The sequence below is a fragment of the Schistocerca gregaria genome, chromosome 2 (genome assembly GCF_023897955.1).
Source record: "Schistocerca gregaria isolate iqSchGreg1 chromosome 2, iqSchGreg1.2, whole genome shotgun sequence".
Taxonomy (NCBI): domain Eukaryota; kingdom Metazoa; phylum Arthropoda; class Insecta; order Orthoptera; family Acrididae; genus Schistocerca; species Schistocerca gregaria.
Genome location: NC_064921.1, coordinates 358,866,615 through 359,010,793, shown reverse-complemented (window position 1 = coordinate 359,010,793; position 144,179 = coordinate 358,866,615). Strand labels below are relative to the sequence as shown.

The window sequence follows — 144,179 nt, the reverse complement described above, 5'->3', positions numbered from 1 at the left end:
GATCAGTGTAGGTAGAGACAGTTGTCCGACAGCATGTATTTTACCACTAAAAAGTATCTAGCCACGTAAAGGTGAAATCTTCCTCCTAACATTTAGGTATTGAATATAGTAGTCGTTTTTTGCAGCGTATAACATTTCTTTTTGAAGAATGATCCATTGACTTCTTTGCTTAAGGTAGATGATACGCAAATGTGAAGTAGTTTTCGAAGCCCTCTGTAATACGCTAGATTCTTGCCTATGTCGTATTTCCATATACAACATTCGTAGGCGAACCTGCATCTACGTCGTAAGTTGGTTCAAGGAGAAACAAAGCTTTATTCCCATAGCGCAAGCCTGGTCCGAGAAGCCTGCTTGACGGTGTTTGCACCACAAATGCCGTTTCCGGCCACCATGCACTCACATTCCAGAAAATTTCTCGAATGGTTTATGAGAGATTTCAACGTCAACATTAATAAACGCTATATCATTGTAATTGTCTTCTCAAGAGCTATCGAATGTTAACTGTAAAAAGTGTACTGTTCAGTTTAAAGAAACTTTCTTCATTATCTCAGTTGATACCAGCGCTAAAAGCATTAACCAAACAAAAACAAACGTCCCTCTCTAAGCTCTGACATTTGCCAAAAACCGCGTTTCAGAATGTGTAACCGTTCACGAAATAGGAGGGGTGTTACGTCTTACGTGACTCATCCTGTGTTTACGTATATTTAAATTAATACCTTTGAGATTTACTTATTTAACAACCCAGACATGTCTTTTTACATTAATATCTTGTAAATAACAGCTTTGTTTACAGCTATTGGACAAAGAAATGCAAAAGTGCTGACGTGGAGCCCGTCCGCCATTGACGTGATCCAAATGCTGATTATCAAATGAACCAATGAACCTGCTGTCTCTCAGAAACGGAGTCCGACACTCAGTTAACCATACAAAATAACTCGACTGACTGATCGCGTTATGCACTCGCTCTTTAAAATTACGTTAGGTCACGTCTGTAACTTTGGGTTCCTCTCCAACACCAATCTGGAACAGCAGGAAATCATAACGGCAATCAACAAGCACCACTCGGTTAATTTCAATTAACATTACTGAGTTGACTTTCTGAAGGTAGGTGATTGCGACTATAAACGTTACACTCCCTATCTTCTTTCCACTTTCACAAGCAGGAAAGGTAGCGGTTACAAATCGTAACATGAAACAATGGCTAGAGTGCTAGTTAATCTGACCCTGACTCACCAAATGTAGAGGAAAATTGAGATTTTTCACGTCAGCACGAGATTTTTCACGTAAGTAGAGAAAGAAGTTTAGGTCAGCGTAAAATTTGATAAAATATTGGCTACGGGAAAAGCTTCAGACATTGGGAAATAAATTTCTCGTGTATTTTAAAGCAAAAATTACTTTTTCCACTGGTCGGTTTCTCACTTACATCCAGCTATGCATGCAGTTAGGGATATAGTGAAATCCCCACCTTAACAAGAATTTCATTAAGAAGAGCTGTTCTGTCTGTAACCTTTCTTTTACAGTTAACTCTTCTCAACTTAAAATTCGTTTTCAATGAGTAATTTTCATCCTGTACCGTTAGATCGACACAAAGACAGGTCTATAAGTTAGAAAAAATCGCGTAGTTCTTTTGCTCTAGTAATAATACTGGAACCACTAGTTTAGCTGTTGCAACAAGTTGAGAAAAGCAACTGATTAATATCTAGCAAATCTGTGTTAGACTCGTCCCTAGGTCATTTACTAGCACAGTTGAGCTAAGAATTTAAAAAAAAAGAAGGAGACTACAACCACGGTTTTATGTAACGCGACCGCAGCAGCGTTAAGCGGTGAGGTAATGACCTTCACATGTAAACATTTTCTGCGAAGAAGTGTTCACCGCAAAAAGATCTGACAGAAGCTGTCAATCAAACACGGCATCTTCGTAGCTATGGTTTCTTATGCAATTTTGCTGCATCATGATGAGCAAAATTTTGCAATATGAGGGGGGGGGGGGGGGAACATAGGAAATACAAAATCTTACCTTTGAATACCTCGTCTCCGAGAAATAAATTCATTTTTCACTTCAGGAGATTTGCCCAAATTTTGAGAAGGTTTAGTTTATGTTCAGGAAACAAGATTCAGGTTATGAGTGTCGTTGTAATGCAATCAAACCGCAAACAAACGACACTTGCGTTTTTCTCCTCACGTGATTCAGTCGCTTAGCTGTTTTCTTCTCTTAGTAACAGTATTTCCCCTATAGCAATAAGCACCGCTTGAATTAGAACATTTCCTGACAGCATAGGTTATCTGAAACCCTCTTTGCGCTTTTGTTACTGCCTTTGTATAGTGTCTGTGCATTACTGTTCTCCACTTGAACAGCCTGCGAAACTTACTGTTTTATTCGACGATCAGATAACGACATTATGTCAGTGGAGGTGAGGGAGTGACACATTGTCTATTTCTTTTTACTGTAGACTCTTACATAATATTCTAACAATCACGATGTGTATCGTCCTTCGTTTGCCATCTTCAGGTTCTGTGCGTCATAGGCAACATTGTGTTGAACAAAGTATTGTTGTGCCAAATCTTTTGTTCATGCTAAATCAGTTGTTCTGAGTTTTAGTGTGACGACGTGTTGTTCACTAAATGATATTATCTATGACGTATAGAATCTAAGGTTTGCCAGCTGTTAGCTGAAATAGTTTCTCATTCTTAACATTTTATGCATTACGTACAAAATAAAAACAAGTGTGAACAAATCGTGTCATGGATGAAGCGTGTGACATGATTAAGGATTTCAGATTCGGAGCTTGCAGCAGAACACTTAACATAATTTCAGGATAGACACGAAGCCCACGCCTACTACAGTAGTACAAGTTTATATGCCAACTAGTTCTGCAGATAGTGAAGAAATTGATGAAATGTATGATGAGATAAAAGAAATTATTAAGATAGTGAAGGGAGACGAAAATTTAATAGTCATGGGTGACTGGAATTCGGCAGTAGGAAAAGGAAGAGAAGGAAACATATTACGTGAACATGGATTGGGGCTAAGAAATGAAAGAGGAAGCACTCTGGTACAATTTTGCACAGAGCATAACATAATCATAGCTTACACTTGGTTCAAGAATCATACAAAAAGATTGTATACATGGAAGAATCCCGGAGATACTAAAAGGTATCAGATAGATTATATAATGGTAAGACAGAGATTTAGGAACCAGGTTTTAAATTGGAAGACATTTCCAGGGGCAGATGTGGACTCTGACCACAATCTATTGGTTATGAACTGCAGATTAAAACTGAAGAAACTGCAAAAAGGTGGGAATTTAAGGAGATGGGAGAAGAAATAAAAACTTTGAGGTTCGCCGATGACATTGTAATTCTGTCAGAGACAGCAAAGGACTTGGAAGAATATTTGAACGGAATGGACAGTGTCTTGAAAGGAGGATATAAGATGAACATCAACAAAAGCAAAACGTGGATAATGGAATGTAGTCGAATTAAGTCGGGTGATGCTGAGGGAATTAGATTTAATACCTACCTGGACTTTAATACCTACTCCAAATTTTTCTTTTGTTTCCTTTACGGCATGCTCAATATACAGATTGAATAACATCGGGGAGAGGCTACAACCCTGTCTCAATCCCTTCCCAACCACTGCTTCCCTTTCATGCCCCTCGACTCTTATAACTGCCATCTGGTTTCTGTACAAATTGTAAATAGCCTTTCGCTCCCTGTGTTTTACCCCTGCCACCATCAGAATTTGAAAGAGAATATTCCAGTCAACATTGTCAAAAGCTTTCTCTAAGTCTACAAATGCTAGAAACGAAGGTTTGCCTTTTCTTAACCTATTTTCTAAGATAAGTTGTAGGGTCAGTATTGCCTCAAGTGTTCCAACATTTCTACGGAATCCAAACTGATCTTCTCCGATGTCGTCTTCTGCCAGTTTTTTCCATTTGTCTGTAAAGAATTCGTGTTATTATTTTGCAGCTGTGACTTATTAAACTGATAGTTCGGTAATTTTCACATCTGTCAACACCTGCTTTCTTTGGGATTGGAATTATTATATTCTTCTTGAAGTCAGAGGGTATTTCGCCTGTCTCATACATCTTCCTCACCAGATGGTAGAGCTTTGTTAGAACTGGAATACTCTCTTCCAAATTCTATAGGTGGCAGGGGTAAAATACAGGGAGCGAAAGGCTATTTACAATTTGTACAGAAACCTGATGGCAGTTATAAGAGTCGAGGGGCATGAAAGGGAAGCAGTGGTTGGGAAGGGAGTGAGACAGGGTTGTAGCCTCTCCCCAATGTTATTCAATCTGTATATTGAGCAAGCAGTAAAGGAAACAAAAGAAAAATTCGGAGTAGGTACTCAAATTCATGGAGAAGAAATAAAAACTTTGAGGTTCGCCGATGACATTGTAATTCTGTCAGAGACAGCAAAGGACTTGGAAGAGCAGTTGAATGCAATGGACAGTGTCTTGAAAGGAGGAAAATGGAATGTAGACGAATTAAGTCGGATGATGCTGAGGGAATTAGATTAGGAAATGAGACACTTAAAGTAGTAAGAGAGTTTTGCTATTTGGTGAGCAAAATACCTGATGATGGTCGAAGTAGAAAAGATATAAAATGTAGACTGGCAGTGGCTAGGAAAGCGTTTCTGAAGGACAGAAATTTGTTAACATCGAGTATACATTGAAGTGTCAGGAAGTCGTTTCTGAAAGTATTTGTATGGTGTGTAGCCATGTATGGAAGTGAAACATAGACGATACATAGTTTGGACAGGAAGAGAATAGAAGCTTTCGAAATGTGGTGCTACAGAAGAATGCTGAATATTAGATGGGTAGATCACATAACTAATGAGGAGGTATTGAACAGAACTGGGGAGAAATGGAGTTTGTGGCACGACTTGACCAGAAGAAGGGACCGGTTGGTAGGACATGTCCTGAGGCATCAAGGGATCACAAATTTAGCATTGGAGGGCAATGTGCAGGTTAAAAATTGTAGAGGGAGACCAAGAGATGAATACACTAAGCAGATTCAGAAGGATGTAGGTTGCAGTAGGTACTGGGAGATGAAGAAGCTTGCACAGGATAGAGTAGCATGGAGAGCTGCATCAAACCAGTCTCAGGACTGAAGACCACAACAATAAGATTCAAGATGATATTACCTATTTTCTTATACCTAATTTTCTGCTACGTCATGAGACAAGTCCTTCCCCTCACAGAAGGCCTCAATGTACCCCTTCCACCCATCGTCTCACCTCTGCGTTTAAAAGGTGAATTCCCATTGCACTCTTCTTAAAGGTACCGCGCTTGATTTTAATTTTACTGTAGATTGTTTTGAGTCTTTTGTATGCTGAGTCAGTCCTTCCGACTATCATTTCTTTTTCGATTTCCTCACATTTTTCGTGAAGTCATTTCGCCTTAGCTTCCTTGCACTTGCTATTTATTTCATTCCTAAATAACTTGTGTTTCTAGATTCCTGAATTTCCTGGAACATTTTTTGAACTTCCTTCTTTCGTCGATCAGCTGAAGTATTGCTTCTGTAACCCGTGGTTTCTTCGCAGTTACTTTCCTTGTAGCTACGTTTTTCTCTGCAACTTCTGCGATTCCCATTTTTAGAGATGTCCATTGCAATAAGTTCACTAAATTTGATGGAATCCTATGAGCAATAAATTTGCCATCAGCATTGACGACCACCCTATTCTTGCTACGTATGTTCCAGCTGGAATGTAATAATTCGTTCCAGTTCACTTCCGTGTTTCAATCAGCTATCTGTTGCAGTGGGACTTACCAGCATCAGTGGAGTGTATCGTAGAGGCTTATCTGTGCAAGTTAAAATGTGTGGTGGTGGTGGTTAGTGTTTAACGTCCCCCCGAGGTCATTAGAGACGGAGCGCAAGCTCGGGTTAGGGAAGGATTGGGAAGGAAATCGGCCGTGCCCTTTCATAGGAACCATCCCGGCATTTGCCTGAAACGATTTAGGGAAATCACTTAAAATGTGTGCTCTGAGTGTTCTGTGGACGTTAGTGATGTGCTGATTGTGAATTTTCCAACGCGAGTAACTTTGCTCAGTATCGGCTGATATCGGTGAAGTACACAGTATTTAGATGAGAGCTTGTGAACATTTTTTCTGTATTGTCAGAGAATAAGCTGTCACCATACCTTCCAGCGCAGCTGAAATCAGAAGACACTCTAACACAAAACTCTAACCATTACACATATGGAAAACTGACAAAACAAAGGCCAAAAAGTTTAGCTACAGAAGTACGATGATCGACAGATACAGCGTGTATTCTTAACTATGTATGCGTTAAACAAAAGAAGCAAGCAGAAGAAACAAAGTATTTGGAATGACTCTTCTTGACTAAAATCGGCTGTATTTCGTGAGTGAGTGAAAAGAACCTTAAAAATCGCAAGACTGAACACCCTTGTCTAGTGTACGAGTAATTACTCTATTGGATTCTATTAGACAAATTGGGGTTCCAGGCTAGAGGTAGATGATATTTACTGATGATTCAAAACGTTATGAACAAGGGCTTAATAGCATGCTGGTCCACCTCTGGTGCCCAATACAGCAGCTACCCTGCATTATTTGGATTCGACAAGTTCTTCGTAGGTTATGTGGCACCAAATGTCTAGGCAAAGGTCATGTAATCTCTGTAAATTACGGGCCGGTGATCAGTAGTGGTGAAGCCGGTTTCAGATAGCGTGACAGACGCTTTCCATCGGCTTTAGATCAGGAGAATTTAGTCGCCATTACATCAAAGTGAGTTCACTATCATGTTCCTCAAACCATAGCAGCTCGATTTTGGCCTTGTGAAACTGTCATTTGTCCTTCTGGAAAAAGCTTTCACCTTCCGGAGAAGACATAGGTCATGAGTCGATGAAGAGATACAGTCCAGCGTACCAGGGTGCCTTTCATTAACTCAGCAGGTTAATGAAAAACCCAGCGAATGTGCCCTATAGTGTATAGTGTAATACTGCCACCCCACCTCCCCGCCCCTCACCCATCCCCCAGGTCTGGTTCTGTAGTGAGGCGTACATGTTTCGAGCAACCATTCGTCAGGAGGTCGGCGTCTCTGGACACGGTAATCGACCTGGTGTAACAAAAAACGCGATTGATCCCACTAGACGACATGCTTTCGTTTACCCATGGTCCAGTCTCGATGATCACCTGGCCACTGTAAACTTATTGTTGACGTCATTCGATCAACGTAGGAAAACATAGGGATCGTTTGTGAAGGACCCCCATAGTCCCCAATGTGCGCTTGACAGTGCACTCCGAAACACTTGTGCTGACACTAGCATTGTTCTCTATCTTCCCGTTCGGTGATGAGGCGTGCATGTCCGCACCTTGTCTCCTACTCGTGGTTTCACCATACTTCAATCACTTTTTGTAGATGCTCATGGAAGCAGCACGGGAGCTGCCGAGCAGTTTCGCCGTGTGCTTGATGCTCGTCCGCAAACCACAGACCATAAGAACCTGCCCTTTGTCAAAGTCACTAACGTCAGTGGATTTCCCCATTTGCAACCCAAGTCGTCGCTAGAATGATGCCCGATTCGTTTCTCTTTCGCTTGTGTACGTTCTTTCCCGCATCATACGCCCGCAACGCCGGCAGGCGTTATTCATTCTCGTGGTTGTCGGTGGCTATAGTTCTTTTTTTTATTTTATTTTATTTTCACCGTCGTATATTACTAAACGTGCCGCGTCGTCACGTATAGACAAATTCAAACACCATACACGTTTAGGGAAACTACACACATTTTTTGCTGCCCAGCACTGCTTGAATCCACAAGCGGGAATGGATTAGAAAAATGCAAAGATCGTCGTTATCACTTAGTTTTCATTCGACAATGTTGTCAAAAACACAAGATATATCGTCATGCAGGTGTAGAATCCACCTTGGTAGCGCTAAAATCAAACTGACAGCAGAGAACAGCGTAAGATCCACAACTTCCCATCGTCGACGAGGACTGCATAGTTTAAGCTCGGCTGATACAAATAACCTTAAACGAAATTGTACGTTTTCTTTTCATATATATCATCCCGGTATTTTCCTTTATAGATCTAGGGAAACCACGCAAATTATACAGCTGAAGTAATAAATTATTGATGGTGTACAGCAACCATCCACAGATTGGTTTTAGATTACTGTTCCCGGTGTCAAATTTACACATCGCCAGACGGTTTTCATGCTTTCATCAAAAGAAAAGATACATTAGTTTCCTCTGATTTATAACTCCTCATTTGTCGTCATAACGCAACATATTTATTTTAAAAATGGCTCTGAGCACTATGGGATTTAACATCTGAGGTCATCAGTCCCCTAGAACTTAGGACTACTTAAACCTAACTAACCTAAGTATATCACACACATCAATGCCCGAGGCAGGATTCGAACCTGCGACGGTAGCGGAGGCGCGGTTCCAGACTGAAGCGCCTAAAATCGCTCTGCCACTCCAGCCGGCCAGACCTATTTCAAGTTGCGACATAGTATGGCCTCGCGATTGAATACTTGCTTGGCCCTCCATGTGTGGAGAGGAAGTAGAATCCTCATGAGGTAGCAGGAGGAATACCCCTGGCATGCCTTTGGCTAGCACCTGTTTCTGTAAGGTACACATACGTTTTCGGTCTAAGACCAAAAATTCCATGATGTGTTACCCATTCACCTAGTCTTTCATTAGGCAGATAGCCTTCTTGTTTTAAGGTGTAATATCGTAAGGATTATCTGCTGCATATGCAGACGCGACGAATTCCTCGGGACAGTACCTAATTAACTTACATGGACGGCGGCCTTTCGCGCAATAGATGAAATTACCTGTATCCATATAACGTATGGGTCAGCGAATTTTTTTCTCGTCAAAGTCTTATTGAATTCGGTATATTCGGCGTTTCGACAATAACAGGTTTTGTGAACTTTATCGAAACCTTACTCATCTCCAGTGAGACTAATCCTCATTGAAGATTTTGACACATTCAAAATTAGGCTTGCTGACATAATCCAGTGCGACACACCGCGCCTTCCACTGGTAAACTACATGAATTTCGCAGTAGTTTCTTAAATTCTCCATGATTTTCCCGGAAACAGCATTAGTCATTAACTTTAAAAAATTGTTCTCAAAGTTACATGCCGTGAGAGCCCTCTGTTCGGTATTATTATCACTATATTCCTTCAGTCAGTATCTATGCTTGAAAGAGATGCCGCAGGTATCTGTACGATTTCTAAACGGAAACTAGTGGTGGGTTCCAAAGTGCATTACCGAGCGAGGTGGCGCAGTGGTTAGACACTGGACTCCCATTCGGGAGGACGGCGGTTCAATCCCGCGTCCGGCCATCCTGATTTAGGTTTTCCGAGATTTCCCTAAATCACTCCAGGCAAATGCCGGGACGGTTCCTCTGAAAGGGCACGGCCGACTTCCTTTCCTAATCAGATTAGACCGATGACCTCGCTGTCTCCTTCCCCAAAAACAACCCAGCAACAACCCAAAGTGCATTATTTATCTCTGTTTACCTCCCATCCTTCTCATCAGTTTTGTAATGGAACCGTTGAGCAGGACTAGGCGCTCTGGATGTAAATGGAAATGGGTGCGTGTATCATGCAAATTGGAAGGTACATTATGTGATCAAAAGTATCCGGACACCCCAAAAACATAGGTTTTTCATGTAAGGTGCATTGTGCTGCCACCTACTGTCAGGTACTCCACATCAGCTACCTCAGTAGTCATTACATATCCTGAGAGAACAGAATGGGGCGCTCCGAGGAACAGACAGTTGAAGAGGGTCGTAATGTGCAATACGCAGACATCTATCCAGACCATCAAACAGCAATTTCAAACTGCATCAGGATCCACTGCAAGAACTATGACAATTAGGCGAGAGGTGATAAAACTTGGTTTCCATGGTCGAGTGGCTGCTCATAAGCCACACATCACGCCGGTAAGTGCCAAATGACGCCTCGCTTGGTGTAAGGATCGTAAACATAGGACGTTGTGTGAAATGACGAATCACGGTACACAATATGTCGATCCGATGGCAGGGTGTGGGTATGGCGAATGCCTGGTGAATGTAGTGCCAACAGCAAAATTCGGAGGCAGTGGTGTTAGAGTGTGGTCGTGATTTTCATGGAGGGGGCTTGCACCCCCTGTTGTTTTGAGTGGCACTATCACAGCACAGGCCTACACTGGTGTTTTAAGCACCTTCTTACTTCCAACTGTTGGTGGGCAAGTCATTTTCAGCCAGGCGTCCGGATACTTTTGATCACATAGTGTATGTCACATTTACCTCCACGACATATCCTTTACCAGAATGAGGTTCGCCATCTGTAAAATCTTGTAATCTGAGGGTGCTGTCATCGGATAGCCATTGATAGTCTCCAACCAGTAAATATTGTTTCATGGCATATCCATATAAGTTGTCAATACTATCGTACATGATGTAACTCTCATCAAACATATGCTATATCTGTCATCCTTTTGTCGTTTATTCATCTTGGCGTGGCTACGGACACAGTGGCAAAAGCTCCATGAATCCTGCATTCGGAAAAGAGTAGCATGTCGACTTTAGTTAATAATTCAGTCTTGACCCTCGTCGTTTTTGACGTCGTATTCCTCAAAAGGCCTGTTGTGGTGTATTAGAAAGCAAGCTCCAGATTTTTTGTTTTCATGTATACACTCTGCAATATCCGTTAGTAGTTGTACATCCATGTCGATGTGTAGCTTTGCATACTCCCCTAAATCAGAGCTGTTGAATTCCTGCCGCACATTCTCTGCATACCGATACTCTCCATCCATTGCGTCATTGCCTGTAAGGTTACTTGTGAATGTAGGTGTGTCAGGCAATGTGGTTTCCTTGAGTCTCTCCATTGGATCCAGAAATTCGTAAAAAATCTCTTTATTCGTTGTGGAATGGAGCTTAGCATCATCGGGAAATCCAGCTCTAGTGAGATGCATGTCCTCCCGATATGTATCATTTCAGCAAGTTTCTGAAGCGTGCAAAAATCGAAGTGAGTCTGTGAACCATAAGATGATGTTCGGTGTCATGCACTTGGAGAACAAGACATATCTCTCAACGTTCTCAGGCAGGACACTAACCTCATTTTGAACAAACTGAAATCGCTCAAGTACTCAGTGATAAAATGGCCAACATATCCGTTAAAATTGTCGAAAATAATGGGTATGTGTCGTGACACTTGGTGGCTTAAATTGCTGCTGCACTACGGAGCTTCCCCGTTAGGTGACAGTGGTCTCTAAGTGATGTTTACTATTTTCTGTCTAACGGCAACACACAAATATGACATTTGAAGGCTTTCTTGTACAAGACCTCATTCTACTGTGAGCTGGTCATGGAAATGTTGGTGCCATAAATGTGATCAACTCGGTAGTCAAATTGCTTGAGCTCAGTTAGCAACCATCTTGCAGGACTATCCCCCGAAACATGAACTGAAACTGTTTCTACTTGAATCACACGCTCATACAACTTCATATGCAACTACATATGATACGTATCACTCTGTGAGTGTTGTACAGGATGCAATGGTGTCTCCCTCATAGTGCACTGCTGGAGCGATTAGGCATTTGTACCAGCACATACTCCAACGCTTCTAGTGGTAGAAATTCTTAAACTTGAAAAACTTGTCTTCCTCAGATGGCATTTCTAAACATACTGGTTCCTGCGTGGAACCATCAGTCAAATGCTGCTCTAGAGTTCCTCTTGTAAGAAAAGACTGAGGCTTCTAGAGCAATAATAGTGCGCACCTTTGTTTCAACTCTTCTCGGCAAGAATCAAGTGGAACAATTTCTTGACCGTTACATAGTGCTGCTTGGAGAATAACAGCATATCTTTACGTCCTTATGCTGACTGGCTACTTTGGAACGGTGGAGGAGTCTGACAATTTTATGCTTCTCTTCTTTACTTTGTTGCACCATGTACTCTTCTGGCTCGCTCTCTTTTTCTGCAAGGAATAAACACGAACTGAATACTGCTTGTTCTGCCTCTCGAATTTAGGTATACCCTGCAGTGTCAAGGGGAATTAGATGCCATTAAAATTAAAAAGCCCACAAACATCTTTCATTCCATACATGGTCAGACACTCAGGATGAGCATAATAATTATATAATATCTTTCGCAAGCAATGCAAAGTAGAATTCGTCTTTAAGATTTTCAGCACTGAAACATACCACATTGTTAGCTATATCCTCCGGAAGTTTGATATAGCTTACCCCCCCCCCCCCCCCCACCACCACCACCACTCGGTCAAAGACTTGGGTGTGGACATCAAGAAACAAATGTGACTGAGTGCCTTCTTTCCTGCATTTCTTAAAATTGGTGAATTATGACACTCGAGATGATATCATGAAACCACTCAGCTGTTGAGTAGCCCCACGTTGTTACAACAGCTTCTCCCCAAATTTAGATAGTAACTTTCTCCTGGACGAAACCATCTTGTTTCATGGTACATATTAGTGCACGGCATAGCACTGCTCTGCATTTAATGGTGGAATAGTGCGGATCTCTTGAGATTTAAGAGAGCTCCTTTTCCAGAATGGGAACGCACGTACTGAGGAAAAAGTTAGGATGAATGTACACCACAGTAGAATTATCTATGTGATCATACGAGATCGACTCCCTATATGTGGCTGTAATCACAAAGTAGCGTAATGCTGACGTGTATCTGACTTGATCCAGTCCTAATCCTATAGGATGGGCGAAGGATCAGCTGCCAGCTGACTGGTGATAATAATTAGATAGCACTCCAGGCAGGGAGTGATATCATAATGCCCGCATGTGGGCAGTCCATCAATAATGACTCCGCATGGGGGGACTGCAGCGATCATGGTCTTGCACGAGGTAACTGAGTTTCTGATGGCCCTACGTGTGTATTCACAACAAAAAAAGTTATTGCAGAAGAAGAAGCATTAATTATGTATCGTTTCGTTTATCAAGAGGCAGACCCAGTCCCGTGAGTGGATGGATGAGAACTGGTCATGGGCTCGGACAACTGGACTATTCTTTACCATTTCTTCATTGTTCTCGATAGCACCTACAAATAAGAAGAAGAAAATTCCATAAGCAGTTCATGTAAACGCGAATAATTGAAAAATAATAATAAATTACTACTGCTACATACGATAGCATCTAGAAAGAACTCATAAGCAGTGCAGCCAGATGTAGAGATAGCAATGATAATTGTAGAAGAAGTATGTATCACTACATACAAAATACACGATCGTTCACAAGCTAAGTCACGCCGTGAGAACTCAGAGACGTAAATGGTGCCATGGTGTCCTCTAGGGACCACTAGATAGTCTACACGAGGTATTTCTGCAAAAAAAGAAAAACCGGTATCATATAAGTTCCATGATTAAAGAAAACAATCACAAAGACTCAAAAGAAAGAGCGCATTAACAGATTCCATGATGTATAACCACCGGACTGACTACACCCCATACGTCAGCTTGCTGGGAAAGTCCACAGGAGGGTTGGGTTCAACCTGGGCCACGTTTGCAACATCACTGCAAAAGCTACAAAGAAGAAGAGAAAATACGTCAGATAATCATTGTAGTATTCACACAAAAAGATGTATACTGATACAAAGGAAAGAAGAAATAAGTTAGATAATAATAGTAGTAGTATTCGCAAAGACGTGCACTCACCACACGTCCGATTCAACTCATTCCCCTGTCAGGACAATCAGCGTGCAAGATGTCAAGAGTGTCGGTTCCCATTACTGGTGGCAGTATACTACTACTACCACTTGCAAGAATGGAAAATCATAATTAGATTTAGGCTGTGCAACAACGAAAGAGTACATTCAAACACACACACACACACACACACACACACACACACATACACACAAGGACATAGTTCACTATATTGCCGGCCGCGGTGGTCGTGAGGTTCTAGGCGCTCCAGTCCGGAGCCGCGCTGCTGCTACGGTCGCAGGTTCGAATCCTGCCTCGGGCATGGATGTGTGTGATGTCCTTAGGTTAGTTGGGTTTGATTAGTTCTAAGTTCTAGGGGACTGATGACGACAGCAGTTGAGTCCCATAGTGCTCTGAGCCATAGTTCACTATACGTACCGCCATCAACGCAAGCTCGCGTAGCTCTCTGTCCATCTGTCCACAACAGCAGGACGACCACACTGACTGCAGCCGCTTCACCACTGCAGCTGTCTATCCTACAGTCCTGAAGCGCGGCCTATCAATAACATCAATAGTGCACCGGTGGATGGAGGCAGGCGATACACCATAATATCTTCAACCAGTCAGAGATGAGAACGCTGCCGTGCTATTTTTGCCTCACCAATCACAACAGAGAACGCTCATGTCCATGACAGGGCGACGCCAATGGGTCAGGCAAGCTGGTTCATGAATATACATTATGTAATCCAAAGTATCCGGACACCTGGTTGAAAATGTGTTTCAAGATCGTGGCGCCCTCCATCGGTAATGCTGAAATTCAGTGTGGCGTTGGCCCACCGTTAGTCTTGATGATAGCTTCCACTCTCACAGGCATACGTTCAATCAAGTGCTGGAAGATTTCTTGGGGAATGGCAGTCCATTCTTCACGGAGTGCTGCACTGAAGAGAAGTATCGATGTCGGTCGGTGAGGCCTGGCACGAAGACAGCGTTCCAAAACATCCCATAGTTGTTCCATATGACTCAGGTCAGTACTCTGCAGACCAGTCCATTATGAACAGGTGCTCGATTGTGTTGAAAGATACAATCGCCTTCCACGAATTGCTGACCAACAGTGGGAAGCAAAAAGGTGCTTAAAACATAAATGTAACCCTGTGCTGTGATACTAGCAAGCACAACAACAGGGGGTGCAAGCCCCTCCATGATAAACACGACCACGCCATAACACTAACGCCTCCGAAGTTTACTGTTGGCATTACAAACGCTGGCAGATAACATTCACCGGGTATTCGCCACACGCACACCCCGCATCGGATCGCCACATTGTGTACCGTGACTCGTCACTCCACACAACGATTTTCCACTTTTCAATCGTCCAATGTTTACGCTCCTTACACCAAGCGAGCTGTCGTTTGGCATTTACCGGCGTGATGTGTGGCTTATGAGCAGCCGCTCGACCATGAAATGAAAGGATTTTCACCTCCCGCCTGTCATAGTACTTGCAGTGGACCCTGATGCAGTTTGGAATTCCTGTGTGATGGTCTGAATAGATGTCTGCCTTATTCCACATTACGACCCTCTTCAACTGTTGGCGGTGTCTATCAGTCAACGGACGAAGTCGGTCTGTGCGCTCTTGCTCTGTACGTGTCCCTTCACGTTTCCAGTTCACTATCACATCGGAAGCAGTGGACCTAGGGATGTTTATGAGTGTGGAAATCTCGCGTACAGATGTATGACACAAGTGACACCCAATCACTTGACCACGTGCGGAGTCCGTGAGTTCTGTAGAGTACCCCATTCTGCTCTCTCACGATGTCTAATGACTATTGAGGCCGCTGATATGCATTACCTGGCAGTAGGTGGCAGCACAGTGTACCTAATATGAAAAATGTATGTTTTGGGGGGTGTCCGGATACTTTTGAAAGTATAGTGTAGCTAACATAGTAAGCAGGCCACATAAACAACCGCAGACACAACTTGACCTGCTGTCCTAAATGGTCCGAGATGAAGCAATATACTGCTTCACAGAGCAGCTACTGATACAGTCAGGGCACGATTCCGTATGATGTAATAATATCTGTATCAACAAACGCTGTCTTGCGGAGCTGACGCTTCTGGCTCTGGTCCACCGTAAAGCCCTGTGCGCTATGTAATGAATTGTTATAGCAGAAAGTAGAGAAGAGTTCTGTGCACTGTATGATAAACATCAGCACTGCCAGAGTGAATTCTTCAGTATTTAATAAACGTCCACCAGAGCAGAGTGCTCCAATAAACTTCTATACCGACTACTGGAGGGTGCAGCACGGCGGACAGTACACCACAGTTGTAGCTAGCAGACAACATCAGTACTGAAGCAGGCTGAGAACGTTTCTCCAATAACGAGTAATTGCTGCATGGAGCTGATACATATGTATAAAAGTGCTCATCTTGGCAATAAGGTAAGCCCTTCACTGTGATCTCAACGGATGCACTCGGTCTACTCACTTCTATCTTAGGGCGATAATGCGATAATTTCAGTCTCTGTTTTTAAAGGAATGCAGACAATTTGCCCTGATAAGAGAATAGTGGCCAGTGTACCACAAACACACCTGCAGCCTGCACAGTTATTGCGAGCACCCAGCCATCCTAAGAACAGAAAATACGGCATAAACAGACGGGGGAAACACCAGCCACAGCGTGAGCGCTGTAAACACGCAGGTCGAACGCCAGCCAGCGTGGTCGCCATCCGGGCCTTCTGTAGTGGACACGATGAATGTAAAGTAGTGTTCGTTCCGACGAATGTCGTAACGCACTCCACATAATGATTGTATCGACTTACGCATACCGGGCAGCTTGTGTAGAGGAGTGGGAGATGAAAGCAGCGGACTGATACCTACTTGAAAAACGTATTTAGCAACAGACTGAAAAAGAACGCAAGCACAGAGCATTTATGTGGCGAAATTTGCGTAGTCATCCCTGAGGAATTTATTGGTAAGAGATTTAAGTCAAATGCTTTATTTGGTTTAAAATAATCATTACTTATTGCCCAACTTAAAAGTAATTTCAGATAATCTGAAGCAGAAATAAAAGTATTGTTCATTCCGTCTCCATCTCCTTCCCCATACATCTTCTTGAGTTGACAGAAACCTGTAGAACCATATGTTTCAAGATCATGTGCTGAAGCGTTCTTGAATAGTTTCTTCACCCAGTGCACTTCGTCATTGCCGTTGACATAAACTACACTATCAGTGCGATCAAAATCTCAGCACGTGTTCTAGAAACAAAGCAGTCGTTTGAATGGTGACTTTACTTCACCCATAATATTTTCCTCCAAGTTTTCGCACATTTGATACTCCTGAATGGTTCAGCAGCCTCATCTCTCGTGTAAAATGTTTCTAATGCACGCCCAGAAATGCAACCTAGAAATTCAGTATCTTTGTACGTAAACTGACAGAATTGATCTAAGAACCCTTCGTTGTCGGCAATAATATTCTCACTCGGAGACTCTGTCGAGAAATCGTGCAGATGTGTTGTATCGCTTGTCACTTTACACCACTCACTGTGTTATTGCAGTTATCGGACAATAATTCACCTCCTTATCATCTAGCCCCAACCCGAAAACAGCTACTTCATGGAAGTTGACTTGACTCAGATTATCTACGAATATCAAGAGCTTCACCTTTGACGAATCTTTCTCCTTCGATGTGTCCATAACAACGATGAAGTTTCGAAGATATGTCGTATAATAAACTGCTATAGGTTATCATAAGAGTAAAATACTGCATTTAAAAATACACTAGCATTCATTAGTTTACAGTTGTTTAATATGTTTGAATCTTTCTTTAAGTTTCCTTTCCCCCTTGGTCTGCAGTTCCAATATAATAAACCAAGTAGTTTTCCCTTAAACAGCTGTTTCAACTGACAGAGACTGACGTCCAGTGGTTACAAGAGCAGGATATCTATACAGTCTCCATTAAGAGAAAGATTAATGGCAGCATACCAGAGGAATTCAGTCCCCAACAGAATCATAGGCGCTCTTTTTCCACGATTGTAACGTGCTACATTTTCCATACGATCTTCTCCAACACTATTTAACTTCTTCTGGATTCGGCTCTCCATGACCACAACAATCGTTATCCATCATACTTGTCAGTAACATAAGTTCTTGTTTCGAGTGCATAAAGACCAGAAAATGGAAACTGTTTCTTGGGAGTGTCAACATAATTTGATGTTGGATCAAAATTCGTATTTCATTGTTACTTTTAAACGCCACTGTAAGAAAAGGTTTATGGGAAAGATATGCCTGACTGATGATTCGTTTATCATACTTAACTGGAGCTATTATATTGAGTGAAGTCGTTGTGATGTTTCTAACCTATCGTTTTGAGAAACTTGAATCACTCCAATGTTTCCTTATTGTGCTTTCCTTGCAAAGTAATGAACTGACGATTGTGAGAGTCAAATTTATGCCTGATAGCCAATTCGCTTTAGGTGGAGACGTACCAAGTATCTCTTCACAACAAAATCAACTAACACTGTGCCCTTATCTAGAAAATTATGCTCGGACTGATCTAATGCCCATAGGGGCACTGGAAGATATATCGGCTTGTGTGAAACCTCACAAGCTTGTATCCTGGGCCTCCTGTAGGGCAGAACCAGTAAATACTATCTATTAGCCGGTCGTTCAAATATGAATTCATCACAATATTACATTAGACATGGACTGTGCTTACCAGTAATACATTCACAAGTTCTGTTAACTAGTGAAAATTACTGGGTGTCTTCTGTAAAACGTGGCTCCTTAAGACCAATCGTCGCAATACTCCTCCATTCTCCCTTGCTTTTGTCAACAAAACGAAACAAAACAAACACTGTCCAAACAGGCCTTGAAGGCCCAATGGTATCGGCGGCCGCGTCATGCTTAGGTGTCACCGGATGCGGATGGGCACATGGTCAGCACACCGTTCCCCTGGCCGTCCTCAGTTTTCGTGACCGGTGGCGCTACTTCTCCATAAAGGGCTCCTCAGATGGCCTCAGGAGGGGTGAGTGCAGCCGGCTTGCCAACAGTAGTGACCCATCCAGGTGTTAGCCAAGCCCGACAGCGCTTAACTTCAGTGATCTGACGGAAACTGGTCTTGCCATTGAGGCAAGGCTGTTGGCTGCGCTTGTCATCTGGTGGAAAGCAATTCGCTTTCTTCTTCTTCTTCTTCTTCTTCTTGTCATCAGCACCGTTGCAAGAGGAGTCGGTTTCTGCAAAGTCCTTGTGACAAGGATGTTTCGATGTTTCGTCCACTCAGATTTATATAGAAAGGAAGCACATATTCTTCTTACACTTTTATTCATGTATAAATTCTTACAAATCGGAGCTTAAATACCCATTCTTAAATACGCTCATAATTTGATACCCACATCAGACATGGTCAATTCATACATATTCCCATGTATCGATGCATACCATGCGTCACATAGTTGGGCGATGATTTCTTCCTATGGTTTGAGAAAAAAAATGGCTCTCAGCACTATGGGACTTAACTTCTGAGGTCATCAGTCCCCTAGAACTTAGAACTACTTAAACCTAACTAACTTAAGGACATCACACACATCCATGCCCGAGGAAGGATTCGAACCTGCGACCGCAGTGGTCGCGCGGTTCCAGACTGTAGCGCCCACAACCACTCGGCCACCCTGGCCGGCTATGGTTTGAGAGTTCGGTACGTCAAATAGTTCCACATTTTCTCGTAGAATCTGTACACGTATGGTTGTAAGCTTAGCCACTTGTCTAGAGCATAGTGAATTACGTAACTGGCATACATTAACTTCTTAAATGTATGATCTTGTACATGCATGCACTCCTTTCCGTTATAAAATTTGTGTCTGGGCAGTCTCTTGAGGGAACTGCACGGTCGTCCAGTATGACTGTGGGAGCATGTCCAGCACCACTGAACACTGCGGTAATCTGCGTCAAAGTTTTACATACGGTAGGGATATTATGGCTTTAGTATCACCGTACCAAGTATCTTCGAAAACCAGCAATGGGTAAAACTCTCGATCTGAGATAATTCCCCGAAAAACACGTTTGCTGTCTGTGATGTCTATGTTAAACTTTTGCGTTGTAAACAGTTTTATTGTAAGTTCACTGACATTTAAATATCTCTGTCTTACCAGACATGGATGGTTTTGCGTTCTTTGCTGCAGTGGAAATTTATTATCGTTTCTAACCATTATGCTCTAGACTTCTAATAAGCCAGTGTGTTTTCTTATCTATGAAAAACTTGCGTCATGCCTAAATAACCAAACAGATTAAACTTTAGATGACTTTCCAGAACCTAGACAGCTGACAAACTCAGCATTACGAAGGTATTCATTTTGCCAGTTTTCTATTAAGAACGAAACCCTGCATGCACTCCTGCAGTTTACTCGGTGTGATATGGTCCCAGAGAGTTTCTGTATACTGGGTGCAGCTGCTTTGTGTATCTATAACACGATTTTGTAAACATTTCAATGGGAACGCCTCTTTGTAGCTCACCTACAGCCGTCTGCATCTCGCAGTTGAAAGCTACCAAAAGCACTGCCAGGTGTCAGACATTTCCTTAAGCTGACTCGACTGTAGGAGTCTCTTAGTAGTAAAGAACAAATTTATTAATCCTTCATGCATGATGCGGACGTTTTTCACGTCTCTCAGCGTTTATTGCGTCATATCTCTTGAAATATGTGTCGTACAATGATACATTTGGGTAGGTACACTCAGCGGCGTATGTGGGTATTGTACGTAAAATATGTTGCAAACAGAGTTAGTTGCACAAAAATAATAAATTTAAATGTTATGCATGATGCAGCAGTTTTTCACGCATCTCACTGTTTAAGAACTGTAATAGATAGGTGGTTCTAACACTAACAGCAAGAGATATGTTTGCAAATTTTGGCTGAAACCAGTTCAGTGATTTAGGAGGACGTGCAGAAAATACACACACACACATTTTTATAATATGTATGTATTCTAAGATCCAATGGTTTCACCTCACCTGCAGCTTCATACATGTGTGATCACTAACTCCACCACGACTAATACTTAGTCGTAGCTTGTATTGAAGAAGTGACATGTGATGTATGGTTCGACATCTTCTCCCTTTAAGAGTTCTTATTCGACTGATACAACGCTGTTTTATAAGAAAAATCACGCAGAGAGCACCCAGTCAGTTCATTTCATTATATCTGTGAATAGGTCATGATAGTAAATGCTAAATGTGGTAAGAAGAGAGTAGTGGTATTAGTCGTTAATTTAAATGCAGGTGACTAGTATATACTACAAGTTCTCAGTAACAAAGCATCTTCCAACACACTGCAGTCAATCATTAAGACGCTGTTAACAGAGAATGACGATTAAAGGACATTTTTGTTTTTGTAGACACCTGCTACGTCTAGCCATTCTAAATATTTTGGAACAAATTTTACCAGAATATGCGCTGATGATGCAGCTAAAAGACTAAGGATTGGATAATATGGAAAGTGTCCTTGCGTATTACATACCGAAATGGTTTCGATCTAAAAATATATGAAACATGTTTCGTGGCATATACAGTATAATAAATTTATGGACATGTCCTATAATTTCAATACCGTAGATTACGACTTGTTTCTGACGCCTGCTTTGTGTAACATTGCACACAAATTTCACAAGCTACGGCCAGTGTTTCAGAGTGATGAGGTTATTTCGATCTATGACATTGTAATAAGAATATTCAGTTGCATGGAGAGTGCAAGGTTGATGGTCCATCTCGTGTTAAACTGAAGTGCGAAGGCAGTAAAAAGGGACTGAATGAAAAATAATTTTCAATATGTCTTCTTATCATATTCATATAAAATGTAATACTGCTTTAGCACTGTAAGTTTGGTAATTATATAGGCCACCCTCTTTTCTCTATTTGCAAGCACGTTATCAACTATGCAAACCAGTTGCACGTCTGCATGCTCTTTGGATAAAGTGTAGATCCTGCATTGGGGACCGAGTGTTTACTCTATCGCCTAGTGCGAAGGAAGAAGGGGTGATGTCCAGCACAGTCTGCCCCCACCTGCGCCAACAGCCGCTGCATTCCCTGTCACCCGCTCGCTCATGAGTGCCTGGTCTATTTGTCGGCAGCTGCAGTCGCAGCTCACTCCCAGATATACCTCCATCAGCCGTCCTCTACCCAACGGTAAAATACAGTGTAAAGGTGTGAGAAAATATAGCGCAAAGCTAACCTATCCCAGTGTTATTTACTGAATATTAGAGTACCAAGAGCGTTTCTGTTTCTTCTTTTTTTTTCCTTGTGTACTCTGAGGTGTTAAGTTCCACATATACAACTGTAATATTTTTCGGAAAAATCGATGAGTAGCATTGTACTGCATTATAATGCTGGAAATCGGAGATCCTTCATGTTGAAGGTGTTGTTCGAGCAAGTTACAGATTAAGAATGTAGGTCTCATGATGCTTAGGACACTAAGGAGCGGTGAGTCAGTGGTGGCGGAACGACATACAGCACCACAGTGGAGCAGTCACCATTTTTAGTTATAAATTACCTTAACTAAATGACATCATTCCGAGACATGGATAAACATGGAGCCAAGTCGCTGTCTAGGCCTCCATTTTGCCTAGAAATTACGGTAATATCATGAAGTTATTGGCCATTAATTGTCGTTATCATGACAGATATTACCAAATAATTACGTTCTAAATATAAAAAAAACAGGGACACAAGTGAGCGGTTTGTTTACATAAGGGTCATTAAATTAGGCTATACAAACAACTAGGCAGTTTGTTTACCTAAGAGATTAAAGGATTGTCCCAAAACTCGCATACTCTCACACTAGGTTCCGTACAATATATTCAATCAGTTGTAACGCGGGTTAAGATAGACAACTTTCAATGAACATTGTGAAGAAATATGAAGACACCTGTTTAAGAGAGCGTATGTGGCTTTAATCATGACGTATTTGATGTATTTATAAGCAGCTACGTATTTAACAGCTTGCGGACTACTGTCTACTTCCAGTGGGGTCATTTCTTCTATTAGCAACGGGTAACATAACTAAATTTATATTTGTGTAATAACCAGTTATGTGCCTTATTGCCAATTCCTCTGCTCTCCGAAAAAGGACGAGAAACTATGTGTCGTTACTGCTTATAATGAAGCAAATTGTGCTACTGAATTCTTGCGTGGATTTCTCACAGATGCAGCAGTTCTCAAATGGTAATTATCCAATTATCCAAGCAGTTCTTTGGGAAGTATTTAGCATGTACTCATGTAGGGAACCATTCTCACGGACAAGTGGCTATCTACACCAGAAAACGTACTACAAAAAACTTACATAATATTAAAATATCATTTTGTGCGGATCTTGTCAGTCCTTACTTCCTTAACTTGTTTCACAAATCACTAAATGTAAGAACTTCGCATCTCGTAACAATTTCGTAGAACAAAATTATTTGTTCTTTGCGTATGCCAGTCATAAAGTCAATAACACGTTTGGTGTTGTTAATTATATTAGACTGATAAGTTACATCAGTGTTTAGCAAATTTCGGGCGAGCAGGCACATAAATTTTACTGCTTCTTCTAATATTTCGGCTGTATACCGTTCAGCCATCGTCAGAGTTAGTGGAGGTGACTGATGCTGTAGCAGTTGCTCCGTCCTTTTAAACCCGCGGAATGCACCACTGCGCATGCGGCCACAGATACACAATACGCAGGAGATGCTAAAAGGCAGCAAAGAGGTATAACATATGCTTGGGATTAGATCTATGGCTGCGCGCCGATCCACACGATGATATCGATGTATCACTGCACCGTCGCGACTTCTTTATGAGTTTATTACAGAAAGTGCCGGATTCCATGATTTGTCCAAGATGAAGCCGCTATCTCTATTAATTAAATTCATCGCCAACCAAATTCCAATTGCTTCTTTCACTACTGAGTCCCAGAAGGATGAAGCTGAGGCTAAAATTTCGACTTTATCCTACAGCATAACTGTCAATACAGTGCTCTGCCACTGGTAGATTTATTAGTTTGAAAGAGCCGGTGTACCTGCGGCGCTCTGTGCATCTCTCACAGGCCGTAAGAGTCGTTTGTCCGATGTATGAAGGGCCACATTCACAGAGAATCTTGTAACATCCAGGCTTCCGAAGCAGTAAATCATCTTTAACGGAACCCAGGAGTGCTGCTGTCTGGTGGAGAGTGAGGATCCATTCTATTTTTTACAATAGGCTACCCACATATGACAGAAATGGCATGGATTTAAAACTCACCGTGACTTCTTCTGCATTCCTTATACCCACTGTTGGTTTGATTTGTAGTGCGTTACGTATCTGCTGTGGAGAGTACCCGTTACCTTCAAAAACTCTTCTCAAGTGTAGAAGTTCGTCCTCCAGACTGCTCTCACCAGCAATTACATGTGCTCTGTTTATCAGAGTTCTTAGTACACTCATCGTCTGCGAAGGATGGTGGTAGCTATTTGCGCATAAATATAATTCCGTATGGGTCGGTTATCAATATACTGCATGTCTCAAAGTGCCATCTTCTTTGGGTCGTATCAAAACATCCATCGTGAACTGAATTTGTTTGTGGATGGAATTCAGATGATTTAAAATTCTTTTAACTTGTCTTGATCATTAACATACCTCCGAAACACTGTGGGCTTCAAGCTACCAGATTCCAGCGTCGTCTCCTCGAAGTCCTCCATAAAAAAAGTTGGCCACCAGCGACGACAAAGGACTTCCTGCGGCGACACGTCATTCTGTTCATAAAATTCGCCAAAAGAAATACGTGAGTGAATGTGTCACTTCCGTTCCGTCCCTTTCTTCTTTGATTGATCTGAGATGTGTTTATGGTGCGATGTGTTGTGTCAGCATTGTAGTAGCTGCATTTCCTTGGAAGGTGAAGAAATAGTTGTGGGGTCGTTATATCAGTTACACTTTGCTGACGACAGCTACATTCCCTAATACTTTAATGCCTACCTTTTTGCGACTTTCTCAAGTGTAGTTCCACCAGTTATGTCATACGACTGTCATTATAATAGCATATTAGGCTTTTCATTCGACAAGACCACGTATTTTACATGCCTCTGCAATGTAATTTTTATATAAAGAAAAAAACTGTGTACCCAAACATTTCGTGCAAATATAATGTACACGGTGAGTGTACGATATTAACAGATGGCGATCCTCCTTTGGTCCAAAGCAAAATTGTCGTAATCAGTCCTGCATCTTCCTAATTTTTGCCATTTTAAACTGGTTTGCAAGTGTGTCTTTGTGGTTCAAAAACGTCGAATATTACACTTATATGCGGCGCAAATTATTGACAACAGCGCCAAAGCACTAGACGAACTGTTCGATTGTACACCGTATCTGAAGCTTCCAGAGCCATATGGTACGAGAACTGTACGATCTTGCAAATCCATCAAATCGTTGCCAACTCTCTTAAGCTATTGTAATGTTGTTATTGTTTAAAAGCTGCGTGTGTTTTTAAACACAGCCAAAATATTGTATCAGAGCAAGTTTCAGCACACAGTGATCTGAAGAGCAAGCCTGTTTACTTCATTAATAGTTACGAGAGAACTTCCATGCGTTTTACTAGCACATTTGACAAGCAACAGGGTGCGAAGTCAGTCGTTATGGTGACTGAGGATCCAAACACACCTTCTGCAGACCACAGTTAGCAGAGATATGAATTGTAGTTATGTTCTTAGCACATCACAATAACAATACTGTTGAAATTTAAACGAAGCGAACGAGTTCAGAATGTTATTTCTTACACAACAGCATATTTTAAGAAACGAGGTCATCCATCGCATCACACTGTTAGCAGAAACTACTGTTTGCTTTGTACAAAAATTGTCTCGAATATTATAAAGTTTTCGAAATATTATTTGTGAACGCATGAAGACGGAATTAAAAACCGAGCGAGGTGGCGCAGTGGTTAGCACACTGGACCCGCATTCGGGAGGACGACGGTTCAATCCCGTGTCCGGCCATCCTGATTTAGGTGTTCCGTGATTTCCCTAAATCGCTCCAGGCAAATGCCGGGATGGTTCCTCTGGAAGGGCACGGCCGACTTCCTCCCCCGTCGTTCCCTAATCCGATGAGACCCATGACCCCGCTGCCTGGTCTCCTCCCCCACAACAACCCAACCCCAACAAATTAAAATTGCGAAATTTGGAAAGTCCTTGGCGCCGAATGTAAAATATCCCTCGTGTTCGAAACTGAACTGCATCAGAAAGATTACGGATGCACCTTGTCAGAGCGTATCTGCTCGAATGCTTTCAAATAACATGATCACAATATCGGGCTCGGATCGAGGTTCATAATTATATAAGGCATGCTTCATAAACTTATTCAAGGTCTGCCGTTTCACTTTGCTTTCTGTTGAACATGTTATATAAGTTTCATTTCCAGCTGCATGGCCTGTAGGCATTGCAGCCTTTGTTTTGTTAATTTTGATGCTGGCAGCTAAAACTGACATTTTAGTACCGGATAAAGGGCCAAATATCATTGTGCTGTCTTCAAACAGAGCTTCGCCATCTTTTAATAATGTTTTGTTGTATTTAACTTGTTTGCAGTACCTTCAATTCGTCCTATCGAGCATACATGCACTACCTTTGTAAAATGTGTAAGATACACATTGCAGAAAGTCTTATCGACGGTACATGTCAGTATTGCCGGATTAGGAGTGGTGGAAATGGTAGATGAGATATTCAGTGGAAAGACCCTCCTATAATCCCAAATGGAGGTGACTCGGTTTCTAATATTTGCGTATGAGCTCATTCATTCTTAAACACATTTCGTTTCCCAAAAGTTCTGAATAGGAAGCTGAAACGTGGTTGTTCGCCTTATTTTTATTATTACGGCAAGACTTTTCCATGCATGCATTAACTGTCGATTGGTCTCTTCAAAGATGTGTGTAGTAGCCCTATCCTAGTCCACAGTGCGCTATGCGCTTTGAGTCTACATGCGGGCGGGCGACAGTAATACCTTCAGAAGTTCTTTTCATTACCACAGCGAAGCAGCCAGTAGCGGGAAGAAAGAGGACTTGCGAGAGGGGGTTCTGTTCTGGTGACCGAGAGAGAAGGCCGCAGAACGCTCTGCTGCAATTAACTAATGCAATCATTCAAAGTATTCCCACGACCTTGCACGGGTTCTGTTTATGTAGTATCTCGTACACATTACAATTTTTATTGACCAGTGACTTGCAGATTCTGTGAATTGTTTCGCACAAATCGGACACAATAACAAGTGTTTCCATCTAATATTTACCCATCTGCATCTATATCAGGTCTAACTAGCCTCCTTAAAATCGAAATGAGAGTAAACTCTCGTTTGCATTGGCCTGTATGTGCGAATACCTATTAAATTTTATCCCAGTTCAAATGGTTCAAACGGCTCTGAGCTCTATGGGACTTAACATCTGAGGTCATCAGTCCCCTAGAACTTAGAACTACTTAAACCTGACTAACCTAAGGACGTCACACACATCCATGCCCGAGGCAGGATTCGAACCTGCGACCGAAGCAGTCGCGCGGTTCCGGACTGAGGCACCTAGAACCGCTCGGCCACCGAGGCCGGCTTTATCCCAGTACGCTTTGTGATATACTTATGTATGGTGTGGTCAGCAACCATTTGAATTGCAAGTTCGTTGCCCTTTGTACCGCACTGCACCCGTTCGCTAGGAAGTGCTACTAGAAACTTGTTGCTAATGTAAATTCCTCGATGTTTTTACTTTTTTATGGGAGAGACTGGAATTTTATATCGTGAATTTAGGTCAGCGGACTCATGAGTAGAAATGATTTCCATTGCTGGTTGAAGAGAGCACCGTAAGTGTCCACACGTGTAACTTCTTTTTTCAATAAATAGGTGTCCACCAATTGATTTCTGCTCCACCAGAGATTTTCCCAGAAGTATAGTAACATTTCGTTCCTCACCATTACCAGCTTCTTCCTGGCTCTGAGTAGACTATTGTTCAGTTCGCTCCTTGCTTTAATTTCATGTAGTACCAAAGCTGTTTTTTTTTTCTAATTTTCAGGTTCGTTAAAGCAAAGTTCAGCATGCTACGACAACGTATAGTGTGAAGTTTATGCCATAAACCTCTAGGTGTGGGTAAGGAGTGGAATCCAGTTCAGGCCTTTGGAGGTAGCCAAAATATTATCAAGGCTTCAAGGATATTGGACTTATAGACAAATCTACATCTACATCTACATCCATACTCCGCAAGCGGAGGGAGGCATTATCGTTGTCAGATATGTGAATATTTTCAATTACTGATTTATATAATAGAGTCAGATAATCAACCGCTGCAGTTACTAATAGTTATATTTATTCAAAACCGCAACCAGATTCAAGCAATTATAACACCATCTTTAGGCGTAAAAGACTGTAAAAGAGAAAATGAAGAAGCTATAATACGAGACTGTATAAGACTTAAGACTTGTTATTATAACAACAAGCCTTAAGTCTTGTACTATCTCTTAATAACCGGCCGTGATTTTGAACCCAAAAATTGTTTACAACTGAAGTGACTGAATATCTGATTCTCCTATGTAGCTTAGTTGCGGATGTCCTTTTAACCAAATCTTATGATTTATGTAGTTTTTACCTGATCCATATAGCATGAAGATAGGCTTTGACAGATTGCCCCAACAAGGAATGGATTACTTACACTGAAGCTATGGTTATATATTGTATGCTTCCAGCGCTTAACCATTTAAATAAGTTATTTTATTCACTCTCCATTCTACCTACTATAAGGCTAGTTCAGTCATTATATCAGCTGGTAAAACATACATCTTTCAAAATTGTAACGCCTGCTATGTTTAATTCAGCTGGAAACTGGCATATTTCAGAGTTAATGGTGAAACAGCTGAATTATCACTAGTACCTGTCCTACTATCATGGATTATGATCTAATAATGGATCCTTTAGTCTGTCTGGGAAGATATCTAATGAAATGGAACGAGAACGTCAAGACGGTAGTAGGGAAAACGGATTCTCGACTTCCTTTTAGTGGGAGAATTTTGGAAAAGTGAATCTCGAGACGACATGTAGAACGATAGTGCAACCCATTCTGGAATACTGTTCCCGTATTTGGGATCCCCACCAGATCCGATTGAAGGAGGACATCGAGGCAAATCAGAGGTGGGCAGCTAGGTTTGTGACCGGTAGGTTCGCTCAGCACGCAGGTATCACGGAGATGCTTCTGAACTCAAATGAAACCATTGGAGAGAAGACGATGATCTTTCCGCAGGGCACTCTGGCGCAAATTTAAGGAAACGACAGTTGATGCCGACTGCAGGACAATTCTACTGATGCTAGCGTAAATTTCGTGTGAGGACCGTGAAGGTAAAGTACGAGAAATTAGAGCTATACGGAAGCTTTTAGACAGTCGGTTTCCCTTCACTCTATTCGCAAGTGGAAAAAGGCAGGAACTGAACAGTAGTGGCATCCTATTGTGTTTTGTGGAGTATGTATATTTTCAACCAGCTTGAAATGTTGTCAACATGCATGAGAATTTTTACTCCTAACCGAGTTCATTATTTTCACGATTCTCCTGAAAGAAATTACAGTGATTTGAATTGCTTGAATGCTTGTGATACTGATTCTTGTCGATATACTACTTCAGCCTATGTTACAATTTGAAGTCAAGTGTCACCATTTATTCTGCTATGGCATCGCTCAAAGAACTGGAACAGATTCTTTGCGAGGAACTGTATCAAAAGCCAAATGATAACATAATACATAAGGAAGATATTGAACTATCTTTCCAGAACCTCTGGCGTGATATTTTTATTCACGTGCTCTTTTTAGAAAGTAAAAGTTTAATCTAAGAATAATACTTCACTGTCGTAAGCCGTTACGGTTATTTTTGCTTTGTTTATAAACGCTTATTTGGCATGAAAATTGGATTTTTGATTCTCTTCTTTCACTGTTAGCTCTCATTTCTAATCTTATCTAGTCGAACACGTGAGAAACTAGTCTATGTATGCAAAAAGTAAAATCTCTAGTTGATGCTAAGAAAGAAAACCGTTCATCATATTTCTATTGTGACTATGAAGTCTAAACAGATATCAGAACGTGGTCAGTGCTTCAGTACAATTCAGTTAGCACTGGGGATCAAATAAATAAATGAATGAAGAAATTATATTTTCAGTATAAACGAGAAAGCAGTGTGTGTAAAAACTGTTACTCCGAGGGAAAAAATGACGATGTGCACCGTGTCAACACAGCGCGGAAAAAGGACAGCTCTAAGAATACACCTTACTTTAGTTCAATGATTGGCTAATTACAACCAGCACAGTAAACAATCCATTTCATGTAGAACATGGTTTAATGACTTCTGATATCCAGTTTCGATAAGTTTTGGAAAAACTCACAAATAAAAGCATGGTGGACGAATTCACAATGTGCATAAAGTAATAATTTTTTAAATATGTGAATTGTAAAACTTGGATTATTGTTGATCAAACTACAGATGTAGCAGTATTGTGGGTATATAGCGTGGCAGATCGTTTGTACAGTCTTCATGAGGTTTGAGGTTTCTGGCTTTGTCACTCCATCTAGAGCGTTTCAATAAAAAGAAAACAATACTGTGTTCCTTAGAGGCACAAGTTGCAACCGTGTTGCTACAGTGCAGGAATGTTTTGATGCTATGTTTTGATGCGAATGGCAAGGCAAAAATGTAGAAAAAATATACAAATGTTTTTGCTTATCTAATAGCAGTGCTCGAAGCTTTTAATATTTTACTGCACCTTCAGTTTCTTTTACACATGAACGTTGTTTTCTGAAGCTCACAGTGTCACTAAAATTACATTTGATTACGTTGAGTTTTACAGAAGAGTCACAGATGCTAAATTTGTGTCACACCACTGCAAATCTTCCTGGTGAAAGAACACATATTGACGATTTCACTGAAGACAAACTATAACCTTACTCAACTTTGAGAGAAACTTTTTAGTTTACAGAAGATTTTTTTCTTTTCTGCTTTCTGTGTGCATTTTGTACGCTTGTTTTTGTCTTCATCACACCGGTGTATAGTACTAGCACAACGATTTTATTGTTTCTCCTCTGCCCACAAAGGTGAGACTCCATAGGTGTATCCAATTTCTCAATTCTAACAGTTTCCCTCCCTCCCTCCGCATCTCCCTCACCCTCCGCAGTTGAAACAAGTTGTTCATTGCGTTAGTATAGCATTCCGCATGGATACACCGATTATTCTCTTCGATCCGGTCTGTTCTGAAAACGAGTTTGCTTACAGCAACCGACGTTAGTGCTAATCACGCCTCCTGAAAAAAAAAAAGTGGTCTATTCCACGCCTCCGCTCCCGTGCGTCAGCCTTCTGGGGATTTTCCCACAGCTCCAGTTGCAAGGACGTCGGCTACCGGTGGCTCCCGAAGCTAAGAGCAGCTCTGAGGGCACTACGTGTAACACCACAAGAATGAAGCCTGTTCCCCGCCCATCGCCGATGACAGTGGGTGAACTATTGTAGTGTTCAGGAACGGTAGGCCGCGAGTGATGGTTTTAGCTAAAGTGAATTTTCAGGACGACACGTTGAAAACCACCAAAGAAGTAAGGTAGATGTCTCACGTGAGAAAATAAACGCACTTACGTGGCACTGAGATACATTTATCCAAGTACAAAATGTTGATGAGCGAGGCGGCACTGTGATTTAAACACAGTTTCCCTATTCGGAAAATGCGGAGTTTGATTACAACCCTGTCACTTTCATTCGTGTTTGCCGCTGAATTTACACGTGCTTCGCTGAATAAAACCACTACCGACTTCCATCTTTATTCAGCGGAATTAGTGCGATGACTAATGATCTTGAATCCCTTTGCAATTTTAATTCATTTTCGGGTCGTCAGTATCCCGACTGGTTTGATGCGGGCCACCACGAATTCCATTCTCGTGCCAAACTCTTCATCTCAGGGTAGCACTTTTACCAAACGTCCTGAATTACTTCATGGATGTATTCCAATCTCTGCCTTCCCCTACAGTTTTTACCCTCCACAGCTCCCTCTACTATGAACGAAGTTATTCCCTGATGTCTTTACACATGACCTACCTGTCCCTTCTTCCTGTCGGTGTTCCCCAAGCGTTCCTTTACTCGCCGGATCTGCGAACAACCTCCTCATTTCATATTAGTCCATCTAATTTTAATAATAGTTCTGCTACACCACATCTCAGACGCTTACATTACCTTCTCTTCTGGTTTTCCCACAGCGCATATTCACTGCCATATAATGCTATTTCTAGACGCACACTATCTAATCAAAACCATCCCCTATGTATTGTGGAACTGAACACATGAACCCTACGAAAGCTGCCCAAGACGACTGTTGGTGAGGTGATTGTGAAGTTTAGATGCGAGGGAATAATCACAGCTAAATCAAGACCAGGAAGGCCTCATGCACTGACGGAAAGAGACCGTCGACCATTGCGGACGGTAGTTGTAAAAAGCAGCGTGAAGTCAGCGAGGAATCACTCGTGAGTTACAACGTTCTACCATCAGTTTACCTAGGACAATGACTGAGCGTAGGGAGTTGGAAAACAGGTAGTGCAATAGTTTAGTAGCTTTTCATAAGCGAATCATTTCTGGTTCAAATGGCTCTCAGCACTATGAGACTTAACATCTATGGTCATCAGTCCCCTAGAACTTAGAACTACTTAAACCTAACTAACCTAAGGACATCACACAACACCCAGCCATCACGAGGCAGAGAAAATCCCTGACCCCGCCGGGAATCGAACCCGGGCGTGGGAAGCGAGAACGCTACCGCACGACCACGAGATGCGGGCATCATTTCTGGAGTCAATGATAAGCGACGCTTGAGTTGGTATAAGGAACAACGCCACTGGCCACTGGAAACAAGTGATTTGGAGAGATCAACCACGCTGCACCCTGTGGCAATCCGACGGAGGGTTTTGGGTTGACAAAACTCTGGAGGACGTCAACTGTCATTACGTGTAGTGCAATCAGTGAAGTGCAAAGGAGATGTTACTTCACAGGGGTGTTTTGCAGAGTTAGGGTGTGGTCCCCTTACCACCCTTACGATATGCTGATTGTGGAATGATCGTCATCATCACCACCATCTTCATTTCCTTCCAGTGAGTGGGGCAGGAACTTCGTGAACGATATGCCCCCATTGATTTCAGTCCTAGTACAGCTTTTCTCTCTCCACTTGTGACTTAACGAGCATTTCGGTCTCATTTAAGTATATGGCCGAAAGAATCAGCCTTCAGGAATTGTGAAACGAACCCTGTTCTCCAGGACCGTGTGCCACAAACAGCGCAGATTCACCACGAGATGGGAAAACTCGCAGACGTCTATTGTGTATTGAGGCCTAAGCGCTGTAGTGTGCGAGTGAGACAGATCAGAACCTACGTCATAGGTTTGGCCAAGGAGATGTAGCAGTGTTGAATATGGTGGACCTAAGATAGGCCATAAAGGCAAACTATTTAATTCTGCTGTAATACAGGGAGTGAGGCCACAGTAATTTAAATCTACCATCCTCCATAAATTTTCATGGTTATCCCAATAAAACTTGAATATTTATCATATCTATAAGCCGGCCGGAATGGCCGAGCGGCTCTAGGCGCTATAATCTGGAACCGCGCCACCGCTAAAGTCGCAGGTTCGAATCCTGCCTCGGGCATGGATGTGTATGATGTCCTTAGGTTAGTTAGGTTTAAGTAGTTCTAAGTTGTAGGGGACTGATGACCTCAGAAGTTAAGTCCCATAGTGCTCAGAGCCATTTGAACCATATGTATAATAGTTTAGGATTTATTGTTAAAGTTAAATTAATAAGTTTTGCAATAAAGACCTGAATGCTAAAATCTGAACGCTTTGGTCGATCTTAATGATCGACATTTCATAAAGAGGCGCATCATTAAAATGATAAACGTTGTAAATATCAACTCTGTAACTTCAGTTTAAAAGATACAGCAAATCTGAATTATGAATATTTTCAGTTAAGCGTCGGATCATCATTTCCTCTACACAAAACACACTGAACGATGACAGAATGACACTTTATTGAATCATTAGGTAATAGAATATTTTCTGTAAAGTTTACTGCATAGTAGTTACATTTTTTCTTTATTTATTTATCATAAACCACATTGGTGCAAACCTACTGGCCGTGACATTCAAAGTTAAAAAGGAAATTCTATTGGTGTTATTTAAAAGAATTTAAGAATGGATACTATGGTTACTTTATTTAGAATGTGAAAGTGCTCAAGCTTTGATTATTGAAATATGTTAAAATGTAAAAAGATGTAGAATAAGCTGTAGCCAATCAGATTAACGGCTTCAGAAAAGGGAACTGCACTAGTCAGTTGAGCGAGTATGATCGGCGCGCGGGAAGCGAGGTCGGGGACGGTCAGAGGGAGTGTTGGTGCAGACGCGAAAGCGGAGACAGTTCGGCTGGAGACACCAAAGGGTACAGTTCAGACGCGAAAGCTAGGAAGTGAAACGACTTAGAAAATTGCGCGCGTCTAGTGTGAACTCTAACTTTTCGTGTAAATCTCGAGGTGGAGTATTGGACTTGTGTTTCGCGATGAGATTGTAAATGATCGAACTGTGTGAAATGTATATGCGCACGAGTGTATTAGTAATTCTAAATACAACCACTTTCGCTATTAGTTTTATTTCTGAATAAACATTATTCTAACCAAATCGCAGCTGTGTGGCCTACATCATTGATGAGTAGTTAATTTATTTCCCGATATTATTATTATTACCATTATTATATGTTATATTAACTTCGTATTTCACAAACTTGTCATCAGCCAGACAATTTAACCGAAGGGTCACAAGGTCTAATTTAGGGCGTGTAATAATGCGACACGCGCGGCTCAACCCCTGGACGAGTTTGAACCAAGAGATTTCGATGAAGGGGAACCGCATGTGAGCCCGAACATCTTTAGGATGTTAGCTCGACCACTGCAGCCCACGTTCCTCTTCTCGTCTGGAGATCTTCATTATCCTGATCCGTTCATCTCTTTCTAGGCCGCCCAGTCGCTCTTTTCATTTGTCCCTCCATCTCCAAATACGGATTTCGAGTCGGGTGCATTCGCTTCACATCATATAACCCTTTCAGTCTCGCAACACTTATTGTTTCCTCCATGGTCAACGTCGCCTGCAGGTCTCTCCTTACGTATTCCTTTCTGATTATCTCTTCTGGATTTTGGTAGAGCTGTCCGAAGGAACTTGGTTTCACGTGCTTGTATTTGACTCTCTGATTTATGACACAGGTCTCCACACGTTGCGACGTGATTGTCTGGAGACAGATTTTGTACATAGTCACTTTATCTCTTACTCCACATTAGATTTCGTGAATGGTGGAAGTTGTTGGAGCCTTTTTCTACTCTGTTCGGCACTTCCATCACTTGATATAAACCTATGCAGATTGTGGTGTGCGTACTGTAAGACCTTCGGTACACACACCATCAGATTATTTGACTCGTCGCTCTAACGAAGTAGGCGAGTGTCAGGAATATGTCTCGTGGTCTTATCGTGGCGTGTTTATCTTCTGCCGTTAGGTCAGACGATAGAAACGCCACTTGCACGCTTAGAGTAGCAGATTGAAGGTGAACAACTTTAAACAGAACTTGATTAATTATCACACACATTTATTAGAGTAATAAAAAGCATAGACATTATGTAACTTGATTCTGGATGCTGTTTACAATTGACAATCTGAAGTTCCTTTGGTCTTGGTACGTTAAGTGTGCGCAAGTGTGATCCGCGAGGAGAAAAGGTTCTACGTTAGCAGCAATCTCATTGGCTGCGTTACATATTAATACGCGGATCGGCGGAAGTAGAATTTGGTCCGTCTCTAAGACAGCGCCATCTCGTAGTGCGGAGACGGACGAGCGCTACGCCTGCGCTGTTGTGCTCAGCGGAGCGCGCTCTAGTGGGAAAGTTGTGTACGCGCTGACTACGCGGAACTATGTACACAACACAGATAATTCAGACTTTTAATACATCCTGCATTCTTTCCTTCCAGTGTGATGTTACAGGATGCGTGAGTCCTACTCATCTTCAGTGCCGCTGCCTTGCTCCTACATTCAACTTGAATTCTTTAACATTTTTATTCCAGCAATTCAGTCTCCTCTAAACTTTCATATCCGTCTCTCCCCAAATGGCGATGTTATCAACAAAAGCGAAAGCACTGAGATATTCATTTTGTACTTCTTTGACTTTTTTCATGAGTGTCCATAAGTAATGAGGAAAAAGAAGAGCACTGCTGAACGTCTCTCCTTGTCTTAAACCATTGTGATCTATCAATTTTTACTTGCACGCTACTACCACAACTTTTATACAGTGTATGAACTTTTTTAATTAATTAATTAATCAGGAACATTGCGTTTCTCAGGCATTGCTATATTTTACTCCTTAGTACGCCGTTATATGACTTCTCCAAGTTCAGGAACGCTATTTTCAAATCCTTTCGTTTCCCCTAATATTTCTCTATTCACTAAGGAAGGGAAAAGATGAGGTCTGCCGTTCCCCTGTTACTTCTGAACTTATGCTGTTGTTCCTCAGACTGGTGGTCTACGGTTTCCCTCAACCTCTTTTCTACGATATTTTCCATTGTCTTAAGACAATGTGACAAAAATGTGATTCCTCGCTAGTCAATGCACTTCTTTTTACTTAATTTCTTAGACAATGGTATTATATTTCCCCCTTTCCAATATCTGGCACTTTGCTTCTTTCTGTATCACCCCCAGCATCAGCTGCAACCATCGTATTCCTTGATTCCAGCTGTTTTAGTCATATCCGCTGTCAGCTCATTCACTTCTGCCGCCATCCCGTCTTTCATCTATTTCAGAGCACTTTCAGTTTTTGCCCAAGAAATTGGATACTGTTCTTCCTCCACTTCAATGACTTTGGTGTCACTTTCTTGAGAAATATTCAGCCAGAAATTAGAGGAAGACAGCGAGAGGGACCAAAACCTGTACTAAGAGTTGTTGAAAAGTAAAAGATCTGACAAGATATAAAAGCGAATGAAACATAAGAGTAGGATATTATCGAGGAAATCAGAGGCACCCTGCAATTGATGAACAATTTGAATTGTGGAAGAATGTAAAAACATTTTACAGCATTGTGTCCTATTTACAGCAGAAGAACAGTTCTCAGCCGATTGTTTATATTATCACGAAAGTGCAATCTGTGACAGAGCAGCATCTGTGAGGCAGTGGTATACCCACCAGAGTACAAGCCGTCATAAAGACGATGAGTGACCACACCCCATACTAATGTCCACTAACCGGTGTCCGCATACTTTTGATCAGATAGTGTACATCACAGGTATTTTAAAGGCCGTTCTTTGATAGAAGAAAACTTATTTTGAGCAGTAATACCCTCTTCGTCTGTGCTAGTCTGCTTTTTACGACCCCTTTGCTTCGTTCAGCAGGTGTCATTTTGCTTCCAAGGTAGCAGAATTCCTTCAATTCATTTACTTCGTCGTTACCAATTGATGTTAAGTCTGCTGCTAACGTCATTTCTGCTACTGTTCATTACTTTCGTCTTTTTTGAGTTTCTCTCCGTATTCTGTACTTATTACACTGTTCATTACATTCAAAAGGTCCTGTAATTCTTCTTCACTTTCACTGAAGATAGCAGCGTCATCAGCGAATCATTAATATCCTCTCATCCTGAATTTTATCCCCACACTTCAAACTTTCTTTTACTTCTGTTATTGCTTCTTCTGCGTATAGATCGAATAGTAGGGGCGAAAGACTGCTTCACTGCCTTCACCCTTTTTAATCTGAGCATGTCATTTTTGGAATTCCGTAATTATTGTTTCTTATTTTTTGCTACCCATGTTTCTCAATAATTATATTTGCACCATCGAATGCTTCTTCTAGTTCAACGAACCCTATCAACTTGTCTTGATTCTTCTTAAGTAATGTTTCATTTTCAAGTGTAACTTTAGAGCTGTCTCTCTGCTACCTTTAACTTTCCTGAAGTCTGTCTGATCATTATCTAAAAGATGCTTGTCAGTAACTTTGATGTATGCTCTGTTAAATTTTCGCGCTTATCTGCCCTTGTTATTTATGGGATTATGTGGATGGTATTTTTCCTGAAGTATGATGGCATATCTATCATAGGTTCTACATATTGTTCTACGATTAATACACTCCTGGAAATTGAAATAACAACACATTGAATTCATTGTCCCAGGAAGGGGAAACTTTATTGACACATTCCTGGGGTCAGATACATCACATGATCACACTGACAGAACCACAGGCACATAGACATAGGCAACAGAGCATGCACAACGTCGGCACTAGTACAGTGTATATCCACCTTTCGCAGCAATGCAGGCTGCTATTCTCCCATGGAGACGATCGTAGAGATGCTGGATGTAGTCCTGTAGAACGGCTTGCCATGCCATTTCCACCTGGCGCCTCAGTTGGACCAGCGTTCGTGCTGCACGTGCAGACCGCGTGAGACGACGCTTCATCCAGTCCCAAACATGCTCAATGGGGGACAGATCCGGAGATCTTGCTGGCCAGGGTAGTTGCCTTACACCTTCTACGGCACGTTGGGTGGCACGGGATACATGCGGACGTGCATTGTCCTGTTGGAACAGCAGGTTCCTTTGCCGGTCTAGGAATGGTAGAACGATGGGTTCGATGACGGTTTGGATGTACCGTGCACTATTCAGTGTCCTCTCGACGATCACAAGAGGTGTACGGCCAGTGTAGGAGATCGCTCCCCACACCATGATGCCGGGTGTTGGCCCTGTGTGCCTCAGTCGTATGCAGTCCTGATTGTGGCGCTCTCCTGCACGGCGCCAAACACGCATACGACCATCATTGGCACCAAGGCAGAAGCGACTCTCATCGCTGAAGACGACACGTCTCCATTCGTCCCTCCATTCACGCCTGTCGCGACACTACTGGAGGCGGGCTGCACGATGTTGGGGCGTGAGCGGGAGCGGGACCGTAGCCCAGCTTCATGGAGACGGTTGCGAATGGTCCTCGCCGATACCCCAGGAGCAACAGTGTCCCTAATTTGCTGGGAAGTGGCGGTGCGGTCCCCTACGGCACTGCGTAGGATCCTACGGTCTTGGCGTGCATCCGTGCGTCGCTGCGGTCCGGTCCCAGGTCGACGGGCACGTGCACCTTCCGCCGACCACTGGCGACAACATCGATGTACTGTGGAGACCTCACGCCCCACGTGTTGAGCAATTCGGCGGTACGTCCACCCGGCCTCCCGCATGCCCACTATACGCCCTCGCTCAAAGTCCGTCAACTGCACATACGGTTCACGTCCACGCTGTCGCGGCATGCTACCAGTGTTAAAGACTGCGATGGAGCTCCGTAAGCCACGGCAAACTGGCTGACACTGACGGCGGCGGTGAACAAATGCTGCGCGGCTAGCGCCATTCGACGGCCAACACTGCGGTTCCTAGTGTGTCCGCTGTGCCGTGCGTGTGATCATTGCTTGTACAGCCCTCTCGCAGTGTCCGGAGCATGTATGGTGGGTCTGACACACCGGTGTCAATGTGTTCTTTTTTCCATTTCCAGGAGTGTAGTTTGGTGGCCACTCGCCTCAGTTATTCTAGAAATTCCTAAGTAATGTTATTTATACCTTCCGGTTTATTTGATCTCAGAAGGGAAGGTCACGGTAGTTGTTGTTGAGAACAAAACAAAACTATTTTTGTTTGGCTATTGATTAAAAGGAAAAACTCTTTATAAAGTTTTAACTGTTACGTTGTAACGGTATTCACTTGAGAGGGAGGAACAGATAGGAAGGTGATACGTTTCCCCTCTCTACTGAAGCACTCCACTTAAGTACAGTGGCCACGACCGGTCAGTTTGGTTTGTGTTTGCTGTTAGAGTAGATCAGATTGTCTTTGTAGTGTGGAAGTGTCTTTACAGATTTAGTATATGTTTCATTTTGGACAATGAGACAGGCAGTAATTGTGAAAATCTTGCTCGAGTACTTTGGTATTGCATAAGCTGTACCCACAAGAGAAGATCGTCTTATTTATGAACAAATAAAGCAACAGTTGACAAAAGAGGATTCAGTAATATCAGAGGTTACTAAACTTTCAATAACTGAGGAGGCATCAGATGAAGAAAATTATAGTACCATGGCAGTGAGAGATGACGAAGTGTCATCAGTGGCGGATTTCCAGGGAAGCAGCGGTTCATCTTATCAGCCTTTTACTTCCAAGAAAAGGAACGAAATTTCCAGAAGAATATATGGTTGATGCATATGTGATATGGACGTAACAACCAAGGGAAAAGATGGAAACGTTGATCCTCCCCGTCCGTGTGTCCTGGTTTAGCAACTGAAATGATAATTATGAAAATTGCAGCAATGTTGGCACAGAAAAAGGAAATAAAGAGCAAGACTGTGTTACAAATCTCTGAAAACAGGCTAAAACATTGTCATTGCTCAAACCCAAAAATTGTGTAGCGCATAATAAACTGTGAATTACGTGATCATTTTATAGTGAAGAGACATGAAAACACAAGAATACATGACCGCACATTAAGGCTTTGAAAATAAAGAAAAAGATTAAGGCTTACAATTCACTGCAGTTCAAACCTTCCAACTCTTGGGTAAAGAAATTTAAATGCAAGAAACAGACTATCTGTAGCCCACAAAGTTAGCACGCGGCTGCTTGAAGAGGATGCCGATGTTCAACAACAAGTGTGTCAATTCGTGGGAGAAATCAGGTCTCTCATTGAGGAAAAACGTCTGTCACCAGGTCAAGTTATGAATGCCGATCAATTGAGGTTTAATGAAGAGTTACGAACAGGACAGACTCTAGTAGTGAAGGGAGGCAAGCAGGTCTTTGGTGTGGTTGGATTCATAGCGACAAACACACTCTTGTACGAAAATGACTGGGATGGTACGCTGCTACCCCGTCTCCATTTTCCTGCGGGTATGAACATAAATCTACCGACCATCAAGACGTTTGCTAGCAAACCTACTAATATGACGAACAAGGATTTAAAACTCTTCCTAGAACAATTAACATGGTCAGATATACAAGAAAAAACTAAAGCCCTTCTTTTGTGCAACTCATGGACAGCCAATGGAGATGACGAAGTAAAAACTCTACAGTTTCTGAAGGCGCTGAATTCTTCAAGAAGCTGATTCCGGTAAAGTGTACAGATATTCCATACAAAATTTTTATGAAATTTACCACAGAAAAAAATTATGGTACCTTCTGAGGCTGAAATTGAAATATAGCATAGATACCCACTCTTACACCTTCTATCGTCTAAGTATCTCCAGTTCTCGGCGGCACGGTTTTCCAACTTTATCAAACTTACCTTTTGTGAATGTAGTTACATCAAGGACTTTGCTGGTGTATTTCAAATATCCTTGGAGTACAACTTCGAAGAAGGATTAACGGAAGAGTGTTTCCATAGGAACTGTGACCAACCTGTTTCCACAAAATGTGCACACTCCGAGAACTATGTACTGACCATGCTGTTATTGCTAGCTTGTATATTTTTTGTCAAGTAGTAACTCTGTTATAGAGTGTTTCATGTCGTGTTATTGACTATATGTCTCAAATAATCCATTTGCGTAATAAATCGTTCGTATTTACAGTATTCTTATCGCAACTTTCACAGCTGGTATCTCCTGTTCTAATAGTCCATAGCAGTTACAATGTTTATGGTGAATGTACATTTTGTTGATGTATTAAGAGTGCTATATATGAATATAATTTGCACGACAACACATTGTATCTCCCCTTGTCAAAGCTCTATTAAACTCGAATACTGGGTCCCCTTTGCCTTCCACATCGACTCCCACTTCGTCCTCTGTCATGTCAACAGTAACTGCGTTAAATGATGGAATTCCCCTTTGCTTCAAATTTAAAGTTGTTTTGTCTTTCGATGCACATTTCTCTTTCGATTTCTTCACATTTTTCCTGCAGTCGTTCCGTTTTATCTTTCCTTCACTTTTTCTCGTTTTCCTATCTCTTCTTCGCCTTTTTATACTCTCGTCTTTCGTCGATCAGTTGAAGTATTGCTTCTGTTACCAAAACTTCTTTCGTAATTGCCTTATGTGTACTTATATTTGCCTGTGGAACTTCGGAGATTGTCCACTGCCCCACAACTGAACAACCTACTGTGGTATTCATTATATCTGCATCTACAGCCTTAGTGAACTTCAAACGTGCGCCATCATTCCTCAGTAGATCATTATTCTACTTCTTTCCATAATGAGACTTTGATTTTCTGAAATTACTAAACAGTGATTTGAATATAAACCTCCTCCCGGATATGCCTTACAGTCCTCTACTTGATTTTAAAATTTCTTATTACACTGATGTAATCTATCTGGGAGCTTCCCGTGTCCACAGGTGTACCTCTCCCTCTTGTAATTTTTGCATAGTCTATTCCCTATTACTATCTGGAATTTACTGAAAATCTCAATTAACTTTTCTTTGGTGGGTCAAGAGGGACAGACGCCTTTAAGAATGAATGATGCTTTCGTCACTGATTTGTGTGGGGTCATCAAGCTCTTTAAAAACTTTATACATCGGTAGGGCTCAGCAAAAGTTATCACTGAATACCTGAGACTAATCTTTACGAGTTACTTCACTAGCATAAAAATGAACTTTTCTACAGCAGAACAAGTAATGACTACCATAACATCTTCAAAGTCAAATATTCTAAAATTACGTTAAAATATCAACAAAATTAGTTTAAATATGTTATCCTGTGCTGAATAATAGCTACTTGTCTATCAATCATTTATCAGGGTAACATTTCCTATTTAGCTGAAATATGCTGAATTTGATCCACTGTGGAAGAAATAGAATAAGAGACTGCCATTAAATTTTTAAGTTATTCCGTTTTTGTCAGAATTCTCAAACAATACCGAAAACTTGTATTAAAGGACCTTCGTAACCATCTGGCTTTAAATCTACTGTCAAAGTCACAGTTTGTATTCCTAAAGGGTTCTGATATTGACAAGGCTAATTATATCTAAAGTGAGAACACATGTAATTCATTAGACAATGTATTACAATTTTTTTATCTGTCAAGCGAATTTGACCGTGTTAATCACAACATTCAATTAGAAAAAAAGAGTTGTTACAAAAAGTTCCACGAAATGTTTTAAGTCATGTGTTGCTGACAGACACCAATAATTGTCGATAGAAGCTCTTAGTGTTCATATGACTCGCTACTAAAGCCTGTACCATCCCAAAAGTTTGCATCTTAGGGCCCTTAATGTTTCTTGTGTATATTAATGCCCTTTCAGCAGTAACAGTGGCTATGTTTTGTTTTGTTTGCAGATGATTCAAACATTGTAATAACTACCAAATCAAATGTTTCAGAAAGACCTACTAATTTAATTGTTTCGGACATTAATAAGTGGTTTCTTCCAAATCGATTTTCATTAAATTTTCATTACGTGTACTTCAGAACATGCAAGATGTTTCCACGCGGCATACAGGGCGGATAAAATACACCTGTCCCAGAAAAATTTGCATTAATAAACATTTTTTATTTACGCCTATGATCACGAAACTTGTGGTCCTTACATTATCGGTTTCAGTAGATTTTCAGATCCCCAGCAAAACATGGGAAAATATAATACAACTAGGGGATATTCTACATCTTAGAACAATAAAATACACCATAATGAAAAGTAATAGTTTCATACATTTGGAAACCATGCCCGTTAAACTACGATATTTTTGTCATAAATTCGTTAGATGTCGCTGTTGTAAACACACACGTATTCGCAAAATGAAAAACACAATATCTGTAATGGGTTTATCAAACGTATAAGTTATTATACTGATAAAATGTAAAAAAATTAAAAACAACAAATTAAGTTTTATATTATTAAGAAGGACGTGGTTAAGCGAAGGAATGTGTTTCTGTGACCCTCTTATGGCGACTTTAGATGAAAATAATAATATGCACAAGAAAAAGCTAAAAGAGCTAACAAAATATTAAAATAACTAGGGAAAGAAGACAAATGGCTAAAATAAAAGACTGAAGTAAGTAATCAGCGCCCTCTCTTGGCGTAGCCACCGGAATACAGTACTGACAAGAAAGTATTGGAGGAACTTAACCGTCAGAGAGCCTCTCGGTCCCCGTGACTTACCGTGTCAACAAAAGAATAATAAAATATTGTACCACTTAATTAATAAAATTAGGTTTTCAGCGAAATACCCTACATAAACAGAAACGGGACCAGCAAACACAAGGCTAACACGATCAACGTAAGAAAGTGAAACAAATATATAATCCACTATCTAGTAGATAACGACAGGGCAAGATATATTTATATACACTGAAGAGGCAAAGAAACTGGTACATCTTCCTAATATCGTGTAGGGCCACCGCGAGCATGCAGAAGCGCCGCAATATGACGTGGCGTGGACTCGACTAATGACTGAAGTAGTGCCTGAGGCAACAGACACCGTGGATCCTGCAAGGTTGTCTGGGGAGTCTGTGGGCCAGCGGAAGTGTTTAAACTCAGAAGAGTGTTCTTGGAGCCACTGTGTAGTAATTCTAAATATGTAGGGTGTGGCATTGTCCTGCTGGAATTGCCCTAGTTCGTCGTAATGCACAATGGACATGAATAGATGCAGATGATCAGACAGGATTCTTAAGTACGTGTCACCTGTCAGAGTCGTGTCTTGACGTATCAGGGGTCCCATATCACTCCAGCTGGAAACGTCCCACACCATTACAGAGCCTCCACCAGCTTGAACAGTCCCTTGTTGACATGGAGGGTCCATGGATTCATGAGGTTGTCTCCATATCCGTACACGTCTATCGGCTCGATAAAATTTGAAACGAGACTCGTCCTACCAGGCAACATGTTTCCAGTCATCAACAGTCTATTGTAGGTATTGACGGGCCCAGGCGAGGAGTCGTGCAGTCATCCAGGTTACATGAGTGGGCCATCGGCTCTGAAAGCCCATATCGATGACATTCGCATGCTGTCATTTGTTGATGGCCCAGCAATGAAATCTGCAGCAATTTGAGGAAGCTTTGCACTTCTGTCATGTTGAACGATTCTCTTCAGTTGCCGTTGGTCCTGTTCTTTGCAGGATCCTTTTCCAGCCGCAGCGATGTGAGAGATTTGATGTTTTACCGGATTCCTGATATTCACGGTACACTCGTGAAATGGCGCTAAGTGAAAATCCCCAGTTCATCACTAGCTCGGAGATGCTGCATCCCATTGCTCGTGCGCCGACTGTAACACCACATTCAAACTCATTTAAATTTTGATAACCAGTCATTGTAGCAGCGTTAACCGATCTTATATCAGCGCCAGACACTTGTTTTCTTATATAAGCGTTGCCGACCGCAGCGCCATATTCTGCCTGTTTACATGAATACGCATGCCTATACCAGTTTCTTTGGCGCTTCAAGGTTACAGAGATGAATGGACCTTCTCTCTTCCGTCCCTATATTTTCCCTACTATCTTTTTGCCTCTTCCTCCATTCTCTCCCCAGCCGCTTCATCAAATTTTAACCTCACTAATAACCCTCTACTCCAGCGCCGCTTATATCCCAACAGCCACTCCCACCACTTCGACACATCCGCACCAGCCCTCCATCAATATGTCATTTCGCTTCTACCCTCCTCAACGACCCACCTTTCCCCTGCCCCAGAGCAGGTCATTCCAGCTTCAGTGCCAGTGTAATGCTTTTTAGCATCGGTGTTCTGCGTCAAAATTTCCTTAATTTTTTTTAAAAAGTAATCTTATTGTGTTTTCTGACTTTCACATTTTCTTGCAACTGTTTTTTATCTAAAAGCGAAGGAATCGTGTCTCTTATATATAAAAACTTCCATTTTATTTTCTACGTTTTGAAGTTATACAATTAATTGTAAATACCTCATCTCTTCGCTCTAATATTCACAAAATCAATGTCCCTCTGTACTGGTGTAAAAGGTGTTTTAGCTGCATAAGTGAATATATGATCTTTTTGCATACATGGGGTATCTTTATAATGTTACGATATATCATAGCATCTTTGACACTCATATGTTTGTAAACACATTGTTTCTATCAAAACGTGCGGTGTATATTAAAAGTCTGTTCTGTGACAAATCTAAAGCGCTCAGTGATACAAATTTACGTGTGCAACGGTAGGAATGTGGTGGAAATGTATTCAGTGACAAATCTGAAGCGCTCAATTATACAAGTTTATGTGTGCAATGATGGGAATGTGGCGAAAACTACGAACGTCGTCTGTTAGGGGAAAACTATGAAAACAGGTACTCCAAACCGACATCTCGCGTGAGTCACATCCCAATGTAAATCTGTAACACAACCGTGAGTGTGACGTGCATATAATTATGTATTATTATATTTTAGGACAACTAATCAGTACAAAACGCGCCACATGTTCTAATGAAAGCATGACAGTCGTCTGACGATGAAATGTAATGATACGAAACCGGTAACAGTACCTTCTGAATAAAGGAACTTAAAATAAATTTGCAGCTGGATGCTGTCGCAGTACCCTCAACATTTGTTTTTAAATAACAGGCACTGTCTCCAACCATTTCATCATATGATAAAATGGCAGCAACCACACCTTTCTGTTTATTATTCTTTGATCTCATTTAGATTTTTCTTATCAGTTCGCTGAAGAGCGGTTGGCTGTACCCCTGACAGCTCTCCTCTCCTCCCCCACGTGGCGTGATGAAGAATGAAATAACAATAAAGGGAAAAATATCAATGGCAAAAATAGTCAAACAAAACAAAAGAGACTAGGGCACTCACGCTGGCTACTGTACTTTTTAATTACTTTAGCAATTTAAGGCTCTAAGGACAAATCGGGCGTATGACCGTTTTGTGCATTTGCAGAATATGCATCCTATTATTAATGCTTCCTATGTTATGGACGATTTCTACTGAGTGCAACCTGAAGGCAGCTTCATTATGTAGACTGATCTGGCCTTGTAACACTAACCAAAACGGCCTTGCTACGCTAGTACTGCGAACGGCTGAAAGCAAAGGGAAACTACGGCCGTAATTTTTCCCGAGGGCATGCAGCTTTACTGTATGGGTAAATGATAATGGCGTCGTCTTGGGTAAAATATTCCGGAGGTAAAATAGTCCCCCATTCGGACCTTCGAGCGGGGACTACTCAACAGGACGTCGTTATCAGGAGCGTGGCATGTCAGATCCCTTAATAGGTCATGTACCTGTAGGTTAGAAAACTTAAAAACGGAAATAGATAGGTTAAAGTTAGATAGAGTGGGAATTAGCGAAGTTTGGTGGCAGGAGGAACAAGATATTTGATCAGGTGAATACAGGGTTATCAATACCAAATAATAGGGGTAATGCAGGAGCACGTTTAATAATGAATTTAAAAAAAGGAGTTCAGGTAAGCTACTACAAACAACATAGTGAAAGCATTATTGTGGATAAGATAGACACGAAGCCAACGCCTACTACAGTAGTACAAGTTTATATGCCAACTAGCTCTGCAGATGACGAATAAATTGAAGAAATCTATGATGAGATAAAAGAAATTATTCAGGTAGTGAAGGGAGACGGAAATTTTATTGTCATGGGTGACTGCAATTCGATAGTAAGGAAAGGAAGAGAAGGAAACGTAGTAAGTGAATCTGGATTGGAGGTAATAAATGAAAGAGGAAGCCGCCTGGTAGAATTTTGCACTGAGCATAACTTAATCATAGTTAACACTTGGTTCAAGAATCATAAAAGAAGGTTGTATACATGGAAGAAGCCTGGAGATACTGACAGGTTTCAGATAGATTATATAATGGTAAGACAGAGATTTAGGAACCAGCTTTTAAATTGTAAGACATTTCCAGTGGCAGATGTGGACTCTGACCACACTCTATTGGTTATGAACTCTATATTAAAACTGAAGATACTGCAAAAATGTTGGGGTATAAAGTTTCATGGAGAGCATAAGGGAGCAATTGACAAGAATGGGAGAAAGAAATAAAGTAGACGAAGAATAGGTAGCTTTGAGGGACGAAGTAGTGAAGGCAGCAGAGGATCGAGTAGGTAAAAAGACGAGGGCTAGTAGAAATCCTTGGGTGACAGAAGAAATATTGAATTCAGTTGATTAAAGGAGAAAATATAAGACTGCAGTAAATGAAGCAGGCAAAAAGGAATACAAACGTCTCAAAAATGAGATCGACAGGAAGTGCACAATTGCTAAGCAGGCATGGTTGGAGGACAAATGTAAGGATGTAGAGGCTTATCTCACTAGGGGTAAGATAGACACTGCCCACAGCAAAATTAAAGAGACATTTGGAGAAAATAGAACCACTTTTATGAATATCAAAAGCTCAGATGGAAACCCAGTTCTAAGCAAAGAAGAGAAAGCAGAAAGGTGGAAGGAGTATATAGAGGGTCTATACAAGGGTGATGTACTTGAGGGCAATGTTATAGAAAGGGAAGAGGATGTAGATGAAGATGAAATGGGAGATATGATACTGCTTGAAGAGTTTGATAGAGCACTGAAAGACCTGAGTCGAAACAAGGCCCCAGGAGTAGACAACATTCCATTAGAACTACTGACAGCCTTGGAAGAGCCAGTCCTGACAAAACTCTACCATCTGGTGAGCAAAATGTATGAGACAGGCGAAATACCCGCAGACTTTAAGAAGAATATAATAATTCCAATCCCAAAGAAAGCAGGTGTTGACAGATTTGAAAATACCGAACTATCAGTTTAATAAGTCACAGCTGCAAAATACTAACGCGAATTCTTTACAGACGAATGGAAAAACTGGTAGAAGCCGACCTCGGGGAACATCAGTTTGGATTCCGTAGAAATATGGGAACACATGAGGCAATACTAACCCTACGACATATCTTAGAAGCTAGATTAAGAAAAGGCAAACCTACGTTACTAACATTTGTAGAGTTAGAGAAAGCTTTTGACAATGTTGACTGGAATACTCTCTTTCAAGTTCTGAAGGTGGCAGGGGTAAAATACAGGGAGCGAAAGGCTATTTACAATTTGTACAGAAACCAGATGGCAGTTATAAGAGTCGAGGGACATGAAAGGGGAGCAGTTTTTGGGAAGGGAGTGAGACACGGTTGTAGCCTCTCCCCGATGTTATTCAATCTGTATATTGAGCAAGCAGTAAAGGAAACAAAAGAAAAAATCGGAGTAGGTATTAAAATACATGGCGAAGAAATAAAAACTTTAAGGTTCGTGGATGACATTGTATTTCTGTCAGAGACAGCAAAGGACTTGTAAGAGCAGTTGAACGGAATAGACAGTGTCTTGAAAGGAGGATATAAGATGAACATCAACAGAAGCAAAACGAGGATAATGAAATGTAGTCGAATTAAGTCGGGTGATGCTGAGGGAATTAGATTAGGAAATGAGACACTTAAAGTAATAAAGGAGGTTTGCTATTTGGGGAGCAAAATAACTGATGATGGTGGAAGTAGAAAGAATATAAAACGTAGACCGACAATGGCAAGGAAAGCGTTTCTGAAGAAGCGAAATTTGTTAACATCGAGCATCGATTTAAGTGTCAGGAAGTCGTTTCTGAAAGTATTTGTATGGAGTGTAGCCATGTATGGAAGTGAAATATGGACGATAAATAGTTTGGGCAAGAAGAGAATAGAAGTTTTCGTAATGTGGTGCTACAGAAGAATGTTGAAGATTACATGGGTAGTTCACATAACTAATAAGGAGGTATTGAATAGGATTGGGGAGAAGAGGAGTTTGTGGCACAACTTGACTAGAAGAAGGGATCGGTTGGTAGGACATGTGCTGAGGCATCAAGGGATCACCAGTTTAGTATTGGAGGGCAGTGTGCAGGGTAAAAATTGTAGAGGGAGACCAAGAGATGAGTACACTAAGCAGATTCAAAAGGATGTAGGCTTCAGAACGTACTGGGAGATGAAGAAGCTTGCTCAGTATAGAGTAACATTAAGAGCTGCATCAAACCACTTTCAGGACTGAAGACAACAACAACAACAACAACAAAAACAACAACCACATTAAAATGCTTACGACAATTATTAAAATCAACACCGCTTGTGCGTAATTGACCTTCGTTAATGAACATCAACGGTGAAGCAGGAAATGGCCACCGTTGACGTCGACACAGCTCTGCGCTCGATATATCAAATTGTGAGACACGCGTAGGAATTCTTTCTGAGCGATAGCTGCAGTAGCGTTCTCAGGCGTCTGCTGTAGCTCTCCCGGTATGTGAGAATTATTTTAATAAATTTGACTCTCCAATTTGTCCCGCAGCTAAAAATTACAGGTAGAGAGAATAGGCGATCGAGGTGGCCAGGAGAGTGCACTGTCTCTGCTGATTGCCCTCAGCTGACCGAACACCTTATTCACTCCTAACAAGATTGTCAAGCCTACTCGTATGTGTGCTGTTGCTCCGATACCCATAGATCCTGCATCTTCTGTAAGTTAATCCACATATGGATTAATCAGTCTCCGAACACACAGGTTAGCAGTAACAGTTCGCTGAAAAAAATCTTGTTATGATACGGGTATCAGATATTGCGCACCAAACACCAATTTTGAGATTATGCAACGGCTATTAATAGTACCAATTAGGATTTTGTGCCGAATAATAGCACCTGTTCTGCGATTTTAGATACCCAAACAGGCAATCCGGCATCATCTGAAGAAATGAAAACTGAGGATCCAGAAGCCCTGATTTCACATCATTCAGAAACTATCGGCAGAATTCAACACGCAAAAGTTTTTTTGGAAGCTTTAAATCAAACAAAATAGGTGAATTTGCAAAGATACCGGAGTAGATTCTTTCTAACACTGTTTCGAAACGATGATCTTCTAATTCCCGCTTGCACAGATATACGACGTTAAGAGTTCGTCGAACTTTGCTCCAGGCTTTACTTCACTCTAGCAATGTTTTCCGGTGTTTGAATACCTTTCGAATAGTTGCGGATTTTATTTGCTACAGAGCCTTTTTCTCGCCATTTTGCCACTAAGTTTTGCATTGTGGACGTTGCTGCGTGTTTGGGAAAACACTTCTAGTCTTAAACTCTGGTGCAAACAGTTTCGCACACTTTTTTCACGAATTGTTTTCCGTATAACAATCGACATTAACCACGCGCCATTGTATCGTGAACACTATCTTCTTGCATTCAAATTTTCTCTAAATACGTCTGCTCCTCTCACTCATTCAGACGTAATGCCACAGCGAAGTACACGGGACAGAGCACGTGGAAGATGCGAATGCGCAGACACGTGACACTAAACAACTGGTGTATCGAAATACGATTGCCATCGTTTTCTGTGATGGGATGTGCTCCTCTTTCGTAACGGTCAATTTCGGGACACCTCCGTTTTCCCCGTACCATATGCATAGCGTATGACGTCACGCAGGTAGAAGAGAAGGACAGTTAAATTCTTGTATTTCAAACTTAATATCAAATTCACATTGTGAGAGCATACGAAAAATCTGTTGAAACGCCTAAATTAATCTTTGTTTGAAATGTGGCTGTTGTAAGCCATAGATGACATTACAACAACAACAACAAAACAGAGATATTTTGCTTGCTTTGCAACATAGGTATTGCAATAACGTTAGTGGTGTTAATATTATGTTAGGAGCATTTCTCATAGCGCATTGTTGTCTGGAGATGAAAGCTTTTGAAATAAATCCTATGAATGGGACTCGTTAGTATTTATGCAAATAAGTATAATAACTGTAATTCATAGCTGAACATGCAGTTAACGGTCGTGTCAAACGTTAGGCAGCAAATTTACGTAGTGTTTTACATCTATGTCTAAAGTTCAGTAGTACGACTAGACTGACTAACCGCTTTTAGAAATAAGATTCAAACATGGTTCAAATGGCTCTGAGCGCTATGCGACTTAACTTCTGAGGTCATCAGTCGCCTAAAACTTAGGACTAATTAAACCTAACTAACCTAAGGACATCACACACATCCATGCCCGAGGCAGGATTCGAACCTGGGACCGTAGAGGTCGCTCGATTCCAGACTGCAGCGCCTAGAACCGCACGTCCACTCCGGCCGGCTTAGAAATAAGACCTTGCATAATACTGCCTGATGCGTTGTATCGATAGCGTAAAAGAAGATATACCGTTACAGATTCTCCTGCGAGACAAGAAAACGATTTAATTTTCTTTTTTTTTGCTTCAGGTTTGAAAGACAATGTTTTTCGGCTCTATGTTGTTAGTTTGGTGTGCTATGTGCATTTCATTTTTATATTTACTTGCAGGCAACTTGGTCGTTATATGTCATTATGTGCCCTCAATTAATGCCTGGCGTTCATTTTTGTGCACTCTACTTTGTGTGTCTCTAGCTCTCTCGCTCCCTGTCGTGCTCGAATACACACGCGTATAATTCTTTAATGAATGTCCTGTTTAGTCTGTATATTAATTACCTGAAATTGCCATCTTATTTACCACTAAGTGATAGGACTGGCTGTACGTAGCTGCGTTTCTTGTTGTAAGGTTTCTGTATATCGTGCATAAAGTTTGTTGATTTCTTGGGTATCGAGGGATGAAGAATGTTGAATCGTTGAACTGTGCTCTTTCGATGGTAATATCGATTTGTGGATGATTATATCACTATGGAGCTCTTTTATTATGACATAAATATACCAATATCATTATGTTATTAAGTATTGTTTTGTTTTTGCTATTTTGACAAATATTTGAATTTTTTAGTCGGGACGTCAGAAGTGGGTTCTTTTGGTGGAGTGCGGCGTTTACTAATTTACAAACGCTGCGTAACAGGGTAGAAAGTACACCGATACTACTTTATTTCATTATGTCATGAACAGGTTGTAATACCGATCAACTAGGCACTGAAGAGAGCTCATTGAGAAAGCCAGAGTCCGAAACCAGTAAATACAAGAACAAGCTGTAGAATATATTACGAAAAGTCCTTGCTGCCTGAGAGGTCGACCGGAAGTCGAGCAGGCCAGCGAGTATCCGAATGCTCAAGTGGCTCCAAGCACTATGGGACTTAACATCTGAGGTCATCAGTCACCTTGACTTAGAACTACTTAAAACTAACTAACCTAAGTACACCACATACATCCATGCCCGAGGAAGGATTTGAACTTGTGACAGTAGCAGCCGCGTGGTTCCGGACTGAAGCGCCTAGAACCGCTCGGCCACAACGGCCACCTGAGTATCCGAAGTACTTAGCACTGTCCTAATATGCAAATGTGTGCTGTCTGACGCAGTCTTTATATGCCGGTGTCACCAAGGGGGTGGAGGAATTGGGTGTGGAAGCGGGGAGCGGCGGTCGCGTCCGTCTTGGGACAGGGTGTTTTGTCTATGGTAGCCGTCTCCAGCTCTAACACTAGCCCTTATTCGGCGTTGTTATCGATAGTACAACTGCACACTAATTCTCTCCCCTCTGTGGAGGCACTTTGGTTCGAACGTGATCCGGGAGATGGTGACTCTCGTGGGCTGAGAGTGAGGCGAGCGTATGGGTGCCCACATCTGCAATATCTTTCCGACATTTCCTATCCAAACGCACGCATCGACATTTCACCAGGGAATTCAAACAGATGCATGCCTCAGTGGGTGAAAATTCAGTAAATTCTGGTTGCGAAACCTCGATTTAGTTGTTGGTGCGCTGCCCTTGGTTGTGAAGTTGGTGTCTACTTTGATGGCTAACGGCGTCTCGGATTGCTGTACAATGAACGTTCTTTAGTGGTTTTATTGTCCTCTGGCTGAGAGTGGTGGTGCCTTATTGGACCACTGTTGGCCACAGCTGATTCTCGTAGCACCACGCGTAGCTTACATCAAGCTGCCATGAGTGGCCTTCCTTATGGCTAGATACCACCCTTCCGACATGCTAAACGTGCAGGCCAATAATTGAGTACTAAATACAAAATAAGAGCTCATTGATGTTTAGGATGCAGTATGTTCGGGCGGAGGAGGTCCAGTTACGATTTTGGTAGTCTGCCATGAAGTATCCCTGCAAGGCCTTTTCTAAGAAATATTAGTGACTGATGCCAACAAAGTAACATATTCAATGATACGTTTGCTGCTGGCTCCTCCGGTGATTTGTTCATTTGGTACTTGGGAGTTCACATCATTCTGTCTGCTTCTCTGTTACTCTGTGGTTGGAATGGTGCTGACATGACATTTTTGATGCCATCTTACTGCAGAACGCTTCGAAATGTTCTGATGTAATGTGTGGCTTGACGTCTATTACAGACGTATTTAGGAGCGCCATAGTAAATGCGTTACTAATTTAAGACTATTTTTGGTAATGTACATCCGGGACGGTAAACACATTGCATAGCCTTCTGTTTTTTCTGTGTCATCCCCCATTGGCTTCCGCACAGTAGTGGTAGAACGTACTCTAGAATAGAACGTACTGTAGAATAGCAAACCAGTGCTGTTCTGGATTGGATGTCAATATCAAAACCACAGTTTTCAAAAATCAAAGTTTAAACCTTTTCTCCTCGGAAAACTTATTTCCTGCAGGAATATTTTATGCCATTTCATTGTCTTTCACGGATGTATATCACCGCGAATCCATACACATTATAAAAATATATGTATGTATGAATGTTCCGCTTCTCCTTCTAAACCATCAGATCGATTTCAACCAAACTTACACATATCGCTTTTTTTAATCAGTCTTCTGACTAGTTTGATTCGCCCCCCACGAATTCCTATCCTGTGATAACCTCTTCATCTCAGAGTAGCACTTACACCCTACCTCCTCATTCCTTACCTTATCGGTCCATCTAATTTTCAACATTCGTCTGTAGCACCACATCTCAAAAGCTTCGATTCTCTTTCTGTTCCGGTTTTCCAACAGTACAATACTGTGCTCCAAACGCACATTCTTAGAAATTTCTTCCTCAAATCAAGGCCTATGTTTGATAATGATAGAGTTCTCTTGTCCAGGAATGCCATGTTTGCCAGTGCTAGTCTGGTTTTGATATCCTTCTTTCTCCGTCCGTCATTGATTATTTTTCTGCCTAGGTAGCAGAATTCCTTAACTTCATCTACTTCGTGACCATCAATCCTAATGTTAAGTTTGGTGCTGTTCTCATTTCTTACACTTGTCGTTGCTTTCATCTTTCTTCGATTTACTCTCAGCCCATATTCTGCACTCATTAGATTGTTCACCCCATTTAACTGTAATTCTTCTTGACTTTCATTCCAATCCCGCATGACCTACTGGAAGCTAATACCGCCCGTGTAAAGCTACATTATATGTTTCCAGTAGTGTGGAAGGCAGGACATAAGGTACTGACTGAAGTGGAGCAATGAGTGCCTGTCGGAAGTGGTGCTTGGATAGCTCAGTCGGTTGGGCAGCTCCTCACCAAAGGAGAAGGTCCCACGTTCGACTCCCGATCTGACACACAGGTTTATCTGACAGGAAGTTTCAAGAACTGTTTCACTGGATGGCGCTTCAGTCAAGTTTACTGCTGTCAATAGAAGAGAAAGTGGTTAGCAATAATACAAGTGTAACAGGTTTTACGACAGGCGCAAGACAGCACAACTGAAGGAAAAATCAAATCCACCGATCTATAGTACCCTACCCGCGCATCACTCATCATCAGAATCTAAAACACCAGCAGAATTCAACAAATCTAAAAGCAGACTGTTAGAGCTGCACCCACCTTCAAGCAACAGCAGAGGATACACGTCACTTGTGGCGCTGAAAACTTGCAAAGAACACCGAAATCCTAAAAACACACGTAATAGCACCACATGTTATCTATAATAAAGGACAACACAGTAGCTTTGAAAATCAATCTGTGTTTTACAAACACTAAAGTAAAGACCGTACCAAAACTACTAAGTGACTGTAGTCTTTCTTCGATTTACTCTCAATCCATACTCTGTACTCATCAGGCTGTTCATTCCGTTCAGCAGATCATGTAATTCTCCTGCATTTTCACTCAGTATAGCAATGTCATCAGCGAGTCATATCATTGACGTATCGCTTACTGTCTGCAAAAAAGCTCTGTGAAGCTTGTAAGAACCGCCTAAAGTGGTGGGGTGAAAACGCAGTGTAGCCCACGACGCGCTAATACCGAATCTTTATTCACCCAGAATAAGAGATCTTGGTGACTTCCGACAAACTGTACACATAATTTCAAACCTTTACGAAAATTCTTCTGTCTGAAACCCCGCACAAAATTATGAGAAGTAAAGAGTTTATCGCTTTTACATTTTCGGTGCTCATGCATTAAAACGGTCGCATCAGGAATACATTTTCTGACTCATTACTTCTTTACTACTTAGTGCTTTTGCGACTCATTTTGTAGACAGTGTCCACATACACCACTCAATGTGTCCGCAAAATTATATCATTGTACGACATATAGTTCAGGAAACATGACGTGATAAACAATGAGCTGCATGCAAACGAAACTACAGCGCGAAGTTCGGTAGAAATACAGCTGAACTATGTGTAAAAATATGTCTGAAATATGTGAAATACCGGGTGATCAAAAAGTCAGTATAAATTTGAAAACTGAAGAAATAACGGAATAATGTAGATAGAGGGGTACAAATTGACACACATGCTTGGAATGACATGGGGTTTTATTAGAACCACATAAATATAAAAGTTCAAAAAATGTCCAACAGATCTCATCTGATGAGAATAGCAATAATTAGCATAACAAAGTAAGACAAAGCAAAGATGATGTTCTTTACAGGAAATGCTCAATATGTCCACCATCATTCCTCAACAATAGCTGTTGTCGAGGAATAATGTTATGAATAACACTGTAAAGCGTGTCCGGAGTTAAGGTGAGGCATTGGCGCCGGATGTTGTGTTTCAGCATCCCTAGAGATGTCGGTCGATCACGATACAGTTGCGACTTTAGGTAATCCCAAAGCCAATAATGGCACGGACTGAGGTCTGGGGACCTTGGAGGCCAAGCATGACGAAAGTGGCGGCTGAGCCCACGACCATCACCAAACGGCGCGCGCAAGAGATCTTTCACGCTTCTAGCAATACTTTCTTTTTTTGTTCTAATAAAACCCCATGTCATTCCAAGCATGTGTGTCAATTTTTACCTCTCTATCTACATTATTCCGTGGTTTATTAAGTTTTCAAGTTTATACTGAATTTTTGATCACCCAGTATATGTTATACATGCATACATGGATGAAACTGCGGGAAAAAGCTCCTCGTAAACCCCTGGATTGATTTCAAACAAATTTGGTTCATATATTAATTACTATCTCGAAAGAAATACCAGAAATACCGTGGGGGAAGGGGTGATGAACACCAACCTCTCATTGGTGTGTGGGTGAGGAGGAGATGTAGAGAAAGAGAGAAAGAGCAAAGAGAGAGAAGGAGGAGATGACAGCAGGTAGGGGGAGGAGGAGATGGACAGACAGTAGGGGAGATGGAGGAGAAGATGGACAGAGAAAGAGAAGAGGAGGTGTTGTCAGAGAAAGGAGGAGAGAAGGAGATGTACCGGCATATTGGAGCGGAGAAAATTGGCAGAGAGAGGGGGCAGGAGGAGGCTGACAGAGAGAACGGGGAGTCGTCGATGGACAGAGGGAGGGGAGGATGAAATGGACATGAGAAGGGCACGAGGAGACGAACAGAAAGGGGAGGAGGAGATGGAAAGAGATAGGAGGAGGAGATGGAGAGTATAAGAGAAGAGGAGGTGATGGGACAAGGAGAGGAGGTGATGGACGGAGATGGGGGGGGGGGGGGGAGATGGACAGAGATAGGGGAGCAAAGGAGGTGGGCAGAAAGAGGGGGAGGGGGAGATTGACAGAGAGAAGGGGGAGTAGGTGATGTACAGAGAGAGGGTAGGAGGAGATGCACAGGGGAAGGAGGAGTTAGACGTAGCTAGGGGAGGAGGAGTAAGACAGAGTGAGAGGGAAGGAGGGAATGGACATAGAGAGTGGGGAAGGAGGAAGTGGTCTGTAGAAGATTTGCATGAACACGGACATGAGCAACGCAGAGGACTCAACTAGTAATGAAATGTTCTTTATGCTTATTTTGTCGTACTATTGCACTTTGAAGGCACTGAAACTGACATAAAAGTGCTAATACCATTGTACAGGATAAACGCTGTTGACGTTCTCCAAACGGTCGAAAGAGTTTTTTTCACAAAACCGGTTCCAGACGAATACTAGATTGATTCCCACTAGAGGTCCACGGTCCACACATTCCCCTTTCGTACTGCGTTATATGGTTTCTAAAATGAAACAAGTTCCTCTACTGCATATTTATTATTACTTTTGTTTTTGTTGTCGCTGATGTCGTTGTTTCTACATTACTTTCATTCTGATCTTTCATCATTTTACGTTTTGTTTCCGAACAAAATGTTTCATGAATGTCATATCATAATGTTCGCCTTTCTGGTCCTGACAGAAATGAGTAATTGAATTAAAAAACAAAAATAAATAACAAAACAAGGAAATAACCGGACCCAAATCAGACTCTGTGACACAATAAGACGAGAAGCACCCCTGACCCATCTACATCTACATCTACATGACTACTCTGCAATTCACATTTAAGTGAAACTTCCTGGCAAATTAAAACTGTGTGCCCGACCGAGACTCGAACTCAGGACCTTTGCCTTACGCGGGCAAGTGCTCTACCACTTAAGTGCTTGGCAAAGGGTTCATCGAACCACAATCATACTATGTCTCTACCATTCAACTCCCTAACAGCGCGCGGGAATAACGAACACCTAAACCTTTCTGTTCGAGCTCTGATTTCTCGTATTTTATTTTGATGATCATTCCTACCTTTGTAGGTTGGGCTCAACAAAATATTTTCGCATTCGGAAGAGAAAGTTAGTGACTGAAATTTCGTAAAAAGATCTCGCCGCGACGAAAAACGTCTTTGCTGTAATGACTTCCATCCCAATTCGTGTATCATATCTGCCACACTCTCTCCCCTATTACGTGATAATACAAAACGAGCTGCCATTTTTTGCACCCTTTCGATGTCCTCGGTCAATCCCACCTGGTAAGGATCCCACACCGCGCAGCAATATTCTAACAGAGGACGAACTAGTGTAGTGTAAGCTGTCTCTTTAGTGGACTTGTTGCATCTTCTAAGTGTCCTGCCAAGGAAACGCAACCTTAGGCTCGCCTTCCCCACAATATTATCTATGTGGTCTTTCCAACTGAAGTTGTTCGTAATTTTAACACCCAGGTACTTAGTTGAATTGACAGCCTTGAGAATTGTACTATTTATCGAGTAATCGAATTCCAACGGATTTCTTTTGGAACTCATGTGGATCACCTCACACTTTTCGTTATTTAGCGTCAACTGCCACCTGCCACACGATACAGTAACCTTTTCTAAATCGCTTTGCAACTGATACTGGTCTTCGGATGACCTTACTAGACGGTAAATTACAGCATCATCTGCGAACAACCTAAGAAAACTGCTCAGATTGTCATCCAGGTCATTTATATAGATCAGGAACAGCAGAGGTCCCAGGATGCTTCCCTGTGGAACACCTGATATCACTTCAGTTTTACTCGATGAATTTCCGTCTATTACTATGAACTGCGACCTTCCTGACAGGAAATCACGAATTCAGTCGCACAACTGAGACGATTACCCATAGGCCCGCAGCATGATTAGAAGTCGCTTGTGAGGAAAGGTGTCAAAATCTTTCCAGAAATCTAGAAATACGGAATCAACTTGAGATCCCCTGTCGATAGCGGCCATTTCTTCGTGCGAATAAAGAGCTAGCTGCGTTGCACAAGAGCGATGTTTTCTGAAACCATGCTGATTACGTATCAATAGATCGTTTCCTTCGAGGTGATTCATAATGTTTGAATACAGTATATGCTCCAAAACCCTACTGCAAACCGACGTCAATGATATAGGTCTGTAGCTAGATGGATTACTCCTACCACCCTTCTTAAACACTGGTGCGACCTGCGCAATTTTCCAATCTGTAGGTACAGATCTATTGGTGAGCGAGCGGTTGTATATGAGTGCTAAGTAGGGAGCTATTGTATCAGCATAATCTGAAAGGAACCTAATCGGTATACAATCTGGACCTGAAGACTTGTCCGTATCAAGCGATTTGAGTTGCTTCACAACCCCTTCTAAGAAACTCATGCTAGCAGCTGTTCGTGTTTCAAATTCTGGAATATTCCAATCGTCTTCCTTGGTGAAGTAATTTCGGAAAACTGCGTTCAATAACTCCGCTTTAGCGGCACAGTCGTCGGTAACAGTACCGTAGGCACTGCGCAGTGAAGGTATTGACTGTGTCTTGCCGCTTGTGTACTTTACATACTACCAGAATTTCTTCGGATTTTCTTCCAAATTTCGAGACAATGTTTCGTTGTGAAACCTATTAAAGGCATCTCGCATTGAAGCCCGTGACAAATTTCGCGCGTCTGTAAATTTTAGTCAATCTTCGGGATTTCGCGTTCTTCTGAACTTTGCATGCTTTTTCCGTTGCTTCTGCAACAGCGTTCGGACCTGTTTTGTGTACCATGGGGGATCAGTTCCATCTCTTACCAATTTATGAGGTATGAATCTCTCAATTGCTGTTGCTACTATATCTTTGAATTTGAGCCACATCTCGTCTACATTTGCATAGTCAGTTCGGATGGATTGGAGATTCTCTCTTAGGAAAGCTTCTAGTGACACTTTATCCGCTTTTTTTAAATAAAACTATTTTGCGTTTGTTTCTGGTGGATTTGGAAGAAACGGTATTGAGCCTAGCTACAACGACCTTGTGATCACTAATCCCTGTATCAGTCATGATGCCCTCTATTAGCTCTGGATTGTTTGTGGCTAAGATGCCAAGTGTGTTTTCGCAACAATTTACTATTCGCGTGGGTTCGTGGACAAACTGCTCGAAATAATTTTCGATGAAAGCATTTAGGACAATCTCGGAAGATGTTTTCTGCCTACCACAGGTTATGAACAAGTATTTTTGCCAACATATCGAGGGAAGGTTGAAGTCCCCACCAACTATAACCGTATGAGTGGGGTATTTATTTGTTACGAGACTCAAATTTTCTCTGAACTGTTCCGCAACTATATCATCGGAGTCTGGGGGTCGGTAGAAGGAGCCAATTATTAACTTAGTTCGGCTGTTAAGTATAACCTCCACCCATACCAATTGGCACGGAGTATCTACTTCACTACAAGATAAACCACTACTGACAGACACAAACACTCCACCACCAATTCTGCCTAATCTATCTTTCCTGAACACCGTCTGAGACATCGTAAAAATTTCTGCAGAACTTATTTCAGGCTTTAGCCAGCTTTCTGTACCTACAACGATTTCAGCTTCTGTGCTTTCTATTAGCGCTTGAAGCTCAGGGACTTTCCCAGCACAACTACAACAATTTTCAACTACAATTCCAACTGTTCCTTGATCCAAGCACGTCCTGTATTAACCATGCACCCTTTGAGATTGCAGCCCACCCCGTACTTTCCCGAGGCCTTCTAACCTAAAAAACCGCCCAGTCCACGCCACACAACCTCCGCTACCCGTGTAGCCGCCAGCTGAGAGTAGTGAACTCCTGATCTATTCGACGGAATTCGAAACCCCACCACCCTATGGCGCAAGTCAAGGAATCTGCAGCCAACACGGTCGCAAAACCGTCTGAGCCTCTGATTCAGACCCTCCACCTGGCTCTGCACCAAAGGTCCGCAGTCGGTTCTGTCGACGATGCTGCAGATGGTGAGCTCTACCTTCATCTCGTAAGCAAGACCGGCAGCCTTCACTAAATCAGATAGCCGCTGGAATCCAGAGAGAATTTCCTCAGATCCAAAGCGACACACGTCATTAGTGCCGACATGTGCCACTACCTGCAGCTGGCTGTACCCTCTGCTCTTCATGGCATCCGGAAGGACCCTTTCCACATCAGGAATGACTCCTCCCGGAATGCACACAGAGTGCACACTGGATTTCTTCCTCTCCTTAGCTGCCATATCCCTAAGGGGCCCCATTACGCGCCTAACATTGGAGTTCCCAACTACCAATAAGCCCACCCTCTGCGATTGCCTGAACCTGGAAGGCTGAGAATGACCCTCTGAAACAGGGCAGGCAGCTGCATCTGGCTCAGCCAGAGACAGTGCCTGAAACCCAAACGGCATTATCCTCCGTTGGTATTTTACAACGAAGTCAAATTAATGCAAACTTCAGCTCCATTATGGGCGTCTAACTACAGAGCTTTTTTAGGCTACACCTGCATTTCCAGTCTACCTCCACAAGGAAGAAGGTGCAGGAATCCAACCAATGGCTACGACGTTACGAAATGCGGTTTCCATTTGACGGCGGCCATTGTCAAGAGCGCTGGGAGCGAGGCGCCGGCGCGAGATGCAGTGATAATGCGGGGGGCCGGGCTGCAGCTGCGGCCGTACTCTCAGACGGCCCAAGGCCGGCGAGCTTTACCTCGGCTCCGCTCTTTAAGGACTGCGGCGGCCGGGCGACCCGGTAGTCCAGCACCAGACGGCACGCAGCAGGCAGCATACCATGCCGGCACGGGGCGCAGCTCTCTTACTGTTGGCCGCGGCGCTGGTCGCCGTGCGCGCTGCCTACCTGAAGGAGAAACGTGAGTACGCCAGCGCGCCGCGCCGCCCGCTGTGGCGGCCCAACAAAGTAAATCACTCCACTTGAAGACGCCTTCCAGAAATACCTATGACTACTTGACATGAATAGTTTTTCGTACCAGGTGTCTTTCCGCGCGCCACAACGTTATTACATTATTTCTAATTCTGAATTTCTTTGCACATTATGAATATGACTCGATCATCATTCTTGGCAATAGGTGTGATTCACATCGAGTTTTCCGAGCATAAGAAAAATGCAACAGACGTTTTCAGTGCTGATGAACATTTTGGAGTTTTCCCATCTTGGCTGTTTCTGACAACAAATCAGTTTATTATACGATGGTTGTCCAGAAAGTAAGGTCCGATCGGTCGCTAAATGGAAACCACAGTGAAAATCAGAAACATTTTATTTGTAAGAGTTAGCTACGCTTTCCAGATACTTCTCTAAGTAGTCGCCGCTTCGACTTTTCGGAGCGCTATACCAAATTTCCATCGTCATAGAAGGCAGCCGCCTGTCTTTACGATAATTCTCTGCGCTGGTCTATAGCGAGTAGCCTGCACCCAAGTGTTGTCTTTGTATCCAGCGCTTCATGTGAACAGAAATGATACTCAGGGCGAGCCAATTAGGGGTGTGTTGTGGGTGATCGAGCACTTTCCATTGAAAACGCTGCAGGAGCGTCTTCACTGCCTCTGCAGAGTGCGGCTGAGAATTGACATGAAGAGGGAAGTACGTGGCAGCTGTGTTAGGTGGGCTGTATTCATAGAGGCGAAGCCTTTCAGTGGGCCCTACTACTCGGCGGGAGACATCGTTGCACTAGGCACCTTTACTCGCTCATATGCGCTCACAACTGAAAAGAGCGTCTTGATGTGATCGATGGTCATACTAGAGACACTACCCAACACATCTGTGTAAAGCTTCATCGGCTGTTCACTGTGATGTCAATTTCGCGACCAATCGGAACTTACTTTCTCGACAGCCCTCGTATCTTGCACGACTGGCCAATTTAGTTCTTACAGCTCATTTTCAAGCACAATAGGTGTCTGTGTGTTGCGCAATTATTCTCTTATTAATTCGTGAATATAGCCGATCCAAATGCGACCAAATAACGTCCAAGAGCCAAAATTAAAAGCAGAAATCTTACCGCGTCCTGTGCCACGTTATAGGACACCAGAAGTGCTCGCTTGGTCGTTGAACAACAACGAAAGCTGTGCTGTTAACACTAGTAACTCTATAATCTGCCAGTAATTAGGAACAACTATAACATTTTTTATGTGGCATGTTTGCCTTTTTTGACGGTAGTCTCTGTGATGAGGCGTGGATGCTCAGTACCTTCTCGTCAGTACCTTCGAGTCTATTAATATTCTGCGATGTGGAATTCAGGGAACCACCTAAAAATCACATTAAGCCTAGCCAGTGTACCAGGTCCCAATGTGCTCCATGGATTCCATGCACGTTCCTTCAACCACTTCCCATGGATGCTCACAACGGGAGCACGCTGACAGTCAATCAGCTCCGCCGTTTCCGAAATCCTCACTCCCAGTTGCCATGACATAACAATCACATCTTTGTCAAAGTCGATTATGTCAATGAACTTCCTCATCTCCAGCCGATGTCACCCCGTGAATGACTCCATATCCGCATCTGCTCCTCTTATATCCATTGCTTACCTCGTCGCATGCTCACTACCTCAGCGGGCAGCATTGGATCTCGCTGGGCAGTGAACATAAGTTCTGGCTCATCTATGTCTGTGTGCACGCTGTGTGGACATGATAGTCGTTTTTCTGTCAGAGTGAGTCAACTCAAAGAGGTCTGCCCCCTGTAGCTGTGTGGTCAGCGCGACAGAATGTCAATACTAAGGGCCCGGGTGCGACTCCCTACTTGGTCGGAGATATTCTTCGCTCAGGGACTGGGAGTTCTGTTGTCCTAATCATTATCATCTCAACCCCATCAACGCCCAAGTCGCCGAAGTGGCGTCAAATCGAAAGACTTGCACCAGGCGAACGGTCTACCCGACTGGATGCACTAGTCACACGACGTTTACATTTTTTTTTAACTCAAAGAGACAGGGTAGACTCTGGTTGGAGCTCCCGCCAGTACGTGTGTTTCGACAGAGAGATTTCACCTTTGATACATGGGGCTAGGTTCGTTGTTAGAAACGTGATTTTGGAGACGTCAAGGAAGTACTAAAGTCAGTTAGCGCTCTTATAGGCCTAGGAAATGGACTGACAGGGATTGGCGAACGCTAAAGTGTGTTGTACTTTCCAAACACCGTACGTAAATGTCCACTACTGCAGAGCCTTGTAGTTATAAGGGAGAAACAAATGAAAACTGAACCCCCTCCCCAACGGCACCGTGGAATGCGCCAGGAAGATACCCTCCGACAGCAACCCTGGGCGTTTTGACTTTATGGCGCATCGCAGTTTCTGCAAAGTGTCTTCACAGCGCTGCGTATTGATTGTGGTTCCACGCTTGAGGAACTCGACGAGCAGAGGTTCCATGATGAAGGTCATCGTGACCTTACCGGAACTTAGGATTCCCTTGTGAGATTTTCCACTGTTGCCTATGCCGCTTGCCCTCGGGCTGTCGGAATGCTGTCGGATGGCATCATCCCGTTGCGCTACTGCGCCCGCCCCACACACTGAACGAAGGCTACGATTCAGCGATTTGGTTGCGAAACGCTGCAACATCCTCCTTACAGCCCAGATCTTTTACCATATGGTTTTCACATATTTGTTGACCTGAACAAACACACGTGTAGACGTCGCTTTCAGTCAGTCGAGGAAGTGGAAGAGTAGGTGCAGTTGTGGATTTGTCAGTTGCCGACAGCTTGCTACGAAATAGCAGGTGGTCGTTTCATCTTCCAGCAGGATAAATGTCTTAATACGTGCGGTGAAATGAAATGAAACGCTTGTATGGGAATGATGGCTTGGAGTCCCCATCTGAGGCAGTTCGGCCGCCGGGTTGCAAGTCTTTTCAATTGAAGGCACATTAGGCGACTTGCGTGTCGATGATGATGGAGACAACAAAACACAAGTCTCCGAACGGAGATAATCTCCGACCCGGCTGGGGATCGATATCGGGCCTCTGTATGGCAATCAGACAAGCTGACGCAATCAGACAAGCTGACCACTTAGCTAATAGGGCGCACTGCGTGTGGTAATTACTTTTTAATGAAACCATTCCACGGTGCCGTTGAGGCGGGTGTTCGGTTTTCGTTTTGCTGCCCCTCATATAAGATGAGTATCGAGACGAACTGTTGAGAAGCGATAAATTCGCGAATTGTATCATGCAGCTGCTCAGAACCTTGTGATAAATAGAAGGAGTGCGCGGTAGCGATTAAAGAGAAATATACAAGATGGCCGTTGGTCTTTGCAACAGTGAAATATTTTGTAGTGATGAGTCACGCCATCTGGGTATCTTTCGAACGAATGACAATGTATGCCAAGAGCCTACTGATCGATGGCGTTATACTCTCCAGTATCAGACGACGAAAATGCTTCAGAGAAAAGGAGTACAAATACCATAAACACAAATACGTTGCCAGTCTATTCTGAGTTATTTCCTTCTTCTTACGTTAAGTTCACAAAGATTTGCCGTTATCAGTTTCCATATGTTGTCCATTACTAATGATCTCATTCTTTTTCCCGACAGAAGGTTTCTCAGAATTCTTGCGTCCATTTGAAAGAGCATTTCCTGTAACTTCTTATGGCTTTATTTTCACGGTGAAAGAAGTTCAACGGAGTACGACTTCGGTTGTATTTCAGCTCATGCATTTGTAGCTTCTACATCTACATCTGTATATTCTTCACAAACCATTGTGAAGTGCGTGACAGAGGTCGTTTTTCATGTTACCACAACTTTTGGTTTATTCCCATTCAAACCGTGTATGAAGCGGGGAAGAACTGAGTGCTTCAACGTGTTTGTGCTTGCTGTAATTAGTCTAATCATATCTTCACAGTCGCTATGGGAGCAAAAGGTAAAGGGCCGAAAAATATCTTTGCATTCTTCACTTAATATCGGTTCTCAAAACTTTCAACTAGGGTTTCGCAGAATAAATTTCTTTTATCTTCAAGAGTCTGCCTATTCTGGTTTTCCAACATTTCCGTGATGCTACAGGCTTCAGTCATGCAAACCTGTGACGAATCGTAGCACTCTCTTTGTATACGATCCATATTCGTCGTTAGTGATATTTTGGATTACTATTAAATATGTGGTGAAATAAACTGAAACAAAAGAGAATTAGCCAAGACAGATGATGGAAGAACCGAATCTATGGGGAAGCCTTATCAGGAAAAAGTCTACGTCGGAGGGACACTTGTCACTTCGTACAGGGACAGTAAATTTGACAATAAGGCGAGCTGCGCGGAGGACAACGACGTATGTCACACATAATTCAGTACACTGGATGCAGTAAATGTCAATGATGAACGCGGAGATAGATGTGATAGTCCATTGCAAGCCAATCAAAACACACAGAGTTCACGAAAACGCCTGATAAGAAAAGAGAGTTAGCCCGCACGAGAGGAGACGTGCGCGCGCGTATGTGCATGCGTGCGTGTGTGTGCGTGTGTGTGTGTGTGTGTGTGTGTGTGTGTGTGAGAGAGAGAGAGAGAGAGAGAGAGAGAGAGAGAGAGAGAGTGGGAGGGAGAGAGAGAGGGGGGAGAGTGTGTGTGTGTGTGTGTGTGTGTGTGTGAGAGAGAGAGAGAGAGAGAGAGAGATTCTTCACAGATTACGAGGGAGAGGAAGTATGGGAAAAAGAAGTGAGAAGAAGGGAGGTGCAGCAAGATGTAGCGGAAAAATAAAACGGTAGAGAGCAACTAGCTGACCTTCGCGAAATAGATGCGGTGTCTCAGGCGCGCAATTTAGGTGACAGAAAGCCTTGCGAATCGTTTGTGGCTTTTTCATGGTTGCATAACGGAATCCCGTGAAGTTAACATAGAGGGCAATTTTCCGTGTTCTTATCGCCCAGTGAAGAAACTACTGTTTGACAACTAAGTGCTCCCTCGTATCGTGCTGAAAGTATCAACGAGTAATTGCTTTCAGAAAGCTCATAGAAACTCAAGGTCGCTTTTAAGCAAATTACCAAATTCATGGTTTCATCTGCTAGTCCATGTAGAATGTGATGAAAATGATTAACGCTTTAAAACCGGGGACTGCCACATGGTGTGATCTCACGAGGTAGGGAATCGTCCGCTGCGTAGTGACGCTTCTGCGAACTGATATCAGTCACGAGACTACACACCACGAAATAAAGTACATAGAGTATAACGTCATCCTTTGTTTGGATCCGCTATCAGGCGCTGGCTAAGTTAGAAGTATGTATTTATGTTGATCGTTTTGTTTGAACTTATAAATTGTTGCAAATTATTACTTCACATCAAATGTAGAATTAATGTTACATAACCAAATACGAGAACATATTACTACATCTGCATTCTGAAAAGAAACACCAAACTATGGTCAATAATAATAAATTTTATTTTATACTAGCTGAGAACCCGACGTTGCTGAGGTATTATTTATTCCAATTCTATAACTTAAAGTCCTCCACCCCCTCTCTCTGTCCACCTCCTCCTTGCCTCTGTCTCTGTCCATCTCCTACTATTTCCTTGCTCTGTCATCTCGTCTTTCCTTTCTCTGCCCGTTTCCTCCTCCTAGTCTCTCTGTCCATCTTCTCCTCTTCCGCTCTCTCAGTCCATTTACTACCCCTCTTCTTCGTGTCTTCATCTTTCATTCCTCTGTCTATTTTCCCCTTCCCATCTTTTTGTTCATTTCCTCCTCCCCCACACCTGTGTCTATCTCCTCCTCTCCCAAACCCCCACATGTTACTATGCATATTCTCCTCTCACTCTCTGTCTGTCCATCTCTTCCTCTCCCCTCTCTCTCCACGTTTTCACCTCAAACCTAATGGGAGGTTGTGGTTCTTATCCCCACATGCCCACAGTATTTCTTTCCAGATAGCAAGTAATATGTGTACGGAGTTTGGTTGAAATCAATCCAGGGGTTTAGAAGGAGCTTTTTACCCACGGCTTGTTCAAATACACACATTACATATATATTTAACATATTTCACACAAATTTGTACACATATTTCACCTGTGTCTCTAGCGAATTTCACCCTGCAGCTTTGTTTTCACGCAGCTCAATGACTATCACGTCATATCACCTAAACTGTGTGTTGTACAGTGATATATTTTTGCAATTGCATTCAGTGGTACATGAAAATACTGTCTGCAACACGTGTTAGGAATAGGTTAATTATTTTAGAAGTAATAAATAAATAGGTCATGTGGCAGGTTTACTGCATCAACAATGAAAATGTGGTAAGAGATAACATTTTTCCTTTGATCATTTTGTGGAGGTTGTCAGTGTGAAAAAGTTTCGTAAACGTTTTTAACTATGTTTGAAGCTTGTTGCAAGACACTTAGTGTGGATGAATAAATTATGGGTATTAGCACGTCGTTGGCTACACTGTTTTTTCATTCCCATCCTCACCACTTCGATAAGTAGATGTTTCTTTCCCAAACAGCGATTTTTTCCAGACAGTATGTGATACATGTACAAAGATTGGTCGAAATTGGTAATTGGTTTAGTGGTTTGGGAGTAGAAGTGGAACATACATACATACGCAATACTTACATGAACACAAAAACCCACTTTTATAATATGTATGGATGTGTGGATACGGATTGCAGATTCCACGTTTTATAGTAGCTATAATTTTATTATTTCAGTTCACTGAAAATTAAAGTCTAGGGACAGATAAACTAACAAAAATATGAGCGGAATTGATCATTTCAGTAGAGGTGTGTTTATATATTATTTCACTCGAAGCACTTCATCAGAAACTGAAGAAATGAAAGAGGAAAGAAATTTACATTTTCACTGTCTGGGTTACATTTTATAATTCTGCGTTGTTAACAATGAATAGCTTGAAAATTTTGCCTCATAGCGAGATTATGCTCTCATTCTTTCGGCTTAAGACGGGTCTCGGCGCTACGGGGTTAGAAGTTAAATTTTGGATTAAAACAGGTTCATTCACAGTTATTTTCTTATAAAAGCCACTAATTCGAGGGAAGTACGAAAACTGTGGTCTTCCCAGAAAATAAAGGACGTGAAAGAGCAACTAATAAATAATCATATCAGATAGTAAAGAGGAAACATTGTTTCTTCTTTCTTTCAACACAAATTTGTAGACTGCAATTTCGAAGTTACGGAGTACTGCTTTTCTGCGGGTCATAACGTTGGTTTACGTAACTGCACAGGGTTTCTACTGACCTTAAACATCTAGGACTCCGTTATTACAGAGCCACATGGTAATATCAACCGTGGCAGCAGATTTCAGTAACGATGCCGGAGAATAGTTTCAACACCGCAAAGGCTTCAGCAGGATGGCATGAATTTATACCAACATGACAAACAGTTGTTCAGTGACCCAATTAAAGTTTCAAACTAGTACAACCATAAAATCAGCACTTCAATTGAAAGTGCAAGAAAATGTAATTAATAATACGTTTAATTATTTCTTGATGTGCTGTTTTTCTTTTCCTTGCCATACGCGGACACGTATCGTTACCAGTACTTACTGCTAAGGGGCGGTGGTTATGCAGCTGCCGAGCACTCATAAGGCGGTTAATGTGGTCAACCGCAGGAGTGAAAAGTGAACGTTCCTTACTGTTCTCAAGAAGTCCTGTTCGTTCCATGTAACATTTACTGGTGGCTGAAAGATAAATGGGTAGATTGATAAGTTTCTTAAGAAAATAGTAATGAATTTTTGAAAAATATTTGTCAACATATTGTCCTTTGGAGAGTATACACGTGACAAAGAAATGATCCGATTTTTCAGTCAATTGTACGAGTAAGTTTTGCTAAAATCTTCAATGTACGCCTACCTGGGGGTAGCATTTCGCTTGAAGAAAATTACGTGCCATCAGATGTTAGGAATAGGGAGGCATTAGTTGACACTAAACAAGGAAAATGAGGTAAATGAAGAACCGATCTGATAACTAACTGACGCAGTTCCACCGTTCCGTATGGGCTAAAGCGTTGTCCTCAAGAAAGAGCAGTTTCAAGAAAGAGCATTTTGATTTTGCCAGTCGTGATTTCACAATAAACCTTTAGTTTCAAGGCAATGCAATAACATAGCTCAGTAGGGGCTCTTATTATTTTCTCTTTGTAAGAGTAATGTGTCTAGTGTACACCCTGTGGTTATCAAAAAGTAATGTTCGTCATTATTTATCTACCTCGCTAAACAGTCATTCGTTCGTGTTTGCTTAAAGAATGGAGTACACTTGTTCATTTGTGATGTCTATAGTATCATTTATCTGAAGTACATTCATTTTGTGAGATCCTTTAATCATATCATATAATGAAATTAAGCTATAGTTTCGCCTATGGTGACGTCAACAGCCCCGTCATTGCCTTCTTCAACTGGTATTCTTCTGTGATCACGTATAAATATGTACACTAATCCAGACATTAACAGTCTTAAATATCATTTCAAATCCTGCCTGAGTGTAAGCCTGTTCTGTTAAGTTTGAGCAGATGTAGAATCCTTCGAATGAAACCTTTTAATTGCAGCACGAATCACACTCTTGTATTTCATATGTCATATCAGTCGCTTCTGTCAAATGCTCACCGAATTCATGTGGAACTTTCTCTACCCTGTGGAGTTGCTACAGCTGTCGCCACATCACACATATCTGTGATCATTGGTTTCTATCCACCCATGCTTCATCGTCTTCTTCTACGTCTCTTTTTCTCGTAAAAGCCTTACAAGAATCTTACTTATCGGTAGTGTTGCGGCGTAGCGAACTAAGTCAGACTCAACAAACTACCGTCTAACGACTGTGTAATTACAGGCTAACTGGCGACGAGCTACAGTAATGGCAGCAGAAACCGTGTTCACCGATTAATACACACGGCTCAGTTTAGTGGCAACCTTGGTATTAGCGTGGTGTAGCCTCCTGGAGGACGACCCTGAACAGTAGCCGGTCGGACTGCAGTGGGCGCATGAATATCGCGAATGGCAGGAGCGAAGGGCAGGAGCATTGGCCACGGTTTGCTGCTGTTTGCACTTTACGGTCTCGTGTGTACGCTATACTACGGCTGTGATGTGTTGTTTAGAGCGTGTACCTGCTGCGGTGAAACCAGTTACCGGAGGCGATAGCACAACAATAGAAAAAATGCTAAGAAATGGTGTGCGAAAACGCTACCTCCAGCTGTTATTGACCCTGAGTGAGGCGAAAATTCCCCACAATCGATATAAAGGGGAGTAGGTACCCCTGGTATGTTACAAACCATATGATGAAGATACGATGTTAGGCATGACACAGTCTATCTGGAATCGCAATGTTCTATTAATATATGTCAAAAATTACGCTGTGTGAATGGTATTCTGGGTAGCATCTCTGTGAAGTTTAAAGCTGATAGGTTGTGTGACTACCATCCGACAGCGTACTCGCAACGTTTCACATAGTATTTTTTGGATGGTATTGCTCTTCATTAATTTCCAATATTGCGTACCCAATTACGTCACGTTGATCGTAGGTTCCACTCTAAAAAAGTGGTTCAAATGGCTCTGAGCACTATGGACCTTAACATCTGAGGTCATCAGTCCCCTAGAACTACTTAAACCTAACTAACCTAAGGACATCATACACATCCATGCCCGAGGTAGGATTGGAACCTGCGATCGTAGCAGTCGCGCGGCTCTGGACTGAGCACCTAGAACCGCGAGACCACCGCGGCCGGCGATTTTATTGAAACAAGAGACTAGTGCCAGTACATAGCACTGGACAGCGACACGTCCTTTCGATGTCGGGATCTTCAAAACCGCAATGTTAAATGAAACTTCATGAAATAATTCAGGGAATGCTTCCGCAGCTGCTAGTGTTGGCAAGTCATTTAGCCTTCGATCTCGGCTTATGTAAATATGATTTTCAAGAACTAAATATGCTTAATTTGGAATTCACGGTTCCCAATCCAGACAACCAGCCGAATCACTGTACGATAGCCTAAGTGCCAGTCGCTTATTCTGTCGAGTGTCACGAAAACATGTACTGATTACAAGGTAGTGCTTCCCGTAATTCGAGAAACTTAGAACCATACTGACCTCTTCCTATTACTTTGTAACTTGCGAATTAAGAGAGCATTTGCTCACCAACCCCAGATCTCCTGAAGTCTTCAACTAGCGACTATTTCTTCCTTGTATTCCTCTAACCGTTTAGATTAACACCACGCAGCATCAATGCAACGCTTTTGTTATTGTTCAGGACTACCAATTTGCTGATAAAGAGTAATTGCATCCCCTTTCGTGAATTTGTTTCGTTAAGTATTTAAAACATGTTTCTTTCTATAAATCTTATTTCATTTCTTTGTTTTCATCAATCTATTGACCATCGCTAATGTTAGTTCAGTTACAACTAAAATATGTCCTTCCAGGGTGTTATACTCGTTACCATGGACATATTTACTGAGGTATCCGTCTCTCTGGTATTTCGACCTATTACATGTCAGTGGCTGGATGCAATTCCTGGCTCTGGGTCGGTACGGATCCTGTAATAGGAGGTAAAGTCGTGCAAGCCGCACGTAAATCGTGGACCTCATGTTGACTGTGTTTAAGTGTTTTATCAGTCTAAAGATTTTGCGCGGTGGAGATTGCCAACCTCGCCGACATTTGCCTTGATTGGCGTGACTAACCGCCTAGAAAATGTCCTCATTATGGCGGTTGCGCCAGGCTGACTGTTGCCCATCTGACGCGGCGATTCGATCCGCTCTGGCTGACCTCGCAGTCCCGCAAACACATAAATCAGCTAGCTACCGCACTGAAACTAAAAATAGACCAGGCGGTCAGGAGTATGTTATGCTGAGTTATGGTAGTATTTTACATGCATCCATATACTACTGTATAGAATCTGGCATAAAATGACAACGATTTTAAACAATTTTTATATGATTCTCTTGATCCCAAAGCTTTTTTAACAAAATAACACGTATCGGTTATCCAATAGCCTTCCATAGAATCTGCAATAAAAGTAAAAGAAAATAAATCACTGATTACTACATTAAGATATTAAAAGCAAATGACAGTAATTATAACAAAAATACAATGTATCACTCATTCTGCTGCACTGTAACAAGTGATCTAGCGACGATCGCTGCACTTCATTACGTTTCCACCATAAATTATACTATCTGTTATTTATTTTCATGAAATAGTCTTTTAATTTACTTCTTTGCGTTACTTGGTGTCTGCTACTGCACAATTTTCATTTTTTTGCCTACTTTTTGAATTAAATCATAAAACTCCGTATGAGAAACAATAAGCACGTATCCGAACTTTATTCCGTCTTCATCCTTTATAAGAACAATATTACAGCCATCTCAATGTATTAAATTTTAGATTGATTTCTGAAACCAATCTTTGTTTTTTGAATGTTTTTTTTTTTTTAATTTTGACTAGGATTAAGCTGTCATATGACGAATATATTTGTCATCGGGTTAAACAATATTTTTTTTTTAAATTCTGCTCTGTTATATATAGCTGAAAATATTTTAGAGGTCTGTACTATCTAATTAACTTCGTCTTAATTACTTTGTATGATTATTTGTACGTTATGCACGCATCAACGACCTCTAGGATCTCTATACTATGTACAGGGTACAAATACAGATATTTCTATTCGTGACTAAGAACGGTGTACAGACCAACGTAATGTCATTTACAGACTAATAATTACAGCCATAACAAGTGATATGTTTTTATCTTGGTTAGTACACCCAAGTACATGAGGTAGCAGAGCAGGAGTTCAAGTGTGAACGCATGGATGCAAAACGGGTAGTCTATACTTACCAGTGTAGTACGACCATGCAGAAAACATCAAGTCGGCTTGTGGCATGTTTTTGGGAATACTCTTTGACACGAAGAAAAAACAACGAACTCTCTGATTTCTACACATGTTAAGATAACACACATAAAAATACGTGCGCTTACACCCGTTACACCCTGTTTAGCTAGGTGAGGCATGCATGGCAGGTTTGATTAGTGTTATTTTACATCTAACGATTTTTTGCAGTTCAGTGTAATACAGGTATATCGTGTTTTTAATAACTGCTGTCATTTGTTTTTAATTTCTTAATGTAGTATCAAGTAATTTACTTTTTTTTACTTTTATTGCAGATGGTGAAAATGACTATTGCATAGCCAAACCGGTAATTTTAGTCACAATACTTTGCGATCAAGACAACCAAATATACTGCCACTGTATATTCATTTACATGTATTTAGTTCTGTTAGAATGTACCGGTGGAATCCTTTTATCAGTGAAAAATACTTACTAGTAAGGCAACTAAATTTCCCTATGAGTTCTACTACTGACAAAGTATTACAAGAAGCTAGTGGAAATAAGTATGAAAATATAAAGCAATTGAATTTCTCTCTGAGACTTGTACTGACAAAGTGTTACAACCAATTAGTAGATAGGAACTGAAGAGAAAGGAGTATATCTTCCTTTAATTTGTAATGTCATCAAATGTCATCCATTTACTATGTAAACGATCTAATATGACATGAATAACATACTAGACAGTACAACACAATCTTGCATTACCGATAGTGCAGGCTATTCCGTCAGATGTGAAAGCAATATATCTCATTTGAGTCTCAAATATCTTTCGTTTTCTGCTTCCAGCGGCTTTCCTGACGACATGCTACCTCAAGGACCCGCAGTTCGAAGACTGTTCCGTGAAGCAGCTGCAATCCATCTTCGCACGGCTTGTTGACGGTGAGTCTGTGGACAATACGTGCGATACTACGACACAAAGGCGTTCACAGTGGGCTCAGTCAAAAAATCTATTGCTGACTTATGTTGCAAACTGTAAAAAAAAAAAAAATAGATTTTTGGCAGTTGTGAACCCCAAGTATAATTAAAACAGAAATGTTTCTGCTTATGTTTAAGACCCATATGCATGTAGTTGCTAGATAATTTGTATACATTTCTGTACAGCATAAAACTGCTACGTGCTTCTGTTTTATTAAGAGTAATTAAAAATTGCTTACATTCGTTCAGCTACGTTTATTACGTCATAACATCATTAGCAATAACACTAATACTGACAAGTATTTACTACCTTACATGCTATGCTTATGCTACTGCGACAAGAATGTCGTCGTTAGCTTTAAATGAAATTAGGTCTCTTTCTGCAGTTTGTACATAATTTTTTCGCGTTATTTCCTCAAGAATTACAACAGCTGCCTATATATTCATATTTTCTACATGCATTTCTCAAAGAACAGTCGCTGTTAATGATATCCACATTTGCACGAAGTATTTGCGACGTTAATCGCTGACTGCTGACTGACTATTGGAAGCAGATCTATACGTAATACAGCTGATGTCAAGGAGTTCGCAGCTAGCGAATTAATTTTTGGATATATTCCAATTTTGTATCTTTCCTTACAGTTTAACCCTACACGTCTCCTTCTAGTACACTGGACGTTATTCCCTGATGTCTTAAGACGTGTCCTGTCACCCCGACCATTCTTCTTGTCAGAGTTTTCCATATATTCCTTTCGTGTCCGATTCTGCCAAGAACCTACTTATTATTTTATCAGTCAATTTTAATTTCCAACGTCCTTCTAAAGCACCACATCTCAAACACTTCGATTCTTTTCTCTTCCAGTTTTCCCACAATCCATCGTTCACTTCCAACAATGCTCTGCTGCAGACGTACAAGTTCACAATATCTGATGAAGTTTAGGGAGTTTTCTTCATAAACACTGGCAGTTTGCAGCGCTTCACCTAACAGCGTGGAAATTTTATGTGATGTCAGTACCAGCCGTGAAAGCTTGCATTGTATCGTCACTGACAGTTCGTTCCATTATTTTAAGAAATACGTATGCCAGCCATGTAAATTCATTGTTACCAAAAGGTTTCCATCTTCAGGCAGTTCTTGATGGATTCCCTCCAGTTTAAGTGTTTGTTGGTATTCTGTTCCCTTTCCTGCGCTTTTCCCCTCTCTCGGACAGTATAAATTCCTTCCACTTTCAATTTCTTTTATTAAAAAGATAGCGATCAATATGCAAGCAGCTACTGACGTATTTTTACCGCTCACGTATACCGAGACTTCTGGATGGTTTGACACTGATATCAGTGGAATAGGAAGTAAGTCATCGGCATCTATAATTCTGTCTTGTTTGGTCCTCAACTGAGTACTTACTATCTTGTCAGACTTGTGTTACGGTTGCTCGAAGTTTACAATCGAAGTTTACAATCTCTTCCTCTTAAATTTTCGTTACAGTTTTGAACAGTGTGACTGGTTATTTTAGATATCTGTTGGGAACAACTGCTAATTTTTTAAATGTTTGAACCAGTTGATTTGGCTAAATAAGCGTTAAAATTGTCGTTAAGAGAGTTTCAGTAGATCAAATCAAGTTTACTGGAATTTATTAAACGTCTCTGTCAGCAGCGACGTTGACAACTGAAATATTATGTTCTTTTAGATCCCTGGCTAATGTAACCTCCTCTTCGTGCTCCGGTTGGGTATTTATTGTTTACTACCACTTTCACCTTCACTTTCATATAATAGTGTTGGCAGTGTAACAGTCCGATAAACTTTTATCTTACGTGTTTCATAGATTTATTTTTCACATGCCGATTATTCCGCAAATATACTACTCTTATTTATTTTGCATGTATTTGTCTTATGAAATATGAAATATGAAATATCATAACCAAGTTATATAAATTACTTTACTTCTCCATATTAAGAAAATGACAGCAATTAATGGCCAAATCCGTCGTTCACTGGAGCAGATATAGATTTTGACTATTACGAGAACATCAGTCACATGCATGCCCATGTACCTTCGACGTTGCACAGAAGTTTGTTTTTATTTAAGACGTGGTTAGTTTGGACCTTAGTACTCCATTATCAAAATATCCACGTAAGTCCTGTCATAACATCAATAAGTATGCACGCTGGCCCCATTGTTTGTATAATTGGCTGAAAGCAAAATACTATTTATGTGCGACTGTCCAGTACTGCACGCAGATCATTTAGATAAACACAAACGTCTGCGCAACTTTTACGGTTTTATAACTTTATTGAATCATAGTAAGTTACCGCCTATTGCCATCCAGCATGCTGGAAGTAAGTGAAAATGCAGTAGTCAAAATTTAGCTTTGCTCCAACAAACGACCGATTTTGTCACTAAGTAGTGTGACTTTCTTCTCAATATTGAGAACTAAAGTACTCTACTGGACATTAAAATTGCTACACCACGAAGATGACGTGCTACAGACTCGATATTTAACCTACAGGAAGAAGATGCTGTGATATGCAAATGATTAGCTTTTCAGAGCATTCACACAAGGTTGGCGCCGGTGGAGACACTTACAACATGCTGACATGAGGAAAGTTTCCAACCGATTTCTCATACACAAACAGCAGTTGACCGGCGTTGCCTGGTGAAACGTTGTTGTAATGCCTCGTGTAAGAAGTAGGAATGCATACCATCACGTTTCCGACTTTGATAAAGGTCGGATTGTAGCCTATCGCGATTGCGGTTTATCATATCGCGACATAGCTGCTCTCGTTGGTCGAGATCCAATGACTGTTAGCAGAATATGGAATCAGTGGCTTCAGGAGAGTAATACGGAACGCCGTGTTGAATCCCAACGGGCTCGTATCACTAGCAGTCGAGATGACAGGCATCTTATCTGCATAGCTGTAATCGATCGTGCAGCCACGTCTCGAACCCTGAGTCAGCAGATGGGGACTTTGCAAGACAACAACCATATGCACGAACAGTTCGATGACGTTTGCAGCAGCATGGTCTATCAGCTCGGAGACCATGGCTGCGGTTACCCTTGACGTTGCATCACAGACAGGAGCGCCTGCGATGGTGTACTCAACGAAGAACCTGGGTGCACGAATGGTTAAACGTCATTTTTTCGGATGAATCCAGGTTCTGTTTACAACAACATGACGGTCGCATCCGTGTTTGGCGACATCGCGGCGAACGCACATTGGAAGCGTGTATTCGTCATCGCCATACTGTCGTATCACCCGGCGTCATGGTATGGGGTGCCATTGGTTACACGTCTCGTCTCCTCTTGTTCGCATTGACGGCACTATGAACAGTGGACGTTACATTTCAGATGTGTTACGGCACGTGGCTCTACCCTTCATTCGATCCCTGCGAAACCCTACATTTCATCACTATAATGAACGACCGCATGTTGCAGGTCCTGTACGGGCCTTTCTGGATACAGAAAAATGTTCGACTGCTGCCCTGGCCAGCACATACTTCGGATCTTTCACCAATTGAAAACGTCTGGTCAATGGTGGCCGAGTAACTGGCTCGTCAAAATACGCCACTCACTACTCTTGATGAACTGTGGTATCGTGTTGAAGTTGCATGGGTAGCTGTACACGCCATCCAAGCTCTGTTTGACTCAATGCCCAGGCGTTTCAAGCCCGTTATTACGGCGAGAGGTGGTTGTTCTGGTTACTGATTTCTCAGGATCTATGCACCCAACTTGCGTGAAAATGTAATCACATGTCACTTCTAGTGTAATATATTTGGTCAATGAATACCCGTTTAACATCTGCATTTCTTCTTGATGTGGAAATTTTAATTGCCAGTAGTGTAATTTAAATATCGTGCTTGCGTTATATAGTATGACTGAAACAAATACACAGAAAATAAATAAGTGTAGTGTATTTGCGGAATAATCAGCCTATGAAAAACAAATCTATGAAACACCTAAGATAGAAGTTTATCGGACTGTTGCACTGCCAACACTATTATATAAAAGTGAAAGTGAAATCGGTAATGAACAAGAAGCTAGAAATATTTATCTAGAGCGCGAACAGGAGGTTATTACAGCAAAGGATCTAAAAGAACGTATAGAATCATTCGATATCTCTAGTCAACTATACATGTGTAGCGTAAAAGGAGAGTTAAACGAAAATAAGACAATATGAAGACAGCGTTTACGTATAATGAGTCCTGAGAGATTAGTGGTATAAATGAACAAATACAAACCAAGATAAAATCCTACCCAATAAGAACAACGAAAAGGTGGGCATCGCTGTAAGTAGTCTACAATGTGATTTGAAAGAGATGCAGGTTTTATTGAGTAACTGGGTGACAAGTTGGATTCGTACCGCGGATTTTTGCTCCAAGGGCAGCTTCTCTGCTCTTCTTTTAGAGACGATGCCTTGGAGCACCCTTGCTGTGGGCAACTCTGTGTAAGGCGTTGCTCGCCGTGTTACAGGGTTCCCCGAGATTGGCGCGTTGCCGCTGGACCCCCTGGATGTGACGCAGATCGCGGTGCTGGCCGACGGTGAGGGACCGGTGGCGGTCAACTCCACGCTCACCGACATGAAGATCCGCGGACTCTCGCAGGCAAAGGCCGTCGAGCACAGGTAGCACATCGCTGGCGTGGCCAACCTTCAACTATAACTGTAACAGGCAGAATAATACCAATACAAACATTTTACAAAAACACTCTTTAGACAAAAGGAGCTACGCACCACGAAAGAATTATCTAAATGGGGCGGAAATTGGTAGATGTGAGGTATATTCAAGAGAAACAGCTTCGCAAATTGAGGAAGCTAACGTTTGGTTCCTCCAAGCAGTTATTCTGCTTGGCGTTATTTCGAGAGTTGATGGATGTCCTTCTGAGGGGTATCGTGCCAAATTCTATCTAAGTGGAAAGTTAGATCGCCAAAATCCCTATCTGGTTGGAGGGTGCTGCCCGTAATGCTCCAACCTTTCCTAACTGGTCAGGGATCCGGCGACCTTGCTGGCTAAAGTAGGGTCTGGCAAGCACCAGGACCAGCATTATCTTGCTGAAATGTAAGCCCACCATGGCTTGCCAACTGGGCGTAGCCGCGGATGACAACCACAGGGGTCCTACTGCAGAAAGAAGTAGCACCCCAGACGATCACTCCAACACAGACGATCATTTGTGATTTCTGGGCCATATGGCGGATGACAGTCAAATTGCTTTCACACCACTGTCTGAGGCGTCTCCAGACACGTATTCGCTGGTCATGGGGGATCAATTCGAAGAGGGACTTACCTTTGAAAATTCTTCTCCAGTCAACGAGATCCCAGGTGGAAGACGTTTCTGGAGAAACCAAGGACAGCGGTGGGATACCAACCTGACCGTCGCCCGCTGGATCAGACAACCGGGAGTGATGTTTGGGGTGCCATTTGTTTTCATATCAGGACGTCTTTGGTTGCCATCCGTCTCAGCGTTACGGCGGAGTGTATGTCGACCAACGATATTCTATTCACCGTTTTGTTGCCCTTCTTGGAAAACCATACTGGGCTCACATTTCAGCTGAATAATGCCCGCCCACACGCGACGAGAGTTTCTACTGTTTGTCTCTGTGCTTTCCAAACAGTACCTTGGTCAGAAAGGTTGCCGGATCTTCCAGCCCCAGTCAATATTGTTTGGAACATTATGGGCGAGACTCTCCAACCATCTCTGGATTTTGATGATCTAAAACGCCAGTTCAACACAATTTGGCACGATATCCCTCAGGAGGGCATCCAACAACTCTATGAATCAATGCTAAGCAGCACAATTGTTTGCATATGGACCAACGCGTTATTGACTTTTATAATTACTGTTATCAATTAATCATTTGTTTTTCTGTACATGTACATCACATGTACCCATTTGTACCCATGGTACACAAAACAGGTCCGAACGCTGTTGCAGAAGCAACGGAAAAAGCATGCAAAGTTCAGAAGAACGCGAAATCCCGAAGATTGGCTAAAATTTACAGACGCGCGATATTTGTCACGGGCTTCAATGCGAGATGTCTTTAATAGGTTCTACAACGAAACATTGTCTCGAAATTTGGAAGAAAATCCGAAGAAATTCTGGTCGTATGTAAGGTACACAAGCGGCAAGACGCAGTCAATACTTTCGCTGCGCAGTGCCGATGGTACTGTTACCGACGACTGTGCCGCTAAAGCGGAGTTATTGAACGCAGTTTTCCGAAATTCCTTCACCAGGGAAGACGAATGGAATATTCCAGAATTTGAAACACGAACATCTGCTAGCATGAGTATCTTAGAAGTAGGTACCTTAGGGGTTGCGAAGCAACTCAAATCGCTTGATACGGGCAAGTCTTCAGGTCCAGATTGTATACCGATTAGGTTCCTTTCAGATTACGCTGATACTACAGCTCCCTACTTAGCACTCATATACAACTACAGACCTATATCACTGACGTCGGTTTGCAGTAGGGTTTTGGAGCATATACTGTATTCAAACATTATGAATCACTTCGAAGGGAACGATCTATTGACACGTAATCAGCATGGCTTCAGAAAACATTGCTCTTGTGCAACGCAGCTAGCTCTTTATTCGCACGAAGTAATGGCCGCTATCGACAGGGGATCTCAACTTGATTCCGTATTTCTTGATTTTCGGAAAGATTTTGACACCGTTCGCCACAAGCGACTTCTAATCAAGCTGCGGACCTATAGGGTATCGTCTCAGTTGTGCGACGGGATTCGTGATTTCCTGTCAGGAAGGTCGCAGTTCGTAGTAATAGACGGCAAATCATCGAGTAAAACTGAAGTGATATCAGGTGTTCCCCAGGGAAGCGTCCTGGGACCTCTGCTGTTCCTGATCTATATAAATGACCTGGGTGACAATCTGAGCAGTTCTCTTAGGTTGTTCGCAGATGATGCTGTAATTTACCGTCTAGTAAGGTCATCCGAAGACCAGTATCAGTTGCAAAGCGATTTAGGAAAGGTTGCTGTATCGTGTGGCAGGTGGCAGTTGACGCTAAATAACGAAAAGTGTGAGACGATCCACATGAGTTCCAAAAGAAATCCGCTGGAATTCGATTATTCGATAAATAGTACAATTCTCAAGGCTGTCAATTCAACTAAGTACCTGGGTGTTAAAATCACGAACAACTTCAGTTGGAAAGACCACACAGATAATATTGTGGGGAAGGCGAGCCTAAGGTTGCGTTTCCTTGGCAGGACACTTAGAAGATGCAACAAGTCCACTAAACAGACAGCTTACGCTACACTCGTTCGTCCTCTGTTAGAATATTGCTGCGCGGTGTGGGATCCTTACCAGGTGGGATTGACGGAGGACATCGAAAGGGTGCAAAAAATGGCGGCTCGTTTTGTATTATCACGTAATAGGGGAGAGAGTGTGGCAGATATGATACACGAGTTGGGATGGAAGTTATTACAGCAAAGACGTTTTTCGTCGCGGCGAGACCTTTTTACGAAATTTCAGTCACTAACTTTCTCTTCCGAATGCGAAAATATTTTGTTGAGCCCAACCTACATAGGTAGGAATGATCATCAAAATAAATTAAGAGAAATCAGAGCTCGAACAGAAAGGTTTAGGTGTTCGTTTTTCCCGCGCGCTGTTCGGGAGTGGAATAGTAGAGAGATAATATGATTGTGGTTCGATGAACCCACTGCGACGCACTTAAATGTGAATTGCGGAGTAGTCATGTAGATGTAGATAGTTCAACAGTAAGAGCAATGTCCGCGTATGGCAAGGGTCTAGATTCGAGCCCTAGTCTGGCGCACAATTCTGATACGCTGGGAAGTTTCAGTGTAGAACACATTACGCTACAGAGTGAAATATTCATTTTAGAAATGGCTTGTAGTTTGTGCTAGAGCTATTTTATCGCAGTAGTCTTTCCGCCGGAAGTGCTAGTCCAGCAGGTTACACAAGCTGGTGTGGAGGCTGTGAGATCTGGTGAAAAGTCGTGTCTAGATTGGCCGTGAAAACTAAGATTTCGAGCTGGAGTCTCGGTGCTGCATGCAGTTTTAAACCGTTCAGCAATGTGTAGTTTCCACGATGACGGACAAGCTGAGGCACTGAGGCATACTGCCTCCAGGATTTAGCATCAGAAACAATTCCCTGTATTGATCTGGATCTAGTTTTCAACTGGATCCTACAGGGTGTTCCAAAAATGACCGGTATATTTGAAACGGCAATAAAAACTAAACGAGCAGCGATAGAAATACGCCGTTTGTTGCAATATGATTGGGACAACAGTACATTTTCAGGCGGACAAACTTTCGAAATTACAGTAGTTACAATTTTCAACAACAGATGGCGCTGCAAGTGATGTGAAAGAAATAGAAGAAAACGCAGTCTGTGGGTGCGCCATTCTGTACGTCGTCTTTCTGCTGTAAGCGTGTGCTGTTCACAACGTGCAAGTGTGCTGTGGACAACATGGTTTATTCCTTAGAACAGAGGATTTTTCTGGTGTTGGAATTCCTAGAACACTGTGTTGTTGCAACAAGACGAAGTTTTCAACGGAGGTTTAATGTAACCAAAGGACCGAAAAGCGATACAATAAAGGATCTGTTTGAAAAATTTCAACGGACTGGGAACGTGACGGATGAACGTGCTGGAAAGGTAGGGCGACAACGTACGGCAACCACAGAGGGCAACGCGCAGCTAGTGCAGCAGGTGATCCAACAGCGTCGTCGGGTTTCCGTTCGCCATGTTGCAGTTGCGGTCCAAATGACGCCAGCGTCCACGTATCGTCTCATGCGCCAGAGTTTACACCTCTATCCATACAAAATTCAAACGCGGCAACCCCTCAGCGCCGCTACCATTGCTGCATGAGAGACATTATATAGTGCACAGGATTGATGATGGCGATATGCATGTAAGCAGCATTTGGTTTACTGACGAAGCTTATTTTTACCTGGATGGCTTCGTCAATAAACAGAACTGGCGCATATGGGGAACCGAAAAGCCCCATGTTGCAGTCCCATCGTCCCTGCATCCTCAAAAAGTACTGGTCTGGGCCGCCATTTCTTCCAAAGGAATCATTGGCCCATTTTTCAGATCCGAAACGATTACTGCATCACGCTATCTGGACAGTCTCCGTGAATTTGTGGCGGTACAAACTGCCTTAGACGACACTGCGAACACCTCGTGCAAGATGGTGCCCGGCCACATCGCACGGCCGACGTCTTTAATTCTCTGAATGAATATTTCAATGATCGTGTGATTGCTTTGGGCTATCCGAAACGTACAGGAGGCGGCGTGGATTGGCCTCCCTATTCGCCAGACATGAACCCCTGCGACTTCTTTCTGTGGGGACACTTGAAAGACCAGGTGTACCGCCAGAATCCAGAAGCAATTCAACAGCTGAAGCAGTACATCTCATCTGCATGTGAAGCCATTCCGCCAGACACGTTGTCAAAGGTTTCGGGTAATTTCATTCAGAGACTACGCCATATTATTGCTATGCATGGTGGATATGTGGAAATTATCGTACTATAGAGTTTCCCAGACCGCAGCGCCATCTGTTGTTGACAATTGTAACTACTGTAATTTCGAAAGTTTGTCTGCCTGAAAATGTACTGTTGTCCCAAGCATATTGCAACAAACGGTGTATTTCTATCGCTGCTCGTTTAGTTTGTATTGCCGTTTCAAATATAACGGTCATTTTTGAAACACCCTGTAGGTTTCTGCGTCACTGAGCTCTGTTGTGGTACTTTTAATTACTGAATGTTGAAAATTACGCATGAGTCCTTTCGTACATGGATCGACGGATTGCTTTCACGGTAAAAGCTGCGATTTGATTGTAATTCCCTCATGTGCAGGTTCTGGATGTGAAAGTAATCCAGTGCGAGTACTGGAAGCGAGCCTGCCTTTTATGGCGCCTGGCCAGTATCGTAAGGCCTACCTGTATATGGTTGATGGCAGTATTACGGGCCGTAACAGCAAGCAGCGAGAATGACATAACCGCTCTTCTAGCCTCCTGACTGAAACTAAAGCACTAGTAGAGATTTTTAAACATACTGACATCATATGCTATACTGAATATAAACTGCTAAGAAAGTTTGGCACCACGTACATATGTAGTGTTAGATTCCAGATGAATATGGAAACGAAAACGAAGTCTTATGAGATTAAAGTAACAAATTTACTATGAAATAAAAACAAAACAACAACCAAAATAATTTCAGTTTATTTTTTCACGTAAGAGGGAGTAATAGAGCTAGGTTTGGCGGTGAGTAATCATAATTTTAAAATTTCTGTTCACCAGCATTACAGATATTTCAAGAAACTTATAAGAGCAATGCCTTAAAATACAACAAGTGGCTGCGTAATGTCGAAAACAAATGATGCAATAATATTACGCTAGGGCAGTCCACGGAATGAGAGCAGTTTAAAAACACGTACCAGACTAAAAAATGAATTGACTATCACGGTCCAGAGCACCAAATATCAACTTACGATAACAGTGAAAACATATACATAAAATTTTGCATTGAGTAATCATGCCCACAGTCTATGCCAAATAATACAGTGACAAGAAATCGAGAGTATAACAAGGCGTAAGGAATTTCATTATAGTTAGAAACTTTAAGATGGCAAAATGTTGCCAAATACTTCCCAAAATAGCTTTAGGCCTTGTACTCAAAACCAGCGTTATGTGCCACAACATGAGCGAGAATATTAGAGGTTCGTAGCTCTTCGTTACAAAAGGGAAAGAGAGCGGCAATTCAACAACACTAGATCGTAGGCACCAAAACATACCAAGGATTTGTTTTTCTTAGACATGCCTGCATCACCGAGCAAAAGACACACTAACAAAACCCAGTGATTCACTACGTGCTACTGCACAACTGTCCGAAACGATTACAATTACGACAATCAGAATTATAGAAAAAATGCTTAAAAACCACGCAATAATGAATAATCACACTTGCAAAGAGTAAGACACCAATGACGCTGTAGGCTCTTTCCTATAAGAATAATGCCAGTCATGTAAAGGAGAGAATTAACAAGATCTTGCACCAGAAATGAGGGAAGTGTGCATAAAACCTCACTCACACAGCTCAAGACACTGCTGCAATTTGCGTTTTCGAGGAACCGCCAGGAACAGACTGCTCTACAGCGAACAGCACCATTCTCCCACTTTTCGGACAGCACAATTCTCTAATCCACCTCCAAGTAGGCCCGATGTGTCATGGTGGCATCCAATGTAGACTCATGGCAGCGCTGGTGTCATGGTGCTCTTGCTGACAGCGCCCTCATAGAGACGATCTGATACAGCCGCAACTTCATTCGTGCGGCTTTTCGAACTGCTGTGATTGTGTGACGTCTTGTAACGACACATATTGGAAAACGCACATCTTCACAAGTATGCATTTACGCGAAACATCCAGTACAGTCTTGCTTGAACCATACTTCGTATACTGCTTCCAAGATTCTCAGGATGTTGTTGTTCAAGCATGTCCCAGTCTTCCACGTCAGTCCTACTGAGATCAGCCAGAGTTTGAGGATTCCTGCGATGACTCACTGCAAGTTTCATCTGGCGCTAGTATGCTCAATTGGGTTGATGTCAGCGGACATCGGTGGCCATCCTACTCGTTTGATTCCCGTATTGCGGAGGAAGGTGTTCATGAGATGACTATTGTTTTCTCGTGCTTTATCATCTTGAACCCAGTCGCCGAAACGTTGACTTCAGAGCTGGACAATAGGTTGGAGCATACCAACACAACGCTATACACCTCTCAAAATAGTATCTGTATCATGATATGGAAGAAAAACATGTACGACACTCATTCCCGACCAACCCATGCTGCCACACGCTCCAGACATGCATCAGCACCTGGTAGCTCCCACACTCTCTGTGTGTGTACCATCAGGCATCAGAAAAAGCCTGCATTCCTCAGTAAAGAGAACATAATGCCATTGATACTAGCTTCATTCCAGATGTTCCCTTGCCCTCTACAGACTGACAGTGTGTAGAAGGTCGCATACAGTCTGCATCGGCAAACCCCATCCAGTCGTCTCGAGAAAGGTAGCTTCAATCTTGTGGGGTAATTTGTAGGTAGCGTTCGTCAGCTGGTGTTGTCGATTTCGGGCATATATTGCATGTTTTGTATCTGACGATAGCGGCTTACTCTTCTCATGACATAGTGTACGCCGTTTAGTCGGTCAGATAGCTATACTCAGAACCCTTAGTGCATAAAGTAAAAATGCGCACAGGGTCTCAGCTTGAAATGATCCTTTTGGCTACAACCATGTTTATCGACTAAATATAATACATCCGTATTGTCCCGTTCACGATTGGAGTCACAGCCCATCAAATGGTTCAAATGGCTCTGAGCAATACGAGGCTCAACATTTTAGGTCATAAGTCGCCTAGAACTTAGAACTACTTAAACCTAACTAACCTAAGGACATCACACACACCCATGCCCGAGGCAGGATTCTAACCTGCGACCGTAGCAGTCCCGCGGTTCCGGACAGCAGCGCCAGAACCGCACGGCCACCACGGTCGGCTCACAGTCCATCCCATTAAACTATAATGACAGCAAGTATTGACTATAGAGGGCCAGAGCTGTGGTCTCTACCGTAGAGTGGAGTGCGGCAATGAGGATCTGACGAACGCCCAAAGGCTCTAATAAGACATTGTTAACAGCATACACATTTATTATATTATGGCTACACAGTCATCTTCTTTAAAGGCTGTCAGTAGCCAGATGAACAGAAAGGTGCTAGCAAAATTGGCATGTGCTGATGCCTGTGCGGCTTGCAGTCTTAGCCACCGCAGTTATGAAGATGCACATATAGCGAGCAGCTATGACACAGAATGTTGCTGACCCGTTGCACTGCAGATGTTGCCCACGTGTCCCAGTGGCAGCAGCTTGGATAGCTGATTACCAGGGCGTTCTCGCTGACGTCATAAATGGCGTACCGAGAAAGGCACACAACAACTCTGCATGAGAATGCTATAGTCATGAAGAGCTGCATCATGATCTCTCAGCTAGAGAACCGTCCGCAGTGCTGATGTCTGTTCATAGATGCAGATGGTGGGACAACAGATACCGCGCTCCCGTGGGATGATGGGTGCGTGACAGCTCACCAGATACCATTAGCAAGGCCTCCAGGGACCTGATGGTAGGGGACACCCAACTCTCAATGAAGGTGGAGACAAGAAGGCAGCAGCCTACGGTAGCCAAGTCGTTCAAGTTGGACTGGCTGTTACACTGTAAAACCAGGTCATCTACACTGAACAGCCAAAGAATTTGGTACATCTGCCTAATATCGTGTAGGGCCAACTCGAGCACGCAGAAGCGCCACAACATGACGTGGTATGGACTCGACTAATGTCTGAAGTATCCTTCAATGCTTTCCATAAATCCGTAAGAGTACGAGGAGCACGTTGCAAGGCGCCCCAGACATGCTCAATAATTTCATGTCTGGGGAGTTTGGTGGCCAGCTGAAGTGTTTAAACTCAGAATAGTGTTCCTGGAGTCACTCTGTTTCAATTGTGGACGTGTGGGGTGTCGCATTGTCCTGCTGGAATTGCCCAAGTCCGTCGGAATACACAATGGATATGAATGGATGCAAGTGACCAGACAAGATGCTTCCGTACTTGTCACCTGTCAGAACCGAATCTAGACATTCAGGGGTCTCACTCCAACTGCACACGCCCCACACCATTATAGAGCCTCTTTGAGCCGTCCCCTGCTGAAATGCAGGACCCATGGATTCATGAGGTTGTCTACATTTCGTACACGCCCATCTGCTCAATACCATTTGATACGGAGACTCGTCCGCCCAGCGACATGTTCGCAGTCATCAACAGTCCAATGTCGGTGTTGACGCGCCCGGGCGACGCGAAAGGATTTGGGTTGTGCAGTCATGAAAGGTACACGAAAGCCCATATCCACCTTCTTCAGGTGGGAATATCTTGAAGATGGGTGTAGATACAGCAGGCTCTACACTTCCGATTGGCTTCCTGTCTCCCAGAACCGACCTGGGACTGGATAGAAGGCAATACTTTTGCCAATGGCGAATGGTCAAAGAAGAAAGCCACCAAAAGGCAATGCAAGAAATTCCTTTGACTTCTAGAAGTGCGACAACAGAAAGAAAAACCGTCTCCCAACAAGGTGGTCATTAATCTAACAAATAAGGAACTGGATGGGCCAACACAAGAGGTGCTATCCAAGGGCCTAAACTTCACCTCGGCTCCAAGCACCCAGCCGAAACGGAACATCATGAGTGGAGTAGAGCAAGCTATAAGGAGACTACCTGAAGAAGCTGCAGAAGAAGAAAGAAGACGTCTGCAGAGTACGAGACAAAGCAAAGATGCTGAAGAATAACATGTCGGCGGCAGAACGAAAGGCGTTACAGGCAGTCAGGGAGGACCAGGACACAGTAGTCTTGGCAGCGGACAAAGGCAACGCCACGGTGCTGCTTAAATCAGAAGACTATTGGCAGAAACTCGATGCCCTCCTGCAAGATCCTGCCTATAAAAGACTAAGGAAGGACCCCACCACAACGGTGACCCGCAAGACCGTTGAGATGCTGAACAACCCGGGACTAGAGAAGGAGATCATCAGGAAGCCGTACCCGAGGGCACCGGCGCCACCACCACGTCTCTATGGCATCCCAAAGGTCCACAAAGAAGGTGTCCCATTACGGCCTATTTTAAACACTATTAACTCGCCGACATATGGTTTTGCTAAGCATTTATCACAGATGCTAAACCCCTTGGTGGGTTACGGTCCACAACATATGAAAAACTCGGCTGAGTTTGCGAAAGTCCTTAAGGGAATGCGGCTTAAAAATGAAGACCTACTAGTCAGCTTCGATGTGACATCCTTATTCACACGAGTATCAATAGAAGACTCCCTAGCTTTACTCGAGGAACACTTTGAGGACGATATCATCAAGCTCTTTCGCCATTTTCTAACCACCACCTATTTCAAGTGTGGTGGGAAGTTCTACGAACAGATAGATGGTGTAACTATGGCGACCCCCCCCCCCCCCCACCACCACCACCACCCCCCTGGGAACCAGGCATAGTCGGCCTATACATGGAGCACTTCGAAAACTTCGAAAAGCTAGCACTGGACACTGCTAAACACAGGCCAAAAGCCTTCTACAGGAACGTTGACGATACCTTTGTAGTTTGGCCACATGGCAGGGACAAACTACTAGAGTTCCATCAACACCTCAACAGCATACATGGAATGTTCAAATTTACCATGGAGATTGAAGAGAACAAAAGCTTACCCTTTCTGGATATCCTGATCACAAGAAACATGGACGGCACGCTGGGATACGCAATGTATAGAAAGAAAAGACACACGCAAATAGCTGCCACCACCCTGCGCAACGCAATACTGTACTCAACACCTTATTGTATAGGGCCAGGTCCATCTGCGATAAGGAAAGTTTGCCACGAGAATTGCAACACCTAAAGGACACCTTAAAGAAAAATGGATAGAGTGAGACACAAAGAAGGAGAGCTCTGAAGACCGACCACAAGAAGAGAGAAGAGAGACCGGATGAAGACGAAGCAATGGGCTGTGCGTTCTTGCCATACCCGGTCCTCCGACGTCTAAGATCGCAAGAATTCTCAAGAAACATAAAGTGAAGATCATTTTCGGTGCAGCAGGAAAAATCAAAGACCTTCTCGGTTCAACTAAGGTCTGGCGACACCAGGTGTCTACAAAATCGGATGCGAATGTCGGATGCAATATATAGGACAGACGCAGCTTTGCATCTCACAGCGCCGCAGTGAACACATTAGGCACGTACGCTAGGGGCAGACCAACAAATCCGCTGTGGCGAAACATAGTATTGACGAGAAGCACACCTTCGATTTCGAGGACACAAAGAAAATATGCACTACAAACGTATTTTGGGACTCAGTAATCAAAGAGTTAATACAAATACTATTACAAGAAAACCTAATCAACCGTACAAATACTATTACAAGAAAACCTAGTCATCCGTGATAATTGCTACCACCTCAGCACAGCCTGGGAGCCTGCAATCAGGAAAATCATAGAAGAACGTTCCGTTTCACCAAGGGCCGCGGACGGAGCAGACAGAGAAGGACGCCGGGACTCGAACCCCGCACACGCCTCCCCCCCCCCCCCCCCCCACCACCACCACACCACAGACGATATCCCTACTCCCCTAGCGCAGAACCGCCAAGTACCTTGGCGTAACCTTGGACTGTCGTCTCACGTGGAAACCCCACATAGACGAGGTCCACAGGAAGGTCTGCGCCAGAATGTCCATCTTATACTCAATCCTGAACTCAACCAGCTCCCTTCCATGCCCAGTAGCAGTAAACTTGTAGCTGGCCCTGATCCGGCCAGTCATGGAATATGCAAGCCCTGTCTGGGGATACGTGGCGAAGCAGCACCTGGACAAACTCCAGAGGCTGCAGAACCGCTCCCTCAGGAGGGCATTGCATCTACCCCTCGGATTCCCCATAGATGATCTGCACGCCGCAGCTGAAATCCCACTCCTGCGAGAGCGTTTCCAAGATCTGGCAAGGGCTTTCTATGAAGGTTCTTCCAGATCAGGAAACGCCCTCATCATCCACTCGCTAGGTCGGTATGACATGTCCCGCGATAAGCACAAGCGCCCTATGACGATATTCGACGATTAAGTCGAAGAGAAAAATCCCAACACCCAATCCCTAATCGTGTTCCTTCCTATATAACACCAATCAACTCGCCTACCTCAGGCAATTACCAGACACAGACAGAACGATCATCACATATCACAGACACCAAAAAACTATAGAAAAATCACACACACACACGTTAACAGGGAATAAAAGCCGAAAGGATACAAACTCCCCCCTCACACTTCCCCAAAGAGGGGAAAGTAAAAGATGAGAGCAGTAGAACGATATCCCGACGCTTCGCCTGAAGATGATGGAGACGCATTCCATCGAAACGTTGCTACGAGACTACGATGCTACTCGGATGACAACCCGTGAAGACTTCATATATAAAATTCCCCGAGAAATCCTACACTCGCATAAAATATACATCTTCGAGTTAAAATTTTCGCCATATACACACTCAAAAATTTTGATTATTCTACTCTATTTAATGTTCACGTGCTACATCAAATGTTCGTATGACTCTGTTTGTTGTACAGCATTGAATATATTGGTCTCAAAATTAAGGGAGCATCCATTTTCAGAGCACCATTTAATAATTCCTTGAAAAACTTTGTTAAAAAACCCTTTTATTGCTTTCTCTTCAATGGGATTTATTGTAAGACCAGTATCTTTTATAAAGAGCATGTTGAATGTTAAGTGGAGGATCATTCACTTGTATACGCCGGCCGGAGTGGCCGTGCGGTTCTAGGCTCTACAATCTGGAACCGAGCGATCGCTACGGTCGCAGGTTCGAATCCTGCCTCGGGCATGGATGTGTGTGATGTCCATAGGTTAGTTAGGTTTAATTAGTTCTAAGTTCTAGGCGACTGATTACCTCAGAAGTTAAGTCGCATAGTGCTCAGAGCCAAGCCATTCACTTGTATAACAAATAGGAGCGGACCAAAAATTGAACCACACAGGAAACCCTTTGTGATTTCTCCCCAGTCACTAAAGTTTCCTACCCTTCCTACACTGTTTGAATTTTTCAACACAAATTTGTGCATCATTTATTAAGAGCGTGACATGCTCTACACAATCACACACCTTGGAAGGACCACAAAAATACCAGCTGACGATATTTTATTATTTAAGGCTTGTAATATGTGGTGGATCAACGTATAAATATCATTCTCAGTCGAGCCACCATTCTGAAATCCATACTGTGATATGCTAACTACATTATTTGTACTTCAATGTGAGACTGTTATTGACTACACTATTGTTCGAGAATTTTCGTAAAAGATGTGGACGATAGTTATTTAAATCTTTCCTTTCGTCTTTCTTAGAAAGAGGTTTAGCAGTTCTCAATTTTAATCTGTCTGTAAAAATTCCCTGTGCCAGTAATGCATTACATATAACACTGAGCTCATTACTTATTAAGTTAGAGGAACTTAATGAAGTCAAAGCTAAGCGACACTTGAGTTGGTATAAAGAATGGAATGACCCATGCGTCTAGCTCCAACTACTATTCCGCCTTCAAAGTTTGTTGTTTCTTTTCGGATGGCCATAATCACATCGGACACCTTTTTACACGAATCACCTGAGTAAAGCGACCACTCCGCCGATGGTGTGTCTTTTTATACCTTGTGTAAGCGATACTACCGCCATGTGTGTATGAGCATAACCATATCCGAGGTGACTTTTGTCACCTCGGTGTAAAATGGCCTTGGCTTCAGTGCTCTTCTGCGATGTACCAACTACTGAGTTGTGCAGGTTCAACCCGAAGGCGTTCAGCCTGGACAGCCGGCTGCAGATCCCTCGGCTGAGCATCGACGCCAAGTACAAGCTGTCCGGCCGCCTCCTGGTGCTGCCCATCAACGGCAACGGCGACGTGCATATAGAGCCCGGTAAGTACAGCGCGCTGAGTGGGGCAGCGACTCGCACCACAGAACGCAGCCTGGTCCTACGCTTGCTCTCTCTGCTCGTACTTCTCTTTTACCCAGACTTTGTTCCATTAGTGACAACGTTCGGTTCATATTCTCTGCAACGTTGCATTGACATGTTAACGTGCTCACGAGATTTAATTTGGCATCGCCGAGGTAGTTGGGGAACTGAGGGTGAGTATTTCCGGCGTATGCATTAGAGAAAAGCATACTGGACGTTTAACTCTTAAGAGCTACATTTCCTTGAAGGTACACCCTCAACTTCTTTTTCTAGAATGGAGGAAGCGGGAAGAAGGGGAAAGGGGTAGGCGGAAAATCATTACTCACAGGCGCACAGGGTATTGCGGTGTTCCAATGGCGAAAGTTGAAAATGCTGTGTACGACCAGACCTGAAGCCAGCTTCTCAGCTTCTCTAGAACAGTTGCCTTAACCGCCCGACCACCAGGATACTCCACTTTGGCAACCCACATTCTGATCTTAGCGCACACTGCACCGCAGCGTCCCTTGTCAGTTACTCCACCTACTCGCAAATTCTCGATGCTCTGATCGGCTGGAAATCGTGATTTCCCAACTACCACTTTCTTTTTCTTCCGCCTTCCTCCATTTCAGAAAATGAAGTAGAAACAATACTAGGTTACGTTAACACACAAGAGAGCGATGGCTGTATGATACACTGTGTGATCAAAAGTATGCGGACACGCCAAAAAACATACGTTCTTCATATTAGGTACAGTGAGCTGCCACCTACTGTTAGGTACTCCATATCAGCGATCTCAGTAGTCATTAAACATCGTGACAGAGCAGAATGAGGTGCTCCGCGGAAGTCACGGACTTCGAATGTGGTAAGGTGATGGGTGTCATTTGTGTCATACGTCTGTACGTGAGATTTCCACACTACTTAATATCCCTAGATCCACTGTTTCCGATGTCGTAGTGAAGTGGAAACGTGAAGGGACACGTACTGCGCAAAAGCGTACAGGCTGACCTCGTCTGTTGATTGATAGAGACCGCCGACAGTTCAAATTGTTCAAATGTGTGTGAAATCTTATGGGACTTAACTGCTAAGGTCATCAGTCTCTAAGCTTACACACTACTTAACCTAAATTATCCTAAGGACAAACAAACACCCCCAGGCCCGAGGAGGACTCGAACCTCCGCCGGGACCATCCGCGCTGACTGCAGCGCCGCCGACAGTTAATGAGAGTCGTAATGTGTAATAGACAGACATCCATTCATATCATCACACATGAATTGCAGACTGCATCAGTACTATGACTCAGATGGTAGAGCTCTTGCCCGCGAAAGGCAAAGGTCCCGAGTTCGAGTCTGTATCTGGCACACACTTTTAATCTGCCAGGAAGTTTCATATCAGTGCACACTCCACTGTAGAGTGGAAATTCTCATTCTGAGTACTATGACAGTTAGGCGGGAGGTGAGAAAACTGGGATTTCGTTGTCGAGCAGCTGTTTATAAGCCACACATCATGCCGGTAAATGACAAGCGTCGCCTCGATTGGTGTAGGAAGCGTAAACATTGGACGACTGAACAGTGGAAAAACGTTGTGTTGAGCGGTGAATCACAGTACACAATGTGGCGATCGGATGACAGGGTGTGGGTATGCCGAATGCCCGGTAAACGTCATCTGCCAGCGTGTGTAGTGCCAACAGTAAAATTCGCAGGCGGTAGTGTTATGGTGGGGTCGTGGGTTTCGTGGAGGGGGTTTGCATCCCTTGTTTTGCGTGGCAGTATCACAGCACAGGCCTACATTGATGTTTGAAGCACCTTCTTGCTTCCTGGGGATGGCGGTTGCATCTTTCAACACGATCGAACACCTGTTCATAATGCACGGTCTGTGGCGAAGTGGTTACACGACAACGTTCCTGTCATGGACTGCCATATACAGAGCCCTGACCTGAATCCTATAGAGCACCTATGGGCTGTTTTGGAACGCTGACTTCATGCCAGGCCTCACCAACCGACATCGATACCTCTCCTCAGTGCACCACTCCGTGAAGTATGGGCTGTCATTCCCCAAGAAACCTTCCAACACCTGATTGAACGTATGCCTACGAGAGTGGAAGCTGTCATCAAGGCTAAGGCTGGGCCAACATCATACTGAATTCCAGCATTGCCGATGGACGGCGCCACGAACTTGTAAGTCATTTTCTGCCAAGTGTCCGGATACTTTTATTCACATAGTGTATATGTTTGGGTGCCGATGCACAAATATTATTCGAAGCTCAGCGGGAATCACAAATAATATGCACTAGGAGGTGTAATGCACAAGGGAAGCCGCAATACAGCGTGCGACATGTTGGATTTTCTTAAAAAAGGGTGGTTACATTGCATCTAAATGTGGCGAACTAACTGTTGTACTCATCGTCCTATGCATAGAGACAGCACTTTAGCAAACGAATGGACGCCAAAATATAATATTATACCCAGGAACAGAATGGATTATGTGTTCGTCTCTGTCCAAAGACCAACAAACAATATTTACAGATGTACTACTTACTCGTAGCATCATTTAACGAATAACGTGTGGAACAGATGCTGTATGGTGGTTAACAGTGGTCTACAGTTGCACGCTGGGGTAATAAATAGTTAAACACGGTTAATGCGTTATGTAATCGAAAAAAGAAAACGGTAAATGGAGGACATTGAAGTAAGGAAACAAAAAACTGGAGTATATGGCGGAGACAACTGCAAATAGACTGCAGTTTAAAAAAGAAGCTATTTCAAATGCAGAAGCAAGGCTTGTTAATTGCTTTAAACACAGGAAGATATTAGCATTTTTTCTGTAAATAACAATGGAAAGCAGCCATACGTTGGAGTACTGGTCGATATAATGTAAGAATCGAAACCGTTTAAGGGAGACACTTGAAAAAAAATGTTTATAATGCTCCATTCAAATCTGAATCTGCTTTAAAAATATGGGTGAATAGATGTTGTACACCCAGATATATAACAAGCGTTTGCAGTGCTCTAGCCGATGGAATAATAGATTTTAACCGTAATTTCTTTGCAGAAATGGTTAACTTACAGTTCTAGAGGGCTATACGATGTTGGAATACGAGGGGTGATAACCAGAAATGGAACTAAAGAATATTTAACATCATGCTTGCGGGAAATGTAAGAAACCCCAAGGTGTTCTGTGTAGGGAGGAGAGCTGGGAAACTTAGTTAGTTCATACAAAATCCTGCTGAGAGATAGTAAATGGATGCGGAAGGCAAGGCGGTGTAGGAGGCGTTCGAGGACATGGAAGGAGTTGTACAATTTGATGGAATGAATTGGCATAAAAGAGAGTTGGTGGATAAAAGGTTTTTTTGAATGTGGAGTAAGGCGAAGGCATACATTTCCCACGTTCGTACGCTTAGTGGCTTTATTCATTGAACATTGTCAGCTTGTTGTTCTGTGCTTAGCAGTAGAAATAAACAATAATGCTCTTAAAGGTATTATTGAGCAGATTTATGCCAACATTCTCACTCTCAATTTCAGGAACTCCCAACATATTAAACTATGCACATCTGAAGGTACTATACAACTGGCAAGTGTAGCACGTGCTGAGGATATAACTGGGCACGAAAGTTCTAAATTTTGAGATGGCCTATTGATGAGAATTGAAACTGGGAGAAACACATTTTGGAATTCCCAGAACAACTTGATCAGCTATATTTGTGCTTCGAATCATTGCAAATCTTGGAAAGAGACAAACAAAAAGATATATTTTGCGTATTTTCATTCAACGATGTCATATGGAATAATGTTCTGCGATAACTCATCATTGGTCAAGAACGTATTGTAAGAATCATATACTTTGTGCCCACCGACGTTCATCTTGGAGACATTTCTTTGAAGAGTAAGGCATTTTTTACTACTGCCTCACAGGACGTTTATTCCCTCAAGACGTTTGTTGTAAATAATCAACTGTAGTTCAAGAAGAACAATGATGGACGTAATTGCATGATGAATAGAAAAAATAACATTATTACTCCACATTAACGTTGACTTTAGCTTAAAAATGGATGCAGAATGCTGCAACAAAATTTTTCACCGCTTACTCAATGGTATTAAATGTCTGACAAGATAGCAAAGTTAACTTTGAACGCAAACGAAGAACTTCTCTCTTTGTAATGTGTAAAATGGGGTCTGAAGGAATTATTAACTCACGTTTGTCTTTAAAAAATTGCAAATGATCAGCATGTAGCTACATTTACACATGTACGTCAATGTGAGTTTGATATGACTCGTACCACGTCATTACGACTGATCGTCAAATGATGTATAGAATATGAAACTAACTAATTGACCAGTTTCGCTGTTGGTTTACGGCCGACATTTAGTCCGAGGTATTTTAGTATGCTAGATAATTCGATCGGACGATTGTAAGAAGTGGACCGAGCGAGGTGGCGCAGTGGTTAGTACACTGGACTCGCATTCGGGAGAACGACGGTTCAATCCCGTCTCCGGCCATCCAGATTTAGGTTTTTCGTGATTTCCCTAAATCGTTTCAGGCAAACGCCGGGATGGTTCCTTTGAAAGGGCACGGCCGATTTCCTTCCCAATCCTTCCCTAACCCGAGCTTGCGCTCCGTCTCTAATGACCTCGTTGTCAACGGGACGTTAAACACTAACAACCACCACCACCACCACCATGTAAGAAGTGACGTAGAAGTCAAGGAGGCGCTTCGAGGCATCCATCCTAGAATTCTTCGAAAGGACCATGCACGTTACGATTTCGCAGAAATGTGCACGGAATGTGCTCATCGACCCACTCCTGCATTGTCTTTGTCCCATTACGAGGCCTGTAAAAATTGTGAGCTCTTTCATGGAGCAAAACGCTCAGTGTTCCTTGCTCGGTACATGCGTCCTATGCCGGTCTTAGCAAGCTGCTTTAACTCTAATCGTCTTCAGTCAGTGAGTCATGTAAATTTGGTGTTTCTACTTAAAGTATTTGGATTAGATCATTTTTCCACAAGTGTCTAGTCAGTAGTTACACTGCACAAACATACAATTTTATCACTCTCGTAATGATAACCTGTTATTTCTTCTTTCTGCAGAGAACATGGACGTGAGGGTCCACCACAAAATGTCCTTGGTAGAACGGGAAGGTCGTCGCTTCTTCCACGTCGACAGCTCGAAGGTCAACTTCACTGTCGGCGGTCTCAAGATGGAGTTCACAAACCTTTACAATGGCCAGAAGGCTCTGGGTGAGTAATGCACGAACATAGTGCGGTACATAGGGGACGCTTGCTCGGTCCCATTCTTTGATTCTGATTCGCAAAAAAATGTACTTCCATGTTTTGAAACAGGAGCAAAACTCCCTCTGGTAGTCATTTTCTGCACTCAATAAACATGACAAAGCGGACAGAGATTGCTGCAGAGATTTTCCCCTTTTGGCGGAACTCTTTTGAAAAGTTTACTTGCAAGATGAACTTGACTCGATATTCTTGTTTTATCATTAACTTTACTCCGGTTTGTTAATGATATTTATGGGAATGAAAACAATTTTTCTTTTGCTAAACATACCATCGCGTGACGTTAGTAAGTGTAAATTTAAAGCTCCCTCAGTTATTAATCATTCTTCTTTCATCTATTTGAAATTATTCAGATTGTTAGGGAAGGCAAACATTGAATTGTGAGAGAGAACAGGAATGCGACAGCAGCAAAAGCAAGAGAAGGAAAAATAGAAGGTGTGCAGGTGGAAAGAAATAAAACGGAAAGCCGCCTGTTAGAAATTTGCACATAGTGAAATCTAATCATTGGTAAGATTTGGTTTACCAATCATGAAAGCCTGTTGTATATGAGGAACGGACCTGAAGACGCCGGACGAGTTCATGTAGATTATAAGATGGTGAGACAGAGATTTAGAAATCAAACTGTAAGCTGCAAAACGTTTCTTGGGTCAAATTGTAGACGGTGACCATAACATAACGGCCATGAACTGCGGATTAAATCTATAGAAATTACAGAAAGGTAGGAATTTAAGGTGATGAGACCTGGATAAACTGAAAGAACCAGAGCTTGCTGAGAGATCCGAAAATAGCATTAGGTAACTATTGTTTGGAGTGTGTAGGAGATAAACAGTAGTAGACAAGTGAGTAAATTTGGGAGTTGGTATAGTGGAAGCTGCAGAGGAGCAACTAAGCAAAGACTCAAGGTCCAGTAGAAATCTTAGGTATCACACGAGATACTGAATACTGAATTTGATTGACAAAAGGAGAAGATATAAAAACACGGAAAATGAAGTAATCAAAAGAGGATGCAGACATGTAGATTAAGAGAAAGTACAATGTGGTGAAGTAAGATTGGCTATTGTAGAAAAGCAAAGCTGTAAAAGTATGCCAGCCTGTGGAAAAGATAGATGCCGCCTTAAAAAAATCAAGGAAACCTTTGGAGAAAGAGCTCAGACTGCAAGCAAGGTTGAGCGTAGAAAGTAAAGTTGAAAAGTGGAATTAGAACTTGAAGGCAGTTTTACAGAAAGGAAAGAACAAATGATGTAGATGAAATGGCAGATATGATGCTGCGAGAACCATTTAACTCAGCGTTGAAAGACCTCAATTAAAACAACGTACCTGTTGCAGACGAGACTCCCTCGGGATTATTGTTTTTGGGAGGACATACCGCTGCATAACTGTTCCACATAATATGCAAGATATGTGACACAAGTGAAATAGCCTCAGACTTCAACAATTTAATAAACCCAACTGCAAAGACGCATGGTGCCGGTAAACGTGAATATTATCTAACTACCAGTTCAGTCAGTGGTGGTTGCAGGTTACTAAAACGGAATGTTTACAGGAGAATGGAGACTGGCAAAAGCACACCTCGGGAAAGATAAGTTTGGGTTCTGGTGAAATGTAAGAACACTGACACTAAGACTTATCTTAGAAGATAGTTTAAGAAACGCAAATCTACGTCTGTAGCATTTGTAAATTTAGAGAAAGATAGTGATAATGATGACTGGAACACACTATTCTAAATTCTGAGGATAGCAGGGATACAATAAAAGGAGCGAAAGATTATTTACAAATGGTTCAAATGGCTCTGAGCACTATAGGACTTAACATCTATGGTCATCAGTCCCCTAGAACTTAGAACTACTTAAACCTAACTAACCTAAGGATATCACACAACACCCAGTTATCACGAGGCAGAGAAAATCCCTGATCCCGCCGGGAATCAAACCCGGGAACCCGGGCGTGGGAAGCGAGAACGCTACCGCACGACCACGAGCTGCGGACGATTATTTACAACTTCTAACAGAAGCCAGATTGCAATTATAGGAGTCGAAGCAACTCAGCTAAAAGAAGGGATCGGTTGAAAAGACACATCCTCAGGGCTCAAGAAGTCATTAGTTTGGTAGTGATGGGACGTTGAGAGGGTAAAAATTGTAGAGGGAAACTGAGACATCAGGAAGAAGATCCAAATGGATATACACTATGTAATCAAAAGTATCCGGACACCCCCAAAAACATACGTTTTTCATATTAGGTCCATTGTGCTGCTACCTACTACCAGGTACTCCATATCAGCGACCTCAGGGGTCATTAGACATCGTGAGAGAGCAGAATGGGGCGTCCGCAGAATCCACGGACTTCGAACGCAGTCAGGTGACTGAATGTCACTCGTGTCATACGCGGGATTTTGACACTCCCAAACATCCCTAGGTATACTGTTTCTGATGTGACAGTGAAGTGGAAACATGAAGGGACACATATAGCACAGAAGCGTACAGGCTGACTTCGTCTGTTGACTGACACCTTTGGGATATTTTGGAACGCCGACTTCGTGCTAGGCTTCACTGACTGACCTCGATATCTCTCCTCAGTGCATCACTCCGTGAAGAAACCTGATTGAACGTATGCCTGCCAGAGTGGACGTTGTGGTCAAGGCTGAGAGTGGGCCAACACTATATTGTATTCCAGCATTACCGATGGAGGGCGCTACGAACTCGTGGTCATTTTCAGCCAGGTGTCCGGATACTTGTGGTCACATAGTGTACAGGGTGACCCGAAAGTATGTTAACATTCGGAAACGCAACAATTCATGAAATAACGTAGGCAGAGAGTTAAAGCTTGAGACACATTCCTGAAATGACATGAGGATTCATTGAAACCAGGGACGAGTGCCAGTAGATAGCACTGGACAGCGACACGTCAGTGACGCCGCATGAGAATCGTGTGTAAAATGAGGTGTAGTGAGAGAGGGAGTCAGATGCGCCAGCAATCGCAAAAAGTTGTCTTTACCAGGAAAAGCGCTGTAAGTGATCCCTTGCAATGGAATGGAGTAGCCGCTACTGCAATGAAGATCCTGTGACAAATGTCGCTGTTCAGGAATCTGCCACGAGATTCGAAGTCAAGGGTTGTTTATACGATCGGCCCAGTAGTGGGCTACAATTGCTTGGACAGTTCAGGACGAAATGGAGACTTTCGCAGTTTCATCTCCGGATAATGAAGTCAGTGTTCATGAAGTCTGACGTGGAACCCGCATTTCACGCACTGCTATTTGGAGGGCACTAAGATGTACCCTCCAAAGCTATTTGTACAAAATCTGGCGTCATCATGAACTTTTAGCCGCCTGTTTTGCGACACGGAGAGAATTTGCGGTGTGGGCACTTCAGAAAGTGTGGGGAGAAGACGATTGCTTGCTAAAGTGTTGTAGACCAACGATACCCATGTCACACTCCGTAGGTCTATCAACACCCAAAACTGCAGAATTTGGGCTACCGAAGACCCTATATCTGTCGTTGGAAACCCACTACATGACGAGAAAGTCATGACATGGCTTGGATCTACGTCATCAATCGTGGTCGGACCCGTATTTCTTCACGGAAATGCAGGGCGATGCTTTTCATACCGTCAGCGTGACGGGCGCGAGGTACGCCGATATTGGGAGTATGGCGATATGTTATAGGGTCACATTATCCCTAGATTGGCTGATAAGCATCTGCTGGAAGGTACGATTTTTAATGATGGTGCTCCACCACATACTGTGAAAGATCGCCGGCCGCGGTGGTCTAGCGGTTCTAAGCGCTCAGTCCGGAACCGTTCGAGTGCTACGGTCGCAGGTTCGAATCCTGCCTCGGACATGGATGTGTGTGATGTTCTTAGGTTAGTTAGGTTTAAGTAGTTCTAAGTTCTAGGGGACTGATGACCATAGATGTTAAGTCCCATAGTGCTCAGAGCCATTTGAACCATTGTGAAAGATCTCTTACGCACATCGTTTGGTGAGGATCGCGTGCTGAGCCGTCACTTCCGTCATTCTTGGTCTCCCAGGTCCCCAGCCTCAGTCCGTGTGATTACTGGTTGTAGGGTGACCTGAACCTAAGATCAAATAAGGCAGCAGGGATACATTCCATCAGAATTTCATTGGAGAAACTGGCAACGAAACGACTATACACGTTGGTGGAAAACAGTGGGAGCAAACTCCTAAGCTCATCGGTCCCTAGGCTTACACACTACTTAATCTAACATAAACTAACTTACTCTAAGGACAACACAAACAGACATGCGCAAAGGAGGACTCGAACCTCCGACGGAGAGAGCCGCGCGAAATGTGGCAAGGCACCTCAGGCCACAAGGCTACCCCGCGCGGCTAATGTTGGTGTGTAGAATGTATGAGTCTGGTGAGTTATAGTCTGCTTCTGGAAAAAATATCATCCACTCAATTTCGAAGACTAAAAGAGGTAACAAGTGCGTGAACTATCGCACAATCAGCTTAACAGCTCATGCGTCAAAGATACTTACAAGAATAATATACACAAGAATGGAAGAGAAAATTGAGGATATGTTAGATAACGATCGGTTTGGATTTAGGAAAGGCAGAGGCACCAGAGACGCAATTCTGACGTTGTGATTGATAATGGAAGCGAGACTAAAGCCACGTTCATAGGATTTGTCGATCTGGAAAAAGCGATCGACAATGTAATGTGGAGCAAGATGCTCAAAATTCTGAGGAAAATAGAGGTAAGCATTTGGGAGAGACGTGTAATATACAACTTGTACAAGAGCCGAGAGGGAGTAGTAAGAGTGGACGACCAAGAACGAAGTGGTTGGATTGAAAAGGTGTAAGACAGGGATGTAGTCTTTCACCACTGCTGTACAATCAGTACATCGAAGAAGCAATGATGGAAATAAAAGAAAGGTCCAAGAGTGGAATTGAAATTGAAGGAGAAAGGATATGAGTGATACGATTCGCTCATGACATTGCTATCCTGAGTGAAAGTGAAGAAAAATTACATGATCTGCTGAATGGAATGGAATGGAAAGTCTAATGACTACGGATTGAGGGCAATGAGAAGTAGCAGAGATGAGGTCTGCTGGAAACTTAACGTCAGGGCTGCTGGTGGCGAAGTAGATGAAGTTAAGGAATTCTGATACCTGGGCAGCAAAGTAATCAACGACGGACACTCGCATTCGGAAGGGCGACGGTTCAGTCCCACGTCCGGCCCTCCTGATTTAGGTTTTCCGCGATTTTCCTAAATCGCTCCAGACAAGTCCCGGGATGGTTCCTTTGAAAGAGCACGGGCGACTTCCTTTCCCGTCCCTCCATAATCCGATGAGACCGATGACCTCGCTGTCTGGTCTCCTCCCGGAAACAACTCAACCCAACCCCAACGACGGACGGAGCAAGGAGGATATCAAAAGCAGACTAGAACTGGCAAAAGGGCATTCCTAACCAAAAGAAATCTACTAGTATCAAATGTAGGCCTTAAATTGAGGAAGAAATTTCTGAGATGTACGTTTGGAGCACAGCATTGTATGGTTGTGAAACATGCACTGTGGAAAAACCGGAACAGAAAGAGAATCGAGTCTTCTGAGATGTGGTGCTACAGAAGAATACTGAGAATTAAGTGGACTGATAAAATAAGGAATGAGAAGGTTCTGCGCAAAATCGGAGGGGAAAGGAGTAGGGACACGGTGATAGCACATTTGTTAAGACATCAGGGAATGATTTCCATGGTACTAGAGGGAGCTGTACAAAGCAAAAACCGTAGAGAAAGACAGAGACTGGGTACATCCAGCAAATAATTGAGGACGTAGGTTGCAATTGTTACTCTGAGATGAAGAGGGTGACACGGGAGAGGAATTCGTCTTTTGGACATTTGGTGCCCTTTCTTTGGTTTTAGTAAAAAAAAAAAAAACCTATCACTTTAAGGATGTGTTTCAATGCTTACCTCACTTCGTCAGTCCGTCAAGTATTGAATTTTCAAATTTTAACGACTTTTGGCTCACCCCAAACGTTGGAGAAGTTACACAGAGCAGAGGATATGCACAGGATAGGCCAGCGTGGAGAGTTGTACCAAGCCAGTCTTCGACCTGAAGACCGACACAAAGACGCACATAAGACTAGTTAAAGTGTCTTATAAATAGCACACTATATGTAACAACTTTGGCATTAGTTGATGAAATGCTTTAGCGTGGACATGTAACTGTATTTTAATTGCAATTAGCACTGAAACTGTGTCTACAGTGTTTTAAATGGATTGTGCAACGAAAAGAGAATAAATATTGTTTGGAAAATGGAGCTCATCGATTCTCAGTGAAATATAATTTTCTTCAGTATAGATAAATTACGTCCATGTCTTTAAAACAACGTAAAATTATGATCGTCATTGTCGACATTGAGTGCATTGGAGGTAGTTGTTTTTGGCAGGTTCGTAAAATGATAAGTTGGAGGCGATAGTAGAAAAAGAAATGTTGTACTGAAGTAAAGCACACGCAATAAATTTCATAGTTTTAGAAAGGCTGAATTGTGTGAAGAGTGTGATGTAGGATTGATGTAGCAACGAAGTTTGTGACATGTGGCTAGTTAATACAGGAAAAAATTATGACAAAAATTTCAGTCATCTGTTGGTATAGTTCAGTATCTCTGAAGAAAGAAAGGGAAGGCTGCCGTTCGTGATATGAGGATGACCTGACGTTGGGTAGGCTAAGAGAGATGTCTGTAGGGATAGGATGGGTATCATGTGGATGTAGTGGACTGTCCACTATTTGTTGAACTACCATTTGGGCTCGAGCCCACACTGCTTTCTTACGTCAAGTACACTCCTGGAAATTGAAATAAGAACACCGTGAATTCATTGTCCCAGGAAGGGGAAACTTTATTGACACATTCCTGGGGTCAGATACATCACATGATCACACTGACAGAACCACAGGCACGTAGACACAGGCAACAGAGCATGCACAATGTCGGCACCAGTACAGTGTATATCCACCTTTCGCAGCTATGCAGGCTGCTATTCTCCCATGGAGACGATCGTAGAGATGCTGGATGTAGTCCTGTGGAACGGCTTGCCACGCCATTTCCACCTGGCGCCTCAGTTGGACCAGCGTTCATGCTGGACGTGCAAACCGCGTGAGACGACGCTTCATCCAGTCCCAAACATGCTCAATGGGGGACAGATCCGGAGATCTTGATGGCCAGGGTAGTTGACGTACACCTTCTAGAGCACGTTGGGTGGCACGGGATACATGCGGACGTGCATTGTCCTGTTGGAACAGCAAGTTCCCTTGCCGGTCTAGGAATGGTAGAACGATGGGTTCGATGACGGTTTGGATGTACCGTGCACTATTCAGTGTCCCCTCGACGATCACCGGAGGTGTACGGCCAGTGTAGGAGATCGCTCCCCACACCATGATGCCGGGTGTTGGTCCTGTGTGCCTCGGTCGTATGCAGTCCTGATTGTGGCGCTCACCTGCACGGCGCCAAACACGCATACGACCATCAATGGCACCAAGGCAGAAGCGACTCTCATCGCTGAAGACGACACGTCTCCATTCGTCCCTCCATTCACGCCTGTCGCGACACCACTGGAGGCGGGCTGCACGATGTTTGGGCGTGAGCGGAAGACTGCCTAACGGTGTGCGGGACCGTAGCCCAGCTTCATGGAGACGGTTGCGAATGGTCCTCGCCGATACCCCAGGAGCAACAGTGTCCCTAATTTGCTGGGAAGTGGCGGTGCGGTCCCCTACGGCACTGCGTAGGATCCTACGGTCTTGGCGTGCATCCGTGCGTCGCTGCGGTCCGGTCCCAAGTCGACGGGCACGTGCACCTTCCGCCGACCACTGGCGACAACATCGATGTACTGTGGAGACCTCACGCCCCACGTGTTGAGCAATTCGGCGGTACGTCCACCCGGCCTCCCGCATGCCCACTATACGCCCTCGCTCAAAGTCCGTCAACTGCACATACGGTTCACGTCCACGCTGTCGCGGCATGCTACCAGTGTTAAAGACTGCGATGGAGCTCCGTATGCCACGGCAAACTGGCTGACACTGACGGCGGCGGTGCACAAATGCTGCGCAGCTAGCGCCATTCGACGACCAACACCGCGGTTCCTGGTGTGTCCGCTGTGCCGTGCGTGTGATCATTGCTTGTACAGCCCTCTCGCAGTGTCCGGAGCAAGTATGGTGGGTCTGACACACCGGTGTCAATGTGTTCTTTTTTCCATTTCCAGGAGTGTATTTCGACTAAACACCATTCACAAATTTTACGAGGTGTCATAATTTTATGAGATGAAAACTCACATACACAGGTAGCCAACTTTCTTCATTAAAGTTGGTTCTGTCGCATGAGAGTGTGTCTATTGTTTTCAGCTAATAAATATTGTTGTTTTCCGCGCACACGATCGTAATAAAATTGGGACTAACGGTTGATAAGACGTTACTTCCACTGAATTATTGTCCGATCAGTGTGCTGTATACACAATCTACCTTCACGATGAAAATTATCTCACATAACATGTCAAACTAGTCTTGAGTTTCAAGTGGAGTGATTTGAGAAAGACCAACAAATGAAGGCAATGTTCAAAAGAAACTGTTTTACAGATTAAAGTGGATTGGTTCAAGAAAGATGCAACAAATGTAGACAATGGAATGTTCTTTTTCACAAGTGAACAACGCTTCGAGTATCTGAACTTTGCGAACATTTCATGGTTCATATTCGTGTCCTCTATAACGATAGATGTGTTTAATCTACTTTCACGTGTAGTCAGAGAAAGAATATAATACAATGTTATTTAGCTCAAAAATCGGTAATGTACAGTACGATAGAAGAAATTTGACATTCTAGTACAGTTTCCACTTCTAAAACGTAAGCGAAATAAAAATGGCACTGAGAATATTTCATGCACCTTTAGACAGGCAACCAAACTTATATCATTTGCACTGGGATGGATGATATAAGCCGGCCGGAGTGGCCGAGCCGTTCTAGGCGCTACAGTCTGGAACCGCGCGACCGCTACGGTCACAGGTTCGAATCCTGCCTCGGGCATGGATGTGTGTGATGTCCTTAGGTTAGTTAGGTCTAAGTAGTTCTAAGTTCTAGGGGGCTGATGACCTCAGAAGTTAAGTCCCATAGTGCTCAGAGCCGTTTGAACTGTTTTTTATGATGTAATTTGTGCAGATGACATAACTTCGGTTGCCTGTCTTAAGGTTCACAAAAAATTCTCAGAGGCAGTTTTATTTTGCTCACTTTCGTATATTTACGTCACCCAATTTACAGTACTACAAAGAGAGCCGTTGATGTTTTGCTCTAATCATCCTAACTTGTGCTTCAAGTAATCTGAATGTACACTTTGTCTCACAGTCCAGTAATATACATGAGTATTCAGAAACACCGTAAATCAATGTTTTATTTGTTTGCTTTTGGGTACTAATGTCTGATGTTACTGTTTAATATCAATTATGTTTTAATTCAATAAACGAGGCAGACTGTTGTTGTCCTAATCTTTTCGTCTCTCTAAAAGGTATTCTTCAAACTTGTTCTATTTTTTTTTTCTTCACTACCAGCAAACCTACTGACAGGCAGTTTTCCGCTGTTGCTCCCTTTCGAAATTATATGTGCCAGTGCATCATAATCGTAAATATTGTAGGACACTTGGAATTGTTTTCTGTCACTCTGCAGCGCAGTGTGAGCTAATTCTGAGAATACCTGACTGATAAAACTGTGTGCCGGACAGGAACTCGAAACTGGAATGAATGATGCTTGTTGTACACGTCTTCACATTACGTCGTAGCCGTATTTTCACCATTTGGAAGAATATACGTTAAGAGTATATTGAATAATTTGCAATTTTGTGAAAACGAGTTTCGTTGTCACGTACGAAAATTACTTTTTGTCTTCTAACTGGAATTCCACCTCTTAATCTTACTTTCGAATCCGACATTAATCTAGAGAACCGAAAGTTCTGGAACTTGCACGGCAAATGTTTAAATATAATTTTCATGGAATATCAGTTATGTGTTACAGTCACTGTATACCACTTACATCACTCAGTGTCTCACCAGTCGCTAATCTGGGTGGGAAAGGATTGTTAAAATTGTAAGTGACAAATTGCAAAATAGTAGAGTACAAAGAGCAATGTAAAATATAGATAGATTTCTTGCGACCATAAGAGTGGTGTAGATGACGTAGTGCCACTGAACAACGCGGAAAGATCAAGGCTGGCACTCCTAACTGACTCCCACAGCACAGTCATAAAATTAACGTGTCTCAAGGTGCAAACAATTATCAAGTAATGCCTCCGGGAAAAACCGTTGCGTAAGTCAACAACTGAATTCATTACGCACAGTGTAGCACATTCTAAGTCTCCTACCCCTACATTGATGACAGTGCCACTAAAGCAGAGTTGTAAAACACGGTTTTCCAAAACTCCTTGACCAAAGGAGACGATGTAAATATTCCTTAATTCCAATCAAGAACAACTTCCAAGATGAGAAACGTGGAAGTAGATATCCTCAGTATAGCAAAGCAGCTTAAATCACTTAATAAAGCCAAGGCCTACGATCCAGATTGTATACCAGTCAGGTTCTTTTGAGAGAATGCTGATACAATAGCTCGATATTTAGCAATTATATACAACCGCTCGCTCTCAGAAGGATCCGTACCTAAAGACAGGAAAATTGTTCAAGTCACGTCACTACCCAAAAAGGGAAGTAGGAGTAACCCGCTGAATTACAGGCCCATGTCACTGACGTCGGTTTGCAGTAGGGTTTTGGAACATATGCTGTGTTCGAACATTATCAATTGCCTCGAAGAAAATGATTTATTGACACGCAGTCAGCACGGATTCAGAAAATATCGTTCGCGTGAAACATAACTAACTCTTTATACTGATGAAGTAATAAGTGCTATCGATAGGGATGTCAAATTAATTCCATATTTTTAGGTTTCCAGAAGGCTTTCGATGCTGTTCCTCACAAGCGTCTTCTAACCAAACTGCGTGCTGTGGAGTAACGCCTAAGTTGTGGGACTGGATTCGTGATTTCCTATCAGAAAGGTCACAGTTCGTAGTAATAGATGGAAAGTCATCGAGTAAAACAGAAGTAATATCCGGCGTTCGCCAAGGGAGTGTTCTAGGTTCTCTATTGTTCCCTATCAACACAAATCAAAAAAAGTTTTGCATCACCTCGGTTCAGAGAGTTCCGGAACCTTTACAGAATACTGGAATACATAGCAACATAAACATCATTTCCGCCCATTTTACTGCTCATGAAAACCACACATTGCATATGGTACCACCGTACAGCGAGACCTTAAAAGGTGGTGGTTCAACCTGCTGTACACACCGGTACCTCTGACACCCAGTACCACGCCCTCTTGCACTGATGAATGCCCGTATTTGTCGTGGCATACTATCCATGAGTTCATCGTGGCACTGTTGGTCCAGATTGCCCCACTCCTCAACAGCGATTCGGCGTACATCCCTCAGAGTGTCTGGTGGGTCACATCGTCCATAAATAGCCCCTTTCAATCTAGTCGAGCGATGACGTTATCCTGAAGGAAGTCATTCACAAGATGTGCACGATGGGGGCGCGAATTGTCGTCCATGAAGACGAATGCATCACCAATATGCTGATATTATGGTTGCACTATCGGTCGGAGGATGGCTTTCACATATCGTTCAGCCATTACGGCGCCTTCCATAACCACCACGCGTACGTCGGTCCACTTAATGTAACCCCAAAACAGCAGGGAACCTCCACCTCGCTGCACTCACTGGACAGTGTGCACCAGGCGAACAGCCTGACTGTGTTGCCTCAAAACGCGTCTCCGACGATTGTCTGGTTGAAGGAATATGCGACACTCATCGGTGAAGAGAACGTGATGCCAAACCTGAGCGGTCCATTCGGCATGTTGTTGGGCCCATCGGTACCGCGCTGCATGGTGTCGTGGTTGCAAAGATGGACCTCGCCATGGACGTCGAGAGTAAAGTTACGTGCCATGCAGCCTATTGCGCGCAATTTGAGTCGTTAACACGACGTCCTGTGGCTGTGCGAAAATCATTATTCAACCTGGTGACGTTGCTGACAGGTTTCCTCCGGGCCATAATCCGTATGTAGCGTTCATCCACTGCAGTAGCAGCCCTCGGGCGGCCTGAGCGAGGCATGTCATCGACAGTTCCTGTCTCTTTGTATTTCCTCCATGTCCGAGCAACATCGCCTTGGTTCACTCCGAGACGTCCCTCGTTAAGAGTCCTTCCTGGCACAAAGGAACAATGCGGACGCGATCGAACCGTGGTGCTGACCGTCTGGGCATGGTTGAACTACAGACAACACTAGCCATGTACCTCCTTCCTGGCAGGCAGCTGTGGTCGAGCGGTTCTAGGCGCTTCAGTCCGGAACCGCGGTGCTGCTACGGTCGCAGGCTCGAATCCTGCCTCGGGCATGGATGTGTGTGATGTCCTTATGTTAGTGAGTTTTAAGTAGTTCTAAGTCTAGGGGACTGATGACCCCTGATGTTAAGCCCCATAGTGCTTAGAGCCATTTGAACCATTTGAACCTCTTTCCTGGTGGAATGATTGGAACTGATCGGCTGTCGGACCCCCTCCGTCTAATGGGTACTGCTCATGCTTGGTTGTTTACATCTTTGGGAGGGTTTAGTGTCAAACAGATTGTGTCTGTGATACAATATCCACAGGGAACGTCTGTCTTCAGGAGTTCTGGGGACCAGGGTAACGTAAAACTTTTTTTTTTTTGATGTGTGTTTATTAACGAAATGGGAGACAGTCTGAGTAGCCCTCTTAGATTCTTTGCAGATGATGCTATCATTTAGCGTCTTGTAAGTTCATCAGATGATGAAAACGAATTGCAAAATGATTTAGAAAAAGATATCTGTATGGTGCGAAAAGTGGCAGTTGGCCTTGAATTTAAAAAAAGTCAAGTTACTCACATGGGCACCAAAAGAAAATAGCTAAATTTTGATTACGCGATAAGTCACACAAATCTTAAGGCTGTAAATTCAAATAAATACTTTGGGATTACAATTACAAATGACTTAAATTAGAACGATCACATAGTTGTGGACAGAGGAAACCAAAGACCACGATTCATTGGCAGCACTCTTAGGAGGTGCAACAAGTCTACTAAAGAGCCTGCTTACACCATGCTTGTCCGCCCTATCCTGGAGTATTGCTGTGGGATCCGCATCGGACTGGACTGACGGATGACATCGAAAAAGTTCAAAGAAGGTCAGCTCGTTTCGTATTATCGCGAAATAGGAGAGATAGTGCAACAGACACGATACGTAAATTGGAGTAGCAATCATGGAAACAAAGGAGTTTTCCGCTGCGAGGGCATCTTGTCATGAAACTTCAATCACCAGTTTTCTCCTCCGATTGCGAAAACGTTGTGTTGAGACTCGTCTACATAGGTAGCAATGATCATCACGATAAAATAAGAGAAATAAGGGCTCGCCATTCGAGGGTGGACAGTTGAAGGCCGTTCATTGAACCCTCTGCCAGACACTTCATTGCGAATAGCGGGTAATCACGCAGACGTAGACGTAGACGATTAACATGTGTGTGAGACGAACATAGGTCGATAGTATTCTGAAGTTATTATTTTATCAATGATGGTTCGAGGACAATGCAGCTGGTTTCGTAAATATCACTGAAGAAAAAGCTGCAACAATCCACAGTTTTTGAACGAATGGTTTCGGGTCCATACAGAATGCTCCATTTCAATGGTAAAGTCCCCGATGCTGTAATGTGTAAAGGAACATTTTTTCGTCCGAGACAAAACGGTGAAATTTGTGAAAGAAATACTCACTGACATCTGACGATGGGCTGAGAGCCGAAATTAATAACAAATCATTCATTCAACAAGCGCTGCTGGTTGCAAGTTTATCTTCACCGATACTCTGAAGTGTAAATAGATCAGGGTAAAACAATTCTTCTGGCTTATACGAAAAATAAACGTGGTATGAGGCAATAGCTATTATCCGTATGAGGTGAAATAGAAACATAATTTCTTACGGCAGTTATAAAATGTACATTACCTGACGTACTCTTCACCGCGAAGAAAATTCATAGCTGAAAAACTTAAACTGGTAAAAGTACCATTTCAGAATTCGTTCTTCGCCAGAATACTCACTTAGTGTAACAGTTGTACTTACAACAAAAGTAAAGACCACATGGTGGTGGGTTTACCTCTGTACTTAGAAAACAAAATTATCGCGTGGTATCTACAATAAGTGCTGTTAATCACGGATTTCCATGAGTCTTAAGTATGTTGTAGAGGGACCTGTTCTGACCTCCTGGCTGGCGCTTGTCTAGACACGGCCGCTAGTTCCCGAGAAAATCGCTGTTGAAGTTGTGAGCCTACCTCCAATAGCCGTAACTCTTGTCATGTTTCGACCGAACATAGCACAGCGGCTAAGATGTACGCCTACTAAGCTGGCGGTACGAGTTCAAATTCTTTTCAGTTTCGTTGTAAAGAGTATCATTAAATAGTGTATGTCATACCAAGTTATTCAAGAATAGTTATTTCCGTAGTAGTACCAGCATTAATAAATCAATCATCGCAGCAAATTTTCTTCAAATGTGTATTCCGTTGGTTACACAATAGATTACAGAATCGTCTTACCTGCTATCGCTTGAATCGCTTTCTATCCTAGAACCCAATTCCCGATGGTATTTGTCGCAGGAGCAACAGAAAACGAAGTTCATAGATTATTACCACATTTAACGGTAGCTATTGCCTTGAAGGCATACGGATTTTTCCGAACCGATACCGGAATACAAAGTACGTTTACATTCAAAATCATTGGTGTTTCTTCAATCAATTTTGATGTCAACTACTCGTATTAATTCATTCCTGTAAAAGAAAATGAACTATATTGATGCAAAATTAAAGAATGTGCTTTTGTGGAATCTTCCGTCGAAGCTACTTCCATATTACCCTTTAAGAAGTCGGGAACAATTCGAATGTTTTCGAGAAAATTTTTACCTACCTTTAAAAATAAATATCACAGGGCTGATGACCTGGAGTACGTTTTGTTCGGATAATTTTTACGATGCAGGAGGATGCTGTTCTTTCAGCTACAAAAATCTGATCGTAAAGTGTCTGATCAGTCTGCCCTTCCAACGAATTAGTAATGTAAATTAAAGTAGAAAAGCAGGACTCGAACCGGTACCCCCAGCGTGATAGCCGTTGGACGAACATAACTGACGGAACGAATATGTCAGGTTCGCGTAAAACTTTGAAAATTTTTCAAATTTTTCTTGGCACTAGGGGCCATCGTGTGAAAAGCCACTAGCAAGGTACTCGGGACAGATCTCTCTACAACATACCTACGCCTCATCGAAGTCAGTGATTAACAAGTCCGCCGGCGGCGGTGGTCTCGCGGTTCTAGGCGCACAGTCCGGAACCGGGCGACTGCTACGGTCGCAGGTTCGAATCCTGCCTCGGGCATGGATGTGTGTGATGTCCTTAGGTTAGTTAGGTTTAAGTAGTTCTAAGTTCTAGGGGACTAATGGCCAAAGCAGTTGGGTCCCATAGTGCTCAGAGCCATTTTGCACCATTTGAACCATTAACAAGTCTAATGGTCCAAAGTGAACCTTTTATCCTTTTATATCCTCTCCGAAGTTCTGTGGGGTTTCGCTACTTGGAAGTGTTTGAACCAAAACTGCATTATTCAGACCATGATGTTATAAAATGGCTAATCTACAGAGAACGTAGGTAATATCATGTATGAAATACGGTGCTAATATTTTTTTAAGTATCTGAACTAATTGGTGGAATAAGTTTAATTCATAATACATTCCAAAAGTGATAATCTGAAATAGACCACGAAGAAGCTATCAAAATTGGTCACAAATTAAGATTCATTCTGGTATCGACGGAAAATGCAAAATTGTAAACTTTGGCGGCCAGTGGCTGAATGTGTAATGCTGCAGTGCAATTCCACCACGCAGCTGACAAGCATTGTTAACAGGGGTCACACCGATGCCACAGAACAAATTCTTTGCGAAATTTGTTCCGTGTACTCACTTGAAAAGTAACTATGGCTCGCAACAGGCGCTTGAACAGTATAAGTAGAGGTCAGCATTTGAGAGAGAAGGTGGAGTTGGGCTTAAAGAAGCCGGAGGAAATAATCGGCAAATCGTTCGGCATTTGAATGGGATCGATGCCAATATTCGACGCTGTTGGCAGAAACGGGTGAACCATGGTCGAACACAGCTTCAAGAACGAAGCAGTCGACCTAGACAGAGGACAGAGCTCAAGGGCCCAGCAATCGCCAGAGACACGCACAGAGCCACACATACTTCATTATATCGATCCGACGGGCAACTGGTGCTTTAGTTACCAAGAGCACCATTAACAGGCGGCTCACAAGAAGGCGATTGAACTCATGGAGCACCTTGCAGCGACTACCGTTGACCTCTGTCCACCAGCAAGCCCGTCTGCAGTGGCGTCGAGCATATTCGGCCTGAAAACTCCTTGACTGGAGTAAAATTGTCTTCAGTGATGAGTCCTGTTCGAACTGAGCCCCGACGACCAGTGAAAAGGTCTGCACCGGACAGCGTTGGCACACCAGGCTGAGTGCAGACCACCATACGGCAAGAGAACCAGTGGTGATGATCCAGGCTTTCATGGGGAGGGGGGGAGGGACCCCTTAGGTTGCATCTGCGGCACCCTTACACTACAGCCTTACGCCCCCTGTTGTTGCACTTCTTGGCAAGCCATCCTGGACTTACATTTCAGCAAGATAAAGCCCGCCCGTTCACGGCGGAAGTTTCTACTGCTTCTATTTGTGCTTGCCAAACCCTGTCTTGATCGACGAGGTCGCCGGATTTCTCCTCAGTTGACAACGTTTGGGGCATTATGGGCAGGACTCTCCAACAAACTCGGGATTTTGACGGTTTAACGTGCAAGTTGGACAGAATGTAGCACGACAGCACTGAGAAGAACATCCAATAACTCTATCAATCAATGGTAAGCCGTTTAACTGCTTGCGTAAGGGCAAGAGATAGACCAGTGCGTTACTGATTTGCTCAATTTGTGAAGCTCTTTCTCTTGAATGGATCATCCAATTTTTCTGAAATTGTAATAATTTGTTTGTCTGTACTCTTACATCACATCTACCGATGTCCATCCCAGTCAGATAATTCCTGCCTGGTGTGTCTTCTCTCTCTCTCTCTCTCTCTCTCTCTCTCTCTCTCTCTCTCTCTCTCTCTCTCTTTCTTTCTTTTTGTTTGTTGTTGTGATTGCTGGCCGCGGTGGTCTCGCGGTTCTAGGCGCGCAGTCCGGAACCGTGCGACTGCTACGGTCTCAGGTTCGAATCCTGCCTCGGGCATGGATGTGTGTGATGTCCTTAGGTTAGTTAGGTTTAAGTAGTTCTAGGGGACTGATGACCACAGCAGTTGAGTCCTATAGTGCTCAGAGCCATTTGAACCGTTTTTTTGTTGTGATTTTTGTACACCATTACAAATCTTTTGAATCTATATGCTGTGTATATGTGAAGTTTAAGAGCTTATAATTTGAGTGGCTTAAATTATTTCGCATTGTTATTGGCTCAAAGATTGAAGTGTTTTTTATGTTTAAAAACGTGTAGCTCACTTGATCGCGTAAGACAAAGGCTCCAGATTCGAGATTTAAATGACACACAGTTTCAATCTGCAAGGAAGTTTCAAAAACATTGTTGTCGGTCCAAAGATGTAATTATTCATTATCTAAAAAGAAAGTATGTAGATCACTTGGTGGAGTAAGGCTAAGGTACGAGGTTCGAGTCTCTGAGGGCACACAGTTTTAATCTGCAAGGAACTTTCATTATGAAACACTGTTAATACTTCCTTGATTAGGTTACACTTTTTATCCACATCTATACCCTACAGACTGCTGTTACATGTAAGGATGATGACAGTTTTTATTTTTCTATTCTTCTAAGTGCGATTCGTATCCATTGGCATCTGGAGATTGAGAAGAGTGGCAACATATGAGCTGTCATTGGTCGAGTCTTTGATTTTCTTCGTGAAATTTATCTGTATCTGTGCTCTGCGACGTGCTTTGAACTGCAGAAGAGATAGTAATTTTCACTATTTCTTATTACAGTACACTCTAAAACTTCAGCTTGGTTAAGAGACGAGAACATATTTCCCGAACACCATGTCGGAAGGGTAGAGAACAAGACAGAAATTAATAACAATGCATTTGACGTACAAAGTTTAGTTAAATAACGTTTGACATAAAAAATACAGAGCAAATTTTTTTCATTGCAACGAAACATAACCTTGTATGCGATGTGACTCCAATTACAGACGACCCCAGCTCTAAGAAAGAGTTGTGCGGCAGATTGGAAGAGTCCTTAGTGGCGTCTGGAGGGGGGCAGTTTTTCTGTGAGGTGGGGCAGTGGTGAGAAGAGCGGTTCAAATCCCCTTCCGGCAATCCAGATTTAATTTTTCCAGGCAAAAACATGTCTCGTGTTGTTCCTCTGTAAAGGACACTGCCGATTTCCTTCACCGTACTTTCGTAATCCGTGCTCCGTCTCACTGCACTGTCGACGGGATGTTATACTCTAATCACCCGTCCTTCCTTTTCTCATCGCAGCCTCGCATGACAGTCCAAGCAGTGGAGCAGTGGCCATCTGTACAAGTTAATATCCCCCAACACAGCACTTAGACAGGGTCAGGTCTTCTCACTACTGAAGCGGATATAAGCACCAACAGCACCTCTGACAAATTGCATGTGTAGTTCTATTATCTGATTTCCATCCCACTGGCCCTAACTCCTCCGATCATTAGTGGAGATGCGAAACACCATATACTCATCCAAAGTGATGCATGTCCATATCAGGAACTCAATACTGCTACACCGAGCTCTTCCCACGATGTGCCTGTGGCTGATCTTTAAAGATGAATGTGCAACGCGAATGATTCAGATATCTAAAGCGGAATTCAGCTGTAAAAATAGTACGATTTAATTCTCCACAAGAAATTGCCGTTGTCGGACCACACAGTGCTAGACAAGCCACGAGGTGATCACCGACTGATTTTCTTGTCTAGAAATTTCAGCTCCTTACACAGCTCTAAATTCTCCAGGCTACTGTCTCGTAATGCATCCTTGCATTTCGTCGAGACGTCAACTTCAGATCTCGTACCTGTTGAGGAGTGGTTACCCTTCGTCAACCTTTACACTGGCCGTGTGTTTCGGATTCACTGTCAAAACTTTGAAATCATCTTTTGTGACACATTCACTGCTCCTGAGTGCACATCTTGACAGTCGTTTTCGTTAAAAGTTCACTTTTCCGCTTTCCTTTTTCTATTCTCCCGAATATGTTTAACTTTTAGATACTAGAGGCCTATGTTCCTCCACTCATAAACAGCCAAAGAGGGCTGGAAATATACCCATAATCTGTAATTAATCTACCCCCCCATGAACAATGGACCTTGCCGTTGGTGGGGAGGCTTACGTGCCTCATTGATACAGATAGCCGAACCATAGGTGCAACCACAACGGAGGGGTATCTGTTGAGAGGCCAGACAAACGTGTGGTTCCTGAAGAGGGGCAGCAGCCTTTTCAGTAGTTGCAGGGCCGTCTGGATGACTGAATGATCTGACCTTGTAACACTAATGAAAACGGCCTTTCTGCGCTGGTACTACGAACGGCTGAAAGCAACGGGAAACTACAGCCGTAATTTTTCCCGAGGGTATGCAGCTTTACTGTATGGTTAAATGATGACGAAATCCCCTTGGGTAAAATATTCCAGAGGTGAAAGAGTCCCCCATTTCGATCTTCAAGCGGGAACTACTCAGGAGGACGTCGTTATCAGGAGAAAGGAAACTGGCGTTCTACGAATCGGAGCGTCGAATGTCAGATCCCTTAATCGGGCACGTAGGTTCCAAAATTTAAAAAGGGGAATGGGCAGGTTAAAGTTAGATATAATTAGAATTAGTGAAGTTTCATGCCAGGAGGAAGAAGATTTCTGGTCAGGAGAACACAGGGGTATACATAGAAAATCAAATAGGGGAGGACCGAGCGAGGTGGCGCAGTGGCTAGCACACTGAACTCGCATTCGGGAGGACGACGGTTCAATCACGCGTACGGCCATCCTGATTTGGGTTTTCCGTGATTTCCCTAAATAGCGCCAGGCAAATGCCGGGATGGTCCCTTTGAAAGGGCACAGCCGACTTCCTTCCCCGTCCTTCCCTTATCCGATGAGACGGATGACCTCGCTGTCTGGTCTCCTCCCCAAAAACAACCCAACCCTCAAATAGGGGAAATGCTCGAGTAGGTTTAATAATGAATAAAAAATAGCAGTAGGGGTAAGCTACTACCAACAGCATAGTGAAAATGAAATGTCGCAGCCCGCATCTCGTGGTCGTGTGGTAGCGTTCTCGCTTCCCACGCCCGGGTTCCCGGGTTCGATTCCCGGCGGAGTCAGGGATTTTCTCTGCCTCGTGATGGCTGGGTATGGTGTGATGTCCTTAGGTTAGTTAGGTTTAAGTAGTTCTAAGTTCTAGGGGACTGATGACCATAGATGTTGAGTCCCATAGTGCTCAGAGCCATTTGAACCATTTTTTTGAAATGTCGTGTGACGAGGGCCTCCCGTCGGGTAGACCGTTCGCCTGGTGCAAGTCTTTCGATTTGACGCCACTTCGGCGACTTGCGCTTCGATGGGGTTGAAATGATGATGATTAGGACAACAAAACACCCAATAGTGAATGCACTATTGTGGCCGACACAGATACGAAGCCCACGCCTACCACAGTAGTACAAATTTATATGCCAATTAGCTCTGTAGATGACGAAGAGATTGCTGAAATGTATGATGAGATAAAAGAAATTATTCAGATAGTGAAGGGAGACGAAAATTTAATAGTCGTGGGTGACTGGAATTCGATAGTAGGAAAAGGAAGAGGAAACGTGATAGGTGAATACGGAATGAGGGTAAGAAATACAGCTTGGCAGAATTTTTCACAGACCATAACTTAATCATAGCTAACACTTGGTTCAAGAATCATAAAAGAAGGTTGTATACATGGAAGAACCTGAGACACTGATAGGTTTCAGATAGATTATATAATGGTAAGACAGAGATTTAGGAATCAGGTTTTAAACTGTAAGACATTTCCAGGGGCAGATGTGGACTCTGACCACAATCTATTGGTTATGAACTGTAGATTAAAACTGAAGAAACTGCAAAAAGGTGGGAATTTAAGGAGATGGGACCTGGATAAGCTGACTAAACCAGAGGTTGTACAGAGTTTCAGATAAGCATAAGGGAACAATTGACAAGAATTGAGGCAAGAAATACAGTAGAAGAAGAATGAGTAGCTTTGAGGGATGAAGTAGTGAAGGCAGCAGAGGATCAAGTAGGTAAAAAACAAGGGCTAGTAGAAATCCTTGGATGACAGAAGAAATATTGAATTTAATTGATGAAAGGAGGAAATATAAAAATGCATTAAATGAAGCAGGCAAAAAGGAATAAAAACGTCTCGAAAATGAGATCGAAACGAAGTGCAAAATAGCTAAGCACGGATGGCTAGAGGACAAATGAAAGGATGTAGAGGCATATCTAACCAGGGGTAAGATAGATTCTGCCTACAGGAAAATTAAAGAGACCCTTGGTGCAAACAGAACCACTTGTATGAATATCAAGAGCTCAGATGGAAACCAAGTCTAAGCTAAGAAGGGAAACCAGAAAGGTCTAAGGAGTACATAGAGGATCCATACAAGGGCGATGTACTTGAGGACAATTTTATGAAAGTGGAAGCGGATGTAGATGAAGATGAAATGGGAGATATGATACTGCGTGAAGAGTTTGACAGATCACTGAAAGAGCTAAGTCGAAACAAGGTCCTGGGAGTAGACAACATTGCATTAGAACTACTGACAGCCTTGGTAGAGCCAGCCCTGACGAAACTCTACCATCTGGTGAGCAAGCTGTATGAGACTGGAAAAATACCAATAGACTTCAAGAAGAATATAATAATTCCAATCCCAAAAAAAGCAGGTGTTGAAAGATCTGAAAATTAGCAAACTATCAGTTTAATAAGTCAAGGCTGCAAAATAGTAATGCGAACTCTTTACAGACGAATGGAAAAACTGGTAGAAGCCGACCTCGGGGAAGATCAATTTGAATTCCGTAGAAACATCGGAACACGTGAGGCAACACTGACCCTACGACTTATCTTAAAAGATAGGTCAAGAAAAGGCAAACCTACGTTTCTAGCATTTGTAGACTTAGAGAAAGCTTTTGACAATGTTGACTGGAATACTCTCTTTCAAATTCTGAAGGTGGCAGGGGTAAAATACAGGGAGCGAAAGGCTATTTACAATTTGTACAGAAACCAGATGGCAGTTATAAGAGTCGAGGGGCATGAGAGGGAAGTAGTGGTTGGGAAGGGAGTGAGACAGTGTTGTAGCCTATCCCCGATGTTATTCAACCCGTATACTGAGCAAGCAGTAAAGGAAACAAAAGAAAAATTCCGATTAGATATTAAAATCTATGGAGATGAAATAAAAACTTTGAGATTTGCCGATGACATTGTAATTCTGTCAAAGACAGCAAAGGACTTGGAAGAGCAGTTGAACGGAATGGACAGTGTCTTGAAAGGAGGATATAAGATTAACAACAACGAAAGCAAAAGGAGGATAATGGGATGCAGTCGAATTAATGCTAAGGGAATTAGATTAGGAAATGAGCGCTTAAAGTAGTGAATGAGTTTTGCTATTTGGGGAGCAAAACAACTGATGATGGTCAGGGTAGAGAGAATATAAAATGTAGACTGGCAATGACAAGGAATGCGTTTCTGAAGAAGAGAAATTTGTTAACATTGAGTATAGATTTAAGTGTGAGGAAGTAGTTTCTGAAAGTATTTGTATGGAGTGTAGCCATGTATGGAAGCGAAAAATGGACGATAAATAGTTTGGAAAAGAAGATAACAGAAGCTTTCGAAATGTGGTGCTACAGAAGAATGCTGAAGATTAGATGGGTAGATCACATAACTAATAAGGAGGTATTGAATAGAATTGAGGTGAAGTGGAATTTGTAGCACAAATGTGTAGAACAAGGGATCGGTTGGTAGGACATGTTCTGAGGTATCAAGGGATCACCAATTTAGTATTGGAGGGCAGTGTGAAGGGTAAAAAACCGTAGGGGGAGACCAAGTGATGAATACACTAAGCAGATTCAGAAGGATGTAGGTTGCAGTAGGTGCTGGGAGACGAAGAAGCTTGCACATGATAGAGTAGCATGGAGAGCTGCATCAAACCAGACTCCAGACTGAAGACCATAACAACAACAACCATCTTAGTTCTCGGCATTACCTGTATATGTATTTATTCAATCTTCTGTTACTGCATCTCCTCCATCCCCCTCTCTATGTCCATCTCCTTCCTTCTCTCTTAGTCTGCGTCCTCCAATCCCCACTCTGTCATTCCAATATCCCCCTCTCTCTGTCCATATTCTCTTCACCCTCTCCCTGTCCATCTCCTGCTCCTCCTCACTTTGTCCACCTTCTGCTGCGTCCCTCTCTCTGTCCCTCTTCTTCTGCCCATTCTCTCTGTCGATCTCCTGCTCCTCCTCTCTTTGACCATCTTCTGCCGCCCCCTCTCTCTGTCCCTCTTCTTCTGCCCATTCTCCCTGTCCATCTCCTCGTCTTTCCTTTCTCTGTCCATTTCTCCCTCACCCTCTCTGTCCATCCTGTAGTCAGACTAGCCATGTCTGTTTTATCTTTCCTCTTCTCTGTCTATCCACCTCCTCTTCCCCTTCTCAATCCACCTAATCAACTCCACACCAATACGAAATTGCTGTTTGTAACCTAATACTATTTTTTCCATGTATTAAGAATATGCGTGCGAAGTTTGACTGAAGTCAAACCTGAGTTTTAAAAGGAGATTTTTACCCAACATTTCGTCCGTGTACGCACTTGCACATATGTTTCAGTTGTATTTTAAGTATTTCACTCATATTTGTAGACATATTTCACCCATATCTCTAGCGCCCTACAGTTTCGTTCCACGCAGCACAATGTTTATCACATAATATCTCTTGAACTTCGCATCGTACAATGACATAATTCTGCAGGTACATCCAGCGGTATGTTTGGATACTGTGTTCGTAATAGAGCCAGTAGTAAACGAATAATAAATTAAAACGTCGTGTATGACACGGTTGTTTTCCAAGCATCTCAGTGTTTATGACGTTATATCTCCTCAACTATGTGCCGTATAATCACACATTTTTGCAGATGCACTGAATGCTACATGTGAAAACCGTCATACATTTTTGATGTTACATTCAATGCTATATTTGTATAACGTCTGTAAAGCGTGTTGTGAATAGAGTTAGTAGTAAATAAGTGACAAATTAAACCTTCACGCTTGATGTGGTAATTTTGCTTTTTGAACAGCAAAAACGTAGTAAACTTTTTTCCTTCCATGATTTTGTGCGTGTGTGGGGGGAGGGGAAAGCTAACAACAAGAAAAAGCCTCTTAAAGTTTTGAAATTATGTGTTAAGTTTGTTGTAAGTCACCGAGTAGTTTCATTCTCAATTACTTGATGAATATAGTCTGGCTATTTGCTCGTCGAGACCTGCAATACTTTTTTGCTCCCAGCCCCCATCCCTATGTGAGGAAAGATGTCCTAACCACCAGAGTAGTTCTTTCCAAACTGTAAGTTATTCGTATGTGTACCAAGTTTGTTTGAAATCGATCCTGTGGTTTAGGCGGAGAGGTAAAACATACGTACACATTTTTATAATACTGGATGATTATAATTAAACTGGTGGTGTTCCAATTGCTGCATTGTGAGGTGTATACACCACAGGTCGTTGAAACATCGTACAGATGTTCATTAATCTGTATGCTACGGGGTATGCTGAAAAAAAATAGTAGTTGTACTTTCTGCCACCAGATGAAAATATGCTGAAGGCAATCAGAATGTGAAATATTTCCTGTTTTTACGTCAGTATGCCATTTGTCGCTTAGCGTCGCGTGTTGATTTCTTCTGTAAAGTGACTGTTTGTAAAAGACTATGAAGGTTGAAGTTTTCCATACAAAACGCAGTAGCTATTGAGAAGAAAGACCGCACACTGCTAATAATGTTCTTTCATCCCAACAGCAGCCAATGGAGCTCTGTATTTCTGGAATATCGCCGACAGAAACAGCTAGAAAAGGCACCATGTCAATAAATGGGCTAAAGAAGATGAACAAGAATTTGAGGAAATAGGTTCAAATGGTTCAAATGGCTCTGAGCACTATGCAACTTAACTTCTGAGGTCATCAGTCGCTTAGAACTTAGAACTAATTAAACCTAACTAACCTAAGGACATCACACACATCCATGCCCGAGGCAGGATTCGAACCTGCGACCGTAGCGGTCGCTCGGTTCCAGCCTGTAGCGCCTAGAACCACACGGCCACTCCGGCCGGCTGAAGAAATACGTGAATTAGGCGCTGCAGCACGAAGAAGTAGTTGGCCCATTCTTTGGGCAACTGTTAATGAAGTTTCTGTAGCTGTAGCCGACCATGCAGCACATGCTTCAAATTCTGCAGCCATTCTCGTGGTTTATCACGGCAATTGTCTCTCCCTTGGTCAATTGTTGAAAAGATTTTGTGACATATTTTGCGCTGGTATCTCTACAAGATTCACAATGTATACCAACTGAAGCCCCAAGCTAGATCACAACGCCGTGACTTTGCTGTTCGTTTTTTGGCAAGCATGAAAATAGATGACATGTGGCCAGGGAATATTAGTTGGAAAGACGGGGCACGTTTTACCCTCAACGGTGCCATGAATTCACAGAACAGCCGCGTATGGGGTTCTACTTCTCCACTTGATGTGAATGCAGCCTGTGTCTGTGTGGTGTAGTTTCACAAGTTTCTTTATTCTCGATTCGCTTTTCTTCTAAGAGACGACGCCTACCCGGGGCCAGTTACGTGAACAGTAACATCTCCACCTAATAAGGACCTCCTTATTCCAGCATTGCAAGAACGCAACTGAGTACACACGGCTATTTTCGTGTAAGAAACCTTCGGTATCGACCGCATCATCTCTAGCAACTACAAGATGCGTTGCCTTTCGGATCTCTAACTTAAGTCCACGTAACTTCTGAATGTGGGGAATGTGAAAGGTCGGGTCTATCAGGGATTTATTAGGACTCTTCCTGTTCTGAAGCATATCGCTCCCGACGACGTATCGCTCCCATTACAACGGATATGCTGCGCGTGGCTGTCGACCATGATGTCGACGGATGCAGGATGTTTGCTGAGTCGGGAGACTATATTGAACACAAGTCGTAACTTGTGACCATGTCCTAATAAACGTGCCGAACCGCCATTTGGATCGTTGCTTTCCTTTTCCTTACAGCGCCATACTTTCACTGGCGGTAGGAAGTGGAACTGTTATTTTTTCAGCATACTCCACGAGCGCACCGATTAATGAACGAACCTACTCTGTCTTAGCCCTTCTGATATATACAGCCCACACTGAAGACTATGTACTTTTATACGGGAGTTGTCGTAGTCACTGACTAACAGCGAATTTCAGATTACCATACAGAAGTTTCGAAATACGGTAGACGCTGTCCTTTCGGATTTTTCCAGTGCGGGCCGTTGAATATTTCTCCAACATTGATACACAGCTGAATACATCGTTTTTCATCCGTACCATCTTCCGACCAACGATTATTGTCTTCAAGTGGAGAAAGAAATCGCAGACGGCTGTTCTAGAAGACTTCTACTAAACAATTTGTTTTGTAGAATTCTGTAACTCGCAGGTGAACGGTACATGGTTTACACACCAACGACTTGGCCTGACTTAGTCACTGTCACCAACAACAATCATTGCGCTAACAATCATTGTCACCATGAATACGCCCAAGATATGATTCAAATTGACGTAGCGTGGGACGTGCGCCACGACTTATCAACGTTTCTGCTTCTGCTTACTCTTGTTCCGCTAAACAAATACTTGTCAACGTGTGTCTACCGTGGGCTCTCTGAAACTTAGTAGTCGTGTACATTACAACGATCTTCTTGTGATAACAGTGGTCATAAACAAAATCTGTATAACAATTAAGTAATTGGCACTGTACATGGACAGTAGTGGTTATTTATAATTCTCCTTTGCATCTCCTATCTCAGCTGCATGCAGTTATGGAATGAACCTCTATTATACGTTTCTGTTTCAGAGGAGAGCACCAACAAATACCTGAATGACAACTGGGAGGTGGCATTCGACTCGCTGAAGCCAGTGCTCACAGAAACTATTGAAGACTTGCTGACGAGTATTCTGGGTCGTTTGCTGGACAAGGTGCCAGTAGAGTACTTCGTTGGAGACATTTCATCTGTTTCCTCTTAATACTCAAATAGCGAGACAATATCTGTATCGCTTAATCGGACCAACAACAACTAAAGGAAGATTTTCTTGTCATGGGAAATTATATCAAAAACATGAGCAAATTCGCACAAAATTTGAATATTTCTAAAACGATTGAAGAAACGAGAAATGCCTGAATAATTTGGACAAGAAAGTGTCTGTATAGTGCATTCTATTCAACATAATTTCTCTACATCTATTAGACCCCCTTCAGTTTTTCTGTTAATATAACAGCATATAAAATGAGATACGATGCAACAAAGTAAGAAAGTAGACCAATATCACAGGAAAATTTATAGAGCCTTAATAAAATTATATACAGCCACAGCAATAATTACGCTAACAATCTGAAGCCTGTCTTCCTACGAAGAACTTTGCCATTATTGTACTGTAGCAAGTGACTTAGCAAGCCTAGTTCCTAAAACGAAATGGAAGCAAATAGAATCATTGTTACAATGACATGTGGATTATATAATTTATAATGTGCTTCTTTTCTTTTATATATTCTTTTGAGTGTGTTTTTTTATTCTGTTGCTGTTTTTAAACCTATACAAATGTGAAGTCTACATTAAATTTCATTAAAATGTGACAAAAAATAAAGTTAGTTGTCTTCACCACTATTTATACAGAAAAATATTCAAGTCTTCTATGACTTTGAGTTTGCATTTCCTACACAGTGCCAATAAAATAACTTGGATATAACACTGTCTCACAGCTTTTCATTTATGAGGTAGAATATCTGCAGAATTTTTAGTTTGTGTAAGTTGTCCATATCATAATTCAACTCAGATAAAGACTGTTTTGAAGACAGTTGACAATTCTATCATTTTTGAACAAACATTATGCATAAGGCACCCTTTAGTACAGTAGGTGTTCATCTACAGTGTGATTGAAGTTTCTCATATTGAGAAATTGAAAGGAGCAATCTATATTTACTTGAAAAATGTTTTTAATAGCTGAGATTGTATAAATTATTTTTCGTTGTTGATAACCAGTTGTGACTACTGGAACTGTCATTTTTTGATCTTCCAAAAAATTTTTTGTTATAAATTGTATTGCATTATACATCTATCACACATGTCATGTAGTCACATTGTGTTTTCACTATGGTGGAGATAATAAAGCATATTATACATAGGTTTGTCACAAGTAAAACCCTATATGGACGAAAAGTACCTTGTGCAAATTAGCAAGCTCACATGTAGCACTCCACTGATGTTTGTTGGTTTTTCAAATGCATGATGTATACCAAAAATTCACATTTGTACAAATTATTATATTTACATGACATGTTATATACGTCATGGATACACCTCAGTCGAAGTAATGGTGCAAATGCAAATTCTCCACAGTAATGGCTACTTGGCATAAGTGTTAAATGCATAATGGAAAATGAAATATACCACAAAAAATTTTAAGATCAGAAGATGGCAGTTTCAACTGCCAAAATTGGTTCTCAATAATAAAAATTAATTGCTGCTATCTCAGCTAATAAAAGTTTTTCATAGTTAGATTTTTAAAATTATTTGTAGAAATGTGTATGTATGCAAAAAGGTTTGCCTCGCTACCATGCATTAAGGGTAAAACAATAAAGTTATCATCACAGGTTACAAAATAAAGTACAGATTACATAAACATTTTTTTACTGTAAATCACTCTAAGATTCAAAACCGGTGATAGGCTACTCATATATATGGCATATAATTTTCAAAAATTAATACTTCATAATATATTTATATATGTAGTATTTATAATTTCAATTGTAATAGTTTCAGAACAATCCTATCAATTGTTTATTCACATAATTTAGCGTGAAATACCATGATAACATCTGTTTTTATATTTGAGACCTGATTCTTAGATGGTTAAACACTATGCAGCATTTGTGTGTCATTTGCTCTAGTCTATTGCATCCTCATACTTTCTAGTTATTGTTTGTGCTGCCAATATTTTCAGTTAATTTCATTTCAAAATTTGTAGTGTAATAAACTTCTGAATTTTCAATATATGTTTTTATTTTTTGTTGTTAGTTTCCCATTTTACACACATATAATTCTTTTAGATTTGTAACATATATATAGCATGTCGGGGAGCTGCTCCATCCTGTTGGAACACATTCGTTGACTAGTTTCTAAATCAACATTATCTCCAACAAATCATCGCGGAGAAGTTGTAAATAAGGCTCCACAGTAACATTTCGGCCAAAAAAATATGGTACTATCAAGTAATTGTTTAAAATTCTACACCAGACCATTAACGACCATTTGTGTTGATTCTCAACAGTGGATTGACAGGGGACCAATAATGACAATCATGAGAATTTCACCCGCCAGTGTTTTTGAATGTGGCTTCATCGGTGAACATAACGTATCTAAAAAAATCATTGTCACCTCTTATCATTTCCAAGGACCATTGACAGAAATGCACGCGTATTTGCATATCTTTCGGCGTTAATGCCTGTGTCAGTGTGATATGATATGCATATTTATGTGCCTTCAAAATCCTCAAAACAGTTGATTTCGGTATTCCATTTTGTCTCTGAATCGCGCTAGTACTCACTTCGGGATCCAGCTGAACACAGGCGAGAACGGTAAGGGTACGAGCGTCATTTTCATTGTATTCGCGGTGACGAGGTGGACGGTGCGTATATCCATTTCCAGCTCGTTGAGTGCAATTTCGAATAATTTTTTCGCTTGGATGTCGTCTGTTTGGGAAACGATCCGCATACAATTTCTCACGTGCAGAGTAATTGTTATGGCATTCACCTAAAATTAACATCATATCAACAATTTCTCTAGGAGGATAGTGAGCCATGTTCCGCTAAAGAGTAATTTACTTTCGTCAGTTGATGTTTACGGTTCACAATCTGAAAGTGAAGTGACGTCTGATCGCATTGCACCGCCCTCTTATCGGTTGGAATGCACTGTCCTCTCGCGTAAATCTGCCTATTTTTGTGATGAGCACATTCGCCTGGAAAAAATTAGTCTGAATTCGGTTGTATTGAGTTACATTTTGTATGAGTATCTCATAACATGTGGAGTATCTATTAAGAGGATCTATTTTAAGTATATTGTTCTCCAATTATTGGCTTACTATTTTTTATCCTATTAATCAAATATTTCATGGACTTTAATATATTTTGGAAAAAATGAACAAAGTACCTGAATTAATTTGAACCATAGAAAAAGAACTGACTTTTCATTTCTGTACAACAGCGCACATTTAACAGTAGTTTCCATTCTGTACCTCAGCTTTGCAACTTCATTTTCACGTAGTTTTGCTTATTTTGCATTGAGCGCGATATACGTGTCTCAGTTACCAGTGTTCTACTTCCATCTTGTACCAGCTGTATCTAAAATGAAACTACTCTAAATATATTTTGCATCCTTCGTGGTTTCACAGAAATATTGGAACTATTAGATTGCAGCAAATCCATTTTTAACCGTTTACAATATCTCATAAGGTTCCTTTCTAGACCTTCCAGCTGTAGATAATAGGAGGGAGTAATCTGGATTTGAACTGCGTTGAGAGAAAATAACTGGGGAAGGATGAGACTACTATCTATGTCCGTCTCGTTTTGTAAATGTTAAAAAAGTGATAAGTCAACAAAATCACAAGAGCACAATCTAAACATAAAGCCTCCAAAATCGTAGCGCTTACCACAACGCCATTCCACTTATCCTGTCATCGTGAAAGAAAGAGCTATTTAAGCAGCAGTCTACGCACTCTCATACTACGTGGTTCTTAGATCCCACACTGGCTTACCAGTAAGACAGATGGGTCACAGCACGACTCATACTGGAGAATACTTCTGCCATCTACACAGTAGGAGGGAGTATGGCAGAGGAGGGTGTGGATAACGATGTACAGGGTGCGCCACTAAAACTGGCCAAACCAGGTCCATGAGAAAGAGGTGCGGTTTTCGCTAATATGTAGCTGACAACGTATAGAGCTGCGACGTTCGTAACTAATGTTCCAAGCTTATAGCTACTTAACTATGGCAACGACTTTGTTCTTCATTTTGTGAATGGATCTATATGCTTTTTAATGGCCTGCTCTTGACTTAATTTATACGACACTCGAAAAAGTGGATAAGGTTTTTGTTTATGACGAATGTCAAAAATCTGTGAAAGCAGCGGAGCGGTTATATGTCGAGAGGTAGATAACGTGATCACGTCGAATTCTTACGATCTGTCTTTGCAAATATTGCCGTAGTCAGTGTAAAAACTGCTTCCTAAGGCTTCGTCTCCAACTGCGGGAACATCTTTGGAGGTAAAACGGCTAGATGCCTTCTCAGTGTATCTCATCTGTATTAATCGAGAGAAACAGTTTACGATGAAGAAAGAGGGCAATGGTCCATTTAATTTCCTGGCTGTATCTGTAGTTAAACAGATGGACGGGGTTATGGGTCATAGGGGACAACGAAAGGCCACACACACTGATCGATATCTCCACAAGGAATCAAATCGTCATCCTGGACAAAAAAGAGGTGTCATTGCAACATTGGTGGTCAGAGTTGGTATATTTGCAGGATAAATTACATCACTTACGTTCGGCATCCAAGAAAAATAGATACACACTATGTGATCAAAGGTATCCGGACACCCACAAAACCATACGTTTTTCATATTAGGTGCTTTTTGCTGCCACCTACTGCCACCTACTTCATATCAGTGACCTCAGTCGTCATTAGACGTCGTGAGAGAGTACAATGGGGCGCCCGCGGAACTCAAGGACTTCGAACATGGTGAGGATGTCACTTGTGTCATACATCTGTACGCGAGATTTCCAAACTCCTAAACATACCTAGCTCCACTGTTCTCATGTGATAGTGAAGTGGAAACGTGAAGGGACACGTACAGCACAAAAGCGTACAGGCCGACCTCGTCTGCTGACTGACTGAGACCTCCAACAGTTGAAGAGGGTCGTAACGTGAAACAGGCAGACATATATCCAGACCATCACAGGCAATTCCAAACTGCATCAGGATCCACCGCAAGTACTATGGCAGATAGGCAGGAAGTGAGAAAACTTGGATTTCTTGGTCGAGCGGTTGCTCATAAGCCAAACATCACGCCGGTAAATGCCAAACGACGGCTCGCTTGTTGTAACGAGCGTAAACATTGGACGATTGAACAGTGGAAAAACGTTGTGTGGAGTACACAATGTGGCGATCCGTTCGGGGTGTGGGGGTGGGGGGGTGGGGGGGGGGAGGGGGGGTTGTATGGCGAATGTCATCAGCCAGCACGTTCTTGCTTCCCATTGTCGATGAGCAATTCGTGGATGGCGATTGCATTTTTCAACACGATTGAGCACCTGTTCATAATGCACTGCCTGTGGCGGAGTGGTTACACGACAATAACATACCTGTAATGGACTGGTCTGCTGCACAGAGACCTGACCTGAATCCTACAGAACACCTTTGGGATGTTTTGGAACGCCGACTCCATGCCAGGCCTTACCGATCGACGTCGATACCTGTCCTCAGTGAAGAATGGGCTGCCATTCCGCAGGAAACCTCCCAGCATCTGACTGAACGTAGAGTTGCGATATTGGAAAATGTCATCAAGGCTAATGGCGGGCCAGCACCATATTGAATTCCAGTTTTACCGATGAAGGGCGCCACAAACTTGTAAGTCATTTTCAGCTGGGTGTCCGGGTACTTTTGATCACACAGTGTACAAGTAAGGAGATTGATCTAGCACTTCATCAAAGAAGAGAACAAGTAGGAAGTACCGAGCAAGAACGTTCACCATCTGGAAAATTTCTTCTCCCGTTCATTAATAAAATTACGGATCGTATTGGGAAAGTTTTGGCCAAGTATGTGGTCGAAAAGATCTTTAGGTCCACCAAAAAAATTAATGTACAGAAAAGAACGGCAAAAGATACACGCCACCCCCTAGCAACACGTGGGGTATTTAAAATTCCATGCGCTTGCGAACCAGTGTATATTAGTACTATAAAAGAAATGTCAAAACCCACATAGCCGAACAGAAAAGAAACTGTTGTCTAGGACATCCCGAAATAGGGGCCATAACAGAGCATGTTTTTCGAGATGGGAACTACGAAATAAAATTCAGTGAGACGAGCGTTTTAGCAAGGACGTCGCTTTGTCACGCACGCATGTCTAGAGATGCAGTAGAGATTCATAAACGCCATAGTAATTTTAATAGAAAACAAGGTTTGAAGTTAGATAAAATACAGATGTCGTCTTAGCACCAAATGAGTGACAACCGATTATTTTTAATCGAGAATGATGACGCCACCTATAGGTAGTCACAGAGTCGCCATCACGTTATGTATGCCGTTGTGGTGCCCTCTATGCACCCTGTAAATGCGAAAGCCCATTAGGCGTTAGTGGCAGTAGCCGTTTTACCTAGGAATATGTCTCCCGCAGTTGGAGACGAAAGGTTGCGAAGCAATTTTGTACACTGACCATTCACACTCTCAGCCCGAAAGTTTTAAGTGAACGCTGCCATTGACGTTATTTGGCCCGGGAAGTTAACTGTTGGATTGTACTGTAAGGCTTTCCATGTGGCAGTCTAATTTTACACCGTCCGTCATCCACACAATATTAGCAAAAGTACCCTCATGTTACCACAGTTTGATGTTCTGAAGGGAATACTCCAGCATAAAACCTAATTTTACGTGATGTCCATCAAAGAGAAAACGTTTCTTTGTATCACACACCAAGTAGCGTATCAAGTCCTACAAGAGGTCCCACATTCAACATAAATTCACTTTTAAGTACTCACTATCCCTCCTCACCCCTCTGATTTAGAAATCACTTCTGAGCATTGCCAGACACACGGAAACAAAAATACAAAATTGAACAATACCGTTCCAGCCATTGGGCCGCTGTTATTTGCTGGCTCTGATTGTAAGTTATACGAAACCATCCCTAAAATTGAAACTTCCTGGCAGATTAAAACTGTGTGCCCGACCGAGACTCGAACTCGCGACCTTTGTCATTCGCGGGCAAGTGCTCTACCATCTAAGCTACCGAAGCACGACTCACGCCCGCTCCTCACAGCTTCACTTCTGCCAGTATCTCGTCTCCTACCTTCCAAACATTCTAGAAACATCCCTAAAATTACCACACGCAACAATATTTTCAAATACGCTTTTGTATTGCAGTAGAGCCTGATATCTCCATCTGAAATAAATCATAATTTACAAACGTTTTGTGCCCTTTCTCGCCATGGGTGAGAGCATGGTCTCACACAAGGTTTCACACGAAAATGAGCTTGAAATAAACACCCGTAATTATTTCACTCACGCATTTTTTTTCATTTAAAATATAAGTAAGATCCTAAAGCTGAAAGAGAAATATCTCTACCAGACGGCACAATTAAGGAGAAACGAGCAGTCTCCTTGACCTTCACAGCGTGAATTGCAACCGCGTCTGCTTACCATCAGCTTCACCGCCCGAATGCCAGAAGCGTGGCTAACGGTTATTGACTTTGTGCACCACGGAAGTCGACATTCTCGGCTTTCTTCCAAATAACTGTTTTTCTTGTCAACTTAAATGGGCCTGCGGACGTTCAGTATTTATTGACAATACTAGCTTGTCAGACGGTCGCCATCACCGACCTAACACTATCAATAACATTGACAAAAATTTTCAGGTGGCAACTCGGCTTTACAAGGTTAATATGTTGAACAACCTAAAGAAAGCGTTGTTGCAGGTATATCAGTAACTTGCAAGCAGCAGAAAACAACGAAAATGAGCGAATAGGTCCGAGAACGGTTAAGGAAAAAGGAGTGACTAGTCACACGTTAATTTACTGACTCAGATCAGAACCACGGAGCAGAAAAGTTTCATAAGTTTATTTTAGTATGAGCCCTGTATAGTACAAATTATTAATGTTGATGCGAAATAAAACAGGGAATGAAATTACGTTAATGAAAGAGGCAGTCGCAGTCGGCAAGAGCTTAGGAGTAGCTTCGAGATTTCTGGCTTTGAGCAAATCATTCTAATACTCGAGGTTTAGTTTTGTAAGACTAGAAAGCCCATTTAACTAAATTCTATAGAAACCTGTGAAGCAATTATATGTGCCTGGAAGAGACACGTTCAAGCAATTAACGTAAAACAATTTTCTTACGCTTCGTAAAAATTTGGTGAAATTAAAATTCAGTTCGTAGATATCTCACTAGTCATTGCAGATACGTGATATATTTTCAAATTAATACAGAAAGCGCTTCATAAAGTATCCTCCGTTACCATCCTAAAGTGACCTGTATATTGACTACGCTTGCATAGGGCTATAATAATTGTTTTGCATTAAAAAATTACTTAAAAATTGAATTTGACTTTATCATATGCATAATAGCGAATGGAAAACGTAACCAGCGCACACTAACGCCACGTGGCTGGTTCATGAAGCTCTGTCAGCATCTGAATCGAGAATATTGTGAAATCGTTAATATTTAACTTCCAACGTTCAGTATATTTGACAATACTGAGAATATTTAGAGGGCCATCAGTACTGTTCGTCAATATTCCTAGTAGTAACAATACGTCATTACGCACCCTCACACGGCCAATATATTGAGGAGTTGACAATATTATTGAACGAGTGAGGCCACCTTAATCCACTGCTACCTGACCGGCAGCTAGCGTCCCATTGTATCTGTCGCCTTCTTTGGAGCAGCGTTCCACTCGCTTTTGGTGCACCCCGTTTTGGTACATCTGTATAGCAGACGTTATAGCCTACCACCACCGATGACTATGCTACGCAAAGCTTCCCAAACATCCATGCGCCACAGAGGACATGGTTACAACGAGTACTAAAATGCAAAATGAAGCTAATTACTCATAATACAAAATAATTAAACAAACAACATGCTCTTCCTTCCTCGAGTTTACTCGCGTTTTGAAATCGACGGAATTTGTCAGAACACGAAGTAAATGCCACATGAGATAATGAGAAAGATCAACCGGGGTTCACTCAAGGTGCTTTTTAAGACACAGTATATAGATTTCTTCCAAAATACAAATATCACTTGGAATTTTTGGAAAGTTGAAACGTGATAAGAGCATTTAGGTTAATCATGTGATTCACTGTTCAGTTCTTTTGTAGAATAAATTTCTTTTGTAGAAAATTATTCGTGCGAGTTAAGTTAACTACACTGTATACATAACGACACTAAATGAAGAATGCAAAACACATATTTTTTCTTCGCGTTTACTTACAAACTACACAAAACAATACTTGGTATTTATTACACTTCCACAATTATGTGGTCTCAAAGCAATCTGCATTTTTAAGTTATTTTCTTTTTAATTCTGCATAATTTTCACAACTCTCTTTTTGTACCAGTTGATTGTATAATTGGCTTGAATGGGGCTTCTTCATCATCATTTTCAGTTGTGAAATTGTCTTGACATGATTATGCGCAGACGATCTATATCTAGCTCCTCGAGGAAATTCGAGACTCCGATATTATAGTGTAAACAGTCGGCAAATTCCTGCGTTTAGCGAGAAAAATGTCAAGTAACCGACGATTTCAAATAACCGACAAATTCACATGACCGACACGCCTGGTATAGGCATTGTGATTTGCGTCAGGGAAAAATTTTCAACCTGGTCGAAAAATTTGTTCTATATTTATCATATTTATGGTAGTACTCAAGATGATACAGAGTATTTTTGTCACCCAATTCTAAATCTTAACAGTTTTCTTGTTGATATACAAGTGTGTTAGATTCGTTGCAACACTACACACTAGCTATTCTTGAGTTTCTCCCGACGTATTTGATAATCAAAATATCCACGGGTGTACTGCCGGCAGTACACCCGTGGATATTTTGACTACACACTAGGTTTTAATTTGAGTCAGTTTGATTTTAAATTTATTAGCAAGAGCTAGGTAGGAGGCAATGCAATGCTCACGACACTGTATTGTTCAGAATTGCGATGCAAAGTTCCTTCCGACAGGCGTGCATGTCCGTAGAAACAGGCACTGCGTCGACTACAGCCGTTACGAGATCCACGAAATGTATTTTCATTTACGAATGTAGACAACCATCAACCTGGACACGAACGCGGATTTCCTGCTTATTACGAGCTGTCGTCTTGCCATTAGGCTACCCGAGCACGTTTTATGGCCAGACCCAAACTTCCATATTTGATCTACCATATGTCATTATGTATATTCAAGTACAGGCAAGATATTTTAATTGGAAGTCGCTTGCCTGGAGTGCAGGTTGTAGGCGGATGGTTGACAATATGTGGCAATTTGGCCTAGTCGTAGTTCGTGCTGCATGTCTTGATGGTCGGGCTACCTTTCGCGATTGGGGGGAAATACGGCTTCGAGTCCCGGTCCGGCACAAATTTTCATTGTAGTCATTCCATTATACAGCTGTAGGTTGTCCATATTCGCAGATGCGAATACATTTCACGTAACGTAATACTCTATCTTCATCGTTATATTATTTTATAAACTTAGCAACTTAGCAACTTTTACTCAACACGACCTTGAGTCATCTTCGGATCATATGAACAGAACATCGAAGCGAAACGCGTAAAACTGTGAAGTTTATACGTTAAAATAGCGATCAAGACAGAGTATTACACGGTCTAGATACTGTGTCTCCCAAGACCTTTTATTGTTCTATCCCGAGTCGTTAAAATCTCCTACCATCTATTGGCGCTAGATGGCACAAAAAGGTAGTTTAGAACAGGTCTGAAGGTTCCCAAGAGGAGCCATAATGACAGAGTACGATCAGGGCGAATGGAAATCTCCGAGTTCTGTTCGTGCCAACACCAGACGATGTCTTCTCACAAATACGCAGGCTGCCAGACACCAAACGTTTTATTGCCCTTTCATTGTCACCAACGGCCGAATCGCGACCGTTTAAAACTAATGGTGTAGTAAAAACTGCTAATCCTTTATTAATAGATGATAGCCCATAGCCACCATGACGTACGTTTGATGAAATTGGCAAAAATCTGTGTATAAAGGTTTCACATCCACTTGGGATGCATAAATGGAAACAGCTGTAGCTGTCAGTTCACAAAACATTAATAACTGAGCTAGCACACAAGTTCATAAATCTGTACCCCTATAGAGAGCATAAAACACAAAATTCCAGAGGGACAGATTTCCTGGGACCTAAGAGAGAATAGGGTTGTTGTCCAATGTCATCGACAAAATTTAGAGGTAATTCCCAAAGAGCAACCCCGAAGAGCTGTCAACGGATGCAGCTGAAGGTATGAATTGAATCGGTACTGGTCATTGGCACTGGCCAAGCTAGAACAGTGAAGTATGCATCACTTGAACATTTGTCTGCCGTCAAAGGTCGCGTGATACTTATGTCAGCCATCCTCAAGTCTCTCTCTCCTGCATAGCATGTACATTTGCTTACTTCTTGACGAAATATGTGAAGAACCCAGAGACATGTTTGTCCATCAACGTAACTTTGTAGACGTACACCATAGACAGGCATGTGAACGATTATAGTTGCAATTCTCTGTGAGAGGTAGAACGGTAGAACCACCACCAGAGTGCGTTAGTGTTCCTCGAATTTAATGTTGTTACCAGGACTTGTAGGATACAGAAGGATAGCGTGGACAGCGTCAGATGTTGAGTGATCACTATTAAGAACATGTAGATGCCGCCTATTGGAGTCACACAACGTTTTAAGCACCTGGCAGAGATTGAAACGAAGCATCATCATGGGTCTCCATTCGGCCAGCAGATCGAATCGTTCAGTTTCCAGATATGTGAGGCATTCGGACGTCACAGTGGGCCAATGGTGGAGTGCATGGGATTGTGACGGCTGGCATACTGGTTATCAAGGTTATAGTCGACCATGTGACCTCCATAAGGGAGGATCGCCATATTGTGCACCAAGCACATAGTAAGACCTTCACATCTGTACCATGTATCCAAGAACAAGTATGGGCTCCCTGCAAAATTCAGTGTCATCATAAACCATTTGTAGGAGGCAAGCAACCAGAAAAGAGAAGTGCTGTCCGACGCTTAGGCTGCCACTAACATTACAACACAAATGGTTGTGACTGTAATGGTGACCTGACCAGGAAGCATGGTCTGCTGATGAATGGCCTCATGTCGTGTTCAGTGATGAGTCCTGATTCTGCAAAACTCAGGCAACCATCGTCGGCGAGTATGATGGCGACCTGAGGAGAGGTTCCAGTCTTCCAATGTCTTGGAGCAACAAAGTGGTGTTACTCCCCACGTCATGATGTGGGGAGCCATCGGGTATATCTTCTGATCACAGCTCATAATGAGTGAGGGAACTCTGATGGCACTATAGTTCATCACAGACATCCTGCTTCTTCATGTATTATGTCACATACTACAATATCGTAGTGCCACATTTCATCAGGACAGTGCTCATTCACACGTGGCATGTGTCTCTATGAAATGTCTACCTAATGTTGGATATTCCCGTGACTAACAAGATCTCTACATCTGTGTTCAGTAGAACATGTGTAGGACCTGCTCGCACATCAATTCACTCCTGGTGTCAGTATTCAGGATATGAAGCACCACTTACAACAGTTGTTGTCGAGCATGGCTCAGCAAACGATACAATGGCTTTATGAGACCCTTCCAACCGAATCAGTGTATGCATCCAAGCCAGAGAGTGTGCAAAGTCATATTGATAAATAGGTTTTCCGTAACTTTGACTCGATTCTGTAATCGCTGCAACAATGTCCTGTACCCCATCAACCATGAAGTTTTATTTCGTTTTCTCCTGTCCATGTGGGTGCTTCTTTTTTCAGTCAGTATACTATTGTGCACAATGTAACATAATGATTGTGCTATTCTCTTGTAGCTGTAATAGATCTGTGCAGATCATGTGGAAAGTATGAGAATCAAACATAACCAGTGACAACATTGTTATCAGACACACAATAGTGCTTAGACAGCAGAAGAAATTAGCTCATGCAAATCTCTGATGAGACTCCAATTGGTCATTCAGAAAGCTGTGCTCTTTCCATTCATCAGAGAAAACTAACTGGAAACGGCCAAAACATGCATCATCAAACAACTTTATGCTCTGAAAGTAAATTTCGCAGGCTGCTTCAACTGCCAACAAAAATCGGTTGGACAGGCACTCCAAATTTCCATAAACACTCAGTTAGGGTGAGCTGATGCAAATTAAGGTTCCGATCCACTTCCATCCTTGTACATGTAGCATGTAACACTTTGACCAATACTGCGTATGATGCAGAGGTAGTGTAACTGAGAACAGCACTTCACTAAAGGCTGTGATTCATACAGAATCCAAATTCATATGTAAATTTCCCCACCTTTTCCATCACATTCAATCAATGGCACTGTCATAAAATGCATACTAAGTGAGGTGGAACGTATGTGTGGTGCACACTGATGTGACTGGCTGATGCTCTCCTGCACCAGGGGTGATGTGGAAACTGGGCTCAGAGACAGAAGTTGGTAGATGAGTCAGTGGAACACAACTGGCTTATGTTGACCAATACATAACCATGTCATGACATTGACAAGAAACATGGTGTTTTTCTCTGAGGAAGTTGGTTCAAAAGGCTCTGAGCACTATGGGACTTAATATCTGGGGTCATCAGTCCCCTTGAACTTACAACTACTTAAACCTAACTACCCTAAGGACATCACACACATCCATGCCCAAAGCAGGATTCGAACCTGCGACGGTAGCGGTCGCCCAGTCCCAGGCTGTAGCGCCCTGTGGAAGACAACAGTCATTAGACCACTGGAAGACTCGAACTACTTCCAACACCTCCACTTTGGAGTAATGGTATATGAATACGTGGTTCTAACCTACTAGGAACATTGCCTCCCACCTTCTAGGTACGACAAACATGGTGGTGGGCTATATCTGAAGCCAGTATGGCACTGTCTTACTTCCTGACAAACTTGTCACTGACTTTGTAGCTAGAAGACTTCCCAGATCCTCCTCTTGTTTTGGCTGTCCACATCATAAACGGCGAGCTGTGGCTACACACTCTTAGTCCTTTCCTCATGTTGCACCAACCATGACTAAACGAACAAACCGAAAGACACTATTGTGTCTATTGCTCTGGATGCCAAATAAAAAACAGAAGATTCAGAATCAGGAATTCAGAATCTGCACAAAGACAAAGAAGGACTTCAATTCATCCATGCTACTTAGAACTGGACGAGATCAGCGACTGTATGATGAGTCTATCAAATAATTCAGCCACTTCTTGACTAATAATTATTATCATGATTCATTTCAGCAACATGCTCCCTCATCAGTGTGTTACAGTTACATGTATATTAATCTTAAGAGTGGTGAGGATTGTTTGCTGGATGTGTCAGAGTTTTATATACCAAAATTTAACACTGCCCAAAAGTACAGGGTGTACATAAAGTCCAGGAAAGCTTTCAATTATTTATTGTTCAAGACCTAAACTTTGTGCAGATGTCATACATATTGTATTTTGAAGAGAAACCCTGAAAGTTATTTTTACAGACATTCGATATGGGAACCATGAGTGACGTTGTACATCTTTAGTATGTCCCCACAGGAAAAAGTCGCACGGAGTGAGGTCTGGTGATCGGGGAGACCATTTCATGAAACAGCTGTCCCCTTCTGTAGCACAGCCGATCCATTGATGAGGCAGCTCCGTTCTCAGGTACTCTGATTTGAATGATGTCATAGACAGCTTCTGTCGCAGAACTTTTCACACTGTCATTGTAGCCATTTCGAGTTCAAGGGATACACGACGCACCGATTTCTTTGGACTCCGTATGAATGTCTCTCGCACGCGCTCCGCATTCATTTCACTTACATTGGTATGTCCACCAAATTACGCTCTGGCGGTATACATGAAATAAAACTTTCATGGTTTCTCTTCAAAATGACGTATGTTTGATATCTGTACAATGTTTGGTTCTCGTGCAATGAATAATTGAAAGTGTTCCTGGACTTTATGTAGATCCTGTATTTATTTGTTTCTGTTTATACCTTAAGTGAGCTGTATGTTGAAATTATTGCACTGATGTCTTAATTTTCTGATGCAAATTTATTTGTCTGGCGCACATTAACAGCTACAACACCATAACTTAACACTTCCATTACCACATTCTTAAATTCCAAAGAGACATGGTTACTAAGACAAAATTATTTTAGTTGCAAAAAAGGTACGAACAACGAAAACATACTGTTTTTATATAAAAATAGTTATATCATGACGTATTTTAAATATATGATTTTTTAATATTTTTGATTAATCGATAATGTTGCTAATAAAATAAGCATTCGATACTGGACAAATTTTTGAAAAAATTTACATTGCTACTTTTTAGCTGGTCATTTATCAACCTTTTCTCATGTACTGCGCATTGAATTAAAATTTTTAGTCTTTCACGCAAGTCCATTTCTTGTCCCTTGCCCTATTTGAGTAATATAGCAAGATCATTCGAGATATCCTGCAATAGGTTGCCAATGTTCTTAACTTTAACATCTTAAATATTAATAACAAGTTACTGAAGCTGTAAAAGTTAATTCTTACACTTAACGGTAATGGGAACAAGCCGGCAACCCAGTACTTGGTGAAATGTATCCATTGCTTACGCATGAAATAAGAATAAGCAAAAGTGCTAATCAACATAGAATAAACGTAACAGTTAATTACGATACTCATACGATCACCGACTGATATAGATACAAAAGCGGCCAAGACAGCTTTTGAAAATAGAAAATTAACACAGAGCAGATTTAGAAACAAGATGAATAGGATGGCCCGTAAGGATGTCACTGCTGCACTGCTGTGATCTTAAAACGGAAAGAAAGCAACACGCTAATAGAATTAAACACATGAAACGTGAACAAAGTAAGAGGCGTGGGCTGTTACTCGCCAGACACCAAGTGTGCACTGTTCTCAAGGACGAGGACATCTTTGACGTAATCTATGACCTCGGCCTATATGAAATGGAAACAAAAATTGACATGCCTAGAAGAAATTAGTGTTTAAGGCTCAGTCTATGGAAAAAGGCCAGTACGAGAAAGAAAAGTGGCTGGGGGCTTTTCAAAACAACCACCCCGGCATTTGCGTCAAGTGATTTAGGACAACCACAGGAAACCTAAAGGTGGATGACTGCTCTTTCTCCCGAAAGAGAGTCTAGCGTCTTACCACTTACTAAGAGTGGGTAGTGATCAGCACATAACGCTGTATACGGGCTTCAGAGATAACGCAGATATTCAGAACTGATGGACACATGTATCAATTCGAGGTACGGAACCCTGGTCCAGTAGCTACTGAATCGTAAGACGAAGCAAAATGTATTATGGGATAATTCTACAACTGGAACTGTTGTTTGTACGATGTAGGTAATTGTATATTATACACGTAGTTGTTAACATTGTAGGACAGGCAACCCCTCAACATGCGGTTGAAACGCCTGGGAGGTTGACGGGAAGAAGTTCTACTTGTCGCCAGCTCGTTCAGTTGATGTGATCCAGTTTCATTGGATCTCCTGGGAGCATTTACATCAACATCTTCATCTACAGCTACATCTACATGATAATGAAACTAATAGCTCATGGGGAAATAACAAGTGCTTTGCACAACAAACAAACTCCGAATACTTACGATAGGAAAAGGAATTACCAGTCAAGTTGACGTTATAACAGTACAAAGCAAAGACAAAAAATTGTTACAAGCACATACAGTTAACAAGGTAACAGTACAAAGCAAATAAAAATATTCTTAGTAACTCCACCAACGGCTTAAGACCAAATTAAACAACATTATAATAAACTATAGAAGTACAAGCAACAACTGCAGATTAAATGTGTGAAAAACTTGAAACCAATTAGTTACACTTAGCATCAGTATCAATAGGTATACAGCTCAATAAACCACCTAACTACTACGAAAGCAACTCCACGTATTGAAGGGGCCGCAAATTTTTACAAACACTGAACTTAAGTGATATTCAAATAAGTGAGGGAGTGTACAGATTAACTGAATTAACGGCCGGTGGCCAAGATAACCAATTTACTGTTGGATGAGTTGCTTCAAGGATGGCCTGAAATCCACATTAAATTAAAAAAATCATTAGCACAGTGGCCAAGTAAAACAGGCAGCACTACATTACAAATTGTTACTTAAACGGCGTAGTGAGAGTAACAAGAACAGTTAAAGATATGTTCTAAAATTTAAATTGTAGCTAGAATCCAACTGTAAGATTTGCAAAGAATTTTTGCAGAACTTTAAAAGATAGGCATCCATTGAGTTAAAGGCAGTTAGGCACTTAAACAAGCTTTACAAGTCCTTAGGCGAGACAAACGCTGAACTATAGAGGGGTAAGTAACGGCATTAGCCGTTGAAACAACCGACAGCCCAGACGACACGGCCAAATAAACAGTTGACAAATAATTAATAGACAGAGGTTTTTCAAAAATAATAAACTGGAAGTAATACTATCTAAAGCACCGAGCTGACCAACTGGCTGAACAAAAGAGATCAGTATAAAGAACCATCTTACCAATTCTGTTTGACATCTGTCACAGCACTAGTTGAGGTATACAGTGAGGCTTTTCATTTTAAATGTCTGGTAATGGAATATGTGTCCCGCGACATACATGCGAAACTTGACAGTATGGTATTCAAAGCCAGAGCGCAAGGTAAGTTTAACGAGCACTGATAGGACGAGCAAAACTAATTAAACAACACTATTTGCGTGGAACGCAGAACGCTGGATAACATGTGGGACAGCAAAATGTAAGTGATCATAACAGCTTACGCCTTGAGCACTGTTTAAACAAATACTAAACGCCTCCACACACTGACAACATGAGTCAAAGAGCAGAACCAGTAGCCTACTAAAGTACGCACCAGAAAACAACCTTCCACATACACCACAAGGCAACGGCGCTCAGTGAATTGTAGGTTTATACCTTTAACGCACGATCGCCACAAATCGCGAAATCGCGCTCAGTTATGAAACTAAACGAACAGCCTTGGCCCACAGTATCAGACAGTTATAAAGTGACAACTGTTACGGAAGGGAACGCGAAACCAGAATGCATGAATTTAGAGCTAGTAATCTTGTATCTCACCATGGTCCACATAATGTGCACCCAACAGAGCCGTAAG

General features: G+C 42.4%; 1 protein-coding gene across 1 annotated transcript; it reads left to right on the top strand.

Annotated features, from left to right (window-relative positions):
• The first annotated feature begins 61,887 nt into the window (after window positions 1-61,887).
• On the top strand, window positions 61,888-128,085 carry LOC126337064 (circadian clock-controlled protein daywake-like). The gene is made up of 6 exons (XM_050001393.1): window positions 61,888-62,119; window positions 74,811-74,903; window positions 79,404-79,554; window positions 93,301-93,434; window positions 98,530-98,679; window positions 125,894-128,085. Exons 1-6 carry the CDS (start codon window positions 62,041-62,043, stop codon window positions 126,061-126,063), a joined length of 777 nt encoding a protein of 258 aa, XP_049857350.1. The 5' UTR covers window positions 61,888-62,040; the 3' UTR covers window positions 126,064-128,085.
• Window positions 128,086-144,179: the final 16,094 nt, after the last annotated feature.

Coding starts and splice junctions, on each gene's coding strand:
- LOC126337064 (XM_050001393.1), top strand. CDS start 62,041: ATGCCGGCACGGGGCGCAGCTCTCTTACTGTTGGCCGCGGCGCTGGTC. Junction 93,435..98,529: donor CGACGTGCATATAGAGCCCG/GTAAGTACAGCG, acceptor TTCTTTCTGCAG/AGAACATGGACGTGAGGGTC. Junction 98,680..125,893: donor CAATGGCCAGAAGGCTCTGG/GTGAGTAATGCA, acceptor TTTCTGTTTCAG/AGGAGAGCACCAACAAATAC.